This window comes from Prionailurus bengalensis, chromosome C1 (assembly GCF_016509475.1).
Source record: "Prionailurus bengalensis isolate Pbe53 chromosome C1, Fcat_Pben_1.1_paternal_pri, whole genome shotgun sequence".
In the NCBI taxonomy this organism is placed as follows: domain Eukaryota; kingdom Metazoa; phylum Chordata; class Mammalia; order Carnivora; family Felidae; genus Prionailurus; species Prionailurus bengalensis.
In genome coordinates this window covers 6,268,115-6,407,633 of record NC_057345.1, presented here as the reverse complement: position 1 = coordinate 6,407,633, position 139,519 = coordinate 6,268,115, and the positions used below count along the sequence as shown (strand labels likewise).

The 139,519-nt window shown below is 52.5% G+C and overlaps 4 protein-coding genes across 7 annotated transcripts in view; 3 read left to right on the top strand and 1 right to left on the bottom strand.

The window, feature by feature from the left end:
- Positions 1-19,731: 19,731 nt before the first annotated feature.
- GPR157 (G protein-coupled receptor 157) lies at positions 19,732-37,594 on the top strand. Of its 2 annotated transcripts, XM_043573720.1 has the most exons (5): positions 19,783-20,201; positions 32,523-32,736; positions 35,366-35,560; positions 36,047-36,290; positions 37,374-37,594. In XM_043573720.1, exons 1-4 carry the CDS (start codon positions 19,819-19,821, stop codon positions 36,260-36,262), a joined length of 1,008 nt encoding a protein of 335 aa, XP_043429655.1. In that variant the 5' UTR covers positions 19,783-19,818; the 3' UTR covers positions 36,263-36,290; positions 37,374-37,594. The 2 variants fall into 2 exon arrangements, with proteins under 2 accessions (XP_043429654.1, XP_043429655.1); XM_043573719.1 differs by having other exon boundaries at positions 19,732-20,201; positions 36,047-37,594.
- Positions 37,595-50,954: 13,360 nt separating this feature from the next.
- On the top strand, positions 50,955-71,349 carry LOC122479903 (solute carrier family 2, facilitated glucose transporter member 5-like). The gene is made up of 12 exons (XM_043573717.1): positions 50,955-51,083; positions 58,915-59,013; positions 59,541-59,701; positions 62,434-62,558; positions 66,141-66,293; positions 68,112-68,237; positions 68,331-68,518; positions 68,610-68,720; positions 69,177-69,278; positions 69,877-69,952; positions 70,428-70,555; positions 70,661-71,349. Exons 1-12 carry the CDS (start codon positions 50,976-50,978, stop codon positions 70,862-70,864), a joined length of 1,581 nt encoding a protein of 526 aa, XP_043429652.1. The 5' UTR covers positions 50,955-50,975; the 3' UTR covers positions 70,865-71,349.
- A 13,557-nt stretch (positions 71,350-84,906) lies between these two features.
- CA6 (carbonic anhydrase 6) lies at positions 84,907-105,452 on the bottom strand. The gene is made up of 8 exons (XM_043573383.1): positions 105,323-105,452; positions 103,246-103,425; positions 95,310-95,458; positions 94,313-94,405; positions 90,909-90,978; positions 88,413-88,570; positions 87,376-87,499; positions 84,907-85,335 (listed from the first exon to the last, which is right to left on the bottom strand). The coding sequence occupies exons 1-8, from the start codon at positions 105,399-105,401 to the stop codon at positions 85,235-85,237; spliced, it is 954 nt and encodes a 317-aa protein (XP_043429318.1). The 5' UTR covers positions 105,402-105,452; the 3' UTR covers positions 84,907-85,234.
- Positions 105,453-135,489: 30,037 nt separating this feature from the next.
- ENO1 (enolase 1) overlaps positions 135,490-139,519 on the top strand; it is a 15,489-nt gene continuing 11,459 nt past the window's right edge. The window contains exons 1-2 of one of the 3 annotated variants that reach the window (XM_043573714.1): positions 135,490-135,793; positions 138,253-138,346. In XM_043573714.1, the coding sequence (XP_043429649.1) occupies positions 138,262-138,346 (85 nt within the window). In that variant the 5' untranslated portion in view covers positions 135,490-135,793; positions 138,253-138,261. Of the gene's footprint in view, positions 135,794-137,075; positions 137,272-138,252; positions 138,347-139,519 lie in introns of those variants that run through there. The other 2 variants (XM_043573716.1, XM_043573715.1) reach the window with 2 other exon arrangements.

Here is a 139,519-nt window from a genome sequence, read left to right as displayed (position 1 = left end):
ACCAGGCCATGTACTGCCTGATACTGCCCTCGCTTGCTCTGCTTTGCAGGGAGAGGACGGTGGGGGGTGGGGGGGGGAGGGCGGTTTCTGCTGTCGTTGAACCTTTTTATAGCAGAGATGTTGTTTCTGTTAAGTGGTTTCTTTTTTTTTTTTTTTTTTTCTTAAATTCCAAGATCATCTGTGATGCCCAAGTTGCTTAGGTTACGGGATATATCAGTTAGGATTCCTTCCTCTGCAAGTTAAGAGAAGACTCCTGCTCGGAATGACTTAAGTAGTCAGAACATTAACCGTTTTACAAAACGTAGAGCAGCTTCGTGAGGCGTCGCGTCCAGTGGCCTGGTGACGGCAGGGAGTTAGGTTCTCTCCGTGTTTCTGCTCTGCTGTCCTCTGTGTACTGACTTTGTCTTCCGCCAGCTCCCCTCCCGTCCAGCCTTTCCTGGCGTCTCTTGTGATGAGTGAGGAAATCTTTCTCGAAGCCCCTGACTTTCCCACGCGTCTCATTGGCCTGAGTGATGCCTCAGGCCCGGCCCCAGCCAGTCGGTGGCAAGGGAAGGAGCCATCGGATGGACTTCGTGAGGCATGGGCCTGAGGAGTAGATGTTGCATCACCCGAACCAAATCAGAGCCCGTGAGTAGGAACAGAGGGGCATGGACGTGGGGACAGCCAACCAGGATCTGCTACCCCGGGAATTTTATTTTATTTTTTTAAGTTTATTTATTTATTTTGAGAGAGAGAAGTGGGGGGGGAGGCTGCAAGCAGGGGAGGAGCAAAGACAGAGGGAGAGAGAGAATCCCAAGCAGACTCTGCCTGACGCGGGGCTCGATGTCCGGAACCATAAGATCAGGACGTGAGCCGCAATCAAGAGTCAGATGCTCAACCAACTGAGCTACCCAGGTGCCCCTGCTACATTAGAAACTTTAAATTTATTCAGTTTTCTTGCTGACTTGGGAGGGGGGGCGGTCAATAACTGACAGTAACGCTTGCTCCTAAAATACGTGTATTTTGTATTCCGTTCTTCACGCGGGGGCAGTTTTAGGCATTCGCGTCTTCTGTTGGCCTTGCACTTTCCAGACAGGCCCTTTTCCCAGGGACCATCCAGGTCGGCGGTCCTCTAGCATTTAAGCTCTTCTCCCCATCGATGCGTCTGCTGTCTCCCAGAGTTGGCTGTTTCAGGTCTCCATCTAGCAAGGACTAGAAAAGGGGAAACTAAGGATTCTAAATATTACGAGGCTTTAGATGAATAAGCCCCCAGCTTGGCAAAGGGCAGGGCAGTAGGCTTCTGGCTGGCGGCCCCCAAGAGCCAGCGCCCCTGCTCGCCGCTCACCCAGGGACGCTGCGGGATCAGTGGAGAGACAGGCAGGCACAGGTGGCTCCTGAAATTTGGGAGAAACAGGGTGCTGGCTGCTCTCCTGGGAAAGCCGGCTCCACCAGACATGCACGGACGGTAATTTCCGAGGCGGAAAATATCCAAGTGAGGTTTTTCTTGGGTCTCGTCCCTGAGACACCCTCCCCCCCACCCCCGCCCCGACTCTCGAGACAGGTTTGTCTCTGCCCAGCCTGGACGGAAGTCACCGCAGACGTGGATGGGTCTCTGGGTCTCCTCTGAGCCACCGTCACCTTCCCGCTGCCGGGTCAGGTTTTCTGCAGGAGGTCGGCGCAAGGGCGGAAAAAGGCCTTCCAGCTTTCAACGTCATTGTGAAAGGCAGGAGGACCCTTAACGGCTGGGGGTAAAAGTCATCGGGTTCCTTTCCAAGCCTGGCAGGGGAGTGTGCGGGGGCAGGAAGCGAGGGAGACCCAGAATCCGAAGCAGGCTCCAGGCCCTGAGCGGTCAGCACAGAGCCCGACGCGGGGCTCGAACCGGCGAACCGCAAGGTCATGACCTGAGCCGAAGTCGGGCGCTTAACCGACTGAGCCACCCCAGGCGCCTTAAAAGTGCTGTTCTCGAGGATCAGAACCGCTCACGGTTGCAATTTGGCACGTCTGCGATTTCTTGCCCATCTCAGTCTTCACGGGCCCTGCGAGGCCCAGGACGCCCCCCACCCTCCCCACCCAGTGTGGGTTGAGCACAGTCAGTAGCCGATGGGTGCTGAAGGTACATCAGTGCTTCCCGAGACAAGTGCTGTGGGATCGGGAAGGTTTCCTGAGTGGACGTCCACGTCTCCTGGATGAAGACGACACCTCCTTTTCCAGGATTGGAACGTCCAAGAGCCATGTTGCCAGAATCCATTTTTCTTTAGCACTTGGAGTTTCAGTGCTAGGAGCTTACTCCCTTGGTAAAGATGACTTCTGGTTTCCTCGTGTTGCCCTGGCTCCCTGGACCAGCAGCCCTGCCTGTGCAGCGAGAGGCGTTGGGCCTGGGGCTCACAAGGGCCCCTGTAAGGACAAGTCAAGTGAAGGCAAAGTCAGGGCTCTGAACCGAGCCCCAGGCCTTTCAGCAACAGAAGCTCGCTGGTAATTGAACCAAAGGCCTTTCGGTAGAAGAGAACATACGTTGAAATCTAAGTACGTTCACTCTGACCTTGGGTTGCAGCTTTGCAAGAGACTCTGACTTGGTTAAGACTGCTGACTCGGCGTGCTTTGTGTCTCGTAGAACACAGTCAGAGTTCGTGCATTGACTGATCATTCACCCTTCCTGGAGTTCTGGTTTCCCCTCTCTGACTGGGAAGTTTGTCCCCAAAGTCCCAGCCTGCCCTCGCTGACTGGGAAGATGATCCCTGAAGTCCGGGCCTCCCCTCTCTGACTGGGAAGATGGTCCCCGAAGTCCAGACGTCCCCTCTCTGACTGGAAAGATTGTCCCCAAAGTCCAGGCTACTCTCTGACTGGGAAGATGGTCCCTGAAGTCCAGGCCTCCCCTCTCTGACTGGGAAGATCGTCCTCTCTGTCTGAGGACCCTGGACTCAGGAGGAAGAGGAAAGACCCCCTCCTGGCCACCATAGCTGCCAGATCAACCCTGGTGCCTGGGGAGCAGCCTCCATGGGCAGACACATTCACCCAGGTCACCGCCTGGATTCAGAAAACGGGGTTCTGTGTGGAAACCGGGGGCAGGAGCAGTAGAAATTGCATCGGGTCCTGCGTTTCTGCGCCGTGTTTTCCTCTGGTTCATCTTCGGAGCCCGAGGGTGGCCTGGATCCGAGACGTAGCAGGCCCCCGGTCTTCCTCCCACATTCTCTCCGCGCTGTGGACCTTCCGCTGCAGTCAGCCCGTCCAGGAGACGCACACGGGCTCCCCCCCCCCCCCGACCGGACCTTGGTGCTCGGCAAGAGCAGTGCCGGGCGCCGGGTCTGAAGCCAGCGGGCGTCGTGAGCCCCTTCCCGCCCCGCACACCCCGTCTTTGGAAGGGCCCGCCCGTCCCACATGCCGTGCTTTGTGCTCGCAGAGACCAGGCGTGCCGGCCGCTGCTTTCAGTACTTGGGGGTCCCCTGCCTGGTCCAGCCAGTCTGGGGGTTCTTCAGGCTCCTGCCCGCCCCCCGCGCTTGCTTGAGGACGGTCGCCGCGGAAGGTGCCGCCGGCCCCACCCCACACCTGCTGGGTCAGAGGCGCGCGGAGCTGGGAATCCGCACCTCACCGGGTGGTTCTTGGACACGGGAAAGCTGACTGCCGGTGCTCCAGGCTGACAAAGGTGCCCTTCTGGAACTTTCGAAGCTTTGGGATAAAATTGGACGCGTCAGAGGCGTGTTTTCCACACTAAAACTTAAAAGTCCGGTCCGGTTTGCTTTTTAGGCAGGGCTTTATGGCTTCGCCCGTTTGGGGACAGAAGGCTACGGAGAGAACAAACTCCCACCGGACGTTTGGCAGCCAGGAAAGGAGAAGCCGTGTGCCCTGCACCCTGCGGGGTGTGTGAGAAGGCTGCCGGGGGGGCCTCCTCCTCCCAGTGATTCAACCAAACGCGGATCTAGGTGCTGCCGGGAAGGCATTTTGCAGATGTGGGTGGCATCTACAACCAGCTGACTTTAAGTAAAGATGATCCTCCATGATGTGGGTGGGCCTCGTCCAATCAGTTGAAAGGCCTCAAGAACAAAGCCGGGGTTTTCCTGAGGAGGAAGAAATTCCACCTGTGGCCTGTAGTGTCCGCTTCTGCCGGAGAGTTTCCAGCCTGGCCAGGCTGCCCCGGCCAGCCCCACAGTCATGTGAGCCAGTTCCTTGAAATAAGCCTCTTACTCTGTATCTCCTTCTGGTTCCATTTCCCTGGTAGAATTCTGACTGATACACCCTCTCCGTGGCTCCCAGGATCGGGGCGGGGGGGGGGGGGCAGTCGGTGCTGCTTTGTTCCGTGGCTCCCTTTCCGCGTGGACGTGCGGTTTTAAACTACTGTCCTCTTCTAACTTTTTTCTCTTCCAGGAAAGTGCTGACTTGGGTGTTTTCCCTCCTTGTCAGTGAGTCGTGGGCCGGCCCTGTTGGGATCCGTTGCCGGTCTCCACTTTCTCCACCGCCCCATCTTTCCTCCTCCTCTTTCCTTCCCATCCACAGGTCCCGGGGAGAGGCCGCACAGGCCTGCCGCCCGAGTCGCCGACCGGGCCAGCTGTGAGTGTTTCTTTGGCAGTGTCTTAGCTGGTTGTTGTGAGTAATAGTGAAGGAAGCAATCAGCAAGTATACTGCCCTAGAAGTGCTGCACGTTGTGGGGCCCACGAGGGAAGGAACAGGCGAGAGGCGCCCGGAGCCAGCGGGGGACGCCGGATCCAGGATGTGGGCGGCTGTGCTCCGCCATGTTGGTTGGTAAGGGCCTTCGGGGGGAGCAGCCTCTAGGGCCCCCGGACTGGCCTGCTCGTGGGTGTTGAGGGGGGGGGAGAAAAGCACCCAGGCTGGGGCCTGGAGGCTTCTGGCTGGGAGAAGTTTGCACACAGGGATAAGCAAAGCCGGCATTTACAGAGCGCTTAGGACGCATGAAGCCCTGTTCTAAGCGTTCCGAAATGTGTTCCCTCGGGAGCAAGAGTCTGCTGTTATTTTTGTCTTAGAAGAAAACGGAAACACAGAGAGCAAAAGCCAACAAAGGATGCAGCTGATAGAAGCGGGGGACGGGGTTTGAACCCGAGCAGTGTGGCTTGAGAATCTGTGCTCTTAACCCCGGGCCCGTGTCCCTAGAGATGGGCCTGGGGTGGCATCGCCACCCTGCGGACACCCAGACCCTGTTCCTCTTTCCCCGTGAGGCCGATTGTGAAGGAAGTCATTAGCTTTGGCGAGTGTGGCTGGGTGGGCATTCGGAGGCGTGGCTGCCTTGGGGAGACTTTTCCTTCTCCGCCGAGGCCAGCCCCAGGACGGTGACCGGAATGGAATGAGAAGTTGCAGGTGTTTCCGCCCCGGTGGCGGATCAGGAAGCTGCCTCCACAGGAGCTCAGCTAAAAGAGAGTCGAATTCTCTGGGTCCTCCCGGCCCTCCCTGCGGACGCCGGCTTCGGGTCCAGCGGACCGTGCGGCCGGCTGGATTGCCATGGCAACACGAAGTGGACCCAAGCCCCCAGAGGACGGAGAGCAAAGACACAGTGGTGGCTTCTGTCGGTCTTGGACCACAAAGCGCATCCTTGGCCTCCGGTGAGCCTGGGGTGAATAACCCATCAGCAGGCCTGTGCTTTGACAGTGGCCACCGAAGCAGCCTTTGGTCCTTGCCTTTCTCGCATTGGTGGCTTTGTGCTCTCTGATTGAGCCGTGAGGACTCCAGCTCCCCGTCCCACTGATCGTTTCCGTCCTCCAGTCTAGTGTTTGCAGGAATTCACACACGTCCGCGAGGTGAAGCCAGATGTCGGTGGTTACTCCTCTGGCCCCCCTGGCTGAGACGGGCCTCCAGGGTCTGCGAGGTGATGGCGCTTCCGGTACCTTTGATGCAGACCGAGGACAGCACCTGCTGTGACCCCCCCGGCCTCCGCACGCCCCCTCTGCTCGTCCTCCGGCCACTGCCTGGGGCACCGCCCTTGCTCCGGCCCACCTGCCTGGACCCCATGTAGTGGCTCTCTTGTCTCGCCTGCCTCCGTGCTTCCTAGCAACCGAAGGGGAGCTGAGCCCGTTTCCATCTTGACCCCTTTATGTAAGCCAGAAGACCCCTTAGAAAGGTTTTCTGAGACTTGGAGTCTAACGTTGGCCTTGACACACCTCCTCGGGTCCAAGCTGGTCATCTCCCTCTCAGTGCTCGAGAGCAAAGTGGACCGCCAGGCTCGCTTTAGCAAATCAGATTCCCGGGGGGACTCCTTCTGTTTCTCCTCCAGGGCTCAGAGGGGAGAGGGTCCCTTTGTAATGCACTTGGGACTGGCCACGCCCATGCCTCCTTGGCCACAGATTCCCCTCTCTGCTCCCCAGGCCCGTGGAGCTGGGCGTGGGCTGCAGTGGGGGCCGTGGGATGTCTGGAATGCCAGCCGCGGTGACCGACCAACGCTCAGCTCCCGGAGCTGTGACCAAGGCAGCATTGGGGATGGCTTTGGAGCCGAAGTCTTCACATTTTTCCTAGTTTCGGGCGGAAGTGAAGAATGCCCGCCTTCTCCCAGCCCCACCAGTTAATTCAGGAGCTTGAATTTTTTTGTTTGTTTGTTTGTTTTCTAAATTAAAGGGACCACGCTCTTGGATTGTGATTCTAACGGGCCGGTTCGTTTGAGTGCAGCCAAAATTACTTGCGAGTAACCTCTTTTCGTAGCCACCTCTGCTCTCCGTTATGCCGGCAGAGAAGCCAGAAAGGTGGTGCCTCTCAGATTCGGTGCCCGGCCCGAGTTCGCGGATACGAAGGAAGGAAACAAACTGGAGGCTTTGCTTCCATTCCGATCTTTGGAGGAAGCGTGTCTTTGTGACGGTTTATTCTGCAGTCTTTCGAGCAGCTAACGTAGGATATCCGCTGGTATCTTTGTATCTGACAGTGGAAGATACGGACTTGGATGTGCATCTAGCTCTTTGTCTTTCTAGAACTCCCGTGGAGACAGGCAGAGCAGTGTTGACTCCGGGAATGAGTTGAGAATGGACTGGGACAAAGAAGGGCTACTTTTGCCTCTCCGCATCTCTCCTCACACGCGTGCGCACACGCACGTGCTCCTGGCCGTCGATTTGGGGGCACCCACATAAGTCAGTGGCTCCTGGTGACATCCCTGTGCCCCGGACACTTGGCCTTCCCTAACATCAGGGTCGGCTTCATGGTGTGGCATCTGTGTCTTTAGCTGGCCCTGCCTTTGGACTGTGGCCAAATTGAAATGTGTCATAATTTTGGGGGCGCCTGGGGGGCTCAGTCGGTCGAGCGTCCGACTTCGGCTCAGGTCATGATCTCGCGGTCCGTGAGTTCGAGCCCCGCGTCGGGCTCTGTGCTGACAGCTCAGGGCCTGGAGCCTGCTTCAGATTCTGTGTCTCCCCCCCTCCGCCCCCCCATCTCTGCCCCACCCCTGCTTGTGCTCTGTCTCTGTCTTTCAAAATGAATAAACATAAAAAAATTTTTTTTTAATTTTTGGACAAGGGCCCCGTGAACTGTGTAGCTGTTTGTGACTGTCAGCCTTCCGTAGGCCTTCAGGCTTCAGGTCACGAGGACTCTGTCATCCCACATCAGGAGTTGGGTGCCCGTTTTCCAAGAGGTCTTGGCACAGAACAGGCGCTCCAGCCTGCTGGTCTCACCCAGAGGGTCAGGGTGAGTAGAGCTGAGCGGGACCAGAATGCGGTCTCGAGCTGAACCCAGAGCCAGCCGAGGCGCACACGCGAATAGAGAACTCCGGTCCCAGGCGTGGGGCTGCCTCCGGGGTTAATCCAGAATTGTGATTCATCAGAATTCAAGGAGGGATTTTATTGGTTTTTGGGAATTGTATCTATTTGGGGATTACATTAATTTTCTGTAGGTTTTTTTTTTTAATAGTTTTTAAAGTTTATTTATCTTGAGAGAAAAAGAGAGAGAACGTGAGCAGGAGAGGGGCAGAGAGAGAAGGAGAGAGAGAATCCCAACCAGGCTCCGTGCTGTCGGCGCAAAGCCCAGTGCGGGGCTCCCACTCACAAATGGTGAGATCATGACCTGAGCTGACATCGACACTCAACCGACTGAGCCACCCAGGCGCCCCTTAAGATTATATTCATTTCCTGGGGCTGCCCTGACAAAGAACCACAGACTAGGTAGCTTGAACAACAAAAATTTGTTTTCTGTCGATTCTGGAGGCTAGACGGGCAAGATCAAGGCGTTGCTGAGGTTGGTTCCTTCTGAGGCCTCTCTTCGGCTTGTAAATGATTGTCCCCCCCCCCCCCCCATGTCTTCACTTCCCTCTGTATCCATCTGCATCCCAATTTCCTCAATTGTGTCCCCAATTTATAAGGACACCAGTCATACTGGATTGGGACCACCCTAATGATCTCATTTTAACTTAATCACCTCTTTAAAGACTCTGCCTCCAAATAAGGTCACATCCTGAGGTGCCCGGAGGTAGACTTCCAACATATGAATGGGGTGGGGGACCCAGTTCGGCCTGTCCCCTGGGGATTTTTCTAGGCACTTCAGAATCTAGTTTAAACATTTTTTTTTCAACGTTTATTTATTTTGGGGACAGAGAGAGACAGAGCATGAACAGAGGAGGGGCAGAGAGAGAGGGAGACACAGAATCGGAAACAGGCTCCAGGCTCCGAGCCATCAGCCCAGAGCCCGACGCGGGGCTCGAACTCACGGACCGCGAGATCGTGACCTGGCTGAAGTCGAACGCTTAACCGACTGCGCCACCCAGGCGCCCCAGAATCTAGTTTTAATAGCTTCACAGTATCTCTCCGAAAAGGCAAGAAATTGTCGACTCCTGGGCTCTGCTCTCCCAACACAGGAAGAGGCAACATAAGACTCCGTGGCCAGCAGAATGTGGCTGTGGGTGGTTGCTCAAGGGTGAGAGGCGTGTGTTACTTAATTCTGGCTTCCAGATAGACACAGGAAGAGTGACGGCGCAGGGGATGGGAGCCAGCTGCTCCCCGGGTCCTGTGGGGCCTGAGCGACAGGAAATGAGTGTGAGCAGGAAGATTGGGGTCAGAGTTGAGGGAAGACCTTCAGGCTGGGGCGGGGTGGGGAGGACCAGAGGCTGAGGTCGGGAGAGCAGGAAATGTGGTCCCGAGACCTGCACTCGGTCACCTGGGATGTCCCAGGAGGAAGGGCCGGGCTTATGACAGTGGCTCACAAACGTCCTGTGAACTTTGGGAGGGCCCTAAGGCTCTGATGTCCCCGTCCTGGGCCGGGCCTGGCCACCTGGACACTTAGGAAGCTCCATATGTGAGGAGATAATTATTGAAGCCGGTCCCTGGTTTTCTGGAGGTTTATAAACTTTTGTGCTTGTTTGAAATTTTTCATAATAGGGGCACTTGGGTGGCTCAGTCGGCTAAGTGTCCGACTTTGGCCAAGGTCATGATCTTGTGGTTCGTGAGTTTGAGCCCCACGTTGGACTCTGCACCGACAGCCGGGAGCCTGGAACCTGCTTCAGATTCTGTGTCTCCCCCTCTCTCTGCCCCTCCTCTGCTCATGCGCTCTCTCTCAAAAATAAATAAATGTTAAAAAATGTAAAAAAAATTTTTTTTCGTCATGAAATGTGTTTTTTGTTTTTCTTTTTTTAAAAGGGAGGGAGGGGCGCCTGGGTGGCTTAGCTGGCAGAATGTGCAACTCTTTTTTAATTATTTTTGAGGGAGAGACAGTGCGAGCAGGGGAGGGGGAGAGAGAGAGGGAGACACAGAATCTGAAGCAGGCTCCAGGCTCTGAGCCGTCAGCACGAAGCTCAACACGGGGCTCGAACCTATTGACTGTGAGACCATGACCTGAGCTGAAGTCAGACACTTTTACTGACTGAGCCACCCAGGTGCCCCCAGAGCCTGCAACTCTTGATCTCGGGGTTGTAAGTTCAAGCCGCCCTTTGGGTGAAGAGATTACTTAAAAATAGAATCTTTAAAAAAAAAAAAAGTTTAAAAAAAAAGAGAGGCAGAATAAAGGAAAAAAAAAAAAAGCTCCCAGGGGCTTCTGATGCCAGCCCTGGTTAGGACAAAGATGGGAGGAGGAAGCATTGAACCTGCCCTGGGCCTCCCCTGACCTGGGGGAAGCAGCGCCTCCTGGTGGCGAGAGGCGGCACTACTCACATAGCCGGGTCACCTACATTCCCAGACCAGGACAGTGTGTGCCCCGGAAAGACCTCAGAGGAGGAAGCCAGGCAAGCCTTTGCAGCAGGCTCTTAACCTTTGTTATACCCCGGACCCCTCTGCCTACCTAGTAATGCCTATGGACCCCAAAGACAGGCGAAAAATAAAATACATGGGATTACGAAGCAGAACAATTATAACACAGTGTAATTATCAAAATAGCTGATGAAGCCAAATTTGTTATGTGCCCCTTATCAGCGTATTCAATAAGATCCAGCAGAAGCTGGTCTAATGATAATTGTTTTAAGTTTATTTTGAGAGAGAGGCAGGGGGAGCACAGGAGTCAGAGAGAGGCAGAGAGAATCCCAACCAGGCTCCGAGCTGTCAGCACACAGCCCGATGTGGGGCTCGAACCCACAAACCGTGAGATCATGACCTGGGCCGAAGTCGGACGCTTAACCGACTGAGCCCCCCAGGCGCCCCATCATGTCATTTGCTTTAAAGCCAAGTTTTCAACCTGCGGAAGCCCAAGGTCCCTTTTAATAAAGCAAAAGAAATCTTACACCCTCCGGAAGATTCTGAAGGACTTGTGGGAAGGAGGGGTGTTCATGCCTCTTATCTCCTCCCCAGAGTCATTAAGGGTCACTGCTTATTCTTCGCAGCGTTATTCACAGTGAGCAAAAGGTGTGCATCGACAGCTGAATGGGGAAGGAAAATACCATGGAATGTTATTTGCCCATAAAAGGAAAACGAAGTGTTCACACGTGCTGCAACCTGGGTAAACCTTGATGACATTACAAGTGAAAGAAGCCACACGCAGAACGACTACCTACCATCCGATTCGGTTGGTGGGAAATGTGCAGGAAAGGCAAACACATAGAAGCAAAAAGACGAGTGGTCGCCAGGGCTGGGGAGAGGAGACGGGGGAGTTAACTGCTTAAGGGGCACAGAGTTTCTGTTTGGGTCGAAAAGTTTTAGACATAGGGGTGATGTGGGGCGCCTGGGTGGCTCAGGGGTTGAGCTTCCGGCTCTCGATTTTGGCTCAGGTCGTGATCCCAGGGTCGTGGGATCGAGCCCTGTGTCGGGCTCCTTGATGAGCCCGGAGCCTGCCTGGGCTTCTCTCTCCCTCTCCCTCTCTCTGCCCCTCTCCCCCACTCTCTCTCTCTCCCTAAGATAAGATAAAATAAACGGTTAAAAAAAAATAGCGATGCTGCTTACGTCATCTCTTGAATGTCATCATTGCCACTGATCTGTGTACTTAAAAATAGTTAAAACGGGGCACCTGGGTGGCTCAGTCGGTTAAGCGGCCGACTTCGGCTCAGGTCACGATCTCGCGGTCCGTGAGTTCGAGCCCCGCGTCGGGCTCTGGGCTGACAGCTCAGAGCCTGGAGCCTGTTTCAGATTCTGTGTCTCCCTCTCTCTGACCCTCCCCTGTTCATGCTCTGTCTCTCCCTGTCTCAAAAATAAATAAAAATGTTTTAAAACATTAAAAAAAAATAGTTAAAACGACAATTTCTTACGTGATATCTGTCTTACCACAATTTAAGAAAAAGGAGTCCCCTGCTTACAGACATCTTTCTGGTTACACCGAGCCATTCCCCCCCCCCCCCCCAGTCATGCAGTGGGACCGGGGACCCTCTGCAGACCAGATGGCCTTCTCCGCGCTCCATCCCTGGCAGCTCGCAGGTCCCCTGGCTTAAATGCTACCTTAATGCTGCCTGCCTCCAGTTTCTGTCCCCAGATAGGACCTCCTGCACAACCCCGACCCCCACCACACGGCTTGTCCGATGGTAATGTGACACGTCCGTCCGCAACCAGCTCCTGCTTTAGCCCGCCCCCAAACCTGCTCCCTCCAGTGAAGGCATCTCTGTCCTTTCGTCTCCGAAGTCTAGAGCTTTCCTCACTCCTCATTTGCCCACGCTCACGTCGGAGCCCCCAGTAAATCCTATCATCTCTGCCCTCAGAACACATCCATGACCCCAGGCGCCACCATCCCTCACCTAGACGATGCAGGGGCCTCCTAGCCGGGTGTGATTTCTCGTAAGTAACACCTCCGCTCCGCCCTCCCGCGGCTCCTGTGTCGCTCAGTGTGTAAAAGTAAGACCCTCACATTGACTGAGGGCCTTGCGTACTCTCCCTGTGTCTGTTCTCTCCCCTCTCTGTCACTGCTGCAGCCACGGTGGCTCCTGGCTGCTTCTGGGACACGTAGGCTGGGCTCCTCCTCAGGGCCTTTGCACGTGTTGTTTCCTCTACCTAAGATCCTTTCCCTGGCTGCCTATGCCGATCCTCACCCTCTCACTTCGGGATCTGCTCGGACACCAAACCATTAGAGTCGACTTCTCTGGACACCTGTACAGAGCACCCCCGGGCCCCCACCAGGACACCCCCAGCCCTGTTGCCTGGCTTTACTCTTCTCCCGCATTTACCGCCATCTGCCACCCTGTGTATTTGTTGATGGTTTCTCATCTCTCCTCTTGACCAGAAGGTCAACTCCCGGAAGGCAGGGATTTGATTTCGCTCAGTGTCGTATCTTCGGATAATCAGCAGAGGGGCTCGGTAGATGTGTGTGGAATGAATAAATTGCCGGAACCCTTTGATTCGCTGAAATTCTACAGTATTCTTCCAATGCTACTCACTTGTAAGCACTAAAAAATTATAGTAGCTCCACTTTACAAAACAAAACCCTGGGGTAGGGGCCCTCGGACCTGCTTTCCCTGTATGGGTAGTTTGTGCTGGTTAAGGCAAAGACCAGGCTGCCGTCAGAAAGAGCCCCCGATATCCGGTGGCTCCAAGGAATGGATGTTTATTTCTCCCTCCTACGGCGGCAAAGACCAGCATGCCAGGTTGTCAGGTGACGCCGCCACAGCCACCTTCAGGGACCCCGGTTCCTTCCATCTTCTTCCTCCACCATCCTGCGGATCATGTTTCTGGTTTGCATGTCGAAGCCGAGGGGGTGGGGGCCTTCCGCCATGTTTTGAGGCCCATGCCCAGAAGAAGCCCACTGCCTCTACTCCACTCACCATTCGTTGGGAGGCCTCGTCACATGACCACACCTAGTTGCAAGGGGTTCTGGGAAAGCAGTCTCTGGCCGGGTGGCCACGTGCCCAGCTGCTACCCCATGACCAAGGGAATAGCTGTCGGTGGCTCCATTTTATTTATTTATTTATTTATTTTTAATTTTTTTTTTTAAATTTTTTTTTCAACGTTTATTTATTTTTGGGACAGAGAGAGACAGAGCATGAACGGGGGAGGGGCAGAGAGAGAGGGAGACAAGATCGGAAACAGGCTCCAGGCTCCGAGCCATCAGCCCAGAGCCCGACGCGGGGCTCGAACTCACGGACCGTGAGATCGTGACCTGGCTGAAGTCGGACGCTTAACCGACTGCGCCACCCAGGCGCCCCTACATTTTAGAGATGGAGAAACGGAGTGTCAGAGAAGTGAAATAGCTCACTCAAGGTGGCGCAGCTAGCAAATTTTGGCCTCCTGGACCCGAGGCCAGGGCTCTGTCCGCACGCCCAAATAGCCCCGTATTCACAACAACCCTGTGAATCTTCTGCCCATATTTCCTGGACGAGGCACCGGAGGCTTAGAAAGGTTAAGTGGCCCCTTTTAGGGCATGCGATGTATCGGTTTGCTATCCGTGTGTAACAAATTACACACACTTGGCTGTGTATCCACACCAGTTTATTCTTTCACGGTGTCTGTAGGTCAGAGGTCTGCCGGGGGCGCCTGGGCGGCTCGGTAAGTTAAGCGACCAGTTTCAGCTCCGGTCATGATCTCAAGGTTTGTGAGTTTGAGCCCCACGCCGGGCTTTGTGCTGACAGCTCGGAGCCTGGAGCCTGCTTCCGATTCTGCGTCTCCCTCTCTCTCTCTGCCCCTCCCCGCCCCAAAAAACAAACATTAAAAAACAATTTTATTTATTTATTTTTTAAAGAAGTCTGTTGTGTGATTCACAGACTGGGTCTCCTGCTCTGGGTCTCGCACGCCCTGCGCCGGCCGGCCGTGTTCTCAGCTCCCTGTGCAGGTGGCTGTGGGTTCGGGTGGCCCTCACTTCCTAGCAGCCACGGCCTCACCTTCCCACATTCACAGTCCCACTCGTGACAGTGGACGGCGGGATCCCCACGTCAGAGCCCCTTCATAGGAATCTCCCCTGCCCTTCACATTTCTCTGACTTCCTCTTTTGCAACTCGCCAAGAAAAACTCGCTTCCTGTAAAGGGGTCTCCTGATGGGGCCAGGCCAACCTGGATCGTCCGTTGTCCTGAGATCCGCCGAGCCCGTCGGTGCCGGGCCGCTGTGACAAAATGCCACAGACTGGGCGGCTTAATTAATAGACCTTGATTTCTCACGCTTCTGGAGACTGAAGTCCGAGACCGAGGTGCTGGCAGATTTGGTTCCTGGAGAGAGCCCGCTTCCTGGCTTGTAGAAGGCCGCCTTTTGCCGTAACCTTCCCTGGCCGAGAGAGAGAGGAAGCAAGCGTCTGGTGTCTCTGCTTATAAGGTCACTAATCCCATCACACGGCCCCAACCTCATAACCTCATCTAAACCTAATCACCTTGCAAAGGCCCACTTCCTAATCCGATCATTAAGCTTGAGGGTTAGGACTTCATGTGGACTTGAAGGGTTGGGGAGGACAGAGGGACCAGCATTCAGTCCACAACCTTAGGGCTTCAATCACATCTTCAAACTACCCTCACAGCAGCACCTGGATTAGTGTTTGATGAAACAACCAGGGGACAGGAATTTTGATGGGGGGGTGGGGGTGGTCTTTAGAATGCTGCCCACCAGGGGCATCTGGGCGGTTCAGTCGGTTAAGTGCCCGCTTTTGGCTCAGGTCACGATCTCACGGTTCGTGGGTTCGAGCCCCGCGTCGGGCTCTGTGCTGACAGCTCGGGGCCTGGAGCCTGCAGCCTGCTTCGGATTCTGTGTCTCTCTCTCTCTCTCTGCCCCTCCCCTGCTTGCACACTCTCTCTCTCAAAAATAAATAAAACATTGAAAAAAAAATGAACACGTTCCATGGAGACACAAGGGCTTCTGTAGGAACATACACCCACTAGGTGGTGCCCCTTGAAGAGGGAAGAGGCCGTGGCTGGTCAGCCTTGTCCCCGTCTTTCAACTGCCCAACGGTCGCGTGAGCATGCCAAGGGTTACACCACCTCCTTTGGGGGAGCTGGATGTGGGGGAGCACGGAGCGGGGCCGTATGGGCCGGGTTCCTCTTCCAGGGCCGTCGCTCACTGTGGTACCCGGGTAGGGAAGGCTCAAGACCATGTTCACCTCCACACAGGGAAATGAGAAGGGTGGCCAGCCCACATTTCTACCAGCAACGTAAGGAATAGTCCCCCTTCTGTTCTAGTTTTCAGGTCACATACGTGGCTTGTTATTCGGGTTGGTGTGAAAGCTCAGCAAATCGTGTAGGGCTCCTCTGATTTCGAAACAGCAGCTTGTCACCCCTTTTAATGTTTTTGTTTTGTTTTGTTTTGTTTTGAGAGAGCGAGCACGTGCGTAAGCGAGGGAGGGGCAGAGAGAGAGAGAGAGAGGGAGACACAGAATCCGAAGCAGGCTCCAGGCTCCCAGCTGTCAGCACAGAGCCCGACGCGGGGCTCGAATTCACGGACCGCGAGATCATGACCTGAGCCAAAGTCGGATGCTTAACCGACTGAGCCACCCAGTCTGGCAGCTGTCCAAGGAGGAGGATCCTGTGCCATGGCTGGGGTGGGAAGACAGAGGAGAAGCAAGTCAAAGCCAGTCTGCCCTTGGGGCCACTGGCTGTGGTTACGGGGCCTCTGCGCTTCTTGACCCCTCGACCTGCAGTCAGGCAGTTGTGGTTCAGGGAAGGCTGTCGCCATGCGCCAGGACCTTGTAGATGGAGCAGCAGCCAACGGCCAGCTTGCCTGGCGCAGGCTCTAGAGTGGCGACTTGGGGTCAAAAGAAGACTCCATCTGAGTTTCTTACCAGTTCGCCCAAGGAGGAGGAGCGGGAGGGAGGGCTGGGAGACCAGGAATGGAAAATGTGGCCAATGGGACATCCCATTCCCCATGGGGTGGGAACTGTCGATGGCAGCCTGGAGCCTGAAGCTTCTCTGGGCCTCCCGCTCTCCGGGTCAGGCCTCTCTGGGGGCCCAGCACCCCTGGGATAGGAGAAGCAGAGAGCCCAGGAGCTCTACTGAGAGGCATGGGGCCAGGAGTCGCTGGTTCCTTTTGGTGGAGAACACGCTAAGTGGCTTAAAACCACCCAGCCACCTGGCACCCATGCATCTTCCTTCCTGCTCAATGCCCGGACCCACGGGGCAACGTCAGGGAGCTCAGATTGTGGAAAATGCTCTCTAAGCTTAATTTGAAGTGATTTGAAGCTATATCGTTGTGTGACTTTCCCCCCTTTTCCCTATAGTGGGAAGTCTGAATGTTCTTTGAACGTTGTTCCCCGGTGCAAAGAAAACCAAGCCATCACCTGATCAGACTTGCCTGCAGAATGGCCAGATGCTCTCCTGGGATGGTGGGCAAAGGGCTGTCATCTCAGTAAAGCAGGAAAGACGCAGTCAGTCTAGAGCAGCTTGCCAGACCCGTCCCGTCTGTCTTCCTCCCCCAAATACCCAAGGGATTAAATGACTCTGATCTTGGCGGGTTGGGGGGGGTGGGAGTGGAGGCAGTCCATTCTGGGCTCTTTCTTGCCCAGCCTCATGCCAAAGTCCAGGGCTGCTTGCACAATCCAAGCTTAAAACTATTCATCTCAGTAAAAAGCTGAGAGGCTTCATTGACAGCAACTTCTGCCGGGGGCTGTTCATTATCTGGGGTCCTCTCAGGACGAGGTCAGGGCCTTCTGAAGTGACTCAGAAGGAAACCAGCTCTGCGGAGCAAAGTCCCTGAAGATGTTTGCTCAAGCTTCGGAGAATTGTTTCTGGTAAATTTTTTTCTGATTAAAGAAAGAACGTATGCTCATTTCAGCCTTGCTAGGAATAGCCCAGACCTGGAAACACACGTGTCAAAAAGCAGTAGAATGGGTCAATATATTGGTCATACGATGAAATACTATACAGCGATGAAAACGAACAGCAGCTTTGTGTGAGAACGTGGTGAGTCTCACAAAAATAACATGGAGCGAAAAATAGAAGACACAAAGGGAAGATAGGGTGTGATTCCATTGACACAAAGTTCAAGACAGGCAAGCTGTATATACCATTTTGTGTAGGGATGCATACATGAGTGGTTTTGTAAAAAGCAAGGAAATGAACGGAGGGGAAAAAAAGGTTTGGGGGGAGGTTTCTGGTGTGCTGGAAATGTTCTATTTCTTGCTCTGGGTGGGTATTTGTTGTGTAATTATTCGATTGTACTTTGCACTTTAGTTTTCCGTATGCGTATTTCAGAATACGGTGTTTTTAAAAGTTAGACACAAAAAGGTCTATGCCTATGATAATCTTTACCTTTTATGAGTCAAATGTAAAAGCAAATCTAGTGTATACCGAAAACTATAAAAACTTCATGGAAGGAAATTAAGGGCACTCTAAATAAATGGAAAGACATCCCATGTACATGGATAAGAGGATTTAATATTAAAATAGCATTATCCAGGGGCACCTGGGTGGCTCAGCCAGTTGAGCGTCCAACTTCAGCTCAGGTCGTGATCTCATGGTTTGGTTTGTGAGTTCAAGCCCCACATCAGGCTCTCTGCTGTCAGTGCAGAGCCCCCTTTGGGGCCCCTTCCCACCCCCACCCCCACCTCCGACGCTGCCCTGCTTGCACTCTCTCTGAAAAATAAAAAATAAACATTAAAAAGATGGCATTATCCCCCCCATTTATATACATATTTAAAGGAATCCCTATAAAAATCCCAGCTGACTTTTTTTTTTGTAGCAATGAAAAAATTGCTTCTCAAATTGATATGGCATCGCAAGGGGCCCCAAACAGCCAAAATAATATTAAAAAAGAAAAACAACGTTGGAGGACTCACACTTCCCCATTTCGAAACTTACTACAAAGCTACAGTAACCAAAATATTCTGTTGTACTGGGAAGGAAGGAAATACAGGTGTGAATCTTCATGAGCAGGAATTAGGCAGCAGGTACTTGGATACAACACCAAAAACACAGCAATCAAAGGGGGAAATTGGGCATTGTCAAAATAAAAACTTCTGTGCTGCAAAGTAAACTATCAAAGTGAAAAGACAACACACAGAAGGGGAGGAGATTTTTGTGAAGTCTATATCTGGTTAGAGTCTAAGATCTAGAAATATAAAGAACTCCAAGCCCTCAGTGCCCAAGAGGATAGCCAAGGGAATTGAATAGTCATTTCCCCAACAAGGATATGCAAAGAATCAACCAACACACGAAGAGCCACATCGCTATTTACTAGAGAAATGCAAAGCAAAGCCACGACGAGATACCACTAGGAGAGCTAGAATCAAAAAGACCGAATAAAAAGTGTCAGGAAAACGGAGAGACGTTGGAACCCTCCTGCATTGCTGTAGGAATATAAAAAGCTGTAGCCACTTTGAATAACAGTCTGGCAGTCCCTCAAAAAGTTGGACACAGAGTAACCATATGACCAGCAGTTGTCTTCCTAGGTACATACCCCAAAGAATTGAGAACATGTGTCCACCCAAAAACTTGTACGCAGATGTTTGTAACAGCATTATTCAAAGTAGCTGGAAAGTGGGCTATCAACATAATCGATAACATGCTGCAATGTGGATGAACCTGGAAAACATGCCACGTGGAAGAAACCAATCCCCAAAGACAACTTACTATCTGATTGCATCTATGCGGATGCCCAGAACAAGCAAATCCATAGACACAGAAAGTAGGTTAGCGATTGCCTGGAGCGGAGGGGAGGGAGAGGTCGGCAGTGACTGCTAACAGTTTCATTTTGAGGTGGTGAAATGTGGAATTAGATAATGATGGTTGCACAGACTCGTGAATATACCGTAAACTATGGGACGGTACGCTTCAAAGGGCCAATCTGATGGCAGGTAATTGGTCTCTCAATTTTAAAAACACGAAACAGGGAAAAAAGTAAAACCAGCACATCAGGAATTAGTGTTTCATGAAAAAACCAAACCAAACCCTAGTAATCTTAACTTTAAAAAATCGCGTGCTCATTGCCAGAAAAAATGAAAACACCCCTTGCCCAAAGCAACCATCCCTGCCCTGTGAACGCTCCGGGTACCCACTGTATGAGGAATGAGGCTCGTCCTCCACCGTTGTTTCTGTTACTAGTGGAAAGAATGCCTCCCTCCGCCACCCACCACACACTCCGTACCCAAGCTGGCTGCAAGGAAGGAAGGTAATAGTAGCCCTAGAAATGCCAGTCCTTCCCCGTCCAGGACAGGATGTCCTAGCCATCTGGCTGGAGCAGGGGTAGCCCGGGCGTAGGGGGCGGGGAGGAGGGTGCCCGGGCGGGGCGCGGGGACGCGGCAGGGGAACCCGGGAGCCACGGGGTGGAGCCTAGAGGGCGTGGGGGCGTGGCTCGGGGTCCGGGCGCTGGGTCTCGGACGACGCTTGGGGGCCACGGGGCGGGGCGTGAGGGCGCGGGGGCGGGGCGTGAGGGCGGGGCGAGATGCTGGGACCTGGGCGGGGCGGGAACGGGACCCGCGGGCCACGGGGCGGAGCGTGGAGGGCGCGGGGGTGGTGCGAAGGGGCGGGGCCGGGGCCGCTGACCCGGAGGGACCGGGAGGGGTCGGGGCGCGAGCTGTGGGCGCGTCGGTGCCCAGACGGCGGCGGCGGCGGCGGCCGCACGCGCGGCCCGGCCTCTGTCCCCGCGGCGCCGCGGCCCCGGCCCCCTGCCCGCCGGGCCATGCCGCCGCCCGCGCCGCCCACCGAGCTGGTGCCGTCGGAGCGCGCCGTGGTGCTGCTGTCGTGCGTGCTCTCCGCGCTCGGCTCGGGCCTGCTGGTGGCCACGCACGCCCTGTGGCCCGACCTGCGCAGCCGGGCACGGCGCCTGCTGCTCTTCCTGTCGCTGGCCGACCTGCTCTCGGCCGCCTCCTACTTCTACGGGGTGCTGCAGGACTTCGCGGGCCCCTCGTGGGACTGCGTGCTGCAGGGCGCGCTCTCCACCTTCGCCAACACCAGCTCCTTCTTCTGGACCGTGGCCATCGCCCTCTACCTGTACCTGAGCATCGTCCGCGCGGCGCGCGAGCCTCGGACCGGCCGCCTGCTCTGGGCCTTCCACGTGGTCAGGTGGGTGACAACGGCGCTGCTTTCCCTCGAGTCCCCGACCCCCCCGCCTGGGCCCTGCCTGCTGCCTCTGGGGCCCTCGCGCCCTTGTGGCGCCCGCGTCCTGGTCGGACCCCTGGCGGGGGGCCCGGCAGATCGTGTCTGCTCATGTTAGGGGGCAGCCCCGGGGCCAGCGGGACGATGCGGGTGGAGAGGTTGGACCTGTCCTGAGCGTCAGCGCCGAGGGCGCCCCTTCCTGCCTGCCCTGGCCCGAGCCTCCCAGCGAGTTGGGTGCCTCAGCGCAGCCCCTTGGAGGGCGGGGGTGGGGGTAGGGCCAGAGCTCGGCCCTCCTAACTTGGAAGACAGCTTATGCCTTCCCTAAGTTCTGGCCATCTCTGCTGCCCTTGGGGAAAAGCGCCTTGTTCCCAGGCAGAGAGATGAGTTAGGCTGGGCTCCAGGCTGGAGAGGGCGGCTGCTCCCAGCCCCCACCCTGTGCCACAGGAGGTGTGATGCATTCAGCCACTCCCAGGCTAGCTGCCCCCTGCTACCTGCAGTGTCTCAGCTGTAAGATTTACAAAGGACCATCTTCATTATTTTGTCTTTGCTCGTCTCTAGACCCAGACCATCTTGACTTCCTAGGGTTCGGCATCTCTGAGGGTGAGGTCAGTGGCAGAAACTGGTCTGGAAGAGGGCCCCCAGCTGCCTGGAGTGTATGGGAGTAGAGGAAGCCCAGGCAGTGCCCTGCCCTGGCATTGAAGCGTCTCATTAGGTCACCCTCACCTACGCCTTCCTGGTGTAATTTCAAGATTCTGACATCTGATGGTGTCCCGTGCTGCACCCAAGGCCGGAATCTTATAGGGCTTGTTTGCCCTTTTTCCTCTCCCAGATAAGAGCACCAAATACTGGGGCGCCTGGGTGGCCCAGTCAGCTGAGCATCTGACTCTTGATTTTAGCTCAGGTCATGATCTCAACAGTTCACAGGCTTGAGCCCTTCATCGGGCTCTGTGCTGATAGGTTGAGCCTGCTTGGGATTTTCTCTCTCCCTCTCTCTGCCCCGCCTTCCTTCTCTCTCTCTCTCTCTCTCTCTCTCTCTCTCTCTCTCTCTCTCAAAATAAATAAATAAACATTAAAAAAACGTAAGCGCACCTAGTGCTGCCCTAATTATAGGACATCTCTGTTAAATACTTGAGTGCTTTCCATGGGACTGAGGACACTCAGCAGTTTGGTAGAGACAGGTCACCTGGGTGTCACAACAGTGAGATCACAAGTCTGCAGGAGTCACTTGACCTCTAGGTCTCAGAACTGCTGGATGAAGGCCAGCTGGTCCCTGGGAAACGAAATGGCCTGCTTCTCAGCTGTTCATGTCAAAAGCTTGGCAAGGAGTGAGACAGGACCTCAGATGCTGCAGGGACTCACAGGGGCTGCCTTTCCTCCCCTTGCAGCACCCCCCTGAGCTCTGTGTCCACGCCAGAGACCCAGTCCTTAGCAGTCTGGCTGGGCGTGGCTGGCATGTAGACTAGAGTTCACATGTACTTGAGAAATCGAGCCTCCGACTGGCTTTCTTTGCCAAGAATCTCTTCTCTTTTTTTCCCCTCTTAAAAAAAAAAAAAATATATATATATATATATATATATATGTATATATATATATTACAATGTGTTTTTTAAGGGATAAAGAGAACCTAGTACAGATCCTATAGAAGATACATTTCCTGATGAACCTGAGTTGGGAGTTCCTTCAGCTCAGTCCTAGGGGTGTTTTCTGTGATGCTTAGGAAAGGCCTCCTAAGAAAGCCCCTTTTGCTGGCCACAGAAAAGAAGGGAATTGTTCATCTTGTCCATTGAATGTGATCCATCTACTTCTTAAAGGAAAATTACAAGAAGGAGAAGGAGAAAATTATCTATATCCCAGCTAGGAAGGGAGAATGACAATTTATTCTCTGGGGTTCCCTTTCAGAAGCTTAGTGCTTAGCTCCTGGCTGGTCTAAGAGGATTGGTAGAAAACCTGTCTAACAGGTTCATTTATTGACTGAGATCCTCCCAGCCTGTCTTGCTAATGACCTTGCTAAGGCCTCTCCAGCGCCTCTCCTGGGAGGACGAGTGTATAACTGTTAAAGACCTGTCGGCAGGAGAAATCTGATCTTCAGACAGAGGCTGCAGGGTCATCCACTTTTTCACCATTTCAGACTGCTGAAAATCAATCTTCTTCAGACCTCCAGTTGATCATGTCTATTGTAGTTTTCATGAAATGATTTTGTAAAAGATTTTATTTTTAAGTAATCTCTGTACCCGGCGTGGGTCTTGAACTCTTGACCCCCGAGATCAAGCGTCACACGCTCAGCCCCCTAAGCCAGTCAGGCGCCCCTGAAATGATTTTTTCAAAAAAACCAGCAGATATCCTGGTGAGTGGACAGAGGACACATCCGGACACGGAGTCAAAACGGCTCATAAACATGTGGGGAAAAGTTTACTCCATTCATACTCAAAATAATGCAAATTATTTGACAGTGAGCTACCATTTTGTTATTAAATTAGCAAAAAATAGTGAAGTAGAATACTAACACGATAAATGCCAGGAAAACAGGTATTTTCCTGCATTATTACTGGCAATGTAGACTGGAATTATCCACATAGAAAGTACTCCTTGGTCCACTGATCCTATTTATAGGAGCCTATATATCCTTAAAGAGATAATCCAAAATACATTCAAAGCTGTATATACAGGGGAGTTTGTGTGAGAATTTGGAAGCAACTCGAATGTCCAAAAAATCAGGGAACAGTAGATGACAAATTGCATCCTACCGGAAATGTATCACAGCCTTTAGATACTGGCTGCGAACTCTTTAAGTCGTGTTTTTTGAACGGTATGAGATAAATGAAAAAACCCATCTATAAAACGGAATGCAACCATGTAAAGCAGGAGGCGGGATAGAATCCTGCCCATACACCACTTCCCAGCAAGAGCCTGCAGTGCCCCCAAGACCCCATCGTAATAACTGACCAGGTTGCCTTTACAGAAAGACTTTTTTTTCCCCCGCTTTGGAGGAGGGCTGCTGACACTTTATCCTCATGGACACGGTATCTCATCACAAGCCTGCATCTGGCTCCTGACGTCTTGCAAAATGCAGTTCCATTCCTTAGCCAGTGACCCAGGGGCCAGGCAGGATGGTCACCCTCCTGTCACAGCTGGTGAGACTTGCCCCAGGTCACAGAACCATAGATGGGAGGCTCGGGGCTAGAGGGTCCATCCTGTGTTTATGATCCCATCTTGTCTCTTGGCCTGACGACAATTTTAAAAATTGAGGTGTCATGAAACAATTTATTTTTGACGTTCCAGATTTCCACCATTGTTAACATTTTATCGTGTTTGCTTTGTCCTCTGCAGTTATTTTTCTGGGGCCATTTAAGAGTAAGCTGGAGACTTGGGGCGCCTGGGTGGCTCTAGTCGGTTGAGCGGCCAACTTGGGCCCGGGTTATGATCTCACAGTCTGTAAGATCAAGCCCCGCATCGGGCTGTGCTATCAGCACAGAGCCTGCTTCGGATCCTCCGTCTCCCTCTCTCTCTGCACCCCCCCCCCCCCACACACACTCTGTCTCTCAAAAATAAATATTAAAAAAAAAAAAGTTGTAAACTGATGTCCCCGGAACCCCTAAATCCTTTAGTGTATGTTTCCAAAAGAAAGGAAGGGTCTCTTAAGTAACCACATAAACCTTCCAAAAGCAGGAAAACAGTACAGCACGGAACAATGCTGTCTGACAGTGGACATCACAGAGACTTTGTCTTCTGCGAATGTCCCCGACAGCAGAGGGAAACCTGGGCTTGTGTTTGCTTTAGTTGTCGGGTCTCTTTGCTCTCTTTCAGTCTGCAACAGTTCTCCCGTCTTTCCTAGTGTTTCACGACACTGACTTTTTTGAAGAGTTACAGGTCTGGGTTTTTTGTTGTGTTTTAATTTTTTTAATGTTTATTTTATTTTTGAGGGTACGAGCAGGGGAGGGGCGGAGAGAGAGAGGGAGACACAGAATCCGAAGCAGGCTCCAGGCTCTGAGCTGTCAGCACAGAGCCCGACGCGGGGCTCGAACCCACAAACTAGGAGATCATGACCCGAGCCAAAGTCGGACGCTCAACCAACCGAGCCGCCCAGGCGCCCCTGAAGAGTACGGTTGGTCTGTTTTGCAGAAAGTCCCTCTGCCGGGCTGGCAGCTGCTTCCCCAAGAGTGGTTTCAGGTCCTGTCCTTGGGCTGGAATCTCGCAGAAGCACCGTCTTCTCATTGCCCCCTTCCCCGGGTGACTTTGATTCCCCCCGCCATCTGGTGATATTAACTTTGATCGCCTGATTAAGGTGTTGCCTGTCAGTTTCGCACTGCAGTTACCGTTTCCCCCTTTGTGATTAGTAAATATCTCGTTGTGATAAAGATCTGTCACTCCTCAAACTTAACCCGCTCGCTCGTTTAGCATACATTGAACCCGACAGTGTTCTGAAGTGAATTTCCTGTTTTGGGTTGCCTTTTTAAGGTTGTGTGAGAATAGGCAGCATGAAAGGGAAATCCCTGTAGTAAGAAGCCCCTCCCTGCTGTATCTTAGCTGCTGAGGCAGCCTGACACAGTCACCCCATGTTCTACATTCACCTGGGCATGCATCGGGGACCCTTTACGATTCGCACCTCTTAGAAGGGCCTAGAGCTGTGGTGAGCTGGCGGGGGGGGGGGGGGGGGGGGGAGTTCTCTTCTGGTCAGATAAGCCAGGTCGGCCAGAAACCATCCCGGTCCCCCTGGGGATCACTCACGCCCTGCCTTCCGAAAGCAGTTGTCCGCTCCGGTCCCCCCGCACGGGGTGGTGGGCTCCTTCAGGGTCAGTGAACTGTCCCCTGCACCTGTGTGCCCAGGCGCCACTGTGCCAGCTGTCCCTGTGTGTCCTGTGACCACAGGAGGAAGGTGGGAGGGGTGGAGGGGTGGGGCGGGGAGGGGCGCCACATTCCACCAAGTCAGAAGGGAGGGTCCTGGCCGCCTCAAGCAGTCTTAGGGTTTCTTCTGGTGTCACTGAGGTGGGAGAGGATGGGGGCACGTGGGCCCGCCCACTCCAGAGGTTGCTTGGGGGTTCTGGAGGAAGAGTCTACGGCACCCACCGCGAGTTCACCATCGAGATCCCTGCCGTGGGGGGAGGGGCGCCTGGGTGGCTCAGTGGGTTAAGCTTGATTTCGGCTTAGGTTACGATCTCAGGGTTCGTGGCTCGGAGCCCCACTTCAGGGTCTGTGCTTGGGATTCTTTCTCTCCCCCTCTCTCTACCCCTCCCTGGCTCAAGCTCAAAATGAATAAATAAACTTAAAAATAAAAATAAAAAGGCCCATGCTGTGGGGAGCGGGAAGTTCTAATGTGGACAAAAGGGGAAACAGGGGCCACAAAGGGGAAGATCCTCTGAGCTCTCTGGTGGGAAGCTAGCTCACCGTGGGGCCCAGTGACGAGGCCCCAGGCAGGTGCGTCTGAGTGAGGGGCGCAGGTAGCAGCCGCACGAACAGCACCCCGTGTCGGCCAGTGCTCCCCAAAATAACAAGAATTGGGCTGGCTTTACCTGTTCCCCCTAAAAAGTCTTCAGAGGGCACTGCTGCCTCGTGAGGTCTCTGCACAGCGTTTCGTGTTCACGGGATACTGGGCGCAGCACCAGAGGCTGCCCTTGACCTTCCTACCCGGGCAAGGTCAGACTCTGCCCGTCCTTCCCCGGCGTCCAGTCAGCCAGGACCTGGACGGCCAGGAGAGTGGCTCCGAGCGTTGCAGCGTGGCTCCCTGATGCCCACCGGCCCCGGGGGCTGCAGAGGCGTGCCAGGATGTGTGTGCTTCAGAGTCCCTTTGGACAGACACCCCACTCCCTTCTGCGGCCAGAGCTGCGGAGCGACCTCATGGTGGCCTGGGCAGTGGCCGGCTCCCTGCGCTTCTCCCACGACCCACCCCTCTGCCCCACACTCAGCAATAAGTGCCCATTGTTCCCGGGAAGAAACCTCTAGGCGGCCACGGGCCTTGTGACTCCTTTCACCAGGCCCGGCTCCTTGCAGCTGCGCCTCCCTACGGGCCTGGCTCTGTCCTGCCACCAAGTGCTTTCTAAATTGGCACATTGTTGCCCGATAGTTTTGTTCTCAAGGCAGTTTTTGAGTTAACGGTCAAGGCCTTCCGTGGGCCACACGGCACGCAGACCAGGCACTGGGAAAGGCTCCTGTTTCTTTCCCAGCAGGGGCCAACCCCCTTGCAGAAAGATCTGTGGGAAGAATGAGGTTTGGGGTGGGGGCAGATGACTGAGCAGACCTTTCAGGCGGCGGGTGGAAGGTTATTCCCGTCTGTGTGCTAAAGTGGAACTGTCCCTGCCCCTGCAGGTGTCCCCCGCCCATGACTCCAGTGGGAGAGGTTTCAGAGACCATTTAACAGAAGATCCCCATGTGGGCAGAGCTGGGGACTCCCAAGGGAAACCCAGAGCATCACTGTCCTGGGGACGGGCCGCCCCCGCTCACGGTCATCTGACACATGCCAGGGAATGCAGGTGTTAGGGATGGCTTACTCACCACCTGGCTCATCCTGTGGTACCTCCGGTTCTGCTCCTCTGGAGGAGACTGAAAAGCAACAGGATGGCCAAGTTCCAAGGAGGAGCTAAGCTTGTGGTAAATCTGAATGGCTTTTTGTCTGTTCACCCCTCCCCTAAGCTTACTGAGGGCCCCCCACCAGGGGTCTGAGATCAAGGGTGGCAAGGTTGGTTTCCTCTGAGGGCTCTCTCCTTGGCTTGTAAATGGCCGTCTACATCCTGTGTCTTCACATGGTCCTGTGTGTGTGTGTGTGTGTGTGTGTGTGTGTGCGCGTGTGTGCGCGTGTATCTCAGTCTCTTCTAAGGACAGCAGTCGTGCTGGATTAGGGCCCACCTTACAGACCATTCTAACTTAATCACCTCTCTAAAGACCCCCATCTCCAGCTACGGTCACATCCTGAGCTACTGGGGTTAGGACGTCAACATACGAATTTTGAGGGGGACGCAACTCAGCCCTTAACAGCCTCCGAGGGAGAATGAGTCCGACTTGGAGTCTGGCCTTGGTTTCCAGGTGAACACGAGTGAGGGGGTGTGGGCACCTCTCGAAGAACCTCTAGGTTACCCCTCCAAGTGAGGGACTCTGCTCAGCGTGTGGTCTTCGGGCTCCCTCCATCTATGGGCCCCCAGCCCTGCTTCTCAGAGTCACAGGTTTGGAGAGAAAGGGCCTTATCAGTCACCTGCTTTAATCCTGTCCCTCTTCAGACACCTTTCATAGCCTCCCCTGCATGTGGGCCAGTCCAGCCCTCAGTTTGGGGATCGAGCAAGACACCTTGCCCTTTCCTCCAGCCTCCTGACCCCATCTCCTAGGTCAGGTCCTAGCCGCACCTCATCAGGGGTCTTTAAACATCTGAGGATGGCCCAAGGCCCAGCATCTCCTGACGTGCCTGGCTCTGGTGCCAGCTTAACCATCTCAGATTTAGAATGCGGGTCGCAAGTGTCCACACGGAGGCGGGAGAGTTCCCCGGCGGTTCTGATCTGCCCCATCTGAGCACCAGGGTGGTCCCTCTGACCACATGAGTTTTTAGGTCATAATCAACTACAGCCCTTGGTCTTCTCCACGTGCTGCTATTCAGCTATATTTTACTTGTCCTGATTTTGTTAATGTTTTGGTTGATGGCTTCTTTGGGGGGAGGGAAAAGAAAAAACTGTGGCAAGGTACCTGCCAGTACACCCTTCTGGAAAGCAGGGATCGTGTCGCGCATGTCTTTGTGGAATGCCTTCTGGATTCATGGCGCCTACAACTCGGGCTGGTCACCTGGCCAGAGAATGGCTCGGCTTATCCGAGGTTGCCCCAAATACTGACTGTCTTTTCACTCTACAGGTTAAGAACACAGGGCGTCTTGCAGCTTCTTATCCGTTTTTATCCTCTGTCCAGTGGTTGTCCTGAGCCAGCCGGCGAGACCCCAGTCGTTAAATTTTAGGGCATTTTATGAGCTGATTGTTAAATACAGCCATTAGCAAAAAGCAAAGTATGTAAACTTAGAGTAAGTTACTTTAAATTTTTTTTTTCAACATTTATTTATTTTGGGGACAGAGAGAGACAGAGCATGAACGGGGGAGGGGCAGAGAGAGAGGGAGGCACAGAATCGGAAACAGGCTCCAGGCTCTGAGCCATCGGCCCAGAGCCCGACGCGGGGCTCGAACTCCCGGACCACGAGATCGTGACCTGGCTGAAGTCGGACGCTTAACCGACTGCGCCACCCAGGCGCCCCAAGAGTCAGTTACTTTAAAAAGAGTAACAAAAATGCCAGGAACTACATCTTAATGATTTTACTCTTATCCGTACACTTGAGGTGATTTACGACCATTGTCTCTGTGCAGGGGGAATACTGTTGGGCATGCTGCACATCTGTTCCCTACCGCCCGTATTGGCGACTTGAAATTAGCCACAGTGGGGATGTTTACACCGTGGAAAATGGCAGCCCCTCCAGATCAGGGGCTGGTTCATTGTTTTGTCGATTGCGTAGAGCAGAGGTCGGCAGCCTTTCCCTGTGAAGAACCAGCTAGTAGTTCTTTTCCGCCTTATCTCAGTCACACCTTTCCAACCCCTGCTCTCTCTGTGGCCTGAGAGCAGCCATACACATGTACGCAAGCGAGTGTGAATGAGGCTGTCCTGCAATAAAACTTTATTTAAAAAAAAAACGGACCTCGGGCCACAGTTTGCTGGATCTAGACTTACGGGAACGGAGAAGATGTTAGTGAGGATGACACTTACGAAGTGTTCCTTGTGAGGACTTCAGCAGAGATAGTAACCCCGTTGGGGCAGGCAGGAAGCCGGGTATTTAAGAGGGTGAGAAGAGGCGTTCCGGCACTTGTCTGGTCTCTTAGGTTTCCCTTTTCACGTTCATCTTATTCGGGAAGGGAAACGAAAACACAACCAACTTCACATCATGGGACTGCTTTCATTTGGCAACTGCAACCACAGGGTGTCGGCACAGACCAACTAACGCGTTTTGTGAGACTCAGTTGGCTCTTCAGAAGTCACAACAAGGAGGGCTGTGTCGTCTATGTTACTTACAGATCGTGCGCGTCACACGTTTGGTGTCAGTTACATTAATGAGACATGTATTCGTACATGCATTCCTACCTAACACACACACACACACACACACACACACACACACACATGCACTCTTTGCGGAGAGCCGGTTGTTAAACATCGCCAGCACGCCAGCCCATACCCATAAATTACAAGTCGGGCAGAACCTGCTTTGTGGGTTACTAGGCTCTCCCTCCCTCCCACTCTATTCCCACCCTTCCCTCACGTTACCTCTTCTTCCCGGCTCCCCCTTAAATACCTCCCCAAACAGCTTCTGCCCGTCTGTGCTTATGTTCAAATAGTGACTCTGATTGATCAACCCACGTTCCTAGGACGTATTTTTTCTAATGTTTATTTTCGAGAGAGAGAGAGAAAGCGTGCATGTAAGGGAGGGGCAGAGAGAGGGGGAGACAGAAGATCCAAAGTGGGCTCCACGCTGACAGCAGAACTCCAACCCACCGACCGTGAGATCATGACCTGATTCACCAACTGAGCCACCCTGGCGCCCTGGTCAACCCACGTTCTCAACCCTTGAAAGCCCTCTACCTGTTTGGTCTTCTCTCGGGCTCTTTCCCAACACAAACTTAGCTCCAGGTGCAACCCAGGATACACAGGATATACAAACCCATCACTCTGTAGCTTTCCTATGACAAGTCACAGAGCGGGGTCCGTCTCCGTGTGGGGCCCAGGTCTCCTGTGAGCGCCGTCAAGATGCTGACAGAGGAGGAGTCCCTGCTGACTGAGCGGTTCCTTCTTCCTGCCCTGTGCTCTCCCTTCCTTCCAGCCTGGAGGCACCCCTCTGCTAGGAGGAACCCTGTAAACCATAAAGTGGTCGAAACAGAAATAACTTCAGGATTGCAGTTTAGTACTTTATAAAGCCTCTTATTTCCTTTTCAGTGACAATGATGTCCTTGCAATGAATAGTTAAGGAGTAAATTGGGGAAAGCTGTCTCAGTCACTTGGCTCAAACTCCATTCATTCATTCATTCATTCATTCAGCAGGTCCTTGTTTGGCCCCTACCAGGTGCCGGGAGCTGTTCTAGATGCTGGAAAGAGCCCTGCACCTGCCTTCATGGAGCTCATAGCTGTGACATATGTTGTCCCCGGGCCCCAGGATGGCATGAGCTTTGGTTTCGTATGGTAACCCTTTATTACGACACAACAGTTTGACGCTAATATATATCAGCTAAACAGATGACTAACTGACAGAACAGGCATTTAAAATGGACAGACTCCCGGGGCTAACTTGGTACCTTTCTCATAACCCTTTAATTTCTGTGGGGGTTTTTGGCCCTTCTGTGCCTTGGTGACCTCAAGAAAGGCTGCGTCCCGCCTCCCCTCCCGCCGTTGGGCGAGCAGAGGCCGGGGTGCAGAGGTACAGTGACGCTATCCTCCTGCTCCTGTGTGGGCCCCCCCCAGAGGCCAGGGTGGGGACAGGGGCACGTTGAACAGGCACCTCTGTTCTGAAAGTGCCCCACGCCAAGTCCTTCGCAGGTCCGGGAGTTGGCTTCCTCCCTTCTGTTCCACCCTAGCCCCGGCAGCATTTAGAGACTCTGATTGACCCCAGCACTTCTCAGTTTGGCAAGACTAACGCACAGCCTCGGTCTCATCATTATTCCACAACTTTCTCTCAGAAAGAGCCGCTGGCTCAGCCAGAAGAGCATGCAGCTCCTGACCTCAGGGTCGTGAGTTCGAGCCCCACATTGAGTGGAGAGATTACTTATAATAGTAAATAAATAAAAATAGACTTAAAAAGAGCTGCTGTTGCTCTCAAAATATAACCGATTTCCGGGGCACCTGGGTGGCTCAGTGGGTTAAGTGTCCAACTTCAGCTCAGGTCATGATCTCGAGGTTCATGGGGTTGAGTCCCATGTCAGGCTCTGTGCTGACAGCTCAGAGCCTGGAGCCTGCTTCGGATCCTCTGCCCCCTCTCTCTGTCCCTCCTCTGCACTCACTCTCTCTCTCTCTCTCTCAAAATAAATAAACTTCATATATACCTATGTAACTTCGTATATACATATATATGTATATATAACCGATTTCTGAACTAAGCATTTTACTGAAGACCGTGATCTGTTTACATAGTGCTTGTCCTTTGGTGACTGACCTGGGACACGGGCCCGTGTGTGCTCTTCCAGGGGGCAGAAACTGCGTGGGCCTCCCACATTCCTGGCCCCTGCACCACAGGCCAGAATCCTGGGCCGTCAGTCATGACCCAGGACAGCGGTCAGATACGCTGACACACTTACCCAGTCCTGTGTGCCAGGCACACGCCCATCTTTACTGGCGATCTCATAATGACCTACTCGGTCCCAGGCCTGGTTCTCAACCCCACTTGGTGGGGAAAGACACTGATGTGTTGAGGCCGAGTGGGGGCAGGGCCAACTTGGACCCAGCCTGTGGCGTCACAGCCCAGGCTCCTAACCACCCCTCGTGCCACCATGAAGCTTCTGGGTGTCCCTCTGGCCCGTTTCAAATGTTTTGCCAGCAGACTGGTGCGGGGACACCAGGAAGCACCCTGGGGCCTGGCCCTTATCCTACTGGGTTGCCATCAGGGTGAGCTCCCAAAATGTCAGCCCCGTGCTTCTGTGAGAGGGGGTCCCTGCCCCAGGTTTTATGCTTTAGGGGGCCCCCTTTTCCAGGGATAACCCCTTCTCTTGGAGCAAGGAGGCCTCTGGGCCATAGACATGTGTCCACCCAAAGCCCTTGTTTCCCCTTCTAGAAACGGCTGCAGGTGCACGGGGCCCTGGAACCCTCTGCTCGGGCAACCCAAGCTGCCTGTGTGTGCAAGGGACCAAGGGGAGCCTGGCTGTTTATGGGGTGTGTGGGCAAGCCATGGGCACATGGGCCGGTGTCTGTGTGCTGCCATGCAGGCCCCTTGGGGGCAGGAAGGAGCTGCCCTCCCCACACCACAGCGTTCTCGTGCCCGTCTGCAAGGAGCCCAGCAATTCTGATTCAGAACCCGGCCTCCGAGGGAGGTGGGGGTGGTGTCTATCCAGGCAGGAGGCCGGGACATCCCTGTGTCCTATTACCCGAGCTCCGTGACATTCGGGTGGGCCTGGCAGGGCTTGGGCGGAGCGGGGCCGGGGTGGGGGATTCGAGGATTCCTGCCCGCCTCTCTGCTGTGAGGTGCAGGGTTTGGAGAGCACCGATCTGTCCGCGGAGCGTCCGCTCGCTTCGCCCCTACCGGCTTTGCCGGGGGCGGGGCCTGACCTCGCAGCGTCCCCTTTGTCCCTTGTTCCTCAGCTGGGGGGTCCCACTGGCCATCACCGTGGCAGCTGTCGCTCTGAAGAAGATCGGCTATGATGCCTCGGACGTGTCGGTCGGCTGGTGCTGGATCGACCTGGACGCAGAGGACCGCGTCCTGTGGATGTTGCTGACCGGGAAGCTGTGGGAGATGCTGGCCTACGTCACGCTGCCCGTGCTTTACCTCCTCATCAGGAAGCACATAAACAGGGCGGTAGGTACCTGCGGCCCCCCCAGCCCCCCAGCCCAGACCTCCCTGTGGCCACTGTGCCCGGCAGCCCGGTGCTGGGCTCGGCCACCTCGGGGACAAGCCGGGATGGTGCATCGTGGGCCGAATGGTTGGCTAATCACGCGGCCCTGGCAGGAGCGGGTCCTGTCACTCCTCCGTTGTGGATGAGGAAAGGGAGACTGGCAGAGGCCGAGGGGCTCCCCAGACTCGCCCAGACCCTGAGGCCAGAGCCACGGTGCGTGGAGTCCGGGAGGCGGAGGCGAGCGCCCCCGCCTGTGTTCGGGGCATAGGCCTCTGCTGCCCCCTCCTGGCCGGTCTCCGGGGTTGCTCCCCCTCCAAGAGCGTTGAACTGCTCGGGGAGCGGGCGAACTTGGACGCCCCTGGAAGAGGAGGGCGTGGAATTTCGTAATCGGCGACACAGACGCCTCACCGCGTTACCTGTGGTCGTTAAAAGCGTGTCATAAATGGGGGACTCTTCGGGGTCTCGGGAGCTCAGAGAGCACGAGCTGCGCTGGCCGGAAATTCAGGCAAGAAAGCTGTTCCTCGCACCAAGTGGCCAAATGGTTCCTGGTCCTGCCGGCTCTGCGGGCGTGCAGTACGGGCGTCCTGCCGGCGGAGGCGCTGCGGGGCGGGTGGCGGTGGGGCCGCAAGGGGACGGCGACGGGGACCGAGCGCTACCAGTTCGCGGAGCCGAGCGGGGCGTCCGAGGTCGGGCCGGGGCTGCTGCGGCCGCCGGGGGCGGGGCCTTCTTTTCGCCCCTGTGTCGGGCTGGACCTGCTGGGAGCGTGTCCCCGGTCCGGTCTCCCGGCGTCCTGTGACTCGGCAGCCGTTTCCCAGCTCGTAGGGGGCTCCCCGCGGCTCCCACCGGCGACTTCGGAGTCTAGACTTCGGGCTCTCTTTTCACGCAGAAATGTCACGGCCGCCCACCTCCCTGCCAGCCTCTTCTGGCGCCGCTGGGGCTGCCGACCGACTGGTCTGAAATCTGTCTCCTCGCTCGTCTCCTGGCGGCCCGGGACTCCCTTCTTGGCTCCTTTTCACCCTGGGAAGGTTCTGGGCTCCCTGATGAAGCCTCCCGGGCCGCCCCTGTGGAGCTGCCCTTCTGTGTGTCTGTCTTCTGCCTTGACCTCCCCCCGCCCCCAACCCACCCTGGCGGGAGACCTGGTGCGGTGCCTTCGAGCACCCCATGGGAGAAGGGGTTCTCTCTTACAATTCTGCAAGTGTTTCCAGAAAACGGGAAGACTAGCCAGCGGGGAGGTGTATGGGCTGTTCTCTGCCTCCAGCTAGGAAGGAGAGCTAAAAACAAGTGAGCTGGAGCAAGCTTTGCAAGGGAGAGGACAGCCACCCTGCTCCCCCAGGCTCCCCGGGTCCTGGAAGGGCTCCCGCTACTCCCCTGCCCCCCAGGCTGCCTGGGTTCTGGAAGGGCCACCCTGCTCCCCCAGGCTCCCTGGGTTCTAGAGGGCTGCTGCTGTCGCCCCAGGGGAGGAAGGGAGGAAGCAGGTGCCCCGAGCAGGTGAGGTGCCGCCGCTTGGGTGCTCAGAGGTGCCAAGACGTGTGGCTTCTCCCCTCCCCTGGGCTTTCAGGGTCCCGGACACAGGGCAGGCTGAAAAACACATCTTTGTTATGAGGAGCTTCATCTCTTTTTAGAAGTTCAGCTGCAATCTGGAAACGGAGCCTCCCCGTCCTCTCACTGAAGGGTGTTCCCAGGAATCGGGAAGCCAAAAGCCTGTGCCCGCTCACCTTTCCTTTCTCCCCCAGCTTTGGGTGGAGCCCCCTCCTTCACAGGCCTTTGCAGCCTGGGTGGGCTTGCAATCTGGAGGGGAGGACAGGACCGTCATCAGCAACAGGCCTGATAAACAAGGATGAATGGCGTCTAGGAAGGAGGATGGCACAACCCCGGGAAATGCCTTTGCACTTTAAAAGCCATTGTCAGGATAGACCTCCTCCAGGGGGCGACATTGAGCAAACACTTGAAGGGGGGGGGGCGGGGGAACAGCACTCCGGATGGAGGGAACAGCTAGTGCAGAGGCCCTGCGGCCAGGGTGTGCCTGGTATAAGTTTGGGGAATAACCAGGAGGCCTGAGTGGCTGGAGGAAACCAGGGGAAAGCAGTAAGCCTGAGGTCAGAGCTAGGCCTTGTCAGGAACGTATGAAGCGGGGAGACCTTTGAGCGGCGGACTGGCTGAACCTGACTTAGGTGTCCAAGGAACCGTGCGGTGCCAAGAACAAGACTGCGGTGGGAGGAGGGGGGGTGGGGAGGGTGGTGGAGGGAGACCGGTAAGAGGGAGCCGCAAGTACCCGGAGGGGCGGTGACGGTGCTTGGACCAGGCTGCCTCTGGCAGTGGCAGTGGACGGAACGTCCAGATTCTGATGTCTTTTGAAGTTAGAACCCGCAGGGCCTAGGGATGGGACGCGGGCTGTAGCAGCGGGAGGGGGTTCCTGGGCCGGGCGGCCGGAAGGACGCCGTTTCTGGGGCTCGGATCAGGCATTGCCTTCTCGACACGGGAGGCGTCAGACGTGCGTGGGACGCCCTGGTGGAGACGCGTCGCGGGCGGTGGATGGAGGGCGGCGGGCAGCCCGCCTGGCTCACGCCTGTTCTCTGTGTCCCCCCAACACAGCACGAGGCGCTCTCGGAGTACCGGCCCATCCTCTCCGAGGAGCACAGGCTTCGGCGCCACGCCTCGGCGGCCGACAAGAAGCTGGTCCTCATTCCGCTCATCTTCATTTGCCTCCGGGTCTGGAGCACCGTGCGATTCGTCCTGACCCTCTGTGGCTCCCCGGCGGTGCAGTCGCCAGTGCTGGTCGTCCTGCACGTACGCAGGCCTGCCCTCCCCGGTCCTGGGTCCTGACTGCTCTGGCGCTGGGTCCCGTGCCCCTCGCCTCCCCTCCCCTCCCCCCCCCCCCCGCCCCTCCTCCAGCCGCAGAGCAGGTGCATCCCAGCGCACCAGCCAGCCCGGGGCTGGCAGGGATCTCGGATGCACGGTGCCTCCCCCCCGCTGCCCGAGACAAGGCTAGCCTTGGTGAGAGAAGGTGGAAGGGCCGTGAGGTTGTCGTGCAGCCCAGGGGCATGAAGGTGCTCTCCCCCGTGGCCTAGGAGCAGCCCCGGCCGAGTTGACCGATCCTGTCCTTCCCAACCCAGAAGACCTGGGGATACAGGTCTGGGCCAGGCCTGCGCTCCAGACCCGCCTCAGGGGGTGGAGGACAGGGCTCTGGGGTCCGCAGCATCTCCCGGCCCCCTTGCGTGTGGGTTTAAGACCCCCCTCCAGCCGCGGCACTCAGGCCTCTTTTCTCCCTGACAGGGGATCGGGAACACATTTCAGGGCGGTGCCAACTGCATCATGTTCGTCCTCTGCACCCACGCCGTCCGAACCCGGCTCTTCTCTGTCTGCTGCCGCTGCTGTCCTTCCCAGCCTTCCGCCCAGAGCCCGGCTGGCCCTCCCAAGCCTCCTGCGCCCTCCAAGACCGGCGAATCTCAGGGATCCAGACACACCCCAGATGAACTTCCAGTCACCTGAGCTGTTCCCTGCCCGCTTCCGTGCACAGGTGCTGCCTACCTGGGGACAGGTGGTTCCGGGAGTCCCCGCTGCAGGGCGTGTGGCCGGATGGCTGCGGAACTATTAACCTTCTGCTTTTCGAGCTCTTGACGCCCGGTGGGGAGGGCAGCCAGCAAACTCATCTCCTTCTACCTCCTAGAGCCTCCGGGGGCTCATCCCCACTCACGCCCGCCCGCCCGCGTCCTGCTGCGCTCGCTCGGAGGGGTACCCGTCTGCAGGAGGGTCGGCCGTGAGATTCAGGGCAGCCGGTGGCACGAGGTCACTTTTAGGTCGCCCCGCGGTCCAGCGGTCATCGGCCCCGGGACCGCGCACAGCACTGTTTACAGTTCGAGGGGCCCACGCCTGTGGGGAGGAGAGCACAGTGAGATGTGGATACCGTGCACTCATCCTAAATAAAATGGCAGGGGGTGGCCGAGATGCGTCCCCCACTTAGATGTCGTGAAGCGGATTTTTGGTTTGTCGGGGGGCATTGAGATTTCCGGGAGAGCCCAGCTGTTTTTCGCAGAGAGCTTTGCTCGTCAGTGAGAGAGCCAGTTCCCTTTAAGCTGGTCGAAGGTTTCCCCGGGAGGTTTTCCGGTGATCACGTGAGCCCAACACAACGGCGCCGGGCGGCCGGTCTCCCTGGGCCCCCCCAGAACCTCTGTATGTATGGGTTGCCAACCCTTGATGCAGATTGTGTCTGAATTTCAAGCACAGGCCGGAACCCAGACCCTCCCTTCACCGGTCACTTAAAATACAGGTTCCCTCGTCCAACGCAAGAGCTAGGACGGGGACAGGAAGAGGCCGTTGCAGAGAATCCCCGTGGATGCCCACTGCCCCTCCTCCGGTCTGCCCTTGTGAACACTGAGATGGGGAGGGAGCCAGTTTATTCGCTCCCTGCTTTAGTTTTTTATAGGAAAGGTGACCAGGGAGTCCGTGAATGATCCAAACACGGACTCCAACGTGAAGGGGACGGTTTGGGGCGTTGGTTGCGGGAAGTGACACATGCATCACGGGAATGACGATTTACATTTAAGAGAAAAGGATTTCAAATGAGCGTCTGTGTCTCTCTCTATATTCACGGCTCTTCCAGGAACAATTTCCTCGTGTTTCAGGAAACAGTTCCTCTGTTAAGTCACAGAAATCACTGGCGGAGGTGGCTGGTGACAGCATCACTGCAGGAGGCTTGCGGAGGGAAAGTGCCACTTTACCCCACACCTGTCCTTCCCCTGGGCCCCGTCAGAACTCGGCAAAACCGAAACGATCTTCTGAACCTGGAAAACGGTTCTGGATTAACGCCAAAGCCTCATCATACTGTTGGTTCCCTTTTTTTTTTTTTTTTAAGTTTATTTATTTTGAGAGAGAGAGAGTGCGTGGGAGGGGCAGAGAGAGAGGGAGAGAGCCTGACATGGGGCTTGAACTCACGGACCGTGAGATCATAACCCGAGCCGAAATCAAGAGTTGGACGACTCAGCCACCCAGGTGCCCTGTTGATTCCTAGTTTCTTCTGTTTTTTTAAAAAAATGTTTTTTTAATGTTTATTTACTTTTGAGACAGAGAGAGACAGAGCATGAATGGGGGAGGGGCAGAGAGAGAGGGAGACACAGAATCGGAAACAGGCTCCAGGCTCTGAGCTGTCAGCACAGAGCCCGACGCGGGGCTCGAACTCACGGACCTCGAGATCATGACCTGAGCCGAAGTCGGCCGCTTTACCGACTGAGCCACCCAGGTGCCCCTTCTAGTTTCTTCTTAAAAGCAAAATCCGTTGGGGCGCCTGGGTGGTGCAGTCGGTTAAGCATCCGACTTCAGCCAGGTCACGATCTTGCGGTCCGTGGGTTCGAGCCCCGCGTCAGGCTCTGGGCTGATGGCTCAGAGCCTGGAGCCTGTTTCCGATTCTGTGTCTCCCTCTCTGCCCCTCCCCTGTTCATGCTCTGTCTCTGTCCCCAAAATAAATAAACGTTGAAAAAAAAAAAAAAAAAAGCAAAATCCGTCACAGGAAGACAATGGGAAAGAAAGAGTTGTCGACAGAGCTAGGTCCAAAATGCTTTTTTTTTTTTGGTTTCCTTTTTTTTTTTTTTTTAAAGAAAAAGTTTTCTTTATGAAAATCAGCAAGAGGCAGTCATCCCCTTAGGGACTAGAAGCCCCGGGCTGCCCTACAGAAAGCTACTTGTCAGGGGCGCGGTCTCCTTACAGAAGCGGCCAGTGTAAGAGGAATCCGGGGTTAAGGACGATACAGCAGGTCCTGGGCACATGGCTCGTAAAGACCTTCACGTTCGCTTCTAGAATGGAGCAGACGTTTAGGAAGCTGCTTCCTGCAAAAAAGAAAACAGTTCTCAGCTGAGTTAGCGTGTGGGGCACGTGGATGATGTGAGACTAAAACCTCGGAAGGGGGCCCAGAGTCCCGGGCTTAGACGGCAGGGCTGGCTGTCCGCCGCCCGGTGTGACTTCCACGGCACTGGCGAGACCTGGGTGTCCCCAGGCAGGCCGCGGTCAGGAGAGGCCCGCAGAGGGAGTAGGGGCGCAGGAGACTCTCTGGGTGCCTGGGGCTGCCTCAAGTTCTCATTCCGCTTGTCTGATGCCGCTGCCGTGCCGTCTGCTTTTGCAAAACCCACCCACGGGTTACCCCTGGCTATTTCCGCTCCAGCTTCCTCCACTGCCCGCCCCGTCTCTGCAGCAGGTGGATGTGTTACTGTAGGTGGCGGAGACGGCGTGGGCAGGGGACAGGCTTGTCCCAGGGGCCAGGTCAGGGGGTGACGGGATTCAGAACTGGATGGTGGTGGCGATGAGGTCGAGTCTTAGGACTGTGGGAGGGGCTCCTGCTTCCGATCGAGCAAGAGAGGCTTCGTTCGTCTTCCGCTTCGCTCAGGCCCCAGTGGGTTTCTTTCTGTCCCATCAGCCCTGCTCGTGTCCATCCGGCTACAACCCCCCGTCACGGATGCGTAACAGCCTGGACAGGTGCTGCGGCCCCCTCGGCGGCTCCTGGGCCGGAGCCCTCTCTTCTCAGGCACTTTCTGAACCTTGGTCTTTGAATCGGGTTCGCCAGGCACTGTTTGTTTTGTCATTTAATAAAGAGTAGGATTTGGTCCTGGGCTGAGGGTGCGAACAGCTCGCTGTGTGCCCGACAGGAAGAAACATTTTATACAGACGTCCTGTCCTGGCACAATGAGCGAGCGGTCTTTTGGTGGGTGCAAAACTGTAATGAAACCCTGGGCATCTTGGGTCGAAGCCACAGTCTTGCTGTTTTCAATGAAATAAAGTAGCTATTTTTTCTTTTGCGTGTTTGGTGAACGGACTGCCGGCGATGGGGGTTGGAGGGGTGGGCACAGACTGGCCTGTGCCGTGGGGCGGCTCCAGAACCTTCTACGCGGCTGGGACCTGGAAACAACATCTGGGCCCTTCTCTGTGGGCAAATATAGTCAAGTGGCGGGGGGGGCGGGGCACACCGTTGGCACAGCCAGCTTCCGAGTGTGCGTGCTAGGGTCTCGGGTGTATGGGGGGTGGGGGAATGGGGACTGTAGAATAGAGATTTCTGGCCCTGCCCCATAGGAGACCAACAGGCCCAGGTTCCAAGGACTCACGCCTGGAGCTAAACTCTGATTAGTGAGGAGCTCCCGCACCGGGTCACTGACCCTGTCCCCTTTCCTGCACCATTTTATCGTGCCACACTGCTGCATCCCGGGAACTCCGCTCCCCGAAGCGCTGCCTGTGCCTTGGTTCTAGTCTCTGGGTTTTGTGAAGTTAAAAGTACCTGACCCCTCGAGAGAATGGGAAGAGAAGCCACGGACTGGGAGGAAACATTTGCAAAAGACACGTCGGGGTGTCTCCGCGAGGTGCACGGTAGTGAAACTCGTCAGCGTGGTCAGTTCACAGCATCGCAAGCCAAACTGCCGTGCCGTATGCCCTAAACATACCGCCACGTAGGTCAGTTATTTATCACCAAGACTGAAAAAAGCAGACACATCGGTTAAAGAACTCATCCAATATACACAATGAGCTCTTTTTTAAAAAAAATTTTTTTTAACGTTTATTTATTTTTGAGACAGAGAGAGACAGAGCATGAACGGGGGAGGGGCAGAGAGAGAGGGAGACACAGAATCGGAAACAGGCTCCAGGCTGTGAGCTGTCAGCCCAGAGCCCGACGTGGGGCTCGAACTCACGGACCGTGAGATCATGACCTGGCTGAAGTCGGACGCTTAACCGACTGAGCCACCCAGGTGCCCCTTTTTTTTAATGTTTAAGTGTATTTATTTTGAGAGGAGAGAGAGAGGGAGAAAGTGCACATGCAAGCGGGGGGAGGGGCAGAGGGAGGAGAAAGAGAATCCCAAGCAGGTTCCGCACTGTCAGCGCAAAGCCGGATGTGGGGCTCAAACCCACGAACTGCGAGATCATGACCTGAGCTGAAATCGAGAATCAGACGCTTAACTGACTGAGCCACCCAGGCGCCCCTACAATGAACTCTTAATACATAATGCTAAGAATTAAGAAATGGGCCAAAGGGGCACCCGGGTGGCTCTGTCCGTTGAACATCCCACTCTTGATTTGGGCCCAGGTCATGATTCCAGGGGCCTCACATCGGGCACTGTGCTGAGTGTGGGACCTGCTGGGGGTTCTCTGTCTCCCTCTGCCCCTCCCCTGCCTCTCTTTCCAAAATAAAATTTAAAAAGAAAAAAGAAATGGGCCAAAGGCTTTGACAGACACCTCCCCAAAGAAGATGTACACATGGCAGGTTAAGCGTGGGCAAAGAGACGCCGCATCGCGTATCCTCAGGGAAATGCAAATTAAAACGTTGAGATACCACCGCGCACCCGTCAGAATAGCCAGACTCCTGCCAACGCCAAATGCCGGCGAGGGTGTGGAGCCACAGGAACTCTCACTCATTGTGGGTGGAACGCATCACGGGAGAGCCAGTTTGGAACGCAGTCGGGCAGTTTCTTGTAAGACGAAACACACTTTTCCCATCTGATCCCGCGATGGCGTTCGATATTCACCCGCAAGTTGAAAACCTTCACATCCGCGCAAAAACCGTCCCGTGGATGTTGGTAGCAGTTGTGTGCGTACTTGCCCAAACTCGGAAGCGACCGAGATGCTCATCAGTAGGCCACCGAGCCCATGGGAGATCACTCACCACCGAGAAATGAGCCGTCCAGCCATGAAAAGCCACGGATGATATGCATTGAAAAGCCACGGATGAAAAGCCAGTCCGAAAGGCTACATACAGGACGATTCTGACTCTCAGACATTCTGAAAAGGGCAAAACCGTGGAGGGGTTTGCCAGGGGTGGAGGGAGAGGGAGGGATGAATGGGCAGAGCACGGGATTTTTAGGCCCGTGAGACCACCCCGTATGGCACCATGGTGAGGGATACTTGTTCATACACGTTTGTGCAAACTCACACGATGTCCCACACCAAGAGGGGACCCTAACGCTCACCTTCAGACTTTGGACGATGATGGGCCCAAGTGGGTTCATCCAAGGTCACAGACACAGCGCTGTGAGGCAGAGGGTCGGTGGGGAGGCTGTGTGTGTGGAAGAAGGGGGATATGGAAGCCTCTGCACCTTCCCCCTCACTTTTACTGTGAACCTAAAACCGTCCTAAGAATCGAAGTCTTAGTAACATTAACGAACTGAAAATACATCGACTAGCCCCTGGGAATGGTTTGCATCTTTTCTTTACATTAAATTTGCTATTAAGATGTCACACATGGGGGCGCCGGGGTGGCTCAGTCGGTTGAGCGTCCGACTTCAGCTCAGGCTGTGATCTCGCAGTTCATGGGTTCGAGCCCCGCGTCGGGCTCTGTGCTGATGCCTCGGAGCCTGGAGCCTGCTTCCGATTCTGTGTGTCCCTCTCTTTCTGCCCCTCCACCCGCTCTCTCTCTCTCAAAAATAAGTAAACATTAAGAAAACATTGTTTTTAAAGATACGGCACACACAAATTTATTTTTATTTATTTTTTAAATGTTTTTATTTATTTTTGAAGGAGAGAGAGAGAGAGAGACAGAGCATGAGCAGGGGAGGAGCAGAGAGAGAGGGAGACACAGAATCTGAGGCAGGCTCCAGGCTCTAGGCTGTCAGCACACAGCCCGACGCGGGGCCCGAACCCACGAACTGTGAGATTATGACCTGAGCTGAAGTCGGACGCTTACCTGGCTGAGTCACCCAGGCGCCTTACAACACACACAAATTGAAATAGTATTGAAAAATCAGCGCCTTAGTCTCACCTCTAGGCGACGACCACTGTGACGGGAGCTGCAGGTTCTGTTTTTGTTTTTAGCTATTCTCTCCTTTGCATTTGCCGCCGTGTCTCTAAACTGGATGCTGTGTGCTTACCTGTGACAAAACGGAAGAAGCCTGTCCCGCTTATGCTGAGAAATATTCCTGCCACCCTACATTCCTCCTAGGGCTCCACGTGCCTGTCCCCACCCGTCCTGTCTCCCTTCATCACCCTTCCCTGACTTTCCCACCGGCCCCCTCCCCCTCGTCCTGCTTAGGGAGGTCCTGAGCGCCACCCAAAGCACAGTCTGGCCAGGCGACCCCCAGGCTGAACAGCAAAAACTGTAGGGAACGGCCCAAACCCCCGGTGTGCCCTCTGGCCTCCCCTCGCCTGGTCCCTGTCCCCTCTCCGAGCTCTCACCACCCTCCTCACCCAGCAAGCAGCACGCTGGTCCATGCTTGTGACGTGTGGGTTTCTTCTCAACACCGACAAGCAATAATCTGCGTCACCAGCTGCGTGTCCGATGGTTCAATTCAGTTTGACCCCCGTTGGCCTGGAGACAGCGTCAGGTCCTGCAGAAGGAGGGCTCAGTCCCGCAAGACCGCCCCCCACCCCTCAGATGCCAATCTCAAGTCACTTGTGCGTCTGACCGCCCTGCTGTGATCAGGTTCCAACGACCTCATCCTCAGGTTTGATGAATCTGCTAGAGGGGTTCATGGAACTCGGAAACATTTTGCTTGCTCGATTACTGGTTGATTACGAAAAGATATAACTCAGGAACAGCCAGGTGGAAATGACTCCTGGGACAAGGCGTGGAGGAAGGGCACCACTCTCCCCGAGCTTCTGCCTGTTCACCAACTCAGGAGCCCTCCAGACCCCTGTCCTTCTGGGCTTTCATGGAGGTTTAATTACAGGGACATGGCTGATTAAATTATTGGCCATGCGTGATTTAATTCACTCTGTAGCCCCTCTCCGCTCCCAGGAAGTCAACGGCGGGACTGAATCTCATCCCAGTCTCATCCCTAGCTTACCTAGGGGCTTTTCCAAAAGTCATCACATGGACGTCAATATGCCTTTTCCCCTCTCAGTACTTAGGAGATTCTAAGGACTTTAGGATCTGTACGCCAGGGCTGAGACGAAGACCGAATATGTATTCCTTATTCAATCACAACCTCTCAGTGCTGTTCCATGCTGTCCTATGCTGTTCCCTCTCCCTGGAAGATCCTTTTTTCCTCTTCCCGTTCTGCCCAGAGGGCGCTTGCGTCTGCGCCAGGCCTTCCAAGCAGACCTCTGGCAAGCAATGTCTGCAGATACTCCTCTTCTGGCCTGTTCCCCCAGAGCCTGCCCTGTTCCTGGCACATGGTGGGCCTCTATCAGGGCCAGCCCAGCACGCGCCTGGAGCTTAAGCCTTTCACATCTGGAAAGTGAGAAGCTTTGGGGGAAAGGCGGACTGCTTTTTGAATGAAGCCTGTGGGTCCAAAACAAACAACAAAACCATCAGAATCGCTTCCTGGAGAAGAGTCTAGAATCCAGGCCCCATGAAGAAAGGCTTTGCCTACTGTTACTAGGTCGGACATTCTTAGTAGCTAATAACTAGCGTTCACTGAGCTCTTGCTTAGGTTTGGGGCCAAATGAGGTAGCCCTTCTCAACATAAAGCCCTGGCCAGCTGCACAGGTTGCAGACCAGGATAAAGAAGAGTACTTTTGTGACAAGGCCTTACTGTATCTCAGGGTGAGAGCGGCAACATTGGGACATTAGGTGATGCTGTTGAAGTGTGGCTTAGGTGGGTCTCTCAATGTACTTCGATTAGGCAGGGATCGAGAAACTGACGAAATCTGACGTGAGGTTGGCGAGCAAACGGCTAAGGAATCTTGAGACGTCTTTGGGGCAAAAAGGGTTTTCATTAAAGCACGGGACAGGACCCGTGGGCAGGATAGAGCTGCCCCAGGACCCTGAGGAGAGACTGGTTATATACTCTGGAGTTGGGGCAGGTCAGGTCAAGAGGAAGTTTCCTAAAGGGATTTTCACATGCTAAGGACTCACAGGTTACTGGAGGCCTAGCTATTGTCAAGCTAAGGTTGTTTTTCCCTCTTAGCAAAGCATTAACATTAAGACAGTAGGGGGTTCCCTGAAGAAATGTTAAATTCTGTATTGGCCTCGAGTATTTGTCAATGGGCTGCAGGTTATAAGGAAACTTAATTTTCCCCGCATTTCCTTCTCGCCTTTGATCTCCACCTCACTACGGAGGGGAAGGTGATGTTGGGGCTGTGGTTTCTGGACATTAGACTGTTGGTAAGAGTGCCTTTTTCTTGTAATTTACGAAGATTTGCAAACCGGTGGAGACTCAGGTCCTGTGATCTCTGTCAGTTCAACCACTTGTGTTCGGTCCTTTGTCCTTGGGCAGCTGAGGAATGTCATGCATGTCCCACCTGGGGCAGGGGAGGGGGTGGAGGGTGAGGGGGTGGGGTGTTGTTAGCTTGCACTTTGCTCTCAGCTTGCTTTATGCTCCGTCTTCAATCTCCGGGCCCACCGTGGGGCTCCAACTCATGCCCCTGAGACCAAGAGTCGCATGCTCTACCAACGGAGCCAGCCAGGCATCAGGATCTCGATGATCACAGCTTTGGATTAGCCGACATCTGAGATGAAAATTCAGAGATGGAGTGTTGTTGTTTTAAGTTTATTTATTTATTTTGAGAGCGAGAGAGTGTGAGCAGGGGAGGGGCAGAGAGAGAGGTTCCCAAGCAGGCTCTGCGTTGTCCAGCACGGAGCCTGATGGGGGTGAGGGGGGGTGCGGGGGGCTCGATCCCATGACCCCAGGATCAAGGCCTGAGCAAGATCAAGAGTCAACCGTCGGAGGTGCTCTGGGGGGAAGGAATGGTGGGCGGCCCCTATTCAGCGAGCATTTGAGGAACTCCTCAAGACTATCAGGCCGGAGATCGGAGATCGGAACAGACCCTCCCTTCCGCGAATCCCTTCTATAGCTTTTCTTCTTGTTCCTGGTGGACGGGACAGGATCGGCTGATCCCTGCACTGGGGACGACCAAATACCAGCGAGCAGACCTCCCTGCAGCCTGTCACCAGCCCCAGAGGAAAAGCAGAAGGCAAGGACACAAGGGTGGGGAGTCACGGCAGGTGCCCAGTGCTGTCTGAAGTTGGCCGAGTGGCCTCACGAGGTAAGAGCCCCGGGGACGCGCGTGCAAGGCCAGAGGGCGACTCTGCCCTGGCCAGATGCGGGAAGCCTCCGGGCTGGTTATCGGAAGAGCAGTGCTTCTCTGATGTTCTGGAGGGCAGAACCACCTGGGACTCTGGGGTGGGGCCTGAGAGCCCGCAGGTGTGGCTGTCCCCTGCCCACAAACTAGCAAAGCCTGGAGGAGACGGGTTCCGGGGGCTTCAAGAGCGGGGGCTGGGGGTCGCGCGGTTGGGCCGCGAGGGGACCTCGAGTGGCCGGGCACCCCCTGTAGGGCTGCTGGCTTCCATAACGTGTGCCTCAGGATCCCAGGTGGGAGCTGCAAGATGCATTATCTGGCCCTGGGGGGTCACATGATACTAGATCCCACGGAGGTGCTGTAAGTGTCCAAACGGAGGGGACTGGACGGGGTGGGGGTGGGGGGTGTTGATTTATAGCCTTTGCCGATGCCTGCGATGCTCCCACCAAGGCCGATCTCAAACTCTGGAGGGGGAAATGAGCTGGGGGGGGGGCGGGGAAAGTGGTGCTATCACAGCGCCCTTCCTGATTCCACAGAGCTCTTCCCTTCCTACTGCCTTGGAGTTCACGATTCTGCAAGTTGGTGATAACGGTGCTGACACAAAATAATTGCCCTACGGCCCCCAAACAAATGCTGGCAGGGGGGAGGTTCCCTGACTTCCCTCCCTCCCTAGAAGCCACTTTAGATCCATTTGCCAATTCCTTTCAACATCCCGGTCTATAAATGTGTCTGCTTTTCTGGATCCTCTTAAGAACCAGTTATAACCTCTGCCTGGGCCCCTGAATAACGAGTTCAAATATTGAACACGTGCTTATTTTTTTGTCTGTACAGGAGTCGTAGGTTTTTACTTTTTCTTGGGAAAATTATCCTTTAACCTTATTAACATGAGGTCACTAGACGGTAGCTGTTAGATCATTAGAGGATATTTCAGTATTCCCTTTTATTAAAGTGCAATTCGCATAACAAAATTAACCTTTCATTTATTTATCTTTTTAATATTCATTTTTGAGAGGGCCTGTGCATAAGCCGGGGAGGGGCAGAGAGAGGGACAGAGAGTCCCAAGTAGGCTCAGATATAAATTAACATTAAAAAAATTTTTCTTTTAATGTGTATTTATTTTTGACAGAGAGAGACACAGAACACGTGCTGGGGAGGGGCAGAGAGAGAGGGAGACCCAGAATCCGAAGCAGGCTCCGGGCTCCGAGCTGTCAGCACAGAGCCCGACGTGGGGCTCGAACTCACAGACCGCGAGATCGTGACCTGAGCCGAAATCAAGAGTCAGATGTGTAACCTACGGAGCCACACAGGTGCCCCCCAAATGGACCTTTTTAAAGTGCACGATTCAGTGGCACTTAGTGCATTCACAGTGTTGTATCACCACGACTCCAGCTAGGTCTGGAACATTTTAATCCCCACCCCCAAAGGAGATCCCACCCCCATTAAGCCGTCCTTCTCCATTACCCTCTCCCCCCAGCCCCTGGCAACCACCCACCTGCTTTCTGTCTCTAGGGACTTACCTAGTCGGGGCTTTTCCGATAAGCAGAATTGTTTAACGTGTACCTTTTTGTGCCTGGCTTCTCTCACGTGGCGCGATGGCTTGGAGGCTTGCGAAGGGTGTACTTTGGGAAACTCAGGGGGCGCCGAGTTGGCTCGGGCGGTTAAGTGTCCGATTCTCGGTTTCAGCTCAGGTCACGATCTCACGGTGTCATGAGTTCGAGCCCCAGTCGGACTCCGTGCTTGACGGTGTGGAGCCCGCATGGGAGTCTCTGTCTCCTTCTCTCTGCCCCTTGCCCACGTGCGCTGTCTCTCTCTCTCTCTCTCTGTCTCTCCCTCTCTCAAAATAAAATATTTTTTTAAATGGGATATTTTGTTATTTTTTTTATGACCGTTAAAAACAAGTAACAGGGGCGCCTGGGTGGCTCAGTCGGTCCGACTTCAGCTCAGGTCACGATCTCACAGTCTGTGAGTTCGAGCCCCGCGTCAGGCTCTGTGCTGACAGCTCAGAGCCTGGAGCCTGTTTCCGATTCTGTGTCTCCCTCTCTCTCTGCCCCTCCCCTGCTCATGCTCTGTCTCTCTCTGTCTCAAAAATAAATAAACATTTAAAAAAATGAAAAAAAAAACCAAGTTAAAACAAAAACCAGAAAATAAAACCCAAAAGACAAAACACACAAAAACACCCCCAAAATCAAGAGTTGTCTACCTACGGTAACGTACACGCAAGAGAAGCCACTTGGGTCCGTGAGGAGTCTCGGGACCTGGCTTTCACCCTTTCTGCCCGTGATTCTTGGGGCACACACCCGTTTGTGCACGTGAGCTCTGATAAGCAAGGTCAAATTCTGTCTTGGAAAGAACGCATAGGAACCTTGTAAAGTCTCAAGTTTATTCACCAGGCGTGTCAGAGTGTGATGGGCAGCCTCCCCGCCCCGGGGACACCTGATAGCATCTTGAGACAGGTTCCACATCAGAACTGAGAATTGGCTTAAGGAGCGAGAAAGGTAACTTGGATCCGGGTAAGTTTTCTCCCTCCACCTCCCACCCACGGTGCAGCGTTGACGGGTGGCGGTGGTTGGCCCCCCTGGGCCCGGGGCTCGAAGTCTTGTGTGAACAGACTGGACCACCCTCCCACCACCCCTCACTGCACCGAGAATGCCCTGTGCAAAGCCAAGAACACGTGGATAGCTGGATCTATGCTAGTTACCTGTTAGTTACTCCTTATCTAAAGCTGGCCTGGACCCGACCCGGTCCCTTCCCGCCCCTCCAGGAAGCAAGCCCCATACACGCTGCACCTTGTACACGGCCTCTCTTGTACCCCCGGAGGCACACGCAGACGTTTCTGCTGTGATGCTTACACCTGTTCCCAAAGAACCCCACATTCTATGTGGTACAGAAAAATAACAGGGCCGGGGCGCCTGGGTGGCTCAGTCGGTTGAGCGTCCGGCTTCGGCTCAGGTCATGATCTCACCGTCGGTGAGTTCGAGCCCCGCGTCGGGCTCTGGGCTGATGGCCCAGAGCCTGCTTCGGATTCTGTGTCTCCCGCTCTCTCTGCCCCTCCCCTGCTCATGGTCTGTCTCTCTCTGTCTCAAAAATAAATAAAAACACTAAAAAAAATTGTGTGCTAGCATTTACATTTTATGTGAGTAAGAATAATTTCGGAACTGAGTTCTGAGACCCGAATCCTTGACGAGTCCTTTCTGCATCGCGAGAGGTCAGAGGAGACCTAATAATAATATATACACATTGTTTCTTGAGAAAGAGGAAAATTGGCTTTTGGGTCCTTCTCTCCCTCAATGATAAAATCCTAATAAATTTCCCTGTGATGAACCAACCTTTAGGGACGATGGGGGAGAGAGTCAGAGGCCCCACCAGTACCCACCAGTATGGGTGGGTACCCATACTGTACCCACCAGTATGGCCCTGCAACTGTCCCTGTTCCTTTAAAATGTGATTCCTTAGCTCTCCTTCGAGGTAGTTTCAAAACACGTATTTTCTGGGAAATACCTATACACAATGGATTAATCAGTGTTGCTCATTACTGTCATTTTAAACCCATGGCAAAAATAGGCTTCAAGTGGCAGGTTCCTCTCCTGGTCCCAGACCGGGGCTGGGCAGGGGGAGTGAGGCTCCCCACCCCCACCCAGAGTTCAGAAAACCACAAAGACCACTTGCAGGGCGGGGAGTTCAGGCCACACAGCCTAAGTCAGCCTGAGGCAGGGGGGTCTGCCTCTGACCCCTGGGCCAGTCCCCTGTCTGAGTGCCCAGATCCTGGGAGCCCAGGGCCCCTCTATGGCGGGGCGGGGGGGAGGGGGGCAGAACGAGACGGCCACCAGAGGTCCCAGGCTGCTGGGCCCAGGGTGGGGAAGGACCACTCAGAGACACAGCACCTGCCTGGAGCCTTCGAGCCCAAGGGGGGTCTGGGTGGAAGGCAGCCTGACCACTCGCCCCTCCGCGGGCCGTGCTGGGGTGTTGGCGACACCCAGCTGTGCCCACAAAACCCGGGGACCCGCAGGAACCAGGCTCGACCTGGGCAGGTCAAGGAGCCGCGCAGGGACCTCCGTGCCACCGCGGCTCAGCGCACAGGAGGGCAAGGGGCGGCTGAGCCTCACCGGGAGCCAGGATTGCAAACTGCGGCCGTTTCTTTGCACAACTTGCGTCCTTCCTCCTCTTTCCCCCCACCTAAAGTGCATTTTCTCTGGAGAATTTTCCGAAACTCTTTGAAATGACTGGAAACCTCTGGTCTTGCCAAACCTTCTTTGGAAACCGTGGCTATGATCCGGAAAGAAAGGACAGGACGTGAAATTGTGGGGAAGAAATGGCCAATCCTCCCTTGTGAGGGGGGCTTAGGGACCCCCCCCCCAACCCACACACACGGAGGCCCCTCCAGTCACCCCCTCCACCCACCACAGTCTCCTGCATGCAGGAGCCCTGGTCACAATTCCCAAGTTTGCTACTGATGCAGGAACAGTGCCCAACACACAGAGGCCTCCGGTTGCCTTGATTTCTGCACCAGGGGAAGGAATGGCCGAATTCACTGCATTTGTCCCACAGCAGATAAAACGGGGAATATATCTTGCAAACATGAAAGCCTGCGGGCCACGTGGGACTCAGCTCCGGATCTTGGCCCCTTGTCCTGGTGCGCTCCACGGAAGCTGCACCCGTGCTGAGCACGGGGTCTGGCCGCGGCCTCGGTCACGCATGGAGGGCCCACAGCAGCAGCTGTGACTCACTTTCCCTGCCCTGTAGGTAAAGGCATCCGGACTATCTACCGCCTTTAGAGCGGTAATGATTATACACCCTTCGCATCATACACACTCGGTTCCTTACAAAGGAACCGAAACTCTCCGAGCCCGCGTGGCCTGGGTATTCGAGCGGGAGCTGACTCTCTCGGAGAGATTTGCGCCAGGCCTCCTTTCAGGGACCGCTTCTGAGAAACCTCCTGTGACCCGATCTCTTGCCCTCGCGGGACCGGGAGTGGCGTGGGGCCGGTGGCTTTCCGTGTGCTTGTGACAGAAATAACCCCGCCGGCCTCGCATCACGAGCCTCCTGGTGGAGACTTGTGCAGTGAGGAAGTACCGCCATCGGGAAGGCTGTGCCTGCCGTCGGGGGGGGGGCGGGGGGAGGGCACCCTCTTGCTGAGCTAAACCCCAGACGTTGAATTTAGAAAGAAGGGGGAAGAAGACGCACGTCCGTCGGGACTCCTGAAAGGGTTAGTCTGTGTCGGGCTGGCTGTAAAAAAAAAACAGGCTATTGGCTGTGACTTGGCGGCCAAAGTACAGCCAGAATGTTTCTGTCTCCATTCAGAGCACTTGTTAGTCTGGCGGATAGGAAGGAAAGGGCAAGCCTCACTTTCAGGACCAGGATGGAGCAGGTTCCGGCCAAGAAGGAAGGGGTAAGCGGGCCTCCCGGGGAAGGAGCTTAGAACAGTCGGCTCAGCGTTGCTGGAGGGGTAGCGGGGGTGGACCATTGGAGGGAACCTGCCCCTCAGAGTTCACTTGCACAGGGACTGGCGGCCAGATTTAGAGACATTGCAGTTTAGAGATTGGGGATTGTTCTGCTGGAACAGCCTTGAAAAGCCCCGTCACCAAATGGAAGGGACGCAAAGAGTTAATTTGTCCCAACTGCCTTACCCTTAAAAGTTGGAGGTGAAGGGATTCTGAAACCAGCAGCAAAAGCCCTTGTACATGGTTTGTGGCTTTTTTTTTTTTTAACGTTTATTTATTTTTGAGACAGCGCGCGAGCAGGGGAGGGGCAGAGAGAGAGGGAAACACTGAATCCGAAGCAGGCTCCAGGCTCCGAGCTGTCAGCACAGAGCCCCACGCGAGGCTCGAACCCGAGAACTGCGAGATCGTGACCTGAGCTGGTCAGAGGCTTGACCGACTGAGCCACCCAGGCGGCCCTGTTTTTGGATTTCTTTTGATTTGGGCTGCAGAAGGTTTTCACTGGGCTTTTCAGCAAGGAAGAAGGTGGGCTAGGAAAAGACTGTGCAAGACCCGAATCGAATTCAAATCTGCAGTGGAGATTCCCTTGTTTCAGAGACAGATTTTTCTGGACCTCGCCCCCCTTCCCCCCCCCCCCCCCCCCGCACTGCCCCACTCCCTCGATTGACGAAAATGCATAACGACAGAAAGATAATAGGAATGTATTATGAATGCTTTGAAAGGATTTGTGTCTTATTCACCACAGCAGCATTTGCTTGTATTTATGGAGGCAGAGGCACATATTTGTGCAAGTTATTATTTAATCCGTCCTGGACGGAAGACCGTGTCCACAGGCGGGTCAGGAGCGCGCCCTGAGGCTTGTGGGTTCCGAGCGTGTTTGGGAGATGGTTTCATTCCTGTTCCATCCTATTCTAGCTGTGGGAACTTGGTGTTCCGTGCCTCAGTGTTCTCATCTGCGAAATGGGGATAATAACCATACCACCTCATGGGGCTGTGGGAACAGTGAGATGGGGTAATGCATGTAAATTACCCGGCCCATAGTGATTCCCCCATAAATGTTATTGCTTTCGATCAGCCTTTCGAGCAGGGCACTAATGACATTTGACGCCGGATGATTCTGTGCTACGGGGGACGGGCCTGCGTAAGGCAGGATTTTCAGCAGCATCCCTGGTCTCCACTCGTTAGAAGCCAGGAGTGCTCTTGTCCCGTGAGAGATAGAGCTTTCGAGGTTACTGAGCGCCTTCGCATGGACCTTGGTGGACTCTCGCGACAACTAAGAAAGTGTTAGACCTCTCAGGCGCGGTGCCCCTCTATTTTATAGGAAAGGGGCTGTGAGGGAACACGGCCGGAGGGGCTTGGGAGTCAGGAGAGACCCTGGTGTGATCTGTGCCCTCTCCGCAAAGAGAGGTGCACTGCCTGGCGGTCCCCCCACGTGAGGCTGCAGAAAAACAGAAATGCTCCTGCATTGTGGGCTCTGAAAAGCAGCAATCCATCTTGAAAGGAAATGGTTAAAGAGGTCACACGCAAAAGGTCTGGGCTGAGTATAGCCACCTGCCCCCTGGGAGGAAGGACGCCCCTCCAGTGCCAGGGGGGATGAAAGTGTCCCCTTCCCGGCTGCCTGAGGGCAGACCTGCCCCTTTGGACAAAAGCCAGGACGCGTGCTGGGTTTCCTGAGAATCCTGATGGCTGCTTGCAAGAACCCGCAGATCTTTAAGTGAAGTCCAGGGGGGATTCAAGAGCCCGGGGATTCAGGAGCCTGCAGAAAGCTGGCCCTGTGGGGGGTGGGGGGCGGGGTACAGCTTTCTGTACCCCACCCCCCCCCCCATTGGCTGCGTGACCATGACCTCAGTGGCCTTTGGGTTCCTCATATGTAAAGAGAAAAAACCAGAATCTGACCAATGTGCATCAAGGACTTTCTGCACAGAAAAAGTACTCTTGGCCTGGAGGGGGGACAAATAGATTAGGAAAAAAAATATGCCAAGTGTTTTAGAAACGAAAAACGTGTCCTTTTTTTTTTTTTTAAGTTTATTTATTTAATTTATTTTAATAGTTTAAAAATATTTTTAATGTTATTTTTGATAGAGAGGGGCGCCTGGGTGGCTCAGTCGGTTAAGCGGCCGACTTCAGCTCAGGTCACGATCTCGCGGTCCGCGAGTTCGAGCCCCACGTCGGGCTCTGGGCTGATAGCTCAGAGCCTGGAGCCTGCTTCCGATTCTGTGTCTCCCTCTCTCTCTGCCCCTCGCCCGTTCATGCTGTGTCTCTCTCTGTCTCAAAAATAAATAAACGTTAAAAAAAAAAAAGATAGAGAGAGAGAGAGGATCCAAAGCAGGCTCCATGCAGACAGCAGAGAGCCTGACGTGGGGCTCGAACTCACGAACCGTGAGATCGTGACCTGAGCTGAAGTCAGAAGCTTAACTGACTGAGCCACCCAAGTGCCCGAAGTTTATTTATCTATTTTTGAGAGAGACAGAGCAAGCGCATGTGGGAGAGGGGCTGAGAGAGACAGAGAGAGAGAGAGAGACAGAGGGAGAGAATCCCAAGCAAGCTCCATGCTGTAAAGCACAGAGCCCAATGTTGGGCTCGAACTCACCATCCATGAGACCATGACCCGAGCCGATCTCCAGTCAGACACCTAACTGACTGAACTTCCCAGGCGCCCTGTAAACACATCCTTGTGGGCGTGTGGCTCCATCAACAACACATCTAGCCTCATAGTAACTTCCCTCTGGTTCTATCACTGTTCGTAATGATAGCAAACCTGTGGGTAGCACTTTCCACAAGCCAGGCGAGGCTCCAAGTGGTTTTCTTAGAACTCATTTTCTTAGAACTCCTTCATTCTTCACCTCAGTCCTATGAGGGAGGGAGGATCATTGTCCCCATTTTATAGGTGAAGGAGCTGAGACACAGAAGTTCAGTGACCGGCCCGAGGCCACACGGCCAGCCGCAGGAGCACAGGACCTGATGATCCCAGGCTCTCGGGCTGCCCCCACTGTGCTCTAAACCACCACAGCCACAGGACAAGGCACCTCTCCTCTGTCCCCTCACCACCGAAGCCCCCCACTTTCTGTTTGAACTTTGGGATCAGGAGTGTGAGAAAGTGGCTCAAAGAGTTAATAATTCACAGGAGCTAACTTTTCTGGAGATGCTTGCGTTCTGACAGAGATTACTGAATGGATCTTGGAAGAAAATCCCCAAGGGACCCCGCTTGGGCAGGGCTCCCTTTCTCAGTGGCCTTGAATGACACTGTGCCCCGGGAGGACCTGCCTTGAAGGTGGCTATTTTACTAAGTCTCAAAAAGGTACTCAGCATTATGGAACAGGAAGCCAGCTCACTATGGGCGTGAGGAATGTGGGATTTCTCCAGAAAGCAGAGCTGAGTCATGGCTCCCCTTGGCCTCTGAGGAGACCCCCCCCAACCCCCCCGGCTCATATCTGAAGGCCACCGGGCCATGCGTCATTTTTACAGGCTGCTGGGGGACCTGGAATCCTTTGCTCTCCCTCATGCCCTAATCTAACCCAGTGCTAAGTCTTTTTTTTTTTTTTCCCCTCCCTCCTGGAAAGTAAAAAAGAAGACGAAAGAAAGCTTAAACCCTGGCTTTCTTTTCCACGCCTTTTTAAATATAGTCCCTTTGCTGAGACGAGGGAGGGGGCGCTGTGTTTTTTTTTCTTTGTAGAGCTCGCTACAGTTACACTTAGTATAGTAAAGTTACAGTTCGTTTAAATTATTCAATTATTATGTACTCTCGTATTTTTATTTTTTCCTTTTTAGAAAAGTTTATTTGTTTACTTTTGAGAGAGAGAGAGAGAGAGAGAGAGAGAGAGAATGAAAGCCAGTGGGGCAGGGGTGAAGAAAGGGAGACAGAAAGAGCATCCCAATCAGGTTCTTCACCCACTCGTGCAAAGCCCCCTGTGGGGCTCAATCCCATGACCGTGAGACCATGACCTGTGCTGAAACTAAGTGTTAGACACATGGGACGCCCGGGTGGCTCAGTCGGTTGAGCTTCCGACTTTGGCTCAGGTCATGATCTTGCAGTTCATGAGTTCAAGCCCCACGTCGGGCTCTGTGCTGACAGCTCGGAGCCTGGAGCCTGCTTTGGATTCTGTGCCTCCCTCTCTCTCTGTCCCTCCCCCACTCACGCTCTCTCTCTCTTTCTCAAAAATAAAGAAAGATTAAAAATTATTTTTTAAAAAGAGTCGGACACTTAACCAAATGAGCCACTCGGGCACCCCAGTTTATTTTATTTATTTAAAAATTTTTTTATTTTAACTTTTTTTTTAATGTTTATTTATCTTTGAGAGAGAAAGAGAGAGAGAGCGCATGTGTGTGCACTAGTGGGGGAGGGGCAGAAAGAGAGGGAGACACAGAATCCGAAGCAGGCTCCGGGCTCTGAGCCATCAGCACAGAGCCCTATGCAGGGCTCGACCTCACGAACCATGAGATCATGACCGGAGCCGAAGTCGGACGCTTTACCAACTGAGTCACCCAGGCGCCCCAATTTTTTTTATTTTAGAGAGAGTGAGAGCAGAGAGGGGCAGAGGGAGAGAGAATCTTAAGCAGACTGCACGTCAGCACAGAGCCCGACGCGAGGCTCGATCCCACAACCATGGGATCATGGCCTGAGCCTAAATCGAGAGTTGGGCACTCAGCCCACTGAGCCACCCGGGCGCCCCTATTATGTATTTTTTGAAACGTCTGCCTTCCGCATTGGACCCTGGTGTTGGAGGGCAGCTGATCTGCTCACCACACTGGGTGGCACCTGGACTATGGTCAGCTGTCAACCACTTTGTTTAATGAACGAAGGCATTCGGACCGGCAAGGTCAGTGAGAACCTCCCGGAATGGCTTTGCTGTTTCCGCAGAGGGGAGCCCCTGACCCGTACGGGTCTGTAGAATGTGGCCGCGTCTTGAACTCGAGGAGGAAGATGGACCTTAGATGTTAAACGGTAGGCTCTGTGCTTAGAGATTCTATCTGCGACCCGCGTTCCTCCTGGTCACGTTCACTGGGACCCCACGGAGGCAGTCAGGCCGCGGACTGTCCACGGTGCCTGCCAGCATCCCCCATTCTGGGGCACCAGCCAGCCCCCCAGCAGCGCTTGGCCAAGGACTCCAGACCGTAGGACCCATCGAGGTGGGAAGTGGCCGAGAGTTGCACTTGGCAGAATGAGGGAAGCCTGTTGTGTTTCTAGTTAATCGTTTACCTGGAAGAGAATTAAAGAGGAAAACTGTTGATCAATTTTCTCCTTCCTTCTCTCCTCCTCCCTCCCTCCCTCCCTTTCTTTCCCTTCTTCCTCCCTCCCTCCCTCGCTTTCTTTCTTTCTCTTCTTCCTTCCTTCCTCCCTTCCTCCCTCCCTGCCGCAAAATCAAACAATAGAACAGTCATAGGGGAGTGGTCTTTGTTTTGTTCTCCACCGTATCCCCAGCACTTAGAACCCTGTCTGGATGCTCCACACGTTGAAGTGAGTGTGTCTCCGGTGGGGGGGTGTGCGCGTGGATGTGCCTACTTGTGCACCCCTTGCCTTTAGAAATCACAGGACAGCGCGGCAGAAGCCCTGGAACCCGCTCTCTCTCCTGGGTGCCACCGCCCCCACTTTTGTCACCTGCGCCCCACGCCGGCTCCGGGGGATGGTGGGGACTAAGGGAGACTGGGAACCAGAGCCCAAGGCTCATACCTGGCTTACCAGAAACTTTCTGCTGAATTAACCGTCTTTAAAAATGTTTATAAGAGAGCGTGAGTGAGCAGGGGAGGGGGCAGAGAGAGAGGGAGAGAGAGAGAGAATCCCACACAGGCTCCGCGCTGTCAGACCTCAATCCCACAGTCGCTGAGACCCCGGCCTGAGCCAAAATCGAGTCAGGTGCTTAACGGACTGAGCCACCCAGGCGCTCCTGAATTAGCCATTCGTCAATCCTTTTGGTGGGGGGAGGAGGAGGGTGAGGTTTCATTTATTGGGGGCTCCTGCTGTGCAGAGGGCTAACCAGCTCGGGCTCCCCAGAGCACCACAACAAGGCAGGAATGGCCACCGGCTCTCTGCCTGCCCTGGTCCTCCCTTACCCCTCTGCAGAGCTGGTACCCTCTTTGGATTAGGCGGGGGTGGGGGCACCCAGAGGAAGACCTGAGGCCCTGCCCCGCCGGTGGGGGGGAGGGCACGTGTCCCCTGGACTGGGCCTCCGTGGGAATACGTGCGTGAAGGTGCTTCAGCGGCCGCCTCCGAGAGCCCCATCCAGGCCCCAGTCAGTGGATTCACCTCCACGGCTAATCGCTCTCGTAATTACACCTTGCGACGGCTCTGAGGGAGCGTTATGACCCTCCTTTGGAAGATGAGGAAACTGAAGACTGTAGCAACGAAGCTAGAAAGTGGCAGTGGACACATGCGAGATGAAACCTGTAGATTCCAAGAGAAAAGCTTTTTTCACTTCGATTTTTCTCCGGCTTTCCGTGACTTTGCTAACGACCTTCCTCTGGTCGTCGAAAAGATTGCCTTCTGTGCGTACTCAGTTTCCTCGTGGGTGAAAAGGGGATGTTAGCACAGCAGGCATGTGTGTGAGAGGCCCCAGAAATCTGTATTTAAATGTTTTCCCCGGGCGCCTGGGTGGCTCAGTCGGTTAAGCGTCAGCTGTCGATTTCAGCTCAGGTCACGGTCTCACCCTTTTGTGACCTCGAACCCCACGTCGGGCTCTGTGCTGGCAGAGCCTGCTTGGGATTCTCTCTCTCTCTCTCTCTCCCTCTGTCTCTCTCAAAATAAATAAATAAACTTAAAAAATATATATATATTTTCTCACCCTGCCTTTCATCTGTCACGGCAAAAGTCCAAAGGCTAAAGGAAGTTAATCAGAGGCCCTAAATAAACGATGAAAACTTTCCCATTCTGGGGCACCCGGGTGGCTCAGTCGGGTAAGCGTCCGAATTCGGCTCAGGTCATGATCTCTCGGTTCATGAGTTCAAGCCCCGTGTCGGACTCTGTGCTGACAGCCTGGAGCCTCTTTCAGATTCTAGGTCTCTCTCTCTCCGCCCCTCCCCCACTCATCCCTTTGTCTCTCTCTCTCTCTCTCTCTCTCTCTCTCTTTCAAAAGTAAATAAACATTAAAAAAATTTTTTTTCCCATTCTCTCCTCCCCGATTTTTAGGGGACTTTGTGTTCAAGGCAGTACTGAGTGCATTTGCTACGGTCAGCAAATACAGCCACACGTCAGGAATGTTACGGAAACAATTCGGACATTACAGTGTTGGAGGAAAGGACCCTTCTGGGTCTTTCTGACCTAGTGATTCTCATCCCCCCACCCCCTTCCGGCCAATCAGTGGGACATGTATAGTGCCTGGAGAACTCTGGGTTGTCGCAGGCAGGGGAGGGATGGCCCTCCAGTGCATACAGGACAGCCCCCCAGGGCAAGGAATTACCTGGCCCTAAGTGTTGGGGTTGAGGGAATCTTTTTTTTTTAAGGTTATTTATTTATTTTGAGAGAGAGAGAGAGAAAGCACTGGCAGGGGAGGGGCAGAGAGAGCGAGAATCCCAAACAGGCCCCGCACCGTCAGCGCAGAGCCCGACGCGGGGCCCGAACTCACATGAGCCTGAGCCGAAGTCAGACCCGTAACCAACTGAGCCTCCCAGGAACCCGGAGGGAAGCTTTTCTGCCAGGTTAGATGGTAGAGGGTAGGCATAGGGCACACTCGAAAGACTAAGGATCTTCGGATTCTCTCCCGTGCTTCTAGAAGACTTCAGGGTAAAGTAGGGGTTCTCATGAACCGCAGCTGCTTTCTGTGACCTAAGTCAGGGTCTCTCCTCCCGCAGAGGCTGACGCTTGTGCTTGGCCTGGCCACGCTGATTGCTGCCTTTGGGTCATCCTTCCAGTATGGGTACAACGTGGCCGCCATTAACTCCCCGGCCCAGGTAGGTCGTTGGGGTGCATGAGACACGCCCCCCACCCCCTGTAAACGGGAGGGGGTTTTGGAGCAGCCACCAAGGTGGCAGTGAGTGCACACTGGTGCACACAGTGGGTCTTCAGGTAACAGGGACGCACGGCCCAGGGCCTTGGGGATGAACCCGGCCCCGGCCTCGGCTTCTCATGGAGCGCCAGGCCTGGCTGGGTGCCCCGGGGTTGGCCTCGGGGGGTGCGGCTGGGGGCTCTGGTCTTCTGCGGCCTGGTGCTCCCCAGACGAGTCTGGAGGGTCAGGGGTCATGCAAAGGACCGGAGGACCGGAGTTCACAACATCCCGGGCCGCGTGCACACCGGAGGCCCGGACAGCCCTCCCCGCGGGCGCCCCTGCTGATTGCTTGGTCCCTACTCCCTTTCTTCCCCCGACTGGTGTTGGCGTCTTGGGCCCCGGTCATCCAGCCGGCGGCCTGACCGCGTAGGCGCTTCCGTCTGCAAAGCCGGGTCCAGGTACACGGGCGCTCTGCTCTGCTTTGTGCTGCAGTTCATGAAAACGTTTTACAACAAGACCTACTATGAGCGGAACAATGGCTACATGGACGAGTTTGCCTTGACGTTGCTGTGGTCTGTTTCGGTGTCCATGTTTCCCTTCGGAGGCTTCGTCGGGTCCCTCATGGTCGGCCCCCTGGTGAATAACTTTGGCAGGTAAGAAAAGGTGCATTTCCAACTCCTGTAGCTCCCAGACCCCATCGGTTTAAAACGCAGGCCTCAAGCTGAAATCGTCCGTTTGTAAAGTTAGGTACTAACCGCTGTGATGATTGCTGATGTCTCATATGGTCTTAAGAAGACCAGATGTTGACCTGGGGACGCAGCAGGGTCTCGGGGCGACAAGTGGGAGCGATGGGTGTCAGAATCCCGGGGCAGACCCAGAAAGACCAGGAAGTGCTTGGGAGGTCCGAACTCCCTCTCTCTGTTCTCTTGCCCTACGGGCCTTTTCCTTACCAGAAACCAAAACCAAGTTCTGCCCTCTTCGTTTGTTTTTTGTTTTTGCCTTTATTTTATTTTTTTAAAGATTTTTTAAAGTTTATTTACCTTGAAAGAGAGGGTGTACGTGAGTGGGGGCGGACGAGGGGCAGAGAGAGAGAGAGGGAGACAGAGAATCCCAAGCAGGCTCCGTGCTGTCAGCACGGACGCGGGGCTCGAACTCACAGATCGTGAGATCGTGACCTGAGCCAAAACCAAGAGTCAGACGCTTACCGACTGAGCCACCCAGGCATCCTCCCCCCCTTTTTTATTTGCCTTTCAAAGAGTCAAACACCAGATAATATGGCCAACGTGTCAATCCTGATGTAGATCATCAGTGTTCTTAAGCCCTGCCTCCCAAACTAACACAAACTCACTACTCTGTTCTTTCACCTCGGGATCAAGTAATAGGCAAAATTGGGTCCAAATTAAATGCCTGTAAAACCCTGAAATGGCTGAGATTAATGTGAGGCGCTCGACTGTGAAATCCTGTAGACCCAGGACACCTCTCACCGTGAGTGTTCTGGATGTCAAGGGCTGAGCTTGTATCTCTGCCCCCAGTTCCAGAAACATTAGAGATTCTCGTTCCATAGTTGATTCCAAAAAAGGTCCTTAAGACATCACACCCCCTTGTGTAAATTCCATGGGCATGAAAGAGAGGCCTTGTTATGAACAGTATTAAAGAGCTCCTCCCCACCAGCCCTGTCCCTGGGCAGATGAGCACACAGACGCCGGCCGGGTAAGACCTCTTCTCGCTGGCCGGGTAAGATCTTGCTAGGTTGAGAATCAAGGCCCGAACCCAGTGCCTTCTCCAGTATTTTTCAAAAAGAGTCTGAAACTAGCAACATACAACCTCTGGTTTGGGAGTCTAAGATCCTAAGGCCTTCCTGGAAGGTTGGTGTTGAACTCAACAGTTCTCCCTAGGGGCCCCGGGGACCAGGACATCAAATGAGGTCACAGATCTGCAGGACAAGTCTCCTCCGAGTGAAGGACTTACCGTTTTGCTCCACGGAGGCAACGGACAGTCACTTGTCCAGCTTTCTGCTTTGGAATGTGATAAGTTTTTGGGGCGCCTGGGGGGCTCAGTCAGTTGAGCATCTGACTTGGGCTCAGGTCGTGACCTCTTGGTTCGTGAGTTCGAGCCCCGCGTGGGGCTCTGGGCTGACAGCTCGGAGCCTGGAGCCTGCTTCGGATTCTGTGTCTCCCTCTCTCTCTGCCCCTCCTCTGGCTCACACTCTGTCTCTCTAAAAAATAAACATTAAAAAAAAAAAAAAAGAATGTGATGAATGTGGTTTTCTGAAGAATCTGTTCCTGAAATAACCGTAGCAACTAATAGTTGACTGATGGGTTGACTTTAGGGTTATTAATTCCCCTAATCCCTACAAAAGCCCCACCATCTCCTTTTTCAAAATGAGAAAACAAGGCACAGAGAGATGCTGAAACTTACCCAAGATTATACAGCTGGGAGGAAATTTCACCCCCCCTGCATGTCCCGAGTAACTGTTATTTCAGGCAAGTATCTTAATCTGTTGCTTTATTTTTAATCATATCCATAGCATCTTTTTCACACGAGATGTTTAAACGTTCGAGTGGGCAGATTTAACTCTTCGGTTACGGTTCTTGGCTTTGGCGCCTGAAGACGGCCTTCCCTACCTGGAGTCCCACGGATAGCCTTCTGTAGTCCTAAAAATAATGTTACAATTCTGTGTTTCCCAGGGAGACCTGGCGTTTTATCTGGTGTGGCCTTTTAACATTGAAAGATTCGCACATATGCTGTTGAATTCGATCTGCTACTATTTCGTTTAGGACTTCTCCCTCTATGTGGTCTAAGTGGGCTTGGCCTATGCGATCCTTTTTTTTTTTAATTTTTTTTTTCAACGTTTATTTATTTTTGGGACAGAGAGAGACAGAGCATGAACTGGGGGAGGGGCAGAGAGAGAGGGAGACACAGAATCGGAAACAGGCTCCAGGCTCTGAGCCATCAGCCCAGAGCCCGACGCGGGGCTCGAACTCATGGACCATGAGATCGTGACCTGGCTGAAGTCGGACGCTTAACCGACTGCGCCACCCAGGCGCCCCTATGCGATCCTTTTAATGTCATTCCCTGATCTGGGCCGCAGGATTACACTAAAATCATGCGAGAGTATGGTTTCCGGAACCCGTCAGGGTATCGTAGCAGGCGGCCCTCGTCCTCTGCTCCCCACCGCTGACGTGCTCTGCACTGTGGTCATTGCCGTTGGCTCCCACAGAGAATGTTCCCGCCGCAGGCTGTGCACTTGACCTCCATCGGTCTCCATCACAGCGTCAAACAGCAGCAAAGGCCGCTGCTGTAGCCGGGCAGACCCTTGGCGAACATCTGCGAAGACAACAGCTGAACCCTTAACCCAAACTAACTGAGATTTCATCCTCGGCAGGAAAGGGACCTTGCTCTTCAACAACATCTTTTCCATAGTGCCCGCCATCTTAATGGGGTGCAGCAAGGTCGCCAGGTCTTTCGAGATGATCATTTTGTCCAGACTTTTGGTGGGAATATGTGCAGGTAAATGGTGCTACTTGCGACGCCTCTGTCATTCAGGATAATCGAGGAGGAGGGGGAGGCGGGGGCAGACGCCGGGGTCTGGATCGTTCTGGAACCGCTGAAGCACATAGACACGAGCTATTCCTCTGTCCCGACGCTTCTCAGATGCAGTCAAGGGACCGAGCTTCGCTGTGATGCTTCCTGCAAAGAGAGCTGTTCTGTGAAAGACAGAAATCCGGAGTCCTGTTCGCAAGGGCACTTCCTTTCCTTTCCTTTCCTTATCTCTGTGTTTTCCAAGCTATAGGTGGGGCCAGTGAGTGGGTGGTGCCTCTGATTAGTGAGCAGCTTTTTCCTTTTCTTTTTCTCTTTTTAAGTTTATTTATTTGGGGGAGGGGGAGGGGCTCCTGCCCGAAGTGGGGCTCGAACTCACGAACCGTGAGATCATGACCTGAGCCGAAACCATGGGTCAGATGCTTGACGGACGGAGCCACCCAGGTGCCCCAGCATTTTCTTTTTCTAGGCAGAGTGTAGACTGTGTCGTGTGCAGTAGGGGTAAGGGTGGTCTTCTGAAACTTGTTTCGGTGACTTATCCGTATACGTGGGTGAGAACCAGGTTGCAACGTTAAACGTGTCTCCCCATTTTTACCGTGGGTCGTGGTCAAAAACGCATGAGAAACAATCTAATGTACGAATCCCTCCGCCCAAGAAGAGCTAATAATAGCAACCTGTCACCTTCTAGAGGGAACGTGAAGTTTGCAGAAGGATTTTTAGGGGTTCTTTTCACCTATTCCTCCAGGGGCCACCTGCTGAAGAGGGTAACACTCACTCGCCTGAGGTCTCTGGTCTCGTAACCCCCGGAGCTGCTTTGCAAACCCTCCGGAGCTATGGCCCCCCGGGCCGCACTCTGATGGTGGTAGAAAACTCCCCCGTGATTCCTTCCGACCGAAAAGATGTGGTTAAAGCCACGCCCGTGGCCTTCCCCCGACGTGGCATTCTTTTGTAGACTGTGTTTCCCAGGGCTGGAGGGGGCAAGCGGGACGCCCGCCCTCGGGGCCGTGCACCTCCAGGGTGGGCGCCCCCAAAGGGCTGCATCCTGGGCGCCTCGTCAAGCAACCCCGCACCCGGCCCTGGCATTGGCAACCAACTCTTGTTTTCTGCTTCCAAACACGGGGATGGGGTGAGCGGATGATTTGGCCTGATGTCCGCAAACCCCTCAGCTGGCCCTCCTGGGCGGTGGGGGAGAGGGCGAGGAGCCCGGTGTCGGGGGAGATGGCAAGGAATTGCGAGGCTGGGGGACAAAAGAGGAAATCAGCCTCCCTGAAGAGAGAAGAGGTCATGTCCCGGAGGGAATGATGGGCCCCATGGCAAGCGTCACCCTACTGCTTTCCCTGAGAGCGCCTGGACGGGTCTCTGCCGCCTTGGTCTGGCCCTGCTCCCGCCTCCCGCCTCCCCCTGCAGCGGGGCTCCGCTAATAAAGAATAGACGATTCCGGGGCGCCCGGCTGGCTCAGTTGTTCAGCGTCTAACTCTTCGGCTCACGATCGTGGTCATGATTTCACGGTTCGTGAGTCTGAGCCCTAGCGTCAGGGTCTGCACTGTCAGCAGAGGCTGCCTGGGATTCCCTCTCTCTCACGCTCTCAAAATAAATACATTTAAAAAAAGGAAAGAAAGAAAAAAACAAACGATTCCTGGAAGTCACCGGCAGTGGACAGGTGCAGGCAGGCACTTTTCTCTTGACCGTCCAGCACTCCAGAGTTGGTTCCCACAGGGAGATATTAGGCTCCAATAGTTAACAAATCACCAAAACCCCAACCTTTACTCTTAAACAAGCATTACTTCTAAGTCCGTGGTTCTCAAACTTTTTGGCCTCGGGATCTTCTTTTCTTTTCTTTTCTTTCTTTTCTTCTCTTTCTATCTCTTCTTTCTTTCTTCTTTCTTTCTTTCTTTCTTTCTTTCTTTTTTCTTTCTCTCTTTCCCTCCCCCTCCCTCTCTTTCTCTTAGGTGTTTTTATTATAGCACAGGGACAGGACCCATGGGCAGAAAGAGTTGCTGCCTCAGGACCTTTTTACACTCTTAAAATTATTGAGGGCCCCGAAGAGCTTTTGCTCGTGTGGGTCGTATTGGCCAATATCTACCATTTACAAATTGCAGCCAAGAAATGTTCGTTTAATTCATCTGAACGGCAACAATAAGCCCGTCACACGTCTCTGGGAAAATAGGCGTATATTCTGAAACAAAGAGTTTCAGCGAGAAGGGTGGCATTGCTTCACGGGTTTGCAAAGCTCTTTAAGGTCCCGCCTCATAGAAGACGGCTGGCTTCTCAGACCTGCTTCTGTGTTCTGCTGGCCGTGACCTCACACGGCGGGGAGCCTCTGGAACACTCCACCGTGTGGGCACTATACAGGGCACTATCTCAGGATTGTTGGAAGATGGTTTTGACCTCACAGGCCCCCTGAAAAGGTGTCGGGAGTTTCCTAGGTCCTCAGATCCCCCTTGGAGAAGCGACGGAGTCATAATCCATTCGCAGTGAATTCTTGCGCACGGTTCCCGAGAAATTCTGGGCGGTGTGTGAGTCGGCAGCTGCTGCTCAGACACCCTAAAAAATAAGGGAGCAGCTGGTCCCCCAAAGGGGGTGTGGCGAGAAGGGGGGCGCAGGAACAGACGTGAGCAGGACTTGAGACACAGTTCACTGGCTTTTAGTCAACGTGTGTGGCCAGAAGACCAACTGCTTTCATGGAAGGAATTTCAAATGTAAAAGCTGCTTTCTCTGACTCCAGCGGCTGGGGTTGCCCGGTGGAGTTTGTTTGTCTGTTTATTTATGAGAGAGGGCCTGAGGGACCAGTGAGGGGCAGAGAGAGAGAGAGGGAGAAAGAGAGAATCCCACACAGGCTCCGAGCTGTCAGCACAGAGCCCCCTGTGGGGCTCGAACCCACGAGCCGTGAGACCGTGACCTGAGCCGAAGTCAGATGTTTAACCGACTGAGCCACGCAGGCGCCCCACCAGTGGAGCCACTTTTAAGACAGGTTAGAGATTGCTTCCCACCGGCGGAAAGGGGACCCCGTCTCTCACAAACCTTCTGAGGTTTGCCTTTTCAAGTTTGTCCCTGGTCAAGTGAAAAAGAACTTGCCGCTGAGAAGCGTCCCCCGCCCCCTGACCCCTGAGTGGTGACCATGGAGCCTGCCCCTCAAGGGCCCTTGCTTCTTCCCAGCCTTGTGGGCACTAGGTCTGCGGGGTCTCCCCCCACCCCTCCCACCAGACTTCTAAGGGCTGATATTGCTGTGACAACTGGAAAGAATTGAACAGCGAGCCTCTTTTAAAACACTAAGCAGAGGGGCGCCTGGGTGGCTCAGTCGGTTGAGCGTCCAACTTCAGCCCGGGGCACGATCTCGTGGTCTGTGAGTTTGAGCCCCGCGTCAGGTTCTGGGCTGACGGCTCAGAGCCTGGAGCCTGCTTCCGATTCTGTGCCTCCTTCTCTCTCTCTCTGTCCCTCCCCTGCTCATGCTCAGAAACAAACATTAAAAAAAAAAATGAATGTGTTTGAAGACAGAGCCTGTCCCGGTGAGACTAATGTTTCCTGATGGTGTTTTCACTTCAATCCTGCCAGGTCTGTCTTCCAATGTTGTCCCCATGTACCTGGGAGAGCTGGCCCCTAAAAACCTGAGGGGGGGCCTCGGGGTGGTGCCTCAGCTCTTCATCACCATCGGCATCCTCGTGGCTCAGATCTTCGGCCTTCGGAGCCTCCTCGCGAGCGAAGAAGGTAAGCTCAAGACGCCTCTGGACCACAGCCCTCTTTCTGCCTGGACGTTTCTGTGGGCTGCTCTTTCCTCTCCAGTCGTGTCCAGGCAAGTGTCCTTGCCTCACTGCCCTGGCCCCATGGTGCTGGTGTGGTATTTGCACAGAACAGGCCCCGAACAAGGTGGCGGGGCCCATGTGGCTAGTATTTTCCAGTCCCTCCTAGGACACAGAGGAGGGGGCTTTAGCTTGAACAGGAAGTGTCACTGTCTGACTTTCTCTTGGCTTGCGTGGTGGCCAGGCAAGGGGCCCGAGGCATGGTAATGACCACGCCAGTGTGCTTAAGGCCTCATTTGAGCCTCCTAACAACGCTGCTGCCTGGTTGGGAGGGTGGGGGGTCCTGTGCCGGTCCTACTCTGTAGACCAGGAAAGAGGGAGCCCCCTAGGGGTAAAATGGTGAGTCTCAGGGCCAGTACCCCTTCCAGACCCTGACTCTGGAGCCTCCCCACTTTCCTCGGGAGCCCGGGCCCAGCACACCATAAGTGCACGGTGACTGGTAACTGTCACTGCTTCTGCATGACCTCCCCCTTCTGGTCTCGCAATCCCCATTAGTGGTAACACCAGCCAAAACATACAAAGTGCTTATGGTGGGCCAGGCACCAAGTCTTTCGATTAAATCCATTTAATCCTCCAAATAGTCCTGTAAGGCAGGTATTATCATTATACCCATTTTCCAGATGCAGAACCTGAGGCATAGAGAGGTTGGACACCAGGTCCAAGGTCTCATTAGGACACAAATCCAGGTGGCTTGGGCCGGGCTCCACATGAAACGACCACTGTCTTCCTTCCAATCACCCTCGTAAGGAGCGGGGACCAGGGCAGGGGCTAAGTTCCTGTCTCCCAGTGATGTCACCTATACACCCGCAGGACCCAGGGCAGCCTCAGAGCCCCGGTGTCGGTGAAGTGCTCTCTGGCGTGCCCAGCGAGGGGGGCCTCAGAGCGGGCCCGACGGAGGGAGTAGGACCAGCCTTCCAGGCGTGGGGAGACGGGGCACACCTGTGGAATCTCCCTGCCACGTTCGGGGAAATCCTTTATGGAGACCATTTTGTCGTCGGTGTCCTTCCTCTGGACACAGTGTGGAGGGCGGGGCCTGGCCTTATTCTCCAGCTCAACTCCTGGCACGTGCATGTCTACACAGGAGGCTGTTCTTTGTTTATTCCTCTCCCACATCAGGAGTGAGACCCCCTGGGGGTGACGGGACCATCGCCTTAGGTCGGAGTCCACGCCTGTATTACACTGGGTTAAGAGTCCGCAGGGGAAGGGGGAGGCCTGCTGCGGCCCTCAGCCCTGGCCTTCCCACCCCCACAGGGGGCCGCCGTGCTGACATTTACCCTCATCGCATCCTTGCACCGCCCCCGCCCCCCATGGCTTTTTTGTTGTTGTTTTTTTTTTACCACCTTTTGCAAAGATAGAGTTAATTTTCCGCTCCTGGACTTCATCCAGTTGGACCCCATTGCGTAGATCGTTGCATCGGACGCTGAGTTTCGGGGATGGGCTCCCGCCGTGGTTTGTACAGACTTCTATCGTACGGCTACGCCGTGGCTTCTGTGGACGTGGCCTTGCTTGCGGCTTCCGTGTCTGTGACCAGTGCTGCTCCGACCCTGCCGGACCAGGCGTCCTGGTGGCCCCGCATATTCAGGGCGCTGTGTCAGAGCACGGGACGGTGTGGGGTGTCGTCAGCTCTGTGTCGAGTCAGGGGACAGGGTGGCCGGCCGGGCTCCGGGGCGGGAGGGGCTGGGGAGGGGCGAAGGCAGCTCTCACCTGGGCACCGGCCTCCTTGCAGGCTGGCCGATCCTCCTCGGGGTGACCGGGGTCCCCGCGGCTCTCCAGCTCCTACTATTACCCTTTTTCCCCGAGAGCCCCCGGTACCTGCTGATTCAGAAGAAGGCCGAGGTAGCTGCCCAAACCGGTAAGGCTCCACCGCGCAGGGGGCGGAGGCCGCGGCGTCCCTGCTCCGGGCAGTTGGGGTCCCCTGAGCCCGCCCCCTGCTCCCCACCCTTAGCGCTGAAGAGGCTGCGTGGTTGGGGCGACGTGGGCCCCGAGATGGAGGAGATCCGGCAGGAGGCCGAGGCCGAGAGGGCCGTGGGCTTCGTCTCCGTGCTGAAGCTGTTCCGCACGAGGTCCCTGCGGTGGCAGGTCATCTCCGTCATCGTCCTCATGGGCGGCCAGCAGCTGTCGGGGGTGAACGCGGTACGGGGGCCGGGGCGCGGGGCTGGGCGGGGCGCTGTCGTCATCACGGGGGGCCCCGAGCACCCCGCCAGCCTCTGGGGGTGCCTTCCAGATCTACTACTACGCGGACCAGATCTACCTGAGCGCGGGGGTGAAGGAGAATCACGTCCAGTACGTGACAGTGGGCACCGGGGCCGTCAACGTGCTGATGACCATCTGTGCCGTGAGTCCCCGACAGCCACCAAGGACGAGGGCATCTCGAGTGTGTGTGTGTTGGGGGGGGGGGGGGGTCCTAGCTGAGGAAAGAGCCAGATCTGAGGTGGTGACGTGCCTCTTGGTCTCCTCATCTCCAGGCCACTTGTCAGATGACAGCCTGTCTCTTGGAAGGGGGGGGGGGGCAGCCTGTGCCCGCCCCCAAGATGGAGACCCCCTGCCCTCCACTCTGGCAGCTTCCGCCGTATGAGGTGGCTCTTCCCCAATCTGTCCCATGTATGGTTACTACCTGTGCCCTGCTGGGGGGCAGACACACGGGCAGGCGGGCACACAGCTGCCCCTTCGGAAGGGGGGTTTGGGAGACGGGCGGAGGACTTCCTGCGCAGGCGGCTCTAGCAGGGGTGCGGCCTCCTGTCTAGCGGGGCTGCTGAGCCTCCCTGCTTGCCCTCCGCCCCCTCCCCTGCAGGTGTTCGTGGTGGAGCTCTTGGGGCGAAGGTTCCTGCTCCTTCTGGGTTTCTCCGTCTGCTTCACGGCCTGTTTCGTGCTGACGGCGGCCCTGGCCTTGCAGGTGAGGAGGGGGGGGTGTGGTGGCGGCTGGAGCGCCCAGTCCGTCCGCTGAGCCCTCTCTCGCATGGTAAGGAAAGTGACCAACATGATTTTTTTGCAACTACGATGAATCAGACGCCTGGGGACCATCTGCCCCCTGGGGCCCCCTGGGAGCCTCCACGTCTAAGTAGCCCACTGCCGGGGTGCCTGGGTGGCTCAGTCGGTTGGGTGTCCGACTTCGGCTCAGGTCGTGATCTCGCGGTCTATGGGTTCAAGCCCCGCGTCAGGCTCTGTGCTGACAGCTCGGAGCCTGGAGCCTGCTTCAGAGTCTGTGTCTGTCTCTTTCTCTCTGCTCCTACCCCGCTCATGCTTTGTCTCTCTCTCTCTCTCTCTCTCTCTCTCTCTCAAAAATGAATAAATGTTAAAAAAAAAAAAAAAAAAGATTTTAAGTAGCCCGCTGCCCACTTCCAGCCGATTTCCCAGAGGCATCCGGGTGGCACGGCCTGCTGGGGAGCCAGGTGCCCTCCTTGCCCGGCCCGGCCACAGCCCCTGGGGACCAAGATGCCCCACCCAGGTCGTCTCTGCCCTGCCAGGTGTGATCCAATGTCCTCTCCCCACAGGACACGATATCCTGGATGCCTTACGTCAGCATCGCCTGCATCATCGCCTACGTCGTGGGACACGCCCTTGGGCCCAGTATGTTCCCTAGAGCTGGCTCTCCCTGGTTTTGTCTCCTCCTTTCCTGAACCAGAAACTTCTGGCTTGGGTCCCCTGGAGAGGCTCCTTGGAGGCCTCATGCAGCCCCAGAATGGCCTCTCCCCCTGCCTTCCTGTCGCGCAGGGGTTTGCTCAGAGGGTTATTAGAGTGACCGCGCTAAAGCAGCCTTCGCCGTGTGGGTTGAAACAGGCTACCCCGTGCGATTGGCGTAGAGAGCCTTGCGGTGGTCCCGGGCCCCTTTTAGGGACATCACAGGATGTCACCTGCGGTGCCACATTCTTGCTGTTGGCCTTCTCGCGCTGCTTCTCCGCCAGCCCAGGAGTCCCGGAGACACCCCGCTCCTCGGGCCGGATGCCTCGGGCGCCCCGCGCACGGCAGGGCCTCCGGGACCCTTGGCGGGCTTGCCTGCTTCCAGAGGAGACAGCTCCTCCTCCTTCCCCCTCTGCCCCCCAAGGCCCCGTCCCCGCGGTGCTCATCACGGAGACCTTCCTGCAGTCCTCCCGGCCGGCCGCCTTCATGGTGGGGGGCAGCGTGCACTGGCTCTCCAACTTCACGGTGGGCTTGATCTTCCCGTTCGTCCAAGTGAGTGCCAGCCGCCCCGCCTCCCCCCTGCCCCCTGCACAAAATCCTCACGCGGTTAAGGGAGAAGCTTCTGGAGAAGGTGAGCCCCACTTGCCCTTCCCACAGGTGGGCCTCGGAGCCTACAGCTTCGTCATTTTCGGCGTGATCTGTCTTCTCACGACCATCTACACCTTCCTGGTGGTCCCCGAGACCAAGGCCAAGACCTTCATAGAGATCAATCAGATTTTCACCAAGATGAATAAGGTGTCAGAGGTGCACCCGGAAAAAGAGGAACTGGAGGAATTTCCACCCTCTACTCGGGGGCAGTAACTCGAGGGAAGGAGCCCGCTGAGCGGGTCTGCGCCAGCTTCCCTCCCGGGCTTTTGTCCCAGCCAATAGCCGTGAACGTGCGGGACTAGGCGCCGTCCGGGGTGGAATGCACCGGGGCTGTGCCGTCTGTCTCCAGATGACCGCCGCCAACCCCGAGTCACGGGGAGCAGGCGCCCCTCGCCGCGCTGGGCTAGCCGTCGGGTCCTGATAACGTCGGCTCTCACGACAAAATTCATTAGCGTGGTGGCGGGATAGAGAAACACGTCTTCTGAAATCCATGGGTCTTCTGGGGACCGGAGGCCTGCGTTCAGGGGAATTCTTCCTCTTGCCCGATCCGTCTCCAGAAACACCAGTCCCTATGGAGCAGGTCCCTATGGAGACTTCAATGGAGTCGGAGCTTGTTAATTCCGGATTCTATTGCTGAAGGGCAGTGAATGGCATTGCCTCTGAATGCTCAATAAAACACATATGATCCCTTTTACCAAGACATGCTTCTTTCCTGTGAGCAGGTGGAAGAAGGCAGCGGGAGGGGTGTGTGTGTGGGGAGGTGAGGGGGTCCCTGCTCCTTTGAGCAGTTCGATCTTGCTGGAGTGTCAGCCCCTTGAGAGCACGAGTTTGGCCGCTTTTGCTTATCCCGGAATCCCACTGCCTGGACCCGGCCTGGCGTCCAGGAGGCCCCCAGACAGTATTTGCTGGAAGGGGAGAAGCAGGAACTGAGATGGTGAGGCCACCTGTAGGATGTGAGATCTGCTCCCTGCTCCGGGGAGTTAGGGAGGCAGACCCGGGGCCGGCTGGGGGTGGCTGGGACGGGAGCAGCTTTTGTTGTGGGGGTGGAATGGGGATCCCTCAGGTGATGAGCTAAATAAATAACTTAGAGGAGAAGTAAACAGTTCGCTGCTGTGGTTGGACCACCCTGTGTCCCTGTGCGGGGACCCGAAGCGTGGAAAGAGGTGCAGGAAATGGATTTTCTCGGCACTGAGGCAGTGCAGCCGGATGTGTGAATCAAGGAACCTCTAGCCTGGGGGAGGCTGGACCTCACATCCTTGGTCCTGCCGCTTAGTAATGGTGCAACGTGGGTACTTACTCAGCTTTTCTGTACCTCACCTTCCTCTTCCATTAAATGGAGCTAAGAGCAAATGTCTCATGTGGCTATGGGATTGAAATAACAGGCGTGTGGTGCTTCGATCAGCGGCTGGCTTGTATTATCTCCGCGGTTATTTTTAAGTGCTTGGGAATGAGCGTCGATCTTGAGGACAAATAAACTCACGGGTAAAATGCAGCGAGAGACCACTCTTCATATACAACTGCGATTAAACAATTAAGTAAATGGATGGCAGATGGTGGGAGGTTACAGATAAGCCCAGATAAGGGGTCCAGGATGATCCACGTGGTCATAAATGAGCGTTGGAGAAACTGGTATGAGGTCACGTTCAGTTTGCCATAAACACGATGGCTACAAATAGGAACACTTACAGACACGTGTATTTACACGGGTTACAAAATACAGGAGGAGGGGCACCCGGGCGGCTCAGTCGGTTAAGTGCCCGACTTTGGCTCAGGTCATGATCTCGCAGTCTGTGAGTTCGAGCTCCGCGTCGGGCTCCGTGCTGACAGCTAACATCTTCTGTCCTGAAGATAACACAGGCGTGGGGTGATCACCGAGTCTGAGGGAGTTGTGTGGCAGTAATAAGGACCCGGTGAGCCTTCGGTAGGGGGGGCCAGTTGGTAAGAAACAAGGGGGTCCCTGCAGAGCCAGCAGCAGTCAGGCCAAGATGCCGGGGAGAGTTCAGAGGGAGAGCTGTTGGATTTAGGGACCCTTGGCCCCCACAGTAAGGCACCTGGCCCCCTGCCGGCTTCCTGATGGGCCAGGAGTGAAGGGTGTGGGGAGGTTTGGGGAGAAGACATGTTGAGGTGTTTTATGAAAAACCTAGAAGTGTCTAGAAGGATGTCAGCCATATGGCTCTGGAACTCAGGAGAGAGAGACCACATTCACATCGCTTTTATTACAGTATATCGACATAATTGTCCTTTATTATTGTGTTAATCAAATTAAACTTTATCATAGGTATGTATGCATGGGAGAAAACTGTATCCAGGGTTCAGAGCTGTCCGCGATGTCCCTTGGGGTCTTGGAGTGGATCCCCTGGGGATAACAGGATGACTGTATTTCTTGCTGTCTCCCTTCACAATTTCTGGTTGAGTGTGTGTGTTTTATCACATGACGTGTACGTATACATAACTTATAAAAAATAAATATACATACACTGGAGGTTTGTGTTCAAAACTTAGTGACTGATGGGGGCGCCTGGGTGGCTCAGTCGGCTAAGCATCGGACTCCTGATTGATCTCACAGTTCGTGAGTTCGAGCCCCAGGTCGAGCTCTGCGCTGACAGTGCGGAGCCTGCTTGGGATTCTGGGACAGAGGGCTTGTGGGACAGAGTCTGAAATCCCACTCTGGAATGGGAGTGGGGCGGGGTTTTGCCATCTGAAAGTCTGTCCCCTTAAGGGCTGGCTCCTCGGTCCCCAGAGGAAGAGTGAGGAGATAAGGACCTGTGATCGTCACACCCTCATGTGCGTGGGGTTCGTCGTGGAATCATGGGGGACTCGGGTCTGTCACCCGCATCGGGCACAGCACAGCGACGCACACACGGCCTCTTCTGTCTCCAAGGAATTTAGAGTCAGCCAGGAGGATGGAAACCACATTGCCCCGTGGTAAAAAGGGACAGAAGGGGAGACTGCTGCGTCTGGTTCTGAGTCTGCTGTGAGCCCTGTCTTAATCAGCTGAGCAGCCCCAGTGGCCCTTGCTGGCACTTAATAAATGTTGAATGAATGACTGTGGGCCAGAATCGTCTTCGGGGAAAAGGTAAACCATGGGCCGAGGCTTCAGGAACGGGCGAGGCTCGTACAGGAATAGAGGATAAGGCGCTTGGAAGGGTAGCAGGGAAGAGAGCGACGTGCCCATCGTGAATCGAAGACATTCACTCAGCAAGTATTTGTTGAGCACCTACTGTGTGCCAGGCATTGGGTATAACGGATCTAATGGTCAAAAACATAAGTAAACAAATACTTAAAGTTATCGCAGGGAGTATTCAAGGTAAAGTGTTGAGAGAGCGGCAGGTGAGGGGTGAGGGGTCCCCGAGGAGACGTCCCCAGGAGGTGACATTTGTCCCGTGGTCTGGAGGAAGGATGTTTCAAGCGCAAGAAACGGCATGGAAGGAGGCTGGTTTTGCCATCGACTTGACTTGACTTTGCCGCCGACTGAGTCGACTTGTGATTGGGGTCGACTCAGAGGAAGGGAAGGCACACGGAGTTTAACCCTTGTGATTAGACCGTGAGCACTGGGGCCAACCGGAAGAAGCATGCCCAAAGTACAATGTTCAACCAGCTGATAAACAGCCCTATCTGGCGGACTGGCACTCAAGAGTCTGTAGGGACTCACCGAAAGGTAACTGCGGTCAGCAGAATAACGTCCCCGCAAACGTGTCCCTGTCCTAATCCCCAGGATCTGTGAATGCGGTATTTTTACCTGGCAAAGGGAATTAAAACAGCAGAAGGAATTAAGGCCGCTAATCAGCCAACCTTGAGGTGGGAGATTTTCTGAACGGTCCAAGAGGGATCCGTGTGATCACAGGGAAGAGGCAGAACCATGAAGACGGCAGCTTGAGACTCAGTCCAACGTCGTTGGCTTTGAAGATGGCGAAAGTGGCCATGAGCAGGGAGTTCCGGTGGTTTCTAGGAGCTGGAAAGGCAAAGAAACGGATATCCCCCTGGAGCCTCCGGAAGGGACCGCAGTCCGTGGCACCTTGACGTTAGCCCAGGGAGACCCACCTCAGACTTCTGACCTTCCAGAACTGGAGGGTAATACATCTGTGTTATTTTAAGCCGCTAGGTTTGTGGTGATTGGTTAGAGCAGCCGCAGGAAGCTGATGGGGACGGGCTGGGAGAATTCTGAGAAGCAGAAGTTAGTAGAAACCTGAATGTGTGTATTTCATTGCTCCCTGGGTGGCCCAGCTGTGCCCCCAACAGGAAAAGGCAGGTAAGTGCAACCTAAGGGAGAAACCAGAGTGTGATTCAAGGTCACTGAGGACAGACCACTGGCACAGCGGGCTCAGGTGGTACAAGAGAGGGTGGGGACAGCCTACAAGAGCCAGCCCTTGTCCTGTGTCCTTCCTCCCCTGGCCAGAGGACCCACCCGCAACCCTGGAGCACCGTGTGGCTGCGCGCACCCCCTTTCTGCTGTGGAAAGACCGCCTCCTCCCCCGGGGGGTCTAAAATACAGACAGGTGGGGGCATCCGCTTTAAGCAGAACAGGGGAGCACGATGGGAGCCGGAACAGGGAAAGCCATCCCCTCACTGCCGAATTAGCCTGGCCCAGGCTACCCGGGCTCTCCATGACTCGGTACGGAGTGTCCCGGGCCGCAGCCCAGCCAGCAGGGGTCACAGACACGTGCCTCTCCCAACAGATACCGACTCCGGGCCTTGGAAGGGACGCGGGGCGCCGCAGAGCAAACACAGCCCCTTACAGACCGTTCACAGCCACCTGAGCTGTCGCGAGCAGACCGTTAGGGTCTTGTCCCTGTGGTGCGCCCTCAGCACCGGTTCACCTGTGCACGCCGGTGCCTTCTGCTTGGGTCGCTTCACACACACACACCGTATACAACGTGTTTCCACGTCCCTCTGGAATTTTCTTTTCTTTTAAACAATGCTTATTTATCTTTAAAACATTTTTTTAATGTTTATTTTTGAGAGAGAGAGACAGAAGGCAAGCGGGGACGGGCCAGAGAGGGAGACACAGAACCCGAAGCAGGCTCCAGGCTCCGAGCTGTCATCGCAGAGCCTGGCGTGGGGCTCGAACCCGTGAACCGTGAGATCGTGACCTGAGCCGAAGTCGGACACTCTACCGACTGAGCCACCCAGGCGCCCCCTTCTATGTACGTTTCATAATTCTCCTTTATATTTGGGATTTTTCTTGTTTCTTGAGATAGGCCTGGATTGCAATGCATTTTCCTCTTAGGACTGCCTTCGCTGCATCCCAAAGGGTTTGGGTTGTTGTGTTTTCATTTCCATTTGTTTCCATGCGTTTTTAAATTTCTTCTCTAATTGCCTGGTTGACCCATTCATTATTTAGTAGGGTGTTCTTTAACCTCCATGCTTTTGGAGGTTTTCCAGACTTTTTCCTGTGGCTGATTTCAAGTTTCATAGTATTGTGATCTGAAAGTGTGCATGGTATGATCTCAATTCTTTTATATTTATTGAGGGCTGTTTTGTGGCCCGGTAGGTGATCTATCTTGGAGAATGTTCCGTGTGCACTCGAGAAGAAAGTATATCCTGCTGCTTTGGGATATAGAGTTCTAAATATATCTGTCAAGTCCATCTGGTCCAACGCATTGTTCAGGGCCATTGTTTCTTTACTGATTCTCTGTCTAGATGATCTGCCCATTGCTGTAAGTGGAGTAAAGTCCCCTTGCAATTACCACATTATTATCAATAAGATTGCTTATGTTTGTGATTAATTGTTTTATATATCTGGGTGCTTTCAAATTCGGTGCATAGACATTTGTAATTGTTAGCTCTTCCTGATGGATAGACCCTGTAATTATTATATAAAGCCCTTCTTCATCTCTTGTTACAGCCTTTAATTTAAAGTCTAGTGTGTTCTTATTTCTCCTTTCAAATGGAGCCCAGCCTTCCAATCAGGTGATTTGTCATAATTTATGTAATCATCCCCCCCCTTTTTTTTTTTTTAGCTAATAGAGTAATTATGAAATAAGCACCTTTGTTCAGTGTTTAATGGCTTATTTATTACTAAGCGTAATTAGAAATAAATAGACTGGAGGCACCTGGGTGGCTCAGTCAGTTAAGCGTCCGACTTTTGATTTTGGCTCAGGTCGTGATCTCACGGTTTGTGAAACTGAGTCCCTGCTGTCAGCTCAGAGCCTGCTTGGGATTCTCTCTCTCCCTCTCTCTCTTCCCCTCCCTGGCTTGCTCTTTCTCTCTCCCTCTCTCTCTCTCTCAAAACAAATAAAATAAACATTTTTTAAAAAAGAAATAAATAGGCTATATTAAAAAAATTCTTTTTGAGGGGCGCTTGGGTGGCTCAGTTGGTTAAGCATCCAACTTCGGCTCGGGTCATGATCTCACTGTTGATGAGTTCAAGCCCCGCATCAGGCTCTGTGCTCACAGCTCAGAGCCTGGAGCCTGCTTCAGATTCTGTGTGTGTCTCTCTCTCTCTGCCCCTCCCGTGCTCATACTCTGTTTCTCTCTCTCTCCCCAAAATAAATAAACATTAAAAAAAAAAAAAAGGAGAGGGGCGCCTGGGTGGCTCAGTCGGTTAAGTGGCCGACTTCGGCTCAGGTCACGATCTCGCGGTCCGTGAGTTCGAGCCCCGCGTCGGGCTCTGTGCTGACGGCTCAGAGCCTGGAGCCTGTTTCAGATTCTGTGTCTCCCTCTCTCTGACCCTCCCTCGTTCATGCTCTGTCTCTCCCTGTCTCAAAAATAAATAAAAACGTTAAAAAAAAATTAAAAAAATTTAAAAAATTAAAAAAATTTAAAAAAAAAGGAGAATAAAAATTTTAATTGACTCTTTCCTCCAAATGGATAATTAGTCCAGATGTATAAGCAGAAGTGCAGAGAAACAACCCAGGAGAAACATAACACATCCAGACAATCAGGCCCGACTTGGTTTCTAAGACTCCCCATTTCTGGGGACAATGCTGGACAGTGGTTTTCTCCGGCTTGGGGCTTGGTGGAGGTGAGGGAAAGCAAAGGGAAAGGAGAAGGGATCCTTGTCATAGGGGGGGCAGAACCTGAGGGCAGAGTGTCCCCAAGGCCCAGGAAGAAATATGAGTCAGGAGGAAGGGACAACCCCTGCCGATGAGTCAAGATGGGGACCGAGAACCGACCATGGCTTTGGCCTCTCGGAGGGCGCGAATGACCTTGACAAGAGCAGCAGAGGTGAGAGCTGGAGACAAAAGCTTGGCTGGAGTGGGTTCAAGGGAGAAATGGGTGGGACGGAGGAGAGACAGCAAGGACAGAGAGCTATTTGAAGGAGCTTTTGGCACAAGGGGACAAAATATGAAGCTTAGTGAAGGGAGATGACGGAATCGTGTTAGGTTTTTATAGGGCAGGAGTCATGTTTAGACACTGAGAGGGAGTATGCCGTAAAAAAAAAAAAAAAAAAAAAGGAAGGACCAGCGATGCAGGACAGACGGGGGGGGGGGGGGGGGGTGGCAATTGCAAGGAGAAAGTCCTGGAAAGAGCAAAGACAGGACCTAATGTCTGTTACCATTCATTTGGGTATATGAGTTCTCTGCTTTCACAATGTCGTTCGTTTGTAGTTATATTTTATTCACAATCGCTTTATAGGAGGCACTGACTGCACAATTGGCTCATAGGGTATGTTAATATACTGACAACAGCCTTTCTCAGTTGTGCAATGCACCACCACTCTATCACATGGTATGCTCACACATTCTCTTCTAGATATTTCTGTGACCAATGAGGAAAGTAAGGCTCCTAGAGGCAGTATCGCTCGCCCGAGGCCCCACGGTTAGTAACAATAATTCTGACGTTGTCTCCATCTCTTGCAAAGTGATTGTTTAAAGTTCATTTATTTCTTTCGAGAGAGAGAGAGAGAGCAAGGGGGGGGTCAGAGAGAGAGGGAGAAGAGAGAATCCCAGGCAGGCTCTGTGCTGTCGGTGCAGAGCCCAACGCTGGGCTCGAACTCACAAACCGTGAGCTCATGACCTGAGCCGAAGTCAGATGCTTACCCGACAGAGCCACCCGGACGCCCTGTGTCTGCAAAGTGGATTTTTTAACAGTGACTTTTTAGCAACTTTTCCCCGGGGTCTGGTTCCTCACCTCACCCCAAGATGGTTTTATTCTCGGCAGAGAATCCGTTGTCTCCCAGGGGGTATCGGCAGAAGTGACCGGGGGCAGCTGAGAACATTACCTCATCCTCTCTCTTGAGTTGCCCAGTGCTCTTGGCTGCAGATGGGGCCACGTTTTCCAGGTCTTGACATTTTATACCGAAACCTACTTCGAGTTGACACAACGTTCACGGACACGAAGGCCGTGCTGCTTCTGTGCCCTTGCACGGTGTCCACGTTTCCCCTGGGCGGCTTGTTGGGGTCGCCGGTGGCCGGCCTGCGGGTCAACAGATACGGCTGGTCAAGAGGAGACGTGTTGCCCTCACCTAAACCACACCGTCTCTTGGCGAGCGTGCGTGTGGTGGGGAGCTGGTGTGATCTTGGAAATCAAGAGGCCTGATGTCTCGTCCCCCCCCCTGCCCCGGGCACAGACGTCATGCCCTAAAAGCAAGTCCCTGAATGACCTCGGGATGTCTCTCCGTGTCAGTTGCTCGGAAGGGCATCGCCTCCGTCATCCACCCCATGGCCGCGTCCAGCCTTTGAGAGCAAAGTGCTTGGCGGTACTTAGCATCTGCCTCAGAAGGACTTCTAGCAGGTGCTCAACAGGGGCCGGTTGCCGGGGTGTGATTCACGGCCAGGCGACCGTGGCCCCAAGTTGTGACAGCTGCAGCCTCTCCCTGGGCGGCCCCGCCAGCGTTGTTGTTCTGAGGTTTGGGGTTCAGGCTGAGTCACGGCACGGGCCCCGGTCTCGTGTCTCGTGTGAGAATGAAGAACGGGGCTTTGTACTTTGCTTGGTTTACACAGCAACCTCTATGCCAAAGCCCAGGTGCCGCACGGATGTGAGTCTGCAGACGAGGAAGGACGCCTAGGTCAAGGTTCCCAGGAAGGAAGGGCTGTGAGCCAAGATCTTAGGGGAGGCACCGTGGAATCCCCTTTGGCCAGATCCTACTGTTTGAGGTTCACAATTACACTTGGACTTGATGTCCCAGGGTTGGCCGTTTGCAGGAAAGAGTGGAAAGCCCTCTAAGGAAAGCTAACACTTAAAAAAAAAAACCTAGCTATTCAGTTTGCATACGTAAAAGAAAACACTGCCGATTAAAAATTAATTCTTTTTTTAAAACTTTTTTAATATGTATTTATTTTTGAAAGAGACAGACAGAGGGTGAGCAGGGAAGGGACAGAGAGAGACGGAGACACAGAATCCGAAGCAGGCTCCCGGCTCTGAGCTGTCGGCACAGAGCCCGACGCGGGGCTCCCACTCGAACTCTGAGATCATGACCTGAGCCAAAGTTGGACGCTCAATCGATGGAGCCACCCAGGCGCCCCCAAATTAATTCTTTATTGACGCAGCACCATAAGACCTCTTGCTCTAAGTACCTGATTAACAACCTGCCATATGTTGTGTGCTTGAATGAAGAAAACATTCAGCATATTGTAATTACGCTGAATTATGCACTATGTAATTGTCATCCAGGCTTCTTTGCAATTTGGACTGTGCTGTTCTGAACTTCACCGAGAGTGACTGGGCTGTTCCAGAAGCCCAGGCTTGGCGGCCACTGCCTCGCCTGAACCTCCACAGTCGCAGATCTTGGGACCTCGGTGACGGTCTCATCACTGCCCTGAGCTTCCCTGAGGCTAGCGCGGCTCTTGGGCATCTGGAAGGGCTGGAGGAGAGGCCTCGGGGCTGGCTGACTGCACGGCCAGTGAGGTTTGGGCTCTGAAGAGCAGTCCCCCAGTTATGGGGCCAGGGTCCCCCAGGCAGGCCCCCACTGCCTACTTGGTGGCCAGTCTCTAGAAAACCAGCCTGCATGTCAGTTGATTGCCTGGCGAGTCCCGTGTGAACACAGGGGGATGTTTTCACGAGCCCACTCAGGAGAGGTTTGCTTTAGCCTCGCCCGCCTGTTCCCAAGATCTTGGATTTCAACACTGAAAGGGACTTTATCTCTTGGTCTGTCCCTCGTAGGAATTCCTTGTTCATCCGTCCTACTATTGTCAAGACTCTGGTTGAATGCCTTCATTGACAGGCAGTTCATCACCTCCAAAGACAGCATATTCCAGCGTGGGCTCTGGGGCCAGACAGCATAGCTTTGAATCCTGCTAAGTTACTTGCCCGTCTCATCTTCCAAACTGAGGAATGGGATCATGGTATTTGTATCTACCTCGCAGGACTGTTGAGAAGATTAAATGCACCATGTGTGGGGGGCAGACACCTTTCCGTGTGCTCTGGCTGGTCCCGTCCTAGACACCTGCTGGGCACCTCCGGGAGGGCGGGGCAGACATTACGCCCACTTTGCCGTTCAGGTGTGGTGGTTTTTATGTCTAAGAGATCCTGCCATCTCAGCCACCCTCTGTCCCCAGAGGCCGTCCCTAAGCCATGTCCTGGAGGGAAGGGAACCCCACCGATGAATAACGTCTTCCCCATCGTTCCCGTTATCCTGACGGGAGCCTCAGAGTGAAAGATTTTCAGGTTCTGAACCTGCACAGACTGGCGGGCAGGGAAGGGTCTGAGTGCTTTGCTCTCCGAGAGGGACGGGTGAACTTCTGACAGGAGCCCTCCGAAGTCCGCTCGAGCAGGGAATATAGTAGAGTAGGTTCTAGATCTTGCTTTGCTGTTTCGTATCCAAGGCACCTGGAACAGGTCACTTAACGTCCCCGTGGCTCCGTTCCTTGTTCTTCGATGTGCATCGTATGGGCACCGAGACTGTATTATGGGAGGGGATGCCACGGGGGCAGGACGCAGGGGGAACTGAGCATACAGCACCCTCGTTCTTGCGGGCGGGCAGCGGGACACTGCCTCAGAGCCCCCTCCATGAACGTGGGGACTTCTGTTCTTGACAGGGCTAAGGGTCCCATCCGGTATTGTTTCTTTCCCAGGCCAAGGCTCTGCCCGTCTATGTCGGCTTCTAAGAAAGATGTGCCTCAGGGGCTCCGGGCCGGCTCAGCCGGTAGATTGTGCGATCCACGATCTCAGGGCTGTGGATTCAAGCCACACGTTGGGTGCAGAGATGACTTAAAAATAAAATCTTGAAGGGGCGTCTGGGAGGCTCAGTCGGTTAAGCGTCCGACTCTGGCTCAGGTCACGATCTCGCGGTTTGTGGGTTCGAGCCCCGCATCGAGCTCCACGTTGACAGTGCGGAGTCTGCTTGGGTTCTCCTTCTCTCCCTCTCCCTGCCTGTCCCCTGCTCCTGGTCTCTCTCTCTTTCTCAAAAGCAAGCAAGCAAGCAAGCGATTCAAAAAGCAGGCCGTGGAGGCAGGAGGGACCTCGGCCCATGCAATCCCCACCTTCCTGTGAGAGAAAGAACAGCAGCTCCGGGACATGCGCTGTGCTCTTTGTTGCCGATACGCCTGTAACTTACCACAAGACCTTTATGGGGCCTGTGTACCTCAGTTTACCAATGTGAGAAATGGGAAGGGTAGATCTCCGAGGTTCCCTGGGGCACAGACCGGGCCATCCCCACAGGGGCCACTAGGGGGCAGCACCTCCTTTGCCAACACAACCCGCCTACTCAGCCCTCCCAACCATCTTCAGCAAAACCTTGGCTCTCAGATTTTCACAAAATGGCACCAACACAGAAGGCCTTTTGGAAAATTCCGGCTCTGGTGAGAGACACACCCACTGAGAACACCGTGGAACAGCTAACAGGCTGTTCCTAAGGGATATTTTATTACCACGGCTCGTGAGCCCCGTGAATTTCCAGGACTTCATGCTTCTGCTCCCAGGCAGGCCTGGTCTTGCCCTGGAGGGGGCGGCCGCCCACGTGTCTCTCTCTCTCTCTCTCTGACAACGTGCAGCTGGCTTTGTGGCTGTGTTTGAGGAGCAGATTCTCTGTCACTGGGTTAGAATGTGCCCTTGGATCCTCTGCAGCTCCCAGGAGAAAACTTAGGGAGAGCAAAATTAACCCCAGCAATTTAGTTGTGTTCACGACAATCCGAGGGAAATAACCTTAACCTGAAATTAGTATCATCTGAAGCCTTTTCAGTTTTTTCTCGGGTGTTTCTGTTTGTGTTAGTTTTTAAACTAAATTCAGCCAGGTTCCTATTCTGTGTTGTTTGTAACAGCGAACAGTTGGAATCATCAATTCACAGTAAGCAAGAACACAATTAAACAATAACATTTACAGTTTCCAGAAAAGTTGTAAAAAGGTCAGTTGATAGGACACCTGGGTGGCTCAGTCAGTTGTGCGTCCGACTTCGGCTCACGTCCTGATCTCACGGTTTGTGAGTTCGAGCCCCATGTTGGGGTCTGTGCGGACAGCTCAAAGCCTGGAGCCTGCTTCGGATTCTGTGTCTCCCTCTCTCTCTGCCCCTCCCCGGCTCGTGCTCTCTCTCTCTCTCTCAAAAACAAACATTAAACCTTTTTTTAAATAATAAAATCTTGAAAATAAAATAAAAAATAAAAATAACTTGGAAAAATTCCTCTCCGTGTATGCCACCAACTCAATGTGCGATTATTCAATCATGTTACTGTCTTTTTACGTCTTAACAAAGTTTTAGGGATTTAAACACATCTTTAACATTTAATTTTGTTTTCTAATTAATGTAAAACCCAAGGTTCCAAAGCCAACACTACCGAACAGGATGCACTCAGAAAAGCCCAACTTCCAGCCCTGTCCCCCACTCCTCTCCTGCCTCCCCTTTTCGGTAACCATTGTCATTCACTTTTGGTTCCTTTTCCCCGTGTTTTCGGGCACGGACAGACAGGTGTAATCCTGTTTGTTTACGTGTCCATTTACAGGAAACGTAAGCCTCTCTTCCCACAGGAAGCTAAACCCCTGGGCTGTATGGCTCACTGTCTCGTCTCCAGCTCATCGCAGACCCTCATTTCTGGGGGACAGGACGAATCCGATCACATCCGTCGCGCCGTTTCCTGGCTGGGCAGGCTGCCGCAGCGACCCATCGCTCACAGGAGAAAATCCAGAATGCTGTAGTGGCACAGAGGCCCCGGCGCACCCGACCTCCCAGCGACACTGCTACCCTGCAGCTCCCCTTGAGCCTGCTCCTCCGTCCACACCGAACTGTCCCATTAGCGTGAGCTCTCCCGCTGGGCCCTCCAGGTGAGGCCCTTCAACCCGGTGTGTACCAGCCCCTCTGGGGAGGAGGTCGTAACCCGTTGTCCCAGGAGAGCGTGACCGGTCAGTTAAATGTCCTGCTCACTGGACTCGAGCTCCCGGTGTGGAAACACCCCTCCCGCCCCGTCTCTGTGTCCCAGCTCTCAGCCCCGCGCCTGGCACATGGCAGGTGCTTCACAAGCTTGTAGAAGTGAAAGGGAAGCCTTCGGTAGCTAAAGCAACTCCTTGGGTGCAGGAGACCTGGGTTTAGATCCCGGTTCTACCGTCTTCTATCTGGTTGCTCTTGGGCGAGTCCCCTGGCCGTCCTGCATCTCGGCTTCTGTTTCAGTAAACTGGGGGGATTGCGGCTTCACTGAGGGCGGCCCTGAGCGGTAAAGGAAGTCAGGAAGTGGTGAGGCCGTGCTGAATGACAGCGTGCAAGGGCAGAGGAAGGAGCGGAGAAGAACGCGGGGGGCTGGGGGGGGGCGTTGAAGAGTGAGCCGGGAGAAAGGGGTCTCACTGAAGAACACGCATGGGTTCACTCAAACCACGGCTTGCAGGACAGGCGGTTATCCCACACGATAGTAACTGGAACTGGAAACCGCGTCTGGTGTGGCAAGACCCGGCCACCACCGGACCTGAAAGGACCACATCTGCGGGGAGGGGTTCTCTCCTCCCCTCCCCTCTCTTCCCCCACTCTTTTGTTGCTGCTGCTGATTTTGAGAGAGGAAGAGAACACCATCAGGAGAGGGGCAGAGAGAGAGAGAGAGACAGAGACAGAGAGAATCCCAAGCAGGCTCCGCACTGTCATCGCAGAGCCCAAGGCAAGGCTCGATCTCACGAATCGTGAGATCGTGACCTGAGCTAAAGTCAAGAGCCGGATGCTTAACCGACTGAGCCCCCCTGGCGCCCCCTCCCCGCCCGCTCTTTCTTTTGGTCACACATCACAGTCAGTGCTCCAGACCTCCCCACTAGCAGTCCCCAAGGTAAGACTCTCTTTCCTTCTTCCTAATCCTGGTTCTGGAACCGCTCCTACCTTGATCTCTGTCCCTGCGCCCGTGTCCCTGCACGGGAGGGGTACTCGACGTGGTACAAAGGGATAGAAAAGAGAACTTTTCAAATGACAAATTCTCAAAGCTATTTTATTACACCCAAGTCCCACACGGAAGTTCGGGCTGCTTCGTAATTTACGCGGACAACCCTGCAGGCTTTGGTGGGAAGGTGGTTAGCGCCCCGATCCCTTCGCATTTCTATTCCAGTCAGTTCCCCTCGGTGTCGTCGGACTCACGTCACCTCGCCTCCGCTCGGGGACGATGGTTTCCCCCATCTGACTCAGAAACCCGACAGGTGCCTCGGGGAGGGTGCGATCCGGACGCGGAATTTCTCGGAGCCAGGCAGGGTCGTGGGCTCGGCGGAGGTCCGCCTCGTCCTGCACGCCGCACGCTTCGAGCTCCCTACTCTTGGTGGTGTTCCTTCGCTTTCTTCTTTTCAGGAAGACTCTTCAAGTCTTCGAGCTTATTGTCAAGCTTGGTTAGGTAAAGCTGGAACTCAGAACCTAGAAGATGTCCCATAAAAAGAAGAGTTAACACAAAAGAGGCCAAACCTTTGGCGGTCCTCGTGAAAACGGCACATGGGACAGCCAGATGCCATTCCCCACATGTGCACTTGGGGAAGGATATCTGGTTCCTTAGAATGCCCTCCATGTTCCCACCCCATTGGCTTCTGGCATCTTCACTGTGTCTGAGTTTACGCTTGTGAGCTGCCAGGATCTGAGGGGTGATATGTCGAAGGGGATGCTAACTCATGGACCTTGGTTTCTCATGTGATGCCCAGGAGCCCTTACCCTAACGGGACAGAGGTGTTTTCTAGTAAATGAATTTCGAGACATCTCTATTGGCCATTATCTTGTTTTTGTAACTGACCTTCTTTGTCAGGCCATTATTCATTGATGGGTTGATCATATTAACCCATCGGGGTGAGATCAGCTACCACTATGAGGTGTCAGGTGGGTGACACAACTGGGCTGACTGGAGACCACTGCTGGGCGTGACAGCAGTTCTCTGAACAGCAAAGGGAGGCTGTTGTTCAAGTCTCTTGGCCGGGGGCAGGGGAAAAAGACTTCGTACTATCTACTGGGAGCTGAAGTAATAATCCTAAATAGCCAGTCTCAGAAGGGTGGGCACAGCGGACACATAGGCAAATGGCAACGTGGACCATCTCGGTCAGAGAGGCGAGGATGTAAAACGTCTGAGCTCCCTCCTGAGGGTACATTGGAAGGACACTCCCCGCTCGTGGAAAGAACATGTGAGACGTAGCATGTGGGCAACGATACAATCTGCATGTGCCTGTTGCAAGAGTCACGTACCATTGTATTAGGGGAAATGGGAACACGGCAAAATTAGAACAAGGAGTTAGATGAGTGGGTCTATGCCCCCCTTGGCTAGGCTGCTGGTATTCGGACCTACTAAGCAGGATGCCACCCTTTGGAAAAAGGAATTGGTGCCGTTAATATCATACATAGTATAATATGGGGGAAAATATCATTATAACTGGTGTCGTTCTTCCTCTGTCATTATTGTTGGAGGGGCAAACCAGTGCAAAAGAAAACAATCAATGAACCAGGAAGGAAAGATGGAGACAAAATCAAAAAGGGGCCTTTGTTGGTGGGAGGGGAGAGCATGTAAGGAGATTTACAAGTTTCGAAAGATACATATAAGGTTGGGGTAATAGTGGGGCGCCTGGGTGGCCCAGTCAGTTAAGCGTCCGACTCTGGATTTTGGCTCAGGTCATGATCTCATGGTTCGTGGGTTCGGGCCCTGAGTCCGGCTCTGCACTGAAGGTGTGGAGCCTGCTTGGGATTCTCTCTCTCCCCCTCTCTGCCCTTTCCCTGCTCATGCTCTCTCTCTCTCTTCTTCTAAATAAATAAATAAAAATAAAGTTGGGGTAATACTGAGTAGGCAATGTTGATTGGAGACCAATTCTATTAGGAGGATATACAGGTTTCAGTATTCATTAGGAGACATAGATTACAAAGGCCATGAGTTCAGGGAATGGGAATAGTTCAGCACCATTTTACAGAGACACAGACAAAATAGCGACGGGAAAACTGCGGAATATTTGCATTCTTGCAACCACAGTAACGAGGTGAGCCAAGAAGCCTGACCCGGTGGGTTAGAGGGTCCCAGGTTGGCTGGACTGATCATGCCTTCTTCCGGCACCCTGGTGTCTGGGGTGTGATCCCCGAGAAAATGTAGTAAACAATCCGTGCCCGAGTTAACCCCACCTTGGGGGAATGTGTGGGAGTTTGGGGATGGGCTTGGGGACAGGCCAAGATAAAGGTATGAGGGAAATAATTTGAGTTGTGTTTAATAAGGTTACCTTGAGCCTACGCTCTTATGGGAGTGTCTGGATGTTGCTAAGCGTCTTACTTTTCCTACTGTGTCTGGCCATGCCCTTCATAGACTGGCCCATCGGAGCCTCCTGCCCTTTAGATGACGCTCCGTCTGCTACTATTGCCAGACGAGATGGGTCCACCCAGAGAAGGAAGGCAACTGGACTGAAACAATTGCAGACGATAAACAAAAGTTGATCTTACGCTCGTTGGGGAGATTCATGAAGTTGGTTTCCACCACTCGGTTGTTCAGGGGCTGGGTCATGCGGTAGATATTGTGGAGGGTCTTGTTCTGGTGATCCAACATGGAATTCTCTAGCTTGCAACCCTGTAGGCCACATGAAGTGGGTTATGGAGGGGAAGAGCTACCGGGTAGTTTAAAGGAGTATAATTAGCAACGGAACCAGAGCTTGGATTTATTTATATAACCCTCATAAAGTGGGTGTGAGGAGATCTCAAATCCTGCCACGTGGCAGGGAGAGCATTCATCCATCCATCCATCCATCCATTCTTCCAACCATCTCTTTTCATTGTTTTTGAGGACTATTTGGTCACCAGTCGAAAGGAGGGAAAGCAGTAAACAGATTTTTTGTGGGTGGGTATCCTTGAAGAGGGTATCCCGCCTTTTCCTGGATTGGGGACATGAAAAGTCTAAGAAGAAGAAATATCTGTTCCCGAGGAGGGACATCACCCCAGAAGGAAGCGCCAGCTCTGCCTCTGCAAAGCTTTAATTAACCCCGCAAATATTTCCGATGCACCCGCGCTATGCTGGGGAACAGAAGGTGGTGGATACGGCTCTTCTCCCCAAACGGTTGCATGTGTGTGAGCATGGAGACGAGCTAACGGTGAAACTGTCCTTGCACAAAGCCATTTATGAAGTTGGACCGTTAGCCCGTGGAAACGGGGGTTTGTCTATCAAGGGCCTAGAACAGTACCCAGCAGGAGCAACGCTCAGTAAATATTTGCCTTCTCCATGCGGCTCTTCTCCTCTGCCTGGGGTCCGGTCACTGTCCTTTTGCCACCTCAACCGGGGCTCCTTGGTCTCTCTGGCCCCTCAACTTGTCCATCTCCGCCACAGCCCTAGTGAGATCACCCACGGCAGGACAGGTGAGGACAGTAGCCCTGTGCGTGGAGAGCACCGTAGGAGCCCAGGTGTTGGCGTTAGGTGAGATTTAGGGGAGCGCGCCCGTCAGCCAGGCAGTCAAAAGGGGAGACTTTGCTGGGGTGATGCCATGCGTTACCTGTGCCCTGGAGAACATGATGGGACTTGCCAGCACAAACCAGTAGACGTTCTCAGTACAGGGAGGAGTGGTGAGTGACCCTTCGTAGCTGTAATAGTGATGCACGTTCTCGGGGAGCATGTCCCGAATGTTAAGGTCACTCAGAACTGTGCTCTGTCCTAATGGAGGGGACAAAAGACAACAGAATGTTAGGGGGCCCTGGTGCCCCTGGGGTCGACGGCTCCGGCTCGGACCTGTCCGTGTCTGAATCCCCCGATTCAGCGGAACACAGAAACTGATCGTTGGAGACATTCCCCCAGTTTCGTTTCCTGGAAGGGAAGAGCAAAGACTCTGGGGAGAGACCCACTCAGATGCCTCCCCCCGGATGAGTGGCACCAGTGGGTGTTGACTCATCAAAAGCTGCTCCCTCATCTGTGAAAAGGGAATGTTCAGTCGGATTGCGGTGAGGGTCAAGGGGGCCATCGAACTCGCGCGTAGGCAAGTCCCAATGAGTGTGAACTGCCATCACCACTGCTGAGCAGAGGACACGCTTTATGATAAAGGAAAGAAATTAATCACGACTGCTAGGGGTTTCTGAGTAAGAATTCTCAAGATTTCTTGGTTTGGGCTTGCTTAGAAATGGGTGGATAGAGGGGCGCCCGGGTGGCTCAGTCGGCTGAGCGTCTGACTTCGGCTCAGGTCATGATCTCATGGTTTGTGGGTTTGAGCCCCATGTTGGGCGCCGGTGCTGAGCTCATCCTGCCACACAATCTGAGAACCAAGCTCAGCCACAGTCGGGGTGTGGCTTCAGTGGGGAGAGGGGCTTCAGCAGGGTGTCTGAAGACTCCCCAGCATCCATACCCCTCACAGCATCTAGAGAATTCCTCTTCCGTTCGTGTCAATGACACTGAGCCCTGAGCTTAACGTTGTCTTCACTTTCCATTTTGCATATTTTTAAATATTTTTTTTAACATTTATTTATTTTTGAGACAGAGAGAGACAGAGCATGAACAGGCGAGGGGCAGAGAGAGAGGGAGACACAGAATCGGAAACAGGCTCCAGGCTCTGAGCCGTCAGCACAGAGCCCGACGCGGGGCTCGAACTCACGGACCGCGAGATCGTGACCTGAGCTGAAGTCGGATGCTCAACCGACTGAGCCACCCAGGCGCCCCACCATTTTGCATTTTTTTAATGGCAAAGAGGTTAGTTTTTATATATACATAAATAGGCTCATTAAACCAAGACCTCAGAGTCTAGCAGTGCACAACGCCATGAATAAGCGAAAGAATTCTAAATTTTAGTCTTATTGGAAAGACTTCGAGATACAACCTTCTAAAGGGCTCTAGCATGTAGATTTGGTTTCATAACCGTAATATATTCAAGTTAGTCAAGAATTCCAGAACCATGGTGCAGCTGCTACGGAGAACAATACTTTAAAAATTAAACATATGGGCGGCTGGGTGGCTCAGTCAGTTAAGCATCCGACTCTTGGTTTCAGCTCAGGTCACGATCTCATGGTTTGTGAGCTCGAGCCCCACATCGGGCTCTGCACTGACAGTGCAGAACCTGCTTGGGATTCTCTCTTTCCCTCTCTCTCTGCCCCTCCCCACCCCTCTTTCTCAAAAACAATAAACACTAAAAAAAAAAGAAGAAGAAGAAGAAAGTGAGTGTCTGACTGTCACATTAGTACGTGTTCATCTTTGCAGCCACGAATAAAAACGGCAGCAGTCGGATGTCCGTGTGTCTGTCCAGCCGCATCCAGCCACTTGGCTACATACAGGCTCTGAGTAGGCGGGACTTATCTGGAGCTTTGCCAGGTGAGCCCGTGGAGGGGCGGAGGGGCCAGGATGCGGGGCCTGTCAGCATCCTGGCCGTGGTGGAATCTCAGCCGGGCAAAGAGGGATCGAAGGCACAAGGGGTGACAGGAGGGTAAACGGGAGACCCGTGGGTTGGGGGTCCGGAGGTCAGGACTGAAGTCAGGGAGCTGGAGTCTGGGAGACGTGGTCAAAGTCAGAAGCACAGAACCAAGGCGCCAGAGCTGACGTGGTCGCAGCTCGGGTCACAGGTTTTAGGGGTAGGTGGCCCTTCGGACAAGGATTCTGCCTTCTGGAGGCGGAGGAAAGGGAGACCAGTGCTGTGTGTCTGTGTGTCCAGGCCTGACAAGGAGGGACTTCACTCTTGAGGTGTCTCTCAGCCTGAAGCGAAGAAAGACCTGTCTCTAGTGCCCAGGGTCGTCACTACCAGCCGGGGCCAGAGGTGAGAGCCACTGAGAAGACATCCCTGGCGAGTGGCACCCTGGCCATCCAGAGCCTCCGAGGGCGGGAATCAACAGGCAGACCATATGAACAGAGGCTTCTCGGAGGTGTTCACGGCCTGAGCCAACGGCGGGAATTGCTGGGACGAGGGACCTTGCCCAGGGAGGGGGCGCTCCCCTGGCAAGACCCGCGCACCACCCTCTCTGCCGGCATCACCCTGTCCCCACCTCGTGCCCTCGCGGCCGCTGTTGACTTTCCTCACCTGGATACCTGATGTTGTTCAACTCAGAAATGAAGGTGCTGTAGTACGTGTTTTCACCGTAATCCTCGACCTGTGGGAGAAGCACAGAGCGGTCGATCTAAGGGAGAAGGGACCTCCATCTGGTACGGTCTCCGCCCACCCAGGCGTTCGGTGGCCCTGCGGGTTGGACAAGCCTCAAGGGCAAGGAGGAGGCAGCTCATCCATGTCCCCACTTGTGCTGGGACAGATAACCTGGCTGCTCTTTGCCACCAACTGCCTGGGCTCGCTAGTCTCTTCCAGGGACACAGGCTGAAGCATTCTGGCAACTTCCAGAGAAAGAGCTTCTCGGCGGTGACGGGTGAGGCCCTCGGGGAATGGGGGTAACGATACCCCCAGTGACTCTGTTTGGGCAGGGTCAACCTCAGGAGGGTTCACTGTGGTGAACAGGACTTGGTCTCATGTGCTGCCTTCTTCATCCTCAAGACTTGTGACTGAGCCGAGGACAGTCATCTGTCCACGGGAAAGCTGCTCCGATTCTGCCCACTGCCAGGTTGCTATTTTTTTGTAGGGGTGTTGACTTTTTAGAAATCAGAAGAGTTGCTGGGGCACGTGGGTGGCTCAGTCAGTTAAGCATCCGACTCTTTTTTTTTTTTTTTTTTAATTTTTTTTTTCAACGTTTATTTATTTTTGGGACAGAGAGAGACAGAGCATGAACGGGGGAGGGGCAGAGAGAGAGGGAGACACAGAATCGGAAACAGGCTCCAGGCTCCGAGCCATCAGCCCAGAGCCTGACGCGGGGCTCGAACTCACGGACTGCGAGATCGTGACCTGGCTGAAGTCGGACGCTTAACCGACTGCGCCACCCAGGCGCCCCAGCATCCGACTCTTGATCTCGGCTCAGGTCATGATCTCACGGTTTGTGAGATCGAGCCCCGAGTCGGGCTCTGCGCTGAGAGCTCGGAGCCTGCTCGGGATTCTTTCTCTCTCCCTCTCTCTCTGCCCGTGCCTCAAAATAATAAATAAATCAACTTTAAAAATCTATAAAAAAGAAGTCAGAAACAATGCTTCTGGTGAAAAAGGTGAATTTTCAATGGTTCTCTTCAGTCAGTGGTGTTGATCGATTCTTCTTCCCCTGTAATGTAGTCTTTTTCTCTCAAAATATCTTAGTACCTGCACTCACTCTTCTTGTGATGATGTGAGATGATAAAATCCTACAAGACGAGGTGAAAGAGGTGAAGGACATAGGCAGGGTGACATAGCAGGAGGCTACTGTTGACCCTCTGATGATACATCAGAAGGAGTAACATCCACTCTGGGCCGCACTTGACCGTGAGTAACTAAAACCTCAGAAAGTGAAGTCAAGGATGAGGGAACTACTGTACAATATGCAGCCTAACTTATCACAGCCTGTGTCAGGTTAATACTAAATTCCAGAAAAATATAGCAACTTTGCTCCAAGATAGCCCTATTTCTTTCCCACCATTTCTCCCATTTTTGTCATTGACATTACATCCATATATATCATAAACCCAACAATACGTAGTATAATGATTGCCTTAAACAATCATTTTTTTTTAATTTTTAATTTTTTTTACGTTTATTTATTTTGAGAGAGACAGAGACAGCATGAGTTGCAGGGGGAGGGTAGAGAGAGAGAGGGGGAGAGAGGGAGAGAATCCCAAGCAGGCTCTGTACTATCACCTCACTTTTGAAGGATGTTTAGCTGGGTATACAATTCCTGGTTGACAATCATTCCATGGCCTTCCAATGACTTGTTTCTTTTCTTTTTTAAAAATGTTTAAGCTTGTTTATTTATTTTGAGAGAGACAGAGACAGCATGAGTAGGGGAGGGGCAGAGAGAAAGAGAGAATCCCTCCTCTGCACTGTCCACAGAGCCCAATACAGGGCTGGAACTCACGAAACTGTGAGAACACGACCTGAGCCGAAACCAAGAGTCAGACCCTTTACCAACTGAGCCACCCAGACACCCCCCCTTTTTTTTTTTAAAGTAGGCTTCATGCCCAGCATAGAACCCAATTCAGGGCTTGAACTCATGAACCTGAGGTCAAGAGTCGCATGCTGTATGAACTCAGCCAGCCAGGCATCACTTCTGCTCAGTTCTTAAATTTTATATTTAGCCTGGATTCCTTGGGGTCTCTAGGGACCACCTAGCATCGGCGTAGCTTTGTGGTCAGTCCACGATTGTAGCAGAGGTTGTGCTCAAACCCCTCGGGCCCAGAAGATTTGCACCCTCTGCTGATGGATCTGTGTGCGATTTGAGAAGCACATTCAAAGTTCAGCCAGTCATCAGGTCAGCCTCAGCCTTTACTTTCTCTCAGGCCATCTTGGGAAGCTTACACAGCCTTCTGTGGCTCTCTCATTTCCAGGATCTCCCATTAAATTTCTGATTAGTCTGTCACTTACCACTCACCCCAACTAGGACTACACCCTCAGACTGTCAGAGCTGCAAATTTCCCTCTGTTTTCTGTCTTTTCTATCAAGCTTGCTGCTTTTCCTGATAATGCCCTGGGGCATGGGTTTTCAACTCTACTCCAAGTCAAGTGAGTCCCCCACCCCCAGGCAGTGAAGCTGCTGGTTCTCCTGTCCAGCCTGCCCCGATAAAACTACCTTTCTGACCGGGGCACCTGGGTGGCTCAGTCGGTAAGCATCCGACTTCAGCTCAGGTCATGATCTCTTGGTTCGTGGGTTCGAGCCCCGCATCGGGCTCTGTGCTGACAGCTCAGAGCCTGGAGCCTGCTTCAGATTCTGTGTCTCCCTCTCTCTCTGCTCCTCCCCAACTCACACTCTGTCTCTCTCTCAAAACTAAGTAAACATTAAAAAAAATATATAAAAAAAAACAAACCTACCTTTCTGACCGAGCTGGAGGGTGGGGATAGGAATGGCCCCACTGTTCTTACTCAAAATTCTAGCCATTTTTCACAGAAAAAATGCCTCAATTTGTTGTTTTCCTTTGGTCCACTTCCAGAGCAGGGATATGGTTGTTTTCGATAATTTCATCCAACTTAATACTTGTTTGGGTGGAAATTGAATTCACTGACCACTTCTTGCCACCTAGCCACAAGTCCTGACCTCCAGACTTTCTGAGAAAAGCAGAGGTATTGCCTTTATCTGGCAGGTTGCTGGTTTTCTCTTGCCATCAGACCAGTTTATGTCTAGTCAACTGTGCTGTGATCCTAGGTCTTTTAAGTCATTTGTCTGACTTATCCAAGGTCCCCAAGATTGGTGACACAAAAGGAACACTGACTGTAAGCAAGGGCTGGAAAAGGGTAGATGTTCATTGAATCAGTGCTTCCAAGAGTGATGAGCTTAGAAATAGATGAGGAGGGGCTGGAAGGAAGACCCTTTGTCTACATTTAATACTTTGGACACCAATCAATGACTTCACACGTGTAGTTTCAGCCTACCTTGATGAGGGCTGCCAGCACAGCTAAGCCATCCGGTGCGCTCTGGGCTATATCGTAGCTCTTGTATTTAGAATTGTAGTGAACGATATGAACCTGTGAGAGAAAAAGGCAAAGTCAAGGGCATTTCGTGTAGACTTCAAATGCCTCAGGTTTTCAGGGAGGAGCGAAAAGAAAGATGCTCCACCCGAGGCCTCAACCTGTCCCACATGAACAACTCTGACTTTCCCCCATCGGGGTATGAGATCTACCAAGACCAGAAAGTTCTCCAAGAATGGAAAGAGCATGAGTGGGATCTGGGGAGATCAATTCAAGGGCAACTCAAGGGCATTTCCCTGACCCCAAGCTGGTAGTGTCCAAAGGGCTTGTGTGGGTTCTCTTGAGAGAGGGCATGAATCACCTTGCCCTGGAGGACACTGTAAACCTGTCATCATCCTCAGGACAAATCTACACAAGAAAGAGAGCCCTGAAAATCTAGAAATTCGGCTGAAACACGGGCACGTGGGTGCTCAGTGGGTTGAAAGTCCGATTCTTGATTTCAGCTCAGATCATGATCCCAAGGTCATGGGATTGAGCCTTGTGTCCAGCTCCATGATGAGTATGGAGCCTACTTGGGATTCTCCCTCCCTCTCTCTCTCTCTCTCTTCCTCTGCCCCTCTCCCCAGCTTATGCAATCAATCAATGAATCAATAAAATTTAAAGATCACATCCCACAAAAAAAATTAAAAAAAAAAAAAAGAAAGAAAGAAATTGGGCTAAAACCAAAGAAGGCTGGCCCCATCCTGTGGGCTGTAAACCTCTACCCTGCTGTAGGTTCCATGAGCCGGGGACCCTGCCTGAACCGCCAACACAGAGCAGGATCAGTGAATAGTTACAAATGAATGAAAAATAAAGTCAACCTTATAGTGACTTGACTGTCAACAGGACACAGTCTTTTTGGCTAAGGAAAGCGACGGTGGGGTTGGAGGAATAGAGGGCCCGGCCGGGGTCCTCACAGTACCTCGGCCACATATCTGATCCCATCGATGGTGTGCTCGGAGCCGCTGATCTCTGAGGACTCACCGCCCCAGTGAAAGTGCATCTGCTTGGCTATGTACTCGGTGCCATCGGCGGCCGTCATGCGCATGGTGGGGGGCAGGCTGATCTGCACTGGGGGAGAAAGTGAAGGCTGCAAGTGGTGGAGAGGGGCATGCGCCGGTCAGGCAGCTCCCCTGGCCACCTGCCTACTCACGGGACAAGCCGGTACTCTGCTGGCTTAGAACGCCGTGAGCGGGATCACCCACGGGGAGGAGGCGGCTGGCACACAGGGCAGGATGGGAGATCGGGAAGGCACACACCTTCCTACCCAGAGCCAGAGGTCAGGGGCAGAGCCAGCTTGTCAACCCGGGGAAGGGGGGAGGCCCTGAATAAATGTGGCCAGTGGGCACAGAAACCAGAATTCCACTCTCCACTTCTAGACCATCTTGGAATTTCCCCACAGTAGGAATAGGAAGGGGGGGCCCCTCGAGACTAGTTTCATGCCTTTTACTACCCAGAATGCTGTTGTGAGGCTGGGCTGGGGTGTTTAAAATCCTCATCCTGGGGGCGCCTGGGTGGCCCAGTCAGTTGAGCATCTGACTCTTGGTTTCGGCTCAGGTCATGGTCTCACAGTTCATGAGTTCAAGTCCCACATGGGTCTCTGCGCTGACTGATGGCACGGAGCCTGCTTGGGATTCTCTTTCCCTCTTGCTCTGCCCCTCTCCCGCTCATGTCCTCTCTGTCTCTCTCAAAATAAATAAACTTTAAAAAGAAAAGAAAATCTGGGGCACCTGGGTGGCTCAGTGGGTTGGGCCTCCGACTTTGGCTCAGGTCATGGTCTCAAGGTTTGTGAGTTCGAGCCCCGCGTCGGGCTCTGTGCTGACAGCTGGAAGCCTGGAGCCTGCTTCGAATTCTGTCTCCCTCTCTCTCTGCCCCTTCCCCACTCCTGCTCTGTCTCTCTCTTTCTCAAAAATATATTTTTTTTTTAAAAGAGGAAAGATTAGGTGTTTGATGTCTGTCAAATGTCCCCTTCTTTCCTTCCAAATTGCAGAAAGCAGCAGGGAGCCGTGATCAAGTTCACATGCTGTAAAGCTGGAATCTGGCCCCAAAGGTTTTCACATGCCCTTTGGCAGAGCAGGTACTTTGTATTTAGTGCTTAAAATGTGGCCCGCCTCCAAATCAATGCTCGCGTGAAAAGAAAAAAAAACGGAAGAGCCTTTAAAAGAAGATGTACAGGGGCGCCTGGGTGGCTCAGATGGTTAAGTGTCTGACTTCGGCTCAGGTCATGATCTCATGGTTCGTGAGTTCGAGCTCCATGCTGACGGAGTGGAGCCTGCTTACAATTCTCCCTCTCTCTCCCTCTCTCTCTGCCCCTCCCCCACTCGTGCTCAAGCTCTCTCTCTCTCTCTCTCTCAAAATAAAGAAACTCTTAAAAAATATTTTCAAAATAAATAAAGAAGACGTACAAAGTCATCTGCCGAGAGATTGGAAAGCAGACGACCAGGCCAGAGCTTTCCAATTGGCCAGTTAGCCCCATGTGAGCAATACCAAAGCTCCCGACACGTATGTTTCCCCAAAACACAATTCCCTGCAGAGTGTTTTGCTCCTCAGGGTTTATCAACAGGATCACACAGGCTGGATCAGAAAATGGCAGCAACTCAGAGCATGTCCCTGCACCTTTGAAAAGGTGAGACCAAATACCTGTGCCCCCAAAAATCAACTCGCTGAACTTTCCAGATTCTGAAAATTGATGTAACTTTTAGCAAAAGTTGTTCTTCTTTACTAGAAACTAATTCAACCAGGTTCTTATCAGGCCAGGAAAACCATGTGATCTGAGCATTTTCTGTGCTCAAGAAAGGACAGCCAAGAGTCAAAGCCACGAAGGTCAAAGAAACACTGAGGAACTGACCCCAGTTGGAGGAGACTAAGGACATATGACGGCCACGTACAATGTGAGATCCTGGATTAGGTCTTGGGCCAGAAAGAGGACATCGATGAGAATGGGATGAAATTCACATGGGTCCATCTAAGTAGTTAATCATGTCGTTTCAAGGTAGTAAGGTTCTAGGATGTTAATATCAAGGGAAGTGGGGGGACACTTGTGTGGCCCAGCCGGTTAAGTATCTGACTCTTGATCTAGGCTCAGGGCATGATCTCATGGTTTGTGGGTTCAAGCCTCAACTCGGGCTCTGAGCTGACGGTGTGGAGCCTGCTTGGGATTCTCTCTCTCCCTCTCTGCCCCTCCCCTGCTCACATGCGTTCCCTCTCTCTCACTAAATAAACAAACATTTTCTTAAATATTAGGAGAAGTGGGAGAAGGGGATATGGGAACTCTGTACTATTTCTGCAATTTTTCTAGTCTCACACTATTTCAAAATGAAAGGGGTTTTTGTTTTTGTTTTCCAAAGACGAAACCAGCCTTGCTCCCCGCAGCCTTAGGAAGTCAGAACCTACTGAGAACCGTGCGTCACTCGTGGGCGCCGACTTGGGGATCTGTCCTTTCGCACGGAAGTCTTTTCCCCTCAGGAGCATCTGATCTACGTCAGGCTCTGTGCCACGTACTGAGCTAGAAGGAAGAATAAGAGATCATCCTCCCCTGAAGAAGCCTACCAAACAGAGTGACTGGTGGTACCTATGGAGAGGACAGTGTTGCTTTTCCCACTGAAGACTAGAGGCCCAGTGCCTCAGGCCTGTAAGCTTCTCTTGAGCCTAGGAATATATATTTGGGGGGCTAAAAAATAGAGATAAAGATAAGTAGATATATATATTAATCAGTGAGTACTGGTCCACCAACTGTAGCTAATTCACAACTAAAGAAAGTGAGAATGAGCTTTAGAAACTTTTGTAGCAATTTAAGGTTGTTTCCACAGCCAAGTGTGTTTTCTTTAAAAAAAATTTTTTTTAACGTTTATTTATTTTTGAGACAGAGAGAGACAGAGCATGAACGGGGGAGGGTCAGAGAGAGACGGAGACACAGAATCTGAAACAGGCTCCAGGCTCTGAGCAGTCAGCGCAGAGCCCGACGCGGGGCTCGAACTCACATACCGCGAGATCGTGACCTGAGCCAAAGTCGGACGCTCAGCCAACTGAGCCACCCAGGCGCCCCGCCAAGTGTGTTTTCAATTTCTTTTTACTGACATATAATTTTATGACTGTTGACTCTAATAATAAAAGATGAGGTACATAAGAATGTAAATATAGGGGCGCCTGGCTGGCTCAGTTGGAAGAATGTGCGACTCTTGATCTCAGGGTCATGAGCTCGAGTCCCATGTTGGGTGTAGAGAGTACTTGAATAAATAAATGAACTTTTAAAAAATGTAAATATAGAGTAGAATTTGAAATTAAAAGCACAATACCAATTATGTTAGCACTCCCCAAAATTAAATTACATATAAATCTAGCAAAGTGTGTACAAGATCTCTATATGAAATCTACGAAAATTCTGATGAAAGAAATCAAAGAATAAATAAAGGGAGAGATAGTCCATGTTCCTGCGTAGAAACATTTGACATTGTCAAGGTGTCAGCTCTTCTCAACGTGATCTATGGATTCAATGCAGTCAAATTTCCAGCAAGTTATTTTGTGGCTCTCAACAAACTGATTCTAAAGTTTGCATGGAAAGGCAGGAGGCCCAGAATAGCCAACTCAATGTCGAAGAAGACCAATGCTGGAGGACCAATAATCAACACAAGGTAGTATTAGCAAAAGAATAGACAAATAGATCAATGGAATAGAATAGAGAGGCCCGAAATAGACCCACATAAATATACGCAACTGATCTCTAGCAAAGGAACAAAGACAATAGAGTGGAGTCTCTTCGTTAAATGGTGCCGGAAATACTGGACATCCACGTGCAAAGAAATGAATTTAGACACAGGCCTTCCACCCATCACCAAAGTTAACTCAAAATGGGCCACAGATCTACATGTAAAACGCAAAACCATAAAATTCCTAGAAGATAACACAGGAGAAAACCTAGATGACCATGGGGGTGGTGATGCCTTTTTCGAGGGGACACCAAAGACAGGATCCATGAGATAAATAATTGATAAGCTGGACTCCATTAAAATTCAAAACTTCTATTCTGTGAAAGACATTATCAGGACACTTGAAAGATAAAGCTTCAGACTAGGAGAGAATATTTGCATAAGACACAAGTGGTAAAGGACTCCTACCCCGGATACACAAAGAACTCTTAGCACTCAACAATAAGAAAACAGCCAGGCGCCTGGGTGACTCAGTCAGTTAAGCGTCTGACTCTCATTTTCAGTTCATGTCGTGATCTCAGGGCCATGAGATCGAGCCCCGTGTTGCTGGGTTGGAACCTGCTTAAGATTCTCCCTCTAAAACAATAAAATAAAATAAAATAAAATAAAATAAAATAAAATAAAATAAAATAAAATAAAATAAAATAAAATAAAATAAAATAAAATAAAATAAAATAATTAAAAACAGAAAACCTGATAAAAAATGGGCCAGAGACCTTAATAGACACGTTACCAAACATATACAGATGGCAACTAAGTCCTACGAAGAGAAACTCCACCTTGTACGTCATCAAGGAAACACAAATGAACAACAGTGGGGTACCTCTGGATGCCTGTTAGAACCGCCACAAGCCAGAACACCGACACCACCAAATGCTGGTAGGATGTGGAGAAACAGGAACTCATTGCTCACTCACTCATGCAACATGGTGCAGCCACTTGGGAAGACTGCTTGGCAGTTTCTTGCAAAGCTAAACCCATCCTTACCATACGGTCCAGTACTCATGCTCCTTGGTATTTCCCCAATGGAGTTAAAACTTATGTCCACGCATCTGCACATAGATGTTTATAGCAGCTTTACTCATAATAATCGCTGAAACTTGAAAGACGCCAAGAAGTCCATCCAGACAATGGGGCATTACTCAATGGTAAAAAAAAAAAACCAACGAGCTATCGATCCAGTCATGAAAAGACACGGAGGAACCGCATTGCTAAGTGAAAGAAGCCAATCTGAAAAGGCTACACGCTGTAGGATTCCCACCATATGACATTCCAGAAAAATCGAAACTGTGGAGACAGTAAAAGGATCAGGGGTTGTCAAGGGCGGCAGCGGGGGGAGAGAGGAGCAGGCAGAGCACAGAGGGTAATTAGGGCCATGAAAACACTGCATCATACTATCATAAGGAATACATGTCATCCTACATTTGTTCAACCCCACAGAATGTATAACACCACGAGTGACCCCTAAGGTAGGTTATGGACTGCTGGTGATTGTGATGTGTCAAGGTCAGTTTGTCCTTGGGGAAAAAAATGCACCATTCTGGTGAGTGATGTTGGTAATGGGGGAGACAATTATGTAGGGGCAGGGGGTACATGAGAAATCCCTGTACTTTCCACTTAATTTTGCTATGAACTTAAAACTGCCCTAAAATAAATGAAGTCTATAAAAAATATGTATATATAAATATATTTTTATTTCTGTCATTATTATTTATCATTATTATATCATCATCATTATTATAATTATTTATCATTATTATCATCATCATATTTTTATTATTATGTATAGCAATTATTATTTGTATTATTTGTAGTATAAATATAATCTAGACATAATAATTTATTTACAAATATAATTCTATATAAATATAGAAGATAAACCTCAGATCAGGACATTTATATTTATATTATAATATAAATAATTTATATTTTATAAATTATATAAATATTATTTATATTATATATAACATGTTATACATAATACATATATCATACATACAATATATATATTTATTTATATTAAGATATTATATTTTATATCTTAGGTCCAAGATATAAAAAGAACCCTACAAAATCAAAATTAATAAATTTTCTTATAATGTTTATCTATTTTTGAGAGAGAGAAAGAGACAGAGCATGAGCAGGGGTGGGGGGAGCAGAGAGAGAGGGAGACACAGAATTTGAAGCAGGTTCTAGGTTCTAGCCTCTGAGCTGTCAGCACAGAGCCCGATACGGGGCTCGAACCCACGAACCGTGAGATCACGACCTGAGCCACAGCCGGACGCTTTAACCGACTGAGGCGCCCCAAATTAATAACTGTTTAAGTATATCATACCACCTTTACTGTTAAACTTACTCATCAAATGTTATTAAATTTGAAAATTTGTCGATTAGGGTTTTTTTTTCCTTCCGTAGAATTCTTGAAGCTTGGAGCTTGCTGAAAATGTATAAGCAATTGTAAAGAGTTCTGAAAATCTTTCAAAATACGTTAAAAAAATCTAAGTGATGTGAGCTGTGAGTGCGTTGCCATACCTTTGATACGATGTCGGGTAGCTTGGGGACCCTACAGGCCTCCAGCTTCCAGAAAGCCCGGCGCAGTCCATCGGAGGAAGGCCCAGGGCCCTCTCCAAACCGGGAGGAGGAAGCCACCAGTCACCGCAAGGCCCTGGGAAGCTGGGGTCTTCTAACACCTCCCCTCTCCCGGATCCCCAGCACAGAGCCCTGCACAACAGGCATGTAGCAGGAACAGCCCAGGCGCCAGCGGGGGCGCTCGATCCCGCGATACCCCTGGCTGGCTATCCTGGTGGGTCAACCAAGCTTCTCCCCTGCCTTCAGCTGCCACCTGTGTCCCCTCTTCATCGAGGGCAAAGAGAGCAGCCGAAGCTCCAGGTGGCCAACCTGCTGGAAGCTTCAGAGCCAACTCTGGAAGCAGGAGCTTGTCATTAATGATAAAATGAGGCTTTCGCGAATTATTTGTGGAGTTCAGTGATCCAGGCCACGTGTACCCGAGGCCTTTCACAGACCTGCGTTCTCCTGTGTTCACCAGCCTCATCAAGGGCAGCTGGTTTATCTTCTCAATTGTGCAAACAGGAGATATAAGTCCTGGGACCCACGCACCTAAGCGGGTGGGCAGTAAATTGGCCCAGCCCGGGGGTGGGGGTGGGGGGAAGGTGGAGGGGAGGTGTCCGAGGAGGATGTGGGGAGGGGCCAGGCTTCCAGGGTCTGGGTCCGGCTCAGCCACCAGAGACTGCATAACCTTAAGTCTTTCAGCCTCCCGAGGCCTCTGGCCTCCACCCCAAACGATGCCCCCTGTGGGGGGTGGGAGGCTCAGAGGAGATGGGCCCCCTCGGAAAATCAAAACAGGGTGTTCAGTAAACAGAAAGCAATGGGTTTTACAGCTGTCCAGTCCAGGCTTCTGAAGTGGGGGTCCCCAAGACTCAGGCCAGACTTTTCCTGTCTGACCTCCACCCCCTTCCTGGAAGGGAATAGAATACAAAACCTTCTTCTTTTTATTAAACAAAATCTTTTTTAACGTTTATTCACTTTTGAGAGACAGAAAGAGACAGGGTGTGAGCAGGGGTGGGACAGAAAGAGAGGGAGACACAGAATCCGAAGCAGGCTCGAGGCTCCGAGCTGTCAGCACAGGGCCCGACGTGGGGCTCGAACCCATGAACTGTGAGATCACGAGCTGAGCCAAAGTCAGACGCTTAACGGACTGAGCCACCCTGGTGCCCCAAGCTTCTTCCTTTTTAAACCTCCGAGAAATACTGGCCCAATTGTCAGACATTTTGGGCCCATCAGACTCAATACAGGAAATATGGAAAATCAGACCAGCGCACAGATCAACAGAACACACAGGCGGGTCAGTGGCCTCAGCAGCACTGTCTCCATCGGCTGGAGTTCTCGCTGGCTGGGCCAGAGTGAGCCTGGGGAGAGGCTAATGCAGAAGGAAGGAGCCAGCCAGGAACTGAGGCAAAAGACAGAGGCCCTGCTGTGCAGCTTGGGGAGAGCACCCCCCCCGCCCCCCCCCCCGGCCCCGCCGTGGCCCCAGCTCCCAGCCTGTGCTACATCTCCGCGTGGGCCACCCTATCATCTGGCACCTGCTCCCTCTGCCCAGCACCCGTGGACCGCAGCCAGCCACCTGCCCCTTACCTGTGTGGCCGTTGTTGGTCATGGGGAACTGGCCCCCCTGGGACTTGTAGCCTGTCAGTTTCAGAGCCTTCAGGGAGGGGTTGTACTGAACGTTTCTCCTCTGCAGGTCGATGGGTGACTGTCTCCTCCCCCCGCAGCTGGGGTACTCCTTCGACCACTGTGTTTGGTCCAGTGCCCCCTCTGCGACAGGAGAGAGCCAAAGGGGTCACAGCTCTTTGGGGGGCTCAGTTCACAGCAGGGCCCGCCCATCAAGAGGCCAGGATCAAGGCCAGAGGCCTGCCTTCTAGAAAGCAGAGCCTGGCCTCCAGAAGGAGGGAAGAGGGGCATCGTCAAAGTCGTCTCTGGGGAGCCTGCTGTCTGGGGGGCTTTGAACCCCTCCCCTGTTTCAGTCATTGGCCCCGAGAAGAGAGTCAGGGCTTAGAAAAACAATGAAAGTCTTTATTATATAGCTTTAGCTGCCCCCTGGAATGGGAATACACTGATAAATGCTCTGGAAGTCTCCCTGGGCTTGGCATTGCTGTGTTACTTTAGGGGTCCTTTCTCCATTTGCTCCCAATGGCACAGTTTTCCTTCCCCTCCCCCAACAATAGTGCAGTCCCCTCCCCCCACTGCAGGACCACCCACCTGTTTACCCGCTCCAACCCCTGTCATTGGGTCCCAGGATGGTAAAGACCTCTACGGGTTCAGGGCAGGAAGGGAAAGAAAGCATCAGGTTCAAAGATGACCAAAGTAATGAGGTGGAAAAAAAAAAAAAAAATCAAAGTAAGGAAATGTATCTTTTTTGAGGTGGGTAATAATTCTAGGGGAGAGAAGGAAGAAAGCTAGTCGTTGCCAGGGGAGGGGGGGTCCCCGTGGGCCTTGCTCATACCCGCCCACTTGCAGTTGGGAATCCAAGCTCTCCCCACCTTACCCGGTGGCTGCAGGGGGCGGGGGCGGGGCTTGTTTTAAGGAAGCCGTTTGCATCAGGGGCCGCTCCCAGCCTCTTGGTTTTGCAATATACAGGAAAGTCAAGTTTTTATTTCTCTGCTCTTTATTTAATACTATAAACCAATATTTAAGCAATTCTTTCCTAGAGGCAGGATGCCAAGATCACGGCCAGAGGTCCCCGGCACAGCCCCCCTCCCCCACCACATGCATCAAAAGGCTTTGGGGCCCTTGTCCCTAGCAGTGTTGTGGCTTTCTGAGTATTCCCAAAAGGCATTTGAAGTAGCCACCCCAAGCGCTCCTGGGCCCCTGATGGCTTTCCAGAAGGCCCCCAGTCTCAGAGGCTGGGCCGAGACTGGGAAGGACAAGACCTGCCTGTTGGAATCCTCCCTCTTGCTTGTCCTTCTGAACCACCCCAAGTACCAAGGAGCCCGGGGACTTCTCTGCCCCAAAGCGGGGCGGTTGGCCAGAGGCGGTCGCTCTGCCCTCTGAAGCTGGACTTTCTGAGCCTCCCATGACGTCCCTAATTCTGTTCCCCTTGACTTAACAGACATACATCCACCCCGAATGTATGCTTCCCCCTGTGCCTGAAGCTGGGGGCACCGTGTGCAGAGTGGGTCCGCCAGCGACCCCGAAGGCCGTCCAGAGCCCCATCCCTCGGTGCAGTGCAGAAAAGGGGGGGCACGGGCAGGAGCTCTCCTCAGTGCCCCGTGGGAGGAACGTTTCGTGTCCAGATGTGCAGATTTGGGTGTCAGCAGGCCCACGGCAACTGGGAGGCGGCAGCCCGGGGGCTGTGCAAAGTGGAGATGTTCTGGGTGAACCTCCTACCACGAGCTCCCCACGAAGAAAGCTCTCGCAAACCCGCACACCCTCTGTGAGGCCGCAGGGAGCCCTCACAACTTCATTTTCCACATGCAGAGACGGAGAGAGCAAAGGGCTTTGCAGTCAGAGGGCTCTCCAACCAGCGCTGTGGCCGGAAAAGGTTCTAAAGCAAAGCACCTGCAGACGATGTGGGGGTCCGGGAAGAGAGAGCGAATTCCTCTTGTCCTAATCGGGGGTTCTGGGTTCAGGGTGCTCTCCGTAGCCTTGAAGGGCAACCCCAGCAGGGGTGAGGGTAGCGAGGAAGCGCACAGCCCCCGAGGCGCGGGCTTACCTGAGTAGGTCCACTGGGAGCCATGCTGGGCCCGGGCCCCCAAGAAGAGCAGAGCCAGCAGGGGTAGGAAGGCCGCCATGGAGCCGCAGGTCTGGAATCAGGCTGATGCAGGGGACGCTCTTCTTTTAAACACTCAGAACCTGTCAATAACAATTTACCGAGTCTGGTTGATTGACCTACCTCCGCTGCACCCACTAAAACAATAACGCCTTCCCACAATGGCCCTTGTGACTTGGTTGACTGGGCCAGGTGGTGTGGCCTGACCTTGCCCGATCCCCGCTGGCGTCATCACCACGAGCGGTTAGCCCACGGCTTTGGTTGTTCAATGCCCTAACTTATGACAACTCACTTGAAGGGCCACACAGTGCGCCCTTTGTGGATGAGCCACCACAGGAGAGGGAAAAGGCCCAAGGCAGAGGGAAGCAGGATGGGGAGGATTTCCCGGGACAATGGCACTTCCTGTGCCCTTGCTCCTGGCACGTGGGGCTCTGGGAACGGGTGAGGGCCATCCCCAGGGCCGGGAAAGCCCGGCCGGATTCCGCTTGGTATTTCCTGCCCTTCCTCGGCGGTCCACACAGGCCGCCGCTGCTGCAGACCTTGGAGGCCCCGCCAGCCCCTCCACGTTTGGACGTGGACCTGAGAGTCCTACCCGGAGGCCCCTCGTGCCCTCCTGCTCGCGCTCGGATCACCCGTAGGCCACGTCCCCGTGTGTGCCTTCGGGCCTTCGCACTAGCCCGGGCGTCCGTGTGTCTCCGTGGGGAGCATTTGTCCTGACGGCTGCAGTGTGCTCGGTCACACCCACGTGTGTTGGATCGGCCCAGCACCTGACCCCTCCAAGTGTCCACGTGGGCAAACCGTCCTTGAAACTGGCTGAGGGAGAAACTTCTGAGTTTACACCTGCTGACAGGCCAGCGTTTCCCACGCACGGGGCAGGCAGCGTCCCCGCTTGCTGGCCAGGTACAAGGGTCCGTCCTGTTCTGCAGAGGAGAGCCAACCCTCCCCCAGCCCCCCCCCCCCCAAGCGCATTCCGTGCCCTTGTCCCTGGGGGCCGGGGATGCCAGACGGCAGTGTGGCAGCGGGAATTAGGCCTGGTTAAGAGCAAGGGTTGTGAAGTCAGACCAACGGGGTTCGGATCTCTGCTCTGACACCCACGGGCCCCGCGTGTGACTTCAAGCGAGTTACCCACCCGCGCCATGCCTCAGTTTCCCCACCTTTAAGAGGATTTCACGCTGGTGCCTCCCGGCTGGGGATCCAACAGCACATTTGTGTGTAGTTCTCAGAACGGCGCCTTGTGCGTGGCAAATGGCCTCCTTGTCTACCAGACCCCTCCATATATGAAGAAAGTGACGTAGGATGGCCGGCTGGCCTGCCAGAGAGGGACCCGGAAGTAAAAGTGAAGGACTCAGCCCCCCGCCCCAACTTCGTGGAACTTTCTTTTTTTTCTTTAATTTTTTTTTTAACGTTTATTTATTTTTGGGACAGAGAGACACAGAGCATGAAGGGGGGAGGGGCAGAGAGAGAGGGAGACGCAGAATCAGAACCAGGCTCCAGGCTCTGAGCCATCAGCCCAGAGCCCGACGCGGGGCTCGAACTCACGGACCGCGAGATCGTGACCTGAGCTGAAGTCGGATGCTTAACCGACTGCACCACCCAGGCGCCCCTGAACTTTCTTGCATATTTTCAGAGGTTGGAAACCCACGCTCCAGTCGCCACAAAGTGAGTCGCGTCCGGCCCCGTCGAGAGGGCCACCTCGTAGGTCCCGTGAGACCCCACCTGGGCCAAAGACCGCAAGGATAGCCGCTGAAGATCACAAACCGAGGCTCTGAGGGTTTTTCTTGGGAAACTGAAGCAGGGCTCTGGGAAAGAGGGAGCACAGAGGGAGTCGGAGAGGTCACGGCAGCCGGGGGTGCGAAGCCAGAGCAGGGGAGGCAGGGGGGAGGGGGTGCTGAGTGAGGGGTAGGGGCGACCTGCGGAGGGGGGGGAGGGAGGAAGGGGCCCGGGGCCGTGTGAGGAGACAGGGACCGCTCAGAGAAAGGAGCGGGTGTCCACAGCCGGTGCTGGGAAACTGGGGAGTGTCTGTTATTACCCGCAGCTCCATTTCCCACGGGTTCCCCTGTCGCTTAGCGTTTAGGAACGCCCAGGGAGCCCAGGCGCTTTTGTTGCCCCACGGAGTCCTCGTGGTAAGTGCATAGCCACCTCTTCCAGTCTGCAACCGCAGCAACCTCACCGTGGAGCGCACACCACACTCACCATGAGACCTACATGCCTGCCCTGGTTTCTCCGAATCTTTGGCTCAGGCAAGAGCCGGGCGGGCCGGGAATCTGTGCAGGTGGCTAACGTGGACAACAGGTGGTCAGAGTGAGTGATTGTGTTAACACGGTGATCGGTGATCGCACCAGCCAGGACCCGCCTGCTAACGAGGGCGCGTTGCTGCGGAAAGAGGGTCCCTCCCTCTCCTGTGCAGCCCGCTGCAATGGCAAAGTCGACAGACAGACAGGGTCCCTTCTGTTGCCTACTCTCTAACTCACTGTCTTCTTCAACCATGAAATTTTCCATTGACTTTGAACATGCGTTTCCGCCTTCTGGTATTTGCAAAGCCTGTTGCTTGTTTTGGGTTTGGGTTTGGTTTGGTGTCATTTTAATTTGCGTTTTTCGTGTGTCGCATTCGACCCTGAACTTGCTTCTGCCTTCATCCAACTGCGTTTCCGGCTCATCAAGGCTGTATCTTATTCTAAACTCCTGTTTTTCTAGGCCTTTGGTTTGAGTGGCTGGTCTCAGATGAGTTGACAGGTGTGCCATTTTCATCGCAACATCACGTCAAAAATGAGAAAGGAGCTTTGTTCTTTCTCGGTGCCACCACAGCTCCGTGACGGAGACCCACGGAGGCAAAGAAGAGGCAAGGACGTGTGGTCAGCCCAGGTGAGCAAGGAAGTGCTCTCAGCCCAGGTAAACAGGGAAGCACCACCAACCCAGGTGAGCAGGGAGGGGTGGTCAGCCCAGGTGAGGAGGAAGAGGTGGTCAGCCCAGGTGAGCAGGGAGGGGTGATCAGCCCAGGTGAGCAGGGAGGGGTGGTCAGCCCAGGTGAGCAGGGAGGGGTGATCAGCCCAGGTGAGCAGGGAGGGGTGGTCAGCCCAGGTGAGCAGGAAGAGGTGGTCAGCCCAGGTGAGCAGGGAGGGGTGGTCAGCCCAGGTGAGCAGGGAGGGGTGGTCAGCCCAGGTGAGCAGGAAGAGGTGGTCAGCCCAGGTGAGCAGGGAGGGGTGGTCCGCCCAGGTGAGCGGGGTGGGGGTGGGGGTGTCAGCCCAGGTGAGCATGGAGGGGTGGTCAGCCCAAGTGAACATGGAGGGGTGGTCAGCCCAGGTGAGCGGGGTGGGGGTGGGGGGGGTCAGCCCAGGTGAGCATGGAGGGGTGGTCAGCCCAGGTGAGCAGGGAGGGGGGGTCAGCCCAGGTGAGCAGGGAGGGGTGGTCAGCCCAGGTGAGCAGGAAGAGGTGGTCAGCCCAGGTGAGCAGGAAGAGGTGGTCAGCCCAGGTGAGCAGGGAGGGGGGGTCAGCCCAGGTGAGCAGGGAGGGGTGGTCAGCCCAGGTGAGCAGGAAGAGGTGGTCAGCCCAGGTGAGCAGGGAGGGGTGGTCAGCCCAGGTGAGCAGGGTGGGGGTGGGGGGGTCAGCCCAGGTGAGCATGGAGGGGTGGTCAGCCCAGGTGAGCAGGGAAGGGTGGTCAGCCCAGGTGATCAGGGAGGGGTGATCAGCCCAGGTGAGCAGGGAGGGGTGGTCAGCCCAGGTGAGCCAATGCTCAGTTCTGCCTAAGGGTAGCATGGAAGAATGGATCAGGCCACACAAGAATATGCATGCTCTGCCTGTGGTAGCACAGACAGGCCATCGTTTTATTTCATTCAGGAGTTCCAGCTCTGGAATCGCGCAGAACGAATCATTCTGGACAAGTGAACTTTCTGGATAGTTAAAGGCTCAATTCGGCCTAAGTACCAGCACGTTTAGTCCATTTTGGATTAAAACTTCCGAAACATATCGTACTCATGCCTGCCGTCTCAGATCAAGCCAAATGCAATCAAGTTTTTCCTAATGACTGAGGCTCGCTAATATGAAAATCAATTATCCTGCGTTGTAATATATTAAAGCCCACTGGGCCTCTAACTGTATGAGACTCTTCTCCCTACATGACACAGCCCCTAACTGTTATATTTCTGGCCTTCCTAGATATTGAGTGGGGAAAGTTAGCGAGCGTAATTATGAAAGCAACGTACACCGATGTTCCTGAGTGACATTCTAGTTGTTAACGTCCACGAGGCCAGGGCACGGCCAACCTGGACAGGAGTGAGACTTGGGGCTATAATAGGCTCTGGGAGCCCCTTGCTCTGCCAGGAACGAACCCCGTAGTTGGTGGACAGTGTGGAGACTGGGAGGCTGGAGGTGGCAACACGTATATGTGTATGTTTTACAAGAAGCGCGGCTCACATAGCCTGCCAGCTGTCGCCTCTTACGCTTGTCTGTTTACCTGCCCCCATCTCCTGGCTTCTCATTTACTGTTTGCGATCTGGCCAGAAATCGGACTGCACATCTTAGAATTAATTACACGCACAAGAAGAACGGGAAAACCCGAGAGCCGGGAGCCCACCGTCTGTACTAAAGCCAAGATATGCCAACCCTGAAACATCTATTTCTTGTAGCGTATCCTTTATGTCACTCTTTTTTTAAGTCATCTCCTCACCCAGTGTGGGGCTTGAACTCATGACCCAGAGATCAAGAGTCACTTGCTCTACCGACTGAGCCAGCCAGGCGCCCCTGAAACATCGTTTTTGACGACTCAAAACGTTTCTGTTTCCTTTCTGACTTCCAGCTATGTCCACATGAGTGAAGCAGGAACACAACGAAATTGTCATATTAAATAATCTTCTTGCAGAATATTCAGCCATATCCACCCGCAACTCAGTGGGGACGCCCATGCATTCTCTCACCAGCCTCCCTAGAAAGACATTCAATCTTACAGGGTATTTTCCATTTCATCCGGTCCCCTAGAATTCAATGTCTATCCTTTAGGCTGTCTACCAACAGGTGTTTTGCTCCATCATATCTACCCTTCTTCCAGGAACCCACATCAAAAAAATAAATAAATAAATAATAATAATAATAATAATAAAATAACACCCAGACCAAAACCCGAGTGGCAATTCCCCTCTCTACTGTTAGTTTAGGCATTAGCAAAATAGGAACCAAATACCTAACAACGTTTACAGCTCGGCTTGCCATCGACATTCTGAGCCGCCGTCTGTGTAAACTCACCGTGGAAACTGCTGTTGGAAGTGGCTTTCCCATTTGCACCTGCTCGCTGGACCTTCTACTCCTTGGAGCAGGTCAGAGTCTCGCTTATAGCCTTGTCATGTACGTCACCCCCACTTTACTTCTGTAGGGCAGGTATGTGTCTTTCAGGTCCGCCCCAAAACCGGTCAGTAAGTAATTCCAAATCTATACTGGTCCTGCCCGACTCTCCCCTTACGCCCAAGCGAGTGGTTATGTACGTAGACTGAATCAGTTCCCTGTGGCTGCCGTAACAGACTGTCACGGAGTCAGCGCCGAAAACGACATCTGCTTATTCTCTTACAGGGGCGCCCGGGTGGTGCAGTCAGTTGAGCGTCAGACTTCGACTTCGGCTCAGGCCACAATCTCACAGTTGGTGAGTTCCAGACCTCCATTGGTCTCTGTGCTGACATCTTGGAGCCTGGAGCCGGCTTTGGATTCTGTGTCTCCCTCTCTCTCGGCCCCTCCCCTGCCGTGCTCTCTCTCTCTCTGTCTCAAAAATAAGTAAGTAAACAAAAAAATAGAAAAAAAAATGCATTCTCTTACAGACATAGAGGTCAGAAATCCAAAATCAGTTTCACTGGGTTCAAGCCAGGGAGTTGGCAGGGCTGGTCCTTTCTGGAGGTTCTGAGGGGAGAATCTGATCCCTCACCCACCCTTAGGCACGCACTCCCTCCTAGAATCCCTCCAATCTTTTGTTCCAATCATCACACCTCCTGTTTCCTCCTTTGATCTTGCTTCCCTCTTAAAGGATCCTTGAGATTACATTCAGAGCCCACCCAAGAATTCCAGAATAATCTCCCCATCTCAAGATCCTGAATCACATCTGCAAGTCTCTTTGGTGACATTCACAGGTTCCAGGGGTCAGATACCTGTGGAGGCAATATTCAGCCTACCCCAAGGAAGGATGTAGGGACCCACCAAACTAAATGAAACCTGAGAGCTACTGACAACTGGATTTAGACTCTAAAGAACAGAGTAATAAATCAGCGATGTCATGGGGCGCCTGGCTGTCTCAGTCGGTTAAGCGGCCAATTTGGCTCAGGTCATGATCTCCTGGTTCTCTGCTGTCAGCATAGAGCCCGCTTCAGATCCTCTCTCCCACTCTCTCTCTGCCCCTCCCCCGCTCTCACTCTTGTTCTGAAAAATAAATGAACGTTAAAAAAAATTAGCAAGGTCATGAAACACACCAGGAATGGAGGGGGCTGTAAACGAGCAAGACGGACAATAGCCGGTCTGTCGACAGAATGCCTACGGCCAGGCACTTCCCTGAGCTTTTAATGGTCACAATGATATGACCAGAGTCAGCTGGTTGCATTAGCACAGCAACCCAGTAAGCTGAAAAAGTGACAGTACCACTTTAGGAAAGGATGTCAAAGACCCAATGTGGTCAATCTGCCAGGGGCGGGCAGGACCCACACCCCCTGGCATATATCACGGGGGACAGAGGAGTCACCTTTTGGCCCGAGTCACAATCTGGCGTGCGGGGGGGGGGGGGGTGTCTCTGCAGCAGAAATATAGAGTCCTTTGCTTTGTGCCCTGCAAGCCTCTGCAATATTGATCGAAGAGTGGAAAGGAGGACATCACAGATACACCGACATTTAAAATCTTTAAGATTTTTTCCATTTCAGCAGAGGAAACCTAACTTATTTTTTAGCAACACTTCCACCAAGAAAATTAGAAATGCTGGACAAAACAGGTGTTTTTTTTTTTGAAAAATCTCTTTGAAAGCATCAGAGATCACCAAGGCAGGGATATATAAATAAGAATATGTCCCCAGAGGTTGGGTTTGTCCCAGGAATGCAGGGTTAGTTTAACATTTGAAATCAACGTAACAAAAAATAGGAGAAAAAGATGTTAAAAGCCTTTCAACACCTGCAGAAAAAAACATCAGTTGATAAAATTCACCATCCAAAAGAGAAAATCAAAATCCACCTATGATTTAAAAAAAAAAAAAACCCTCTTAGGAAACTAGGGAAAAAGGGGGAGTTTTCTCAATGTGATAAAGAATATCTACAACAAATTCTACAGCAAACATTGTACTTAATGGTGAAATATCGGAAGTTTCCCTCTGAGCTTAGGAAAGAGATTAGGACACTTGCTATCTCCACATTATATTAAAATTCTCCTGGAAGGAGGGAAAGTTTTAGGGATTAGAAAGGCAGAAATACAACTCTCTCCTTCATAGATGACATACTAGATACATAGACAATCCAAAATCCAAAGCTATATTATTATAATTAGTGAGTTTACAAAGTTGATGTATACAAGGACAGTATACAGAATGCAATTGTATTTCTATAGAACAGCAACAGACCATTAGAAAATAAAACTTAGGGGCAACTGGGTGGCTCAGTCAGTTAAGCATCCGACTTCGGCTCAGGTCATGATTTTGCGGTTTATGAGTTCAAGCCTTGGGTTGGGCTCTGTGCTGACAGCTCAGAGACTGGAGCCTGCTTCGGATTCTGTGTCTCCCTCTCTCTCTGCCCCTCCCCTGCTTGCTCTCTCTCTCCCTCTTTCTCTCTCTGTCTTTCTCTTGTGCTCTCTCTCAAAAAAAAAAAAAACCATTAAAAACATTTTTAAAAAAGAAAAGAAAACAAAATTTTTTTTAGTAAACTCTACCCCCAACATGGGGTTCAAACTCACTAACTCAAGATCAAGAGTCACATGCTCTGGGGTGCCTGCGTGGCTCAGTCCAACTCTTGATTTCAGCTCAGGTCGTGATCTCCTGGTTCATTGGGCTCTGTGCTGACAGTGTAGAGCCTGCTTGGAATTCTCTCTCCCCCTCACTCTTTCTCTCTTCCTGTTTCCTGTTCGCACTCTCTCTCTCTCTCTCTCTCTCTCAAAATAAAGAAATAGACATTAAAAAAAGTTTCATGTTCTACTGACTACATAAGCCAGGTGCCCCAAAACTTAAAATCTTTTTAATTTTAAAAATTAGGGGCGCCTGGGTGGCGCAGTCGGTTGAGCGTCCGACTTCACCCAGGTCACGATCTCACGGTCCGTGAGTTCGAGCCCCACGTCGGGCTCTGGGCTGATGGCTCAGAGCCTGGAGCCTGTTTCCGATTCTGTGTCTCCCTCTCTCTCTGCCCCTCCCCCGTTCATGCTCTGTCTCTCTCTGTCCCAAAAATAAATAAACGTTGAAAAAAAAATTATATTACTACAGGAACTCTCAGTACTGTTTTCTAACTTTGTTTCTACTGTAAATCCAAAATTATTGTAAAATAAAAAGTCAAATTTTTTAAAGATTATATCATTTACAATGGCGTCAAAAAATCAAATGCCAAGGAATAATTCTAACAACAGATGATTGAGAAAAATCAAAGACCTCAACAGACAAGAAGATAGACAAGAATTTCTTAAACAAGACATTTTTTATTAATTTATTTTTAAACAAGATTTTTTTTTTAACAAGGTATATATTTTTTAAAGATTACTCGAGGAACACCTGGCTGGCTCAGTCGGTTGAGCGTCCGGTTTCCGCTCAGGTCATGACCTCACAGTCCGTGAGTTCGAGCCCCGCATCAGGCTCTGCGTTGACAGCTCGGAGCCTAGAGCCTCCTTTGGATTCTGTGTCTCCTTCTCTCTCTTCCCCTTCCCCACGTGTGCTCTGTCTCTATCAAAAATAAATAAAATTTAAAAAAATAATAATCAAAAAGAAATAAAAATAAAAATAAAGAAAAGATTGTAAAAACATTTCAAACTCTCACTCCTTGCTAATGGAAGGACATGAAATGGATTCCGCCATTTTGGAAAACTGTCCGTTTCTACTAAAGTTGAAAGTACACAAACCCAATGACCTAACAACATGTAGACACCCGGCAGGCATCTGGACGTTTGTGTACCAACAGACAAGTACAAGAATGTTCATCATGGCCCTATTCGTCGTAGCTGAAGACTGGAAACGACTCAAATATCCATTAACAGCAGAATGGATAAATAGATAGTGGTGTATTTATTTATTTTTTAAAGATTTTCTTTCTTTAAGTAATCTCTACACCCAGCTGGGGGCTTGAACTCACGGCTCTGAGATCGAGAGTCTCACACTCCACTGACGGAGCCAGCCAGGCGCCCCAATGGTGGCATATTTACACGATGGAGGAGTGAATGAGCGACTGCTACAGGCAACAAGGTGGACGCATCTCACAATAGGTTGAATCAAAGAAGGCAATCACAGAAGATTAAATAACAAATGATTCAAAAAGTTAAACACACGATCCGGCAATTCCACTGCTTTTTTTTTTTTTTAAGTTTTTATTTATTTATTCGTTTAAGTAATGGCTACACCCAATGCGGGGCTTGAACTCACCACCCAGAGACCAACAGTCACATGCTCTTCTGACTGAGCCAGCCAGGTGCCTCTTCACTTCTTGATATACACCCGGAAGAAGGAAAGCTGGGACTCAGACAGATACTTGCACACCCATGTTCCCAGTAGGATTATTCACAATGGTCAAAAAGTGCAGTCAACCAAGGGTCCTTTGACAGATGAATGGATAAACCAAATGTGACACACACACACACACACACACACACACACACACACACTGCAGTATTATTCAGGCTTTAAAAGGAAGGAAATTATTTTTACTTCTTTTTTTCCAGCTTTATTGAGATAAAACTGACATCTAACATTGTGTAAGTTTAAGGTGGACAATGTATTAATCTGATACACGTATATGTCACAAAATCATTACCACCATAGTGTTAACCAGGAAGGAAATTCTGACAGGTACACGCCACAGCCAGAAGAAACCCGGACAACGTGCCAAGTGAAATGAGCCGGACACAAAAGGACACATATTGTACAATTCCACTTACAGGAGGATGTGGAGTAGGCAGATTCATAGACACAGAAAGCAGGATGGAAGTTACCAGGACATGGGGCGCCTGGGTGGCTCAGTTGGTTAAGTATCCGACTTCTCCGGCTCGGGTCATGATCTCACAGTTCGTGAGTTCGAGCCCCGTGTCAGGCTCTGTGCTGACAGCTCAGAGCCTGGAGGCTGCTTCGGATTCTGTGTCTCCCTCTCTCTGCCCATCCACTGCTCACACTCTCTCTCTGTCTCTCTCTCAAAAATCAAATAAAAACATTAAAAAAATTAACTTAAAATTTTTTTAAGGTTTTAAAATAAAAATTTTTTTTTATAACATTTTATTGATTTTTGAGACAGAGAGAGACAGAGCATGAACGGGGGGAGGGCCAGAGTGAGAGGGAGACACAGAATCCGAAGCAGGCTCCAGGCTCTGAGCTGTCAGCACAGAGCCTGATGCGGGGCTCGAACTCACGGACCATGAGATCGTGACCTGAGCGAAGTCGGATGCTCAACCGACTGAGCCACCCAGGCGCCCCTAAAATAAAATTTAAAAACATCATCAAAAACATGCCCATGAGGTATTACAAGAGAGTTTTCTCAAACATCTGAGAAACAACTAATTCTAAATGTATATAAAACATAGCTAGAACAGGGGTAGATAAACCACTGTTTGTGAGCTGAATTTGGCCATGTCTGTTCTGCCCATGGTCCGTGGCCACCCGCATATGCTAAGGGTTGTGCTGAGTAGTTGCAACAGAGACCATAGAATCTGCAAAGTCTGGGGCGCCTGGGTGGCTCAGTCGGTTAAGCATCCGACTTCGGCTCAGGTCATGATCTCACGGTCCGTGAGTTCGAGCCCCGTGTCGGGCTCTGTGCTGACAGCTCAGAGCCTGGAGCCCATTTCGGATTCTGTGTCGCCTTCTCTCGCTGCCCCTCCCCTGTTCATGCTCTGTCTCTCTCTGTCTCAAAAATAAATAAACGTTAAAAAAAAATTAAAAAAAAAAAGGAATCTGCAAAGTCTAATACGTTTCCTCCCTGGCCCTTGACAGGAAAAAAAAAAATGCCAGTAAAAGAGAACCCTCTACAACTCATTTGATAAGCCTTGTATATTCAAGGGACATCTCTCTCTTTTTTTAAAATTCTTAAATTTATTTTTATTTTTTGAGGGGGGGGCATGTGGGCACATGCAAGTGGGGGAGGGGCAGAAGGAGAATGGAGAGAATCCCAACCAGGTTCCACACTCAGAGCAGCCTCCCACGCGGGGCTCAATCCCCAACCATGCGATTATGATCTGAGCCAAAACCAAGAATTGGACACGCTGAGTGAGCCAACCGGGTGCCCCTCAGGGGACATCTCTTAAGAGAAGGTCTCTCTGGCCACTCATCCTAAAACACTCACCTGTCACTCCCCATCCTTCCTGTTTCTTCTTGCATCATTGTTCTAAGTATGATCAAAATTTTTTAAAATTTTTTTAACGTTTATTTATTTTTGAGAGAGGGGAGGAGAGAGGCAGAGAGAGAGGGAGACACAGAATCCGAAGCAGACTCCAGGCTCTGAGCTGTCAGCACAGAGCCCGACATGGGGCTTGAACTCACGGACCGTGAGATCATGACCTGAGCCGAAGTCAGGCGCTTAACCGACTGAGCCACCCAGGTGCCCCTCAAATTTTCTTTTTAAGTTCTGAACCTGGTCTTTATTCCATCCTAGAAGTTGTTAGCATTAAGGATGGGGAGAATTCGAGTGCATTCTTAAAGTAAGAACATTCCCTTTCTTCACTCCTGGGTTTGCTCAGGCGCTGAGCCTCCTTCTTTACATCACCTATTGTTGGGTACCTCATAGAAATAAAAATGTGTTTTTTAGATGTCTTATCTAAATTTGTGGATATTTCCTTTTCTTCCAGCAGCCCTGATTCCAATTTCTCTAAGCCCAGATTTCAACACTTCCACCTTCATGAACATGAATAAGCTTTTAACGAACCATTCAAATCCTTATAACTTGCAAGGGTGCCTGGGTGGCTCAGTCGGTTGAGCGTCCGACTTCGGCTCAGGTCATGATCTCGCGGTCCGTGAGTTCGAGCCCCGCGTCGGGCTCTGGGCTGACAGCTGAGAGCCTGGAGCCTGCTTCCGATTCTGTGTCTCGCTCTCTCTCTGCCCCTCCCCCACTCACGCTCTGTCTCTCTCTCTCTCTCTCTCTCAAAAATAAACATTAAAAAATTTTTAAAAAAATAAATAATAAAGTAAAATATTTTTAAGACTATTCAACAGGAAATAAGATAGTGACAACAAGCATCTACTTGTCCTCATTTTGGTAAATGAGTCAAGCTCTGTACCGTCCAGGGCCAGAAGGTACTAGTCACTTAGTTTTCTAGATCAGACGGCTTGAGAAGAGGCCCCCAACAACACCTTACGTTAGATTTTGCTTGTCCTCCCGTAACCGGTGACTCACTGAAGTACTCTGGAAGACACAAAGACGCCAGTGCCGTTTTGCTTTTCTTCGATTGCCTCTCAATGTCATGCTTTCAGAAAGAAAACTTTTCCGTGGGCTCATCACTTGGCCCACGCCCTCTGCGCGGACACACAGAGGACCGCCGCCATATTGAATGAAGCTGGGTTCCTCTGAGGGTGCAGTTTTTCTAGCTGAAGTATATACTGTGCGCTCATGACATCCAGTGGTCAGAAAAATACTGTGCAGAATTTTTTTTTTTTTTTTTTTTTAGTTCCAGATACCATCAACAGTGTAACTGCAAACTGCTGATCCGTAGGAGGATAAAGGATCCACAGCGAAAGAGGGAAGAGTTTGGTGTCTCCCTGAGGCGATGTTGGGGAGCGTCCAGGCTGACCCGGGAAACCTATTTGACGGATGCCCATAAAAGGTCATTTGAATATTCAGGAAATCCCATTCCCCCTACCTTCCAAGATGCGGTTACGGTAAAAAGTGATCCATTGTCTTTCGTTGAGGTAAAATTTACATAACCTCAAATTAACCTTTTTAAAGAGTACCGTTCAGTGGCACTTAGTACCTTCAGAATGTTAGGCAGCCACCACCTCCGTCTAGTTCCAGAACGTTTTCATCAACCCCAAGAAAATCCTGTACCCATTACACAATCACTCCCCATTCCCTCCTTCCTTCAGTCCCTGGAAACCACCAGTCTGTTTTTTATCTCTATGGATTTGCCCATTCCGGTTATTTCATATGAAAGAAACCACCCTGGGTCACCTGGGTGGCTCAGTTGGTGGAGCCTGCCACCCTTGGTCTTGGGGTCATGAGTTCGAGCCCCATGTTGGGTGTAGAGATCACTTAAAAATAAAAAATAAAAATTGGGGTGCCTGGTGGCTCAGTTGGTTGGGCGTCTGACTCTTGATTTCAGCTCCGGTCATGATCTCATCATTCTCCTTCTCTCTCTGCCCCTTCCTCTCTCTCTCTCTCTCTCTCTCTCTCTGAAAAGAAAGAAACTTGAAACAATAAAAATTTAAAAAATCTTAAAAAATAAATGCAACCATCCTATATGTGACTTTTATGTCTGGCTTCTTTCACTTAGCATATTTTTTCTGAGGTTCATCCACTATCGCATTGTATCAGCATCTCATTCCTTTTCATGCCTGAGTAATATTCTATTATACAAATATATAACACTTTATTTATCAACTCATCTGTTGATGGACATTTCAGCTGTTGCCAACACGCAGCTATTGCCGATGGTGCAACCGTGAACATTTGTGTACAAGCATTTGTTTGAGTATCTGGTTTCAATACTCTGAGGTATACAGCTAAGAGTGGAATCACCAGGTCACATGGTAATTCTACTTAACTAGTTGAAGAAAAAATTTTTAGAATCCTTGACATCGATAGAAGAAACTGGAATAGATTTTTAGACTCCTTGAAATTGACAGAGGAAGAATTTTATTTAGATCAGGACCAACTTTTCCCAAATGACCCTTGATTTTTTTTTTTTTTTCTTTCTTAGGTTTCCATCATTCATGTGTATCTAAAGGAATTGGCTCAGCCTAAAAGTACCCACGGGAATGAATGCAGATGGAAGAGATAAAAGAACCCATTCAGGGGAAAGTTAATTTGCCTAAGGATTCTCTGTTGTTTAGTTGGATATGACAGTTCAGCAAATGGAAATCCTTGCCCTAAATCTTTGGTATGAGCTCTGTCATAACATTTTGTTTGAGAGTAGCCTGAAGACCTAGAATGAATCTGGACAGCCAAAGTGAATTAATTAAGCTGAAAATAACCCTCAAAACAATGATTTCCCTGGTGTGTTTTTTATTCAAACCTTCCGGGTCACTAATTTGTCATGTTTTCTTTAAAAGGAGAAAACAATGGGGGAGTGTATTTGGCGCCCTCTACTGTGACATATTCTTGATTTAACATCAACGGAGAAGGAGCCGTTTGGCATAAATGGAATGTTCCCGTAAGCCCCTGTTATAAATATGTTAGCCATTTTGGATGAAATGCTTTCTAAAACAGCACTCGATTTCCTGTCTTCTTAAACAGAAGATTCTGAATGTGATCATCAACATATTTGTCGGACCCAGTTTGAGCTACAACAGTGGTCTTCTCAAGAGTAGGGGGGAGCTTGGAAAGGGTGTTGTTATAGTGCCTGCAATTTACTCTAAACTCCTTCAGCATGATACGTACACGTGACTTAGTTTCAGTCTACTTCCCAGAGACAGCCAGCTCTGCTCAACTGGAAATCCAAATCTCCAGAGGCAGTTAGAACCTACATTCGAAAGACACATCGAAAGCCCACTTTGGTGGGGCACCTGGGCGGCTCAGTCAATTAAGCATCCAACTCTTGATTTCGGCTCAGGTCGTGATCTCACAGTTCGTGGGACCGAGCCCCTCATCGGGCTCCGCATCAGCACAGAGCCAACTGGGGAGTCTCTCTCTCCCTCTCTGCCCCTCCCATGTGCGCTCTCTTTCTCCCAAAATAAATAAACCTACCGCATCTTCTTTGTCCATTCATCAGTCGATGGACGTTCGGCTCTTTCCATACTTTGGCTATTGTTGATGGTGCTGCTGTAAACATCGGGGTGCATGTGCCCCTTCAAATCAGCATCTCTGTAGCCTTTGGATAAGTACCTAGTAGTGCCATTGCTGGGCCATAAGGTAGTTCTACTGTGAGTTTTTGAGGAACCTCCATACTGTTTTCCAGAGTGGCTGCCCCAGTCTGCATTCCCACCGACAGTGCAAAAGTGTTCCCTTTTCTCCACGTCCTCACCAACATCTGTTGTTTCCTGAGTTGTTCGTTTTAGCCATTCTGACCGGTGTGAGGTACATATACAATGGAATACGACTTGGCCATCCAAAAGAATAAAATCTTGCCCTTTGCAACGACGTGGATGGAACTGAGTGTATTCTGCTAAGCGAAATAAGTCCGTCAGAAAAAGAGAAATATATGATCTCACTCAAATATGGAATGTAAGAAACAACAGATGAACATAGGGGAAGGGAAGGAAAAATAAGATAAAAACAGAGAGGAAGGCAAACCATAAGAGACTCTTAACAACAGAGACCAAACTGGGGGCTGTTGGACGGGTTGTGGGGGGGGGGGATGGGCTAGATGGGCAAGGGACATTAAGGAGGACACTTGTTGGGATGAGCACTGGGTGTTATACTCGGGGGACGAATCACTGGAAACTACTCCTGAAATCATTATTGTACTGTATGCTAACTGGGATGTAAATTTAAAAATAAATTAATTACATTTAAAAAATACATCCGCGGGGCGCCTGGGTGGCGCAGTCGGTTAGGCGTCGGACTTCAGCCAGGTCACGATCTCGCGGTCCGTGAGTTCGAGCCCCGCGTCGGGCTCTGGGCTGATGGCTCGGAGCCTGGAGCCTGTTTCCGATTCTGTGTCTCCCTCTCTCTCTGCCCCTCCTCCGTTCATGCTCTGTCTCTCTCTGTCCCCAAAATAAAAATAAACGTTGAAAAAATAAAATAAAATAAAATAAAAAATACATCCGGTCATTTTTTTAAATTTTTAAAAAATTTATTTAAGTAATCTCTACACCCAGCGTGGGGCTCACACTCACAACCCCGAGATCAAGAGTTGCGCACTCTTCCAACTGAGCCAGCCAGGTGTCCCCCATCTGGTCATTTTTGAAGTCTCTTCCAATTACTCAATTTTTAACAATTTTTTAAGAAATTTCATATATAGATATTTAATGATCCGCATCTGATCTCTCCACAGTCTGAAATCTTTCTCTGGCCGAAGTCTGTTGTTTGTCGTTTCTGTTGACTCTCACTCACGATGGCTTGTTTCCTTGTGTGTTTGCAAATCATGTCTTATGAGCTTGTCTTTAGTTGAACTTGACATGTGTGGTCCTGGGGGCTAAACTGGGGGTGCTTTTTCCCTCCAGAGAGAAGTGACATGTGACAAAATGTCACTTTTTAAGTTGGCCACAACATGGAAAAACGGTGAATGAAATATAATAAAATGCCCTGTGATCTGACACCGTGGAAACTATAGTGCTCCAGGAGGCGAGAAGGGGAGTAGATCTGACGTGGGTGTTAAAGGCAGTGAGAGAGATGGCTTGTGACGTCATGAAGTCATGTGATAACCTCTTCCTTTAGAAAAAATTACTCTCATGGCCCCACAGGAATGAGGAGTATTATCAAATACAATCACTTTGGAATGCTTGCTAACTTAGCTGGACAAAATTTGCCAGGAAGACAAAACAAAACAAAACGAAACTCTGCAGGGCGCCTGGGTGGTTCAGTCAGTTAAGTCGGACTTCAGCACAGGTCATGATCTCACAGCTTGCGAGTTCAAGCCCCACATCAGGCCTGTGGCTGTCAGCGCCAAGCCTGCTTGGGATCCTCTGTCCCCCTCTCTCTGCCCCTCCCCCCCCCAAAATAAATAAACATTTTTTAAAAACTCGGATATAGAGGACTCTGAAACAAGGTGAGCGGTAGTCCCGGGATTTCTGTGCAATACAGCAACAGATTGGAAAAGATATCTAGAAGACTTGTCTTAAAATAGCACGGGTGCCTAATTTTACCTAAGTTGTGTCTGGGGAGATGCCTTGGGGGAGATGCTGGTGGGGACCATAGGGCAGCCAAAGACCCTTTGCTGGCACCCCCACCGAAGGTCTGTCCATAAGCTGCAGAGAAATCAGTCCCTGTCCCCTGTCTCTGTGTCAGGGAGATGTTGAGCTCCTCCTGAAGATGACGTTTTCTTTCTTTTTCAGTTCATTTATTTATTTTGAGAGAGAGAGAAAGCGTGAGTGCGGGAGGGGCAGAGAGCGAGGGAGAGAGAGAGGATCTCAAACAGGCTTTGCGCTGTCAGTGAGGAGCCCTACGTGGGGCTTGAACCTCCGAACCAAAAGATTATGACCTGAGCGGAAGTTAAATGCCTAACTCACGGAGCCACCCAGGCGCCCCAAAGCAGATGTTTTCTATATCTTGTTCCACCTGTTCCCTAAGTCGTGGTGTTTGGAGCATAAGTGTCTTATAAATTGCTGATTACAGGGGGGGAAAAAAAACATTATCCACACAGCAGGCTAGTGCCAAAACCTGCATTTCACGGATGCCAGGCTAACGGTGCCTTGGGCAGCTTACTGAGTTCCTAACTAGGTTTTATCCCATTTGTCCCAGGAAGCTGGGGAGAGATTTGGCTGGCTGACAATCCTTGTGGTTGTCAAAAGCCCAGAGAGATCCTGCTCAAGGCCCAGGAAGAGGCAGACGTCTTCTGTGATTGCCCACAGCCAGTCTCCACTGGGAGGGGGGATTCGGATGCCCGCGAAGACTGGGTCCTTTTCTCCTTCAGAATCTCATGGGTGCAGGTGGCTTCCTGAAGAAGGTTCCCACCGGGTCTCAGCGTGGACAGATAAGGACGATGAGAGGAATCTGACACTCGGTGGGTTCGAGGGAGCTAGAAAATAGCATCCAACATCCCCTACGGAGACGCCCTTCATCCATCCAACAAAAATGTATCCAGCCCATGCTCTGGGTTGGACCTGTGGACACAGAGGGGCCTTATACTCGCTGGATGGACGGGGGAGGCAGCCTGGAGAGCAGGCCGTTAGAGGGTGAGGGACGGACAGAGGCCAGAGGCCAGAGGCCAGAGCCCAGGGCCTAGAGCAGGCAGTGCCCGGCCACAGGCTGGGAGCCGGGCTGGAGTGCAGACAGAACGCTGTGGGAGAGGTATTTGCTTTATAATGTCCTCTGTGCTGGCGTCACGTAAAGCATCATAACGGGCTTTGTTGTTTTGTCGTTTGGGCCAGCCGATCAGAGGGGACGAGGGTCAGTATCCCAGGTGAAAGGACGCCCGCAAACAGAAACACGGGTGGTTGCCGACCCTGCACTGTCCCCCAACCCAGGAGGGGGGACCGGAGCACAGGGGTTGGAAATAACACTCTTCCCTAGCCTGCGGTCTCCGGCCCCTCGACCTGGCCCTTGGGACTTCACGTCTTCAGGTTTCTGGGTTGTACAAAAAGAAGGTCACCTCATTCTAGACCTGGCTATCAGTGCTTTCGAGAGAGCTAAAGAAATGCGTGTTAATATCGCTAATTCCGTGACTTTGTCTGGGGCTTTATACTTTCCAGCCCATGCTTTGCTTTTGAGACCAGAAACCGACTCTGTGCGCACTGGGCTGGCCTCTGAGAACCACAGCCACACCTGAGTGTCTGCATGAGGTCTGCCCCTCCTCTCTCTTCCCTCCTTGGCTTGTCTTTATGCTTCCCGGAGTCTCCTGCCTAGGAAAATGGCTTGGTTAGTACAAGAACTTCCTGAAAGACCCACCAACTTTTCAATGGAAAACCACCAACGGGACGCCTGTGCTCTAAGATTCTCTGAATCCCTTAAAACACTTGCTAATTGCAGGGCGCCTGGGTGGCTCAGTCAGTCAAGCATCTGACCCTCAGGTCATGATCTCACGATTCATGGGTTCAAGCCCCTCGCACTGACAGTGAGGAACCTACTTGGGATTCTGTCTCCCTCTCTCTGCCCCTCCCCTGCTCGCTCTCTCTCTCTCTCTCTCTCAGAATAAAGAAATAAGCATTTTTCTAAAACACTGGCTAATTTCAAAATCCTCCTGTCCCTCTTCCCACCAATCCTGGACTGTTGTATGACTCCTGGCCCATCCAAACCAAGCCTCCGTGTCGACAGATCCGCTTTAAACCACACTTCCAATGACCAGTAAATGCTGATCTTACCTTGCCCCCCTCAGAGGACCTGCTGAAACTTTGCAAAGTGGCGATGCCCCTTACCGTGGTAAGCAGTCAATTCTGCTTTCTTTTAGCAACAGATTGTGTTGGTAATATGTGGGGAGCCAGCTTTTGGCCGTTTCTTTTTCCGGCAGCCTTCTGAGTTAGGCGATAGAGATGTTTCTCCCCCATCTAACAAATGGGGAGCCCGAGGTATGGAAAGTCGTAAGGTGTTTCCAGGGTGGGGCTGGGAACCCAAGCCCCAGCCTCAGGGGTTTCTTCCCGGACAACAAGCATCAGCTAGTTCCTAGAAGGAAAATCAAGCCGCTAAGCCAAGGTTGGATCAAAGGGGCGCCTGGATGGCTCAGTTGGTGGCTCAGTCGGTGGCTCAGTTGGTGGCTCAGTCGGTTAAGTGTTTGGCTTCAGTTCAGGTCATGATGTCGCAGTCCATGAGTTCGAGCCCCGCGTTGGGCTCTGTGCTGACAGCTCAGAGCCTGGAGCCTGCTTTAAATTCCGTGTCTCCCTCTCTCTCTGCCCCTCGCTCACTCACACTCTGTGTGTGTGTTTCTCTCTCAAAAATAAACATTAAAAGAATTTTAATAAAATATTTTCTTTCCTTCCTTTCTTAATTTTTTTTTCATCTTTATTTTATTTTGAGAGAGAGGTAGAGAGAGAGAGAGCATCGGAAGGGGCAGAGAGAATCCTAAGTAGGCTCCAAGGGCTCAGCTCAGAGTCCGACACAGGGCTCGATCCCACGAACCGTGAGATCATGACCTGAGCCAAAATCAAGAGTCAGATGCTTAACCAATTGAGCCACCCAGGCACCCCAGTATCACTTTGTTTCTAATCAAGATTTACTTAAAACAATGAAAAATAAGAGACATGTGTCTGGGTCTCTCTGCAAACAACTTTCTCTCGCTCCTGCCTCTTCCCATCCCATGCCTTTAACCTCCTCGTCTAGCACGCGGTGTGGACACACATGTCTCTTGCATTGCACCGCAGTGGGCCATTTTTATTTTTAATCATCTCTTTAAATTATTTTTTATTTTCAACGTTTTTTTTTGGGGGGGGGGACAGAGAGAGACAGAGCATGAACGGGGGAGGGGCAGAGAGAGAGAGGGAGACACAGAATCTGAAACAGGCTCCAGGCTCTGAGCCATCAGCCCAGAGCCTGATGCGGGGCTCGAACTCACAGGCCGCGAGATTGTGACCTGGCTGAAGTCGGACGCTTAACCGACTGCGCCACCCAGGCGCCCCTTTACATTATTTTTTAACGTTTATTTATTTTTGAGAGAGGGAGAGAGAGAGCATGAGCAGGAGAGGCGCAGAGAGAGAAGGACACACAGAATCCGAAGCAGGCTCCACACTATCGTTGCAAAGCTGGACGTGGGGCTCAAACCCACGAACTATGAGATGGTGACCTGAGCCGAAGTCAGACACTGAACCAGATGAGCTACCCAGGTGACCCTATTTTTAATCCTTTGTAATCACAGAACTTCCTTTCAGGTACTTTTTATGTACTTGGCGTTAGACCTTATCATACCCAAGGTGATCGTGTTTACAGACTGAATTGAGAAATCCCTAAAATCTTTCTCGGGAAACCTGCTCTGTCGCCAGGTCAGGCCTCGCTCCCACACGCAGGGGGTCAACGGTCACCCAGGAGCCAGGACGGTGTGAAGTCCCACCGTGGTCCCTCACTAGCCACACAGTTAACTGCTCCCTGCAGTGCCTCTGTTGGGGAAGGAATACCAGGCTGAAGGTCTCCAAGTATTCGAAGGAAGTAGCCCAAACCCCCAACAAAAAGGGGGTGTTAATATTTGAAATTTATGCATCACTCCATGCACACAGGCCGCTTGTGTGTTGACTTAACTGTTCAAATAATACTGGAACCTTACAGAAAGTTTGGGGCGGGCACGCCTGGAGAACTGCCCTCAATTCCACCCCCTAAATATCATTTTTCAGACCTAGCGTGTATTTCGTCCAAAACACTAATTTGTTTTTCAGATTATAGGTTAGAAATCCTTAGTAATATGAAAAGATGTCTCACAGTATGTTTTTAAGTGGGGGAAAAAAAGCAAGCTACTCAACAGTGTGTTCAAAATTAGCCCATTTTTTAAAGAAAACTTTTTAATGTTTATTTTTGAGAGAGAGAAATAGCAGGGGAGGGGCTGAGGGAGAGGGGGACAGAGGAGCTGAAGTGAGCTCTCCACTGATGGCTTGAACTCACAAACTGTGAGATCATGATTTCAGCCAAAGCCAGATGCTAAACCGACTGAGCCACCCAGGCGCCCCCCCCCAAAATTAGTCCCTTTGTTGGGGGCACCTATATTAATATTTAAGCAAAGGAAAAAAAGATGAATACAACCCAAGAATTCCACTTCTAGGTTTAAACACAAGAGAAACGACAGCATATGTCCACACAAAAACATGGGCACGAATGGTCACAGAAGCATTATTCACAACAGCCAAAAGGTGAAAACAACCCAAATGTCCGCCAGCTGTTGAACGGATTAAAAATGTGGTATATCTGGGGCGCCTGGCTAGCGTGGTCCGTAGAGCATGAGACGCCTGATCTCGGGGTTGTGGATTCGAGCCCCATGTTGGGTGTAGAGATCATTTAAAAGAGATCATTTAAGGGGTGCCTGGGTGGCTCCATAAGTTGAGCATCTGACTCTTGATTTCGGCTCAGGTCAGGATCCCAGGGTCGTGGGATTGGGCCTCGTGTCGGGCTCCGCACTGAGTGTGGAGCCTGCTTGGGATTTCTCTCCTTCTCTCTCTGTCCCTCCCCCGTTCACGCTCTTTCCCTCTCAATTAATAAACATTAAAAATTTTAAAAAGAAAGAAAGAAAATGTGCACAGATGCATCACATTTGTTTGCAGTTTGGGGCATTCCTCGAACCTCTAATTGCAAGTTCCTTCGTGGGACTCCTGCCCAGATGAAAAACTGTGCTTTGCAGCAAACGGGACATAGTATATATATATATATATATATATAGACTCTTCAGGGTGAATGAGAATAAATTAAACTCATAGTATAGGAAGCACCTGCCAAGATGTAAGCGCCTGCCTGGGGAGCTGGGATCTGTGGGTCTGGCAGTAGCAGTAAAAGTGTCTGTCCAGAGTGATCCCAAGGACACCATTAGGATGGGACGAGGAGAGGGACCTTGGCCCTGCCTGCGGTGGCCCTTCTCCCGCCAGGAGCCCGTGCGCAAGCATTAGCGAGGCCCGGGACGGCGTCCAAATGGGGCACTTTAATTGGAAAGTCACAGAAGCGTCTTTGTCTTCGCTGAAGCATCTCCCTTCCCTGGATCCAAAAATCCATTTGCGATGAATGGCATCTGTGCTGGATGTGTTCATCCTCAGCCTCGGGGGTTTTGATTGTTTTCGTCTCTTTCGTTTTGATCCCACGCGGTCGCAAATCAGCTGAAAGATATTCTAAAAATCTCAAAAGGATCGACAGTGAGTTAATTTTCATCCGCCTGCCATCTGGGCACACACCGCCAAGCCCTTGGGGCACCGAGGGAGAGACTGCAACCCCCAGGGTCTCCCTGCACAGCCAGCAACCCAGGGTGGAGCCGGTGTCATCTGGAAATGTGTCCTTCCATTTCTCTCCTAAATCCAGCCGCTCTCAGCCTCCCCGGAGACTCTTTCTCAGCCCTCAAGGCCCCCGAGGTCTGCTCCGCTCGGGGGGGCGGGGGTCCCGCCTTCCCTCCATGCCGCCTCCCCGAGGGGTCCTCTGTGGGCCGGACAGGAATCTTCTATCAATGCTGCTTCAGCATGAGTTACCGCATTGCCCTGGGCCGGGAATTAGGGCGAGGCAAGCAGGCACTCGTCCGGGGCACACAAATCAAGGAGGGGCTCAAACCTGAGTCATGCAGAGAAATCAGATTTTAAAACATCATGCTTAACACCAAAATCCACGATGAGCAAAACATCACAATTTTATTTTATTTTTTTGAGATTTTATTTTATTATTATTTTTTTTAATGTTTATTTATTTTTGGGACAGAGAGAGACAGAGCATGAACGGGGGAGGGGCAGAGAGAGAGGGAGACACAGAATCGGAAGCAGGCTCCAGGCTCTGAGCCATCAGCCCAGAGCCCGATGCGGGGCTCGAACTCACGGACCGCGAGATTGTGACCTGGCTGAAGTCGAACGCTTAACTGACTGCGCCACCCAGGCGCCCCGAGATTTTATTTTTAAGTGAGCTCTACACCCAACATGGGACTCAGACTTACAACCCCAGGATCAAGAGTTCACATGCTCCTCTGACTCAGCCAGCCAGGTGCCCAAATATCACAATTTCTCTTTTTATAAGGTTTTTTTTTTTTTTTTAGCTTGTTTATTTATTCTGAAAGAGAGAGAGCATATGCCAGGTAGGGGCAGAGAGAGAGGGAGAAAGGCTTCCAAGCAGGCTCTGAGCTGGCACAGTGCAGAGCCCGAAACGGGGCTCGAACTCATGAACTGTGAGATCATGACCTGAGCCGAAATCAAGAGTCAGCAGCTCAGCCGACTGAGCCACGCAGGCAGGCGTCCCGCAAATGTCACAAACTCAGCTGCATCCAGGAGGTAACGGCCCACCTTTTCTGGGAAGTCCTTCCACGGGTGCTGTGGGCATGGCAGGCGGCGTTCAGAAGGTCCTCGGGGGGTGCGGCGGGGGAGCAGTTGGTCACCCCGGCATCTTGGCTTGGCCTGCCTGGTGCAAACCCTGAGTCAGCCATTCACTGGCGCAGCTGTCCCACCCGGCTCTAATGACCTGTGACTTTTTAGCTGCGTGTCCTCAACTACCCTCATCAAGGAGCAAGCTTTCAGTTTGGGGACCGCCCCTTAGGAGACCCAGTCGGCCAGTTACAAATCTCCCCAGTCTGGGGCCACCTGCGTGGCTCCGTCGGTTAAGCGTCCGACTTGATTTCGGCTCAGGTCATGATCTCACGGTTCATGAGTTCGAGCCCACGTCAAGCTCTGCACTGACATTGAGGAGGTTGCTTGGGATTCTCTCTCTCCCTCTCTCTCTCTGTTCCTCCCCCCACCTCTCAAAAGAAACAAATAAGCTTAAAAAAATAAAGATAAAAATAAGCCTACCCAGTCTGCATTGCTCTTCTAACCACCAGAATATCCTAGGGGCGCCTGGGTGACTCAGTTAAGCGTCTGACTTCGGCTCAGGTCATGATCTCATGGTTCACGCGTTCAAGCCCCACGTCGGGCTCTGTGCGGACAGCTCAGAGCCTGGAGCCTCCTTCCTGTGTCTCCCTCTCTCTCTGTCCCTCCCTGCCTCAAATAAACATTAAAAAAAGAAAAAAGAAAAAGAATATCCTAACAGGCTCTGACAAATGCTGTGCTGAAATCCATTCTCTCCTTGGCACTTTCCTGACCATCAGGAAGCCATCAAACAAACAAGTAAGAGTAATCTAGGGAATTCTGATAAAAGAGGTCCAGGGACCTCTCTCCTACGGAACCACAGAGTGCAGAAAATCAGAGAGATTTTCTACCCTTTTGTCTGGGAAATGTTCCCACACGCCCCCATGAGTGTGGGGTTGGGACATTTTGTAATTGGAACTCAAACTGCGATACAATGTAACGGCCACTTGGATTCTGCAACCTGCTTTCTCCTTCCAGCTCCAAACCCCTTCTGGAGAGAATTCTAATATCCAGCAGATAATGAAGACTTCGTGAGTCTTGGGCCTCAACCAGAAGCTGCTACAGATTAAAAATTACATTCAGGGGGCGCCTGGGTGGCACAGTCGGTTAAGCGTCCGACTTCAGCCAGGTCACGATCTCGCGGTCCGTGAGTTCGAGCCCCGCGTCAGGCTCTGGGCTGATGGCTCGGAGCCTAGAGCCTGTTTCCGATTCTGTGTCTCCCTCTCTCTCTGCCCCTCCCCCGTTCATGCGCTGTCTCTCTCTGTCCCAAAAATAAATAAACGTTCAAAAGAAAATAAAAATTACATTCAGAATTTAAATTAATTTAATTAATTTAATCCTGTGCAGGGGTTACAAGTCATGGGTAGAGACACTAGTTAAGGGAAAGCTCCTGGGACTAAGTTTAGTGTTGTGGCAGCCCGTTAAAATCCAAGGAAGGACAAGGTGAACTTCATCTTGGAGGAGCAGGATGCTAACTGGTTGGGGGCGAGAGCTGTCGGTCCCCCGATGCCTCCGTTCACTAGCTGCGGCCTTGGGTGAGTCAACCAGCCTCTCTGTGCTTTGAGAAGTGGAGATGATCGCACGGAACCCATTCTTGGTCTTGTTGACAGGTAAGTGGGCCGTACCTGGCAGGTAATGAGGCCTCAGTAACATCCATCTATGATAGGTGGAGGGAGAAGTTTCTCGTTATCTTGAGGTCCTTGTGAAGCCCCACGGAAAGCCTACTCTCGGCGAATCACAAGGGGCCAACCCTCTTCTGAAGAACTCAGCCCCTGCTTTTCCATCCGGAGCTCACACACTGCGTGCGTCCTCTGACCTCTCCTTCCTTGGCAGTGATGGGCATTTTGGAGTGGGCCGTCTGAGGGTTCTGCACTCCTTTGCCTCTAGAAATGCCACCCGCCTAGCTGACAGGCATGATCCCTCCGCGTTGGCCACATCAACGGGGTTTCTCGGCCTCTAGAGTTGCAGCTGCCTGGGCCTCCATTTAAGTGACAACCTTTAGAACTCTGAGGAAAAGAGAGTGGGAACAGATAGGGATTTAAAAAAAAAAAACAAACCCTAGAGACCTGTCCCTGCTGCTGTTGGAGATCTGGGCAGCTCCCAGGCCTTCGTCCCAGCTTTGAGAGATGATTCCCATGCTGATGAGAAAGCTCTACCTGGGGCTCTTACAGCTCAAGGCTGTCTCCTGAGGTTAGGATTATCGCATCATTTCAAAGACAAAGGAATTAAGGCTCCAAGTTAGAGACCCTTCCCTCTGTCCTTTAGGCTGATTTCCTCTTGCCGGTCTGGAGCCCCTTACGTCCCCACGTGCTCTCCTTCATGGGCTCCTCCAAGGGGAACTCTGCTCAAAGGTGCCTGCTCCTTGCTTCCCCAATTTCCCTCGGTGGTGGTTGTTGTTGTTTTTTAATGTTTGTTTATGCTGAGAGAGAGGGAGAGAGAGAACAAGCGGAGGAGGGGCAGACAGAGAGAATCCCAAGCTGGCTCCGCACTGTGAGTGCAGAGCCTGGTACGGGGCTGGATCTCCGTGAGACCATGACCTGAGCTGACATCAAGAGGTGGATGCTCGGGCGCCTGGGTGGCTCAGTCGGTTCAGCATCTGACTTCGGCTCAGGTCACGATCTCGCAGTCCGTGAGTTCGAGTCCCGCGTCGGGCTCTGGGCTGACAGCTCGGAGCCTGGAGCCTGCTTCCGATTCTGTGTCTCCCTCGCTCTCTGACCCTCCCCTGTTCATGCTCTGTCTCTCTCTGTCTCAAAAATAAATAAACGTTAGGGGCGCCTGGGTGGCGCAGTCAGTTAAGCGTCCGACTTCAGCCAGATCACAATCTCGCCGTCTGCGAGTTTGAGCCCTGCGTCAGGCTCTGGGCTGATGGCTCAGAGCCTGGAGCCTGTTTCCGATTCTGTGTCTCCCTCTCTCTCTGACCCTCCCCCATTCATGCTCTGTCTCTCTCTGTCCCAAAAATAAATAAACGTTGAAAAAAAATTTTTTTTAATAAAAATAAATAAATAAATAAATAAACGTTAAAAAATTAAAAAAAAAAAGTTGGATGCTCAACCGACTGGGCCCCCCAGGTGCCCCTCCTGTGCATATTTTAAGTTGAGTCTATCTCCTCCTTCCTCCTCTCACCTGGGCACCCCTAAATACCCTCCTAGCAGTGACTGTGTTTAAAAACCATAGTGTGCTCCGTCTTCCTAAATCCGTGTCTTGCCCGATCCCTACTTCCTCCTGCTGATTTTGCGAAGTCACCCCTGAAGAAGGCAAAGGAGAGGGCTGTTGACAGCAGAAAGCCCTAAGACACGCCCTCAAAGCTACCACAAAAGTAGAGGGTTGACTGCGATTTACGATGAGGACATGTGGATTTCTTTCAGCGAAGGACTTGAAAGGGTGGGGAGTTGAGAATCAATCAAATTTCTAGAAAAAAAACATTTCAGGGGAAGAGTGGAATTTCCATCTCAAACTGGGTCAGCACTCATATACGTTGCTGGTGGAAGTGTCTGGAGGTACAGGTACTTTGGAAAACAGTTGAAGATGATCACATTCGTGAGCCACATCTGGTTGTATGTCCAAGGTTTGCATGCGTCTTGGAGAAACTTGCACCTGCACTCAGGAGACATTTGCAACAAGGTTCATCCCGGCGTTGTTGGTGCTAACAAGTAAAAAAAGAACTAGGAAACCACCCAGATACCCATTGATTAAAAACAAAAAGTGTGTTGTTATTCACACAATGGACTACTACATCCCTGAAAATGAGCCATCTATGACGGAGCTTACAGACGTCAAGCTGAGCCCCCCAAAATTGAAGCAAAAGGCTACAATGTATGATGATATCTATGTCAAGTTCAAAAAATATTAAACAACTGTAAAGAGAAGCAAGGGAATGATAAGCACAAGGTTGGTGGATACTGGATAAGATGCTGCCCCGTCTGGGGCCAGAGAAGAATACACAGGGACATTAATGGCATCGCTGATGTCCCCTTGCTTAAGCTGGTGATGGGTACACAAACGTTAGTTATTCTTTTCTTTTATTATTCTTTACACTAGATACACTGTATGTATTCTTTGATATATGTGAACCACTTAGTAATAAACATGAAAGCCTCATAGTCTGTTAGGAGGAGAGGCCAATCACGCAGGACCCCTGCCGGTCCTCTGTTCTCCTCCGATGATCGCTTACCATCTCAGGCCCCTTATCCAGCCCTGAACTTTCTCTCTGGCTACAGACCCGCCTTCTGAAAAAGGCAGGTCACTTTTGCAGCCGGCCAGCAGTTTTCAACTAGAGGCGCACATATGTGCCACAGAGGGAATGAGTAACCCAGGTGGGTCTAGGCTGCTGCAAGATTCACCTCCCCCCAATCCTGGTGTCAGTCAGCAAATGTCTTTCAGGAGCTACATCTGAAGTGCTTCAAGGTGGTCTTCTGATATCAGCCTTGGATGCTCTTATCCCCTCCCCGCCCACCAGGAAGGTGAGTGCTTTTGATATGGCGCCGCAGAAATCGCTCAACAAGCATTCGGTCAGTGATCAGTAATAACTAAATGCCCGTAACAAAGTAAACGCTCCTGCACTGGACCGGAGGCAAACGTGAGCCCCGCCTGCTAACAAAGCCTCAGGAGCTGTGGAGACCGGGAGGGCGTTTGGCAGCCTGTGGGTCTGGGGAAAGATGGGAGGGCATCTCTACCAATCATTAACATTGAGCTGCAATTTGAGGTCAAGGTGCTGGCTCAGAACGCTATGCTGCGGCCTCTAAAAATCTTGCAACAGCAGCTGAGATCAGGTTCTGCATTTGATTTCCTGCTAGATTCATTGGGTCTGGCCAGAGAGCCTTGTCTTTCTATCTTTATCGCTCTAACCATGTTAATGTAAAATAAGAGAGATTGTTTTGGAGCCCTTTCAGGGCCACGCCTTAGAATTGCTCTGAATATGAGCTCTATGAGGCTGATTTCCGTAGTTATAAACGCTGAGGAGTTGTTGGCTGTTGATTTAGCTGCTGAGTCATGGGGCCCGGATCTAGGTTTTAAGCAGTCTGAAACATCCAGTGTATTGGTGAAATCACAAGCTCTGCTTGCAGAATTCACATAATTCTTTAGGAAACATTTTGCAATTTCCTTGGTTTTTTTAGCTGAATGTAATCCTAAAATTCTTGCTTAGCCAATGGGAAACACAATACTGTGCACCAGTGCCTTGGAAACCTAAGCCAGTAGCTCAGGGGATAAAAATGTTAGGAGCGAAGGAAGAAAAGAGGGCCAAAAGAAATATTAAATTCGAACACACATTTGAGTCTCCACCTGCGAGGCAATGCAGAAAACAGAGATACGTGACATTTTAGCTCTCAGATTTACAGACCAAGAAGGCGGCTGACAAATACAAATGTAACGATAACAGAAAATGAAGTAATTGCCTTAGCTCTTCCTTGGACGAGGGGAATGTGCTACGGGGCTGATTCTAAATGGGTAGCAGTTCTTTCTGGATCAGAAAGGTGAAATCGCAGCACCCACACTTTCCTGTTTTTCATCTGCCAGACTACCGTGGAATACCGCCCGCTTTGAGCTTCGAGAACTCCCCCGGGTCTGTGTGAAATTCCAGTCCCAAATCATAACGCCTGTGGTTCACAGGTATCGGGTGAGAAAGGGAGGAACACGAAGTCTCCTTTGCAGATGCAACATTAAGAGCCAAAGGCCGAAGGACCACAGGGGACGCACGTGGAGAAGTGCTCAAAAGGCATCAGCTCCAACTGTGGGGAAGTTAACTTCCTTTCGGCCACGTCGCCTGATACCCTTTGACCGACGCACAAGAACAAAACGACCGGGTCACCGCGGCAGGCGGGCGGCCAGGCGCGCAGCACGCAACCGCGGGCGGGCGCACGTGGCCCCCAACACCGGGCCCCGAGGCCGCGCAGCAAACTCGGCCTGGGAGCAGGGTCGAGGCCACCAGCGTCTCCAGGCCGACCCGGTCTCCTGCACCGCGCTGCGGAGCGGGGCAGGCCGGGAAGGGCGGGGGGGAGGGCAGCGCAGGTCGTCGCCAAGGTCGTGGGCCGGACGTGCGGCGCCGGAGCGACGCTGCGTGCGTGCGGGACTCGGAGTACGTGACGGAGCCCCGAACCCTCATGCCGGCCGCCCCACCCCGCCCCTCCCCGGGGCCCCGGCACCGCAGACCCCGCTCGGCCAGAGGTCCCAGCGCGGGGCGGGAGTGGAGGGCGTCGGGACGGGGGCTGGCCCGCACCCCCACACAGCCATGGGGAAGTCGGGGCCCCCCCGGCCCCACTCTGCTCCCCGTCCTGGGGAGTCGCTTCCCCCTCCGGGCCGCAGCGGCCACTGCAGTCCCGCCCCCTCCAGGGAGGTGCGAGCCCGAATGACGGCACGCCAGGCCAATGGCGAGGCGCCGTGGCGGGGGCGGGCCGGGGGGGAAGTGGGCGGGGCCTCGAGGAGCTGGGCAGGAAGTCGGGGCAGGCGGCGCGGAGACCCGCTTAGAGCCCTCGGCGCGCTGAGACCTTGCGGCTTATCCTCGCGCTCGGTGTCTGCGGCACCCTCTGCTTCTTTCCCGGGCAGCGCTATCCGGCGGTCAGGTAGGGGCTCGGGGAAGGGCTGCCGAGCCGGCGCCCAGGCCTGGGGGGTCCTGCCCTTGAGTCCGGCGGGGACGTGGAAGGGGCGGGTCGGCACGTGCGAGCCGGCCTCCGGGACTAGGGGCGCGGCGCCGGGCTTTGCCCGGGGCGGGGGCAGGATCTGATTAGCCAGCGATTATGGACTCATGGGGCCTCCTAACCTGCGGGAGCTCGGGAGTAGGACGCCGCAGGCGCGGAGGGTGCAGGGCTTTGGGGAAGATACGGGCCTAACTCCGGTGCTCATTAGCGCCAGGCCTTTCCTAAAATGGAGGAAGGGGTTAGGGACGGGAGAGATGCCCAGGAAGCCGCGATCCCCTCCCCCCACCAGCAGCCCCTGCTCCCGGCTGGGGGCCCTCGGCCTGCAGTCGGGCGGCTGGGGGACGGAAGGAGCAGCGACTAATGAATGGAACTTCAGAAAGTCCTTATTCTTAAGGAGGCTGCGGCAGAACCGTTGCATAAAGGGGAAAGCCCTCCAGGCGACCTCGCCCAGGTCAGGCTGGAGCTGCTCCCGCTGCCCGGCCTGGCCACTCGCAGTCGGCCCCCGATCTGACATAGAAAGGATGTCTTTTTACGAAAACTTCCTGTTCGTTTTCCCCCTCCAATGTGGGCTTCCCTCTGGGTGGTGTGGCCCGTCGGTGACTCGCAGCCGAGGACACACGTCGGCCCTTGACCGCCCGGTCCACACGTGCTGCCCCTGGACCGGGGTCCAGGCCGATGAGCTGTGGAGACCAGCCCTCCTTGCTGTCTCTGCTTATTGAACGTTAATGACTGCAGGAATAGTTTCCTATCCAATTTAAATTTAATTTTATTTTCACACTCTGAAATAAGTTGAATACTTTGTCTTAATGTCTCTAACATGAAACAAAAAATGAGATCTTGCAACTGCCTAAGGACATAGTGTAATAAAGATATGTTTAAAAGTGCATCTGTCTCTCCCTCTCTCTGCCCCTCCTCCACCCTCTCCCAAAATAAATACACATTTAAAAAATAAAAGCGCATCTAAAACCTATAAAGTGAGGCTGGCAGCCTCGGGTGGGGGGGGAGATTGACAGCAAAGTGCCTGAGGGGACTCTTTTGTCTGGTGGTGGCAATCATACACAGGTATAATTTGCCAAAACTCGGACTTAACCGAAAGCATGAAGCTAAAAAATACGTGTAAACAAATTTCCCTTTTTGTAAGATAATAAAAACTGTATGCCTTTTTTTGTTGGCTAATGAATAAAACTCCATTGTTAACCTAGACAGCGAAGCCACAGGAGTGACTTCAGTGTCTAATTTTGAAACATAAAAAAGAAAGATGCCATTTGCTGCTTCAGAACATTCCAGGCAAGATACTGGAGAGGAGCCCAGCTAGATAATGGCTCTGAACACTCGCCCAATTCCACTAGGCCTCTTTCAGTCCTAGAAGTTCATTTCTTCCTTGGGAGCCCCTGGAGGGGAAGGTGAGAGAGGGTTTTCTTTGAGGATCTGCTATTTGCTGTTTGTGGCAGATCTTTTGTTTGTTTGTGCTTTCAAAGAAGGCCTCTTCCCATGGAGCATCTTAGCATTCAAAGATAGAATCTGTGTTGGGGGGGGCTGGCTGGCTCAGAGCATGTGACTCAATCTCAGGGTGATGAGCTCAGGCCCCACAATGGGCATGGAGCCTATTTTAGAAAACTAAAAAAAAATTTTTTTAAAAAAAAGCAAAAATAGAATCTTTATTCTTTCAACTTAGGACATTTCCTAAGTGAGTTTTTTTGAATGGGTAAAATGCCTGTTGAAAGAAATACTAATTAGATGTCACTGTGCATCCGGTCTTGGTAAAGATCCAAGTACGGTGAAGCGTGAAACTGGCAATGGCAAAGATTGTGCACAGACCAAGGACACTCCTGGCCTCAAAATTTCTGAGCATCCAATGTCCAGCAGTTGAACATCTTACCGCTTATGTCCCTAGCTATTCACTGTTCCACTGCAAATCAGGTTTTCCTCCTCGGATCACATCAGGGTTGTTGGTTTTTTTGTTTGTTTTTTGCCCTGGGTGGGTTTGCTCACGACCTTCACGTCCCCTTGGTCCTTACTTGGTCCTTCCATTCCCACGCCAGCCCTCGTTGGGAACTGTTGACAATAACCCGTTTCAGACTGCCTCCTCCTCTGCTGTGCCGCATGCCAGCAGCACAAGAATCTTTCCGGTGGTTTTGGGTTCTCCCTGGCGCACATTTTCTGGCTTTCTTTGCTTAGAGGACAAGCCTTGGGCTGCTGGGGTTTTTTAGGCCCTTGCAGAGCTGGGTCCAGCAGGCTTCCCGACTCTTGTCAGCCTTGCATTCAATATCTGTCCGGTACGAATTCTTTCTTCCTAGTCCAGGAACCCTCAGAAGTGATTCTTTAAATGAACGACCCAAAACCGCATTATGGTTTATGGAAATATGAACTGTGTTTCCCCACAGAAAGTCACCATGTCTATCCTCAAGGTGCATGCCAGAGAGATCTTCGACTCTCGTGGGAATCCCACCGTTGAGGTGGACCTCTATACCTCCAAAGGTACGTGGGCCTTCCTTTCCTCAGTTCTGCTACCACACTCCCCCCTCCCCCCTTTTTTTAATTAAACGACAGAGCCTTAGGTAAGAAAAGGTGGGTCGTGAAAGCCTTCCGTCTGATCCCCATGTGCTGGTAGGTTGTGGTTCCTGGCTGGGAGGAGGTGGGGAGGGTTGCCAGACACGGGGTCCTTGTCCTGCTGCTTCTTGGTATTTAAAACAGAAAGCAGGCTGGTTCCTAGGTCAGTGAGGAGAAGAAAGGCCGTTCCTCGTCCTTAAAAGGGCCCATCGCTCGTTTGCTTCTCAGCTTGCTGTCACCAGCATGGCCGATCTGATGTGGTAGGACGGGGGTTTCTCCATTGAAAAGGAAAGATCAGAGGAGTGCAGGTGTATGTGAAGCCTTCTCTTTGTTTCCAGGAATCACTCTTAGACCAAGGATTGGGGACAGCTCTTAACATTTGGGTGTTGGGCCATTCCATAGGCTCTTGTTTTCTGCCTAGCTGTAAGTCCTCCCTCGAGGGATTTGCCCACGTGGGAAAAATGGAGGCTTCTTTTTTTATGTTTCTTTTCAGAGCGCCCGCAAGTGGGGAGAAGGGGAGAGAGAATCCCAAGCAGGCTCCACACTCAGCGCGGAGCCTGACGCGGGGCTCGATCTCACAAAACTGAGATCATGCCCCGAGCCAAAATCAAGAGTCAGTCAGCCGACTGAGCCACCCAGGCGCCCCTTAAATGGAGACTCTTAAAAGCTTTTGGCGGTTTTTAACTTTAAGGAAATTTGGTGTGTTCCGTCCAGCAATGTCTGAGCTGGTTTCTAAATGGACCTTGGGTGGGGTCGGAAAAGGAGCCTCAGGCAGAATCACCCAGCTGCGCTGAGCGCACAGACCTGCCGCTCAGAGCTGAGTCATGGTCTGTAGAAACCCCGGCCCTTCCCTTCCTGCCCTGCCCGCGGTTCCTTGCTGTGGCGGGTGCTGTCGGCACAGGGTTTCTTCACAGCACGTGCTTCGTGCCAAATACCCCAGGGTTCAAGGAGAGTGCTGGGAATTTCCTCGCGGCTGGCAAGACTGGCTTGCTCACAGCGTGGAACTTTCCATTTGGAAGTTAACGGACTCGAACCAACAGTGAAAACAGGATTCAAGATACTAGAAGATTGTTGGGGGGAGGGGGGGAGCAGTCTCTTTGA

Excerpts from the sequence above, each read along its gene's own strand:
- GPR157 (XM_043573719.1), top strand. The coding sequence starts at position 19,819 with ATGCCGCCGCCCGCGCCGCCCACCGAGCTGGTGCCGTCGGAGCGCGCC. Across the intron at positions 20,202-32,522 it reads TGGGCCTTCCACGTGGTCAG|CTGGGGGGTCCCACTGGCCA; the intron begins GTGGGTGACAAC and ends CTTGTTCCTCAG. Across the intron at positions 32,737-35,365 it reads GGAAGCACATAAACAGGGCG|CACGAGGCGCTCTCGGAGTA; the intron begins GTAGGTACCTGC and ends CCCCCAACACAG.
- LOC122479903 (XM_043573717.1), top strand. The coding sequence starts at position 50,976 with ATGTTTCTGTCTCCATTCAGAGCACTTGTTAGTCTGGCGGATAGGAAG. Across the intron at positions 51,084-58,914 it reads TTCCGGCCAAGAAGGAAGGG|AGGCTGACGCTTGTGCTTGG; the intron begins GTAAGCGGGCCT and ends CTCCTCCCGCAG. Across the intron at positions 66,294-68,111 it reads CCTCCTCGCGAGCGAAGAAG|GCTGGCCGATCCTCCTCGGG; the intron begins GTAAGCTCAAGA and ends GCCTCCTTGCAG.
- CA6 (XM_043573383.1), bottom strand. The coding sequence starts at position 105,401 with ATGGCGGCCTTCCTACCCCTGCTGGCTCTGCTCTTCTTGGGGGCCCGG. Across the intron at positions 88,571-90,908 it reads GAACAACATCAGGTATCCAG|GACAGAGCACAGTTCTGAGT; the intron begins GTGAGGAAAGTC and ends CCCCTCCATTAG. Across the intron at positions 85,336-87,375 it reads CATGAATCTCCCCAACGAGC|GTTCTGAGTTCCAGCTTTAC; the intron begins GTAAGATCAACT and ends GACATCTTCTAG.